Here is a 143,341-nt window from a genome sequence, read left to right on the forward strand (position 1 = left end):
TATTATTTAGTATTAATAATATATTTTAAAAAAATATCTTGTAAATATAGACAAGTGTGGTCTTGTTTTGAAGATTTTATCATAGGAAAGATAATGGTACAATTGAAATTTAATTTGCATGCTCGGTTTTATAGTTACATTTTTTTAGTTTTGTATTTGCATGCATGTGGGTGATGTCAATATTTTATCTATATCTTCATGCATGGGCATATTATCTTTCCTACTTAGCTGGCAATTTATCTATGTTTTTAAAATATTACTTGACTAGCGCGAATGCTTTTAATTTGGATGCACATTTAATAGTTACAAGTTTATTAGCTTTAGAACTGCATGTGTATGGATGAAGTCATCTTCGTTGTATTTTTTTATATGCATGCGCAGAACCTCTCTTCTATTTATTTAGCTGACAACATTCATGCGCCAAATTTTTGTTCGCGATATTCAGATTTTGTTCACATTCTACTATTATTTATTCGTTGGATTTAATATTTTGTTCGCAAAGAGATATGCATTTGTTCGCAAAAGTCCATACATTCAAGTTTTATAAAAAAAATACAAAGCAAAATAAAATTCTCCAAATATAGTCAAGTGTGGTCTTGTTTTGAAGATCTTGATGCAAGAAATACAATGCTGCAATCAGAATTTAATTTGGATATTTGTTGTGGGATTTACGGATTTTTTTTGTCTCAAACTTGTTTGCATGTGGGTGATGTGATTGTTTTGTCATTTCTGCATGCATGCATATATACTTTCTCTCCTTGCAATAATAAATAGTGGGCCGTATCTAACAAACCCATTTGCTAATTGAATTGCGCGCCTTCAAGTGATAAAACGGGATTGTATCGCTTGAAGCGATGTATAGTTGCTCCCTGCAAGGAGTCCACATGAGTAAGACGAGCATCAGAAGGCAATCGGTCCAGAGCTTACATGCCAATCGGCCTAACCTAATTCAGTACTCTAAAGTGTCCACATTTGATGAATCTTCATTCCAGAAGACAAGGGGATGAAGCATTTGATGATTTGGCAAGTATCGTGATCAAGTCAAAGGAAGTTCAATATTGGAAGGTCAAAGTCCCGCAAGAGCAACAAATCGTATCTCCCACATCTGAACAACGGTAGGAGCCAATTTTGGTGTCTAAACGGACCAGATCGGAAAAATCTACAACTTTCATATGGAAGTTTCGGGCGCTTGAGGTCAAGAAGGTGATCAAATCCTTTAGGCGGATCGGCGTGGCCCTTTCCTTGCTCCAATTGATGTGTATTTCATCCCACGACACCCTTAGGTTATAAATACCACTTCCTATTGACCAAGCATCATCAGAACTAGATGAAACAGCGGAAGACACAATAGAAAGCTAGGGTCGGGGCAAGTCTTTAGACTTTAGAGTTGTCTACAAGATGGCTTGGACTAGGCCCTAGCCGCCATGGCCTCTCCCTGTGTGGTTGTGCCGTTGCAGAGTTCAGGAACTAAGCTTTCATCATCGTAGGTACAATATCAGGTGGTGGTGTGAAAGGATCGAGGCCCAAGAAGGGGGGTTGAATTGACACTTTTTCAAATTTCTAGCAAGTCCTTGACCTAAACTAGTATTGCCCAATCTACAAATTTAAAACCTATCAGCTAGAGCATACTAGCAAAGTATTCTTAGGTAGGTAAACACACTAACATGATCATCTTATCTAGATAAAAGCATACTAGCAAGATCAAATCCTAAATAAAGGTTCACACTACCATGCAAGTTGTCCTAGTCAATCTACAAGCAATCAAGAGCAAGAGCAAGAACAAAAGAATTTAATTGCTTCAAGTAATGTAAGGAACACGAGACAACCGGATTTTTTTCCGTGGTATCGAGGAGTTGACGCTCCCCCCTAATCCACGTTGGAGCACCCACACAAGGGTATTGCTCCCTTGCTCCACCAAGAAGCAAGTGCTCACTAAGAATGCTTCTTTTCTATCTCCGGAATGGCGAGCTTCACACCGTGTACAAGCTTCTCTTCTTGGGGCTCCTACAAACTCCAAGAGCTCACCAAGAACCTCCCGATCACCAAGACCGTCTAGGTGTCGTCAAACACCAAGAGTAACAAGCTCCTAAGCCTTCACTTGACCTACACTCAGTTGGCCCTAAGCTCAAGCACACTTGCTACACTTGCAAAGATTGAATTCTTCAAGTTTGGAACACAATCAAGCTCTAGATCTTCATCTCATGGCTCAAAGAACTCTCTCCTCTTCTCAAGGGTGGCCTCAAGTATTCAATGCGTCAAAGGCAACATAAATGAGCCAGGGGGTGGCCTTATATATAGTGGAGAGGGCCACATAGCCGTTGGAAGCCCACTGCAGAAAAAACAAGACCATCGGAAGAACCGACGGGGTTGAATTTGATAGCGTCAGTTCAACCGGTCTCTCTGTGTCCAAAAAGTAGCCATTGGAACCCTGACACAGTGTGCAGGCTTGCGTCATTGCACCGGTGCATACTCCGATGGGGCATCGGTTCAACCGGTGCTGAAGAAGTTCTCTGGTCCATTCAAACAAGCTCTCTGGGCAATAGTATGCCAATTGCACCGATGGTTATTTCTGATGCGTCGGTTCAACCGTTGCAGAAGACGAGTTGAGCTCCACCCAAACATGCTCTCTGGGCAATAGTATGCCAAATACACCGGTGCTTAAAAATGAAACGTTGGTTCAACCAGTGACTAAGGTATCTTGACTTGATTCCAATTTTCATCCAAAAGAGATAGGCCGACAGGGGCATCAGTGCTTCCGCTAAGTGTCGGATGCACCGATGCTTAAGCATCGGTTAAACCGGTGCTGCTGATTTTCTTGTTTTGCAGCTGAATTGACTTGGATTTGGTTTCTTCTTCAATCATTTCTTCTTCCAAGTGTTGTATTGACTTATTTGGACTGTCTTGAGCTGTATTTGAGCGAGTGTGCAAGATTTCTAAGGCCAACTTAATTTTGGTCAAGCTACTAACTCAAGAACCCCTCTTAATAGTACGGTCAAGAACTAAAAACTATAAACCCTAGCTAAATCAAGTGTCCTTCATCTCCTTGTGACACTTGAGACTAGAAAGGTCCTTAATCTTTGAAATTGAGTCCTTGTCACACATTATTGTTCGAATTGAGGGGTCTCCTTTCATATTTCAGATGAGACTAAACCAATCATTGATTTTCTCTTCAAAACACACGTTAGTCGCATACGGTTGTCATTAATCACCGAAACTTACCATTAGCATCTATTGGCCTAGATGCGCTTCAGTGGTGATGTTATGCGTACATTGTTCGAGTAACGTTTATCATGTTATCTGATATGTTAGCAACTCAATGCCTTCTTTAACTAGTATAATGCCTGTGCTAACGCTATGGAGACATTTCAGTCAAAATAATCTGTAAACTCTCGCTCATATACTTAGGGGTTTGTATATTTAGGGAAGCATAGAATCAGACATATGAAAAACTTAGGGCATATTTACTTAGAGTATGAGAGTATGTTTGGATGGAAGCCGATGCTCGCCTGACCAAATATTGGTTGTTGACTGGACACAATACGTTTGTTTGTATTGAAGCTGACGTCTGACAAGTTGATAGAATCACACCCAGGTTAGTTCTCTCATCACACCCACATTAGTTCATCTCAAAGCCCGTACAATTAATCCGATTCATTCTTAAGTAATACATCAAAGTTATTTACTACAAAGTAACAGGGAAGCTCCCTTTATGGTTTACAGTGGTACAACTGATGAGAACACAAAGTCTGTATCACTGAGCTCAAATAAAAATCTAACATAATAGCATCAAAGAATCTCGTCCAAATTGGCAAAATAGTAAGTTGTGGAAAATATTAATAATATAGTGAACATGTTGAAACTATTCAAAATTTGAATCAAGGAACCGAGGAGCAAATTAATTGGCCTAAACCAAAAATGAAAAAAAAAATGAACACCATTGCATTTCTGACCATGCAACATATGCATTTTTTTCCTTTCTCCATGGCCTTGATGCCTCGATCTACTTTTTATCTTAAATATTACATCTCTTGTTCCTCCAACAAAAAGAAATGTAGACTGTAAATTGAAATAAAATTTATTCATATGGATACATCTATATTTTTTTTCCATTTAAGCATTCAAGCATCATGTTCATGATAGTACCAAAATATAAGTAAAGCCCAAGTGTACCAAATTGCCCTTCAGATTGTAGGGCACAATTTCAGTAGTATTGTTGTTTGTCTTCAACTCATGTATGCATAAGCCTCAGGTCTAATCAGCTACCACATTGTTTCTTGTAAACCGGTCTGCTGGTCTGACCAAGCGGTCTGACCGGTCTGGGCGTTGTAGCCGGTCTGGCACGACCGACCGGTCTGACCGGTAGGTCTGACTGGTCCAAGCAGAGTCCGAGTATAACTAGGGATTTTTATAGATTTAGATCTGTAAACAGAATTTCTTGCGGGATTAGTCCAGCCCACCCTATAAATATAAAGGGTCATGGCCGATTGAGGTATCCAATCGATCAAAACACAAATAAATCTATTATTTTATTACCATTACTTTTATCTCCAAACCCTAGCTCTTCCAACCATGTTATCTGTTGTTCTTCCTTTGTCTTTGCGATGTCTGAAGTCATTCTAGGTGGCCTGCTGATCTTAGAGCAACCCTACATGCGCCTGCCCTGACGGGGTCCCTCCCGGGCGAGCGTTCGTCGGACTTCGCCGATTCACCCCGGTGACCGGTCTGACCGGTCCCTCTGACCGGTCTGACCACCTCATGCAGGAGGTGCCGCATCGAGCTCCTCCTCGCACAGCGCGACCGTGTGTGTTCGTGTGTTGGCCCAGATCGCGCGCCAACATATTTTGTCGACTCCGCTGGGGACGAAGAAGAAGTCATCATCGGCGAATATGGCCAAGGATAACTCCAAGATCGACCCCAGGAACATTGATAATCCTGAATATGGTGAGATTCCAGAGGACCAGCGCCAAGCTTTGGAGATGTAAGGATCACCGGGGTGTCCGACCCTAGAGGGGGAGGGGGTGAATAGGGTCGCTAATCGCTTTTTAAGCTAGGGCTCAATCTACTTGCATAAGATAAACCTAACACGTCCTATGCATGCTAATTATGACTAAGGTTTATCTTTGGTACTCTCTACTTTCCCCAAAGACTTGCAACCTATAGCCAATCCTAATCAAACTAACTAGGAAAGTATAGGCACGCAAGAAGAGTAAATGCGGAAATGTAATACGGTAAGTAAAGAGGTAAGTGCAAGAGGGATGCAAACTCCCGAGTAGACACGGTCATGTAACGTGGTTCGGCACAAACGCCTACGTCCACGGGACACCGAGGCTCTTCCGATCACCGTCTTGCACTACGCCACCAATGGCGATGCCGGCAAGCAAAGGCAAGTGTCCACAAGACACCGAGTCTCGTGCACCGCCACCGTCTCTCTCGGTCACCCGGCCGAAATCCACTACGGAGCTTCTCCACCAAGGAGGGGGCCTCCTCTTCCCCCGCACAAAGTGTCGTTGCCACTCCACACCAAGACGGAGGGTCACACGACAGATCACAAGGATTGCTTGCCGTAGCAAGACTTCTCTTAAGGGAGCTCTCGCAAGAACTAATCCCTATTACAAGCACTAAGCACTCTCATAAGTGTGCTTAAGCCTATATGATGTACAATGAAGCTCTATGGTGGTTGGAGATGTTCTTGGGTGTGTGTGGGATGTCCAGCAACTCCAGCAATCTTCAAATGGCCGGGGTGAGGCGTATATATAGGCCACCAAGTCTTGTAGCCGTTGCTCCAACGGTTAGCTGAAAATCTGCGTATCACCGGAAGAACCGATGCCTCTTGGCGGGGTAGCGTCGGTTCATCCGGTCACTCATAACCCGAAGTAGCCGTTGGACTCCTGACGGCTGACGCAGAGACCACCGGTTGAACCGATGCAATGCACCGATGCCTCACCGGTTCAACCGGTGATGAAGGATCTTTTTCTGACAGCTGACGTCATTACACCGATGGTATGCACCGATGCCCCGTCGGTTGAACCGGTGCTGAAGAAACTTCTTCTGCGCTTTTGACATCATCTCTGGAACATAGGACGGCAATGCACCGATGCCCTTTCTTGGACCGTCGGTTCAACCGGTGCCTATAGGCTGACTTGGCTTCGATTTCCTCCTGCACCAAACATCGTAGCGTAGGTTCTTCCGACAAGCGTCGGATGCACCGGTGCCCCTGGCGTCGGTTCTTCTGGTGCTCCTAACCGAAGAGCTTTCAGGGCGCTGCCCTGAGACCCGCGAGGGGCGGCTCCCCCTCGACCCCCGTCCGCTAACCGGGTAGTGGAACCCCCGTAGGGGCGGCCCTTCGGGTCTTGCTACGCCTATCTTCTCTCTCTTTGTCATCACTTGAACCTAAAAGCCTGAGAATGATAATCTTAACAATCATATTAGTCCAAGTGTTGTGTTGTCATTCGATCACCAAAATCACTCGAAATGGCATCAATGGTGCCATGTTCGTTACAATCTCCCCCTTTTTGGTGATTGATGACAACACAATCAAAGCAAGCATAAATTTCCAAAAATTGACAAATTTAACCACTTGATACCAATTGAAATCAATTGAGAACCGCTTACGCTTGCTTGGATGTTTTACCACCATCCAATGATGACTTGGCCTCCCCCTAAAACCATGATTTCCCCCTTTGTTCCTCCCCTGATCTTGCTACTTCTCCCCCTTTGGGATATACTTCTTTTCCTTGAGAAAATATCTTGCTTTGATCCACATTTCTCCCCCTTTGGAATCAAATCACCTAAAAGGTCTTGTTCCTAAAAACAAGGTCTTGCAAAACAATATAGCTCAAGAGAAGATTAGTAGCCTAGGGAGTTAGTTCCATGATTCATGATCCAATTTTATGATATCAATGAAGACACCAATTGAAAACTTCACTATGGTGGATCACAAAATCACAAAACTAGCATGACATGAGCTAAGCTCTCCATAAGTATGTGCACAAAATGATAATGTGAAAATCAAGTGCACAACTAGATGTAATGACTAGAGAGCTTAGATCATATCATGCACGGAGGTAGCTCTAAAAAAATAAAAAGGATATGACAATGATACAAAATGAAAGAAATTAGAACCTTGCATACCTCCGGGGGTATAATTTGTTTACCTTGCATGTACCAATTGAAAGTGACTTGCAACCATTTGAAAGTCTTTAAGAGGAGAGCACTTGGTACACCAAGGTTAAGCAACTGTATGAGCACATAGCCTATGAACTTATATATGAGCATTTAAGTCCAATAAGCATGGCTCAATATGCATGAAAGCACAATTTATCTAATCACTCTTATAGAGTTGTTTGTTCACATTGATCGTGAGAAACATTCTCTTAGAGTGTTAACTCCACGTGAGACTACAAAAGATAAGCCTATCTTCTCTCTCTTTGTCATCACTTGAACCTAAAAGCCTGAAAATGATAATCTTAATAATCATATTAGTCCAAGTGTTGTGTTGTCATTCGATCACCAAAATCACTCGAAATGGCATCAATGGTGCCATGTTCATTACAGGAGATCAAGCTCAAGGAAATAGAAGCTGAAGCCAAGAAGAAGCTGATCTCATGCTATGGGAAGACTCGGCAAGGTGTCATTCAAAAAGAGAAATTCATCCCGCCGACTCTCTCATCTTCTACTCCTACCACGGATGCATCTGTTAAGGTAACAGCCCCTGTAAGTGCAACATCTTCCAATGTTACCATGGAGCAAGTTGAAAATTTGTTCGCTGAGCGAGAAGTGCGATTAGTTGATATGCTTACTGATAAGTTGTTAACATTAGTCGGTAAACAACTAGTAATTGATGACATATCGCCTGTTTCTACTGTTGAAACTACTAAAGTCCCAGTCCCTCAACCATCGGTAACATTACTTGCGAGTCAACCGCCGTATGGAATGCCAATGCATTATTTTAGTGGTCAGACAGTAACACCAACAAATGTGTTGGTGGCTCAGCAAACATACTCAGATCCGCTTACAAGCATCCATAGTTCGGCTAACTTTCGGCGGACGCATGAGTTGGAAAATTCTACACTACCATATTCCACTCATGCTTATAACATGCCACTGGTGCCCCCCAGAGATACCATGCCACATATCGGTCCTATCACGGACGAGATGTTTGACCGATACGTGCAGCGGGGGCAACACAGGCAGCAACTAGTCAGACCGACCCCATCAACCGGTCAGACCGGTTCACCTCAACCGGTCAGACCGGTTCTGCCACTCATGCAACATCAAACCAGCATATTGCATCTACTTCTGCATAGCCAAATTCTTCGATTAACCTTGAGAAGTTTCTTGCTGAATGTAAGAATGATTTGGCTAACATGATCAAGGAAAATCTTGGAGTAGATGTTAGAGGCAAAACTCAATCCTACCAAAAGCCTTATCCTATGTCTTTTGATACGGTTACCTATCCCGCTGGTTTTAGGTTGCCTAAATTTGTGAAGTTTAATGGGGATGAAAGTAAAAGTACTTTGAGCATATTAGCCAATATCTTGCTCAATTAGAAGAAGCTGGTTCTATAAATGAATTAAAAGCTCATTTATTTTCTTTATCTTTAACTGGAACCGCTTTCTCTTGGTTTAGTTTTTTGGCTCCTAACTCCATTACTTCATGGGAACAATTAGAGCAAAAGTTTCACGATCACTTCTTTTCTGGAAGTTATGAGCTTAAGTTGTCCCATTTGACATCGGTTAAGCAAATGCGCGATGAGTCTATTCATGATTACATTAGAAGATTCTGCGATACAAAAAACTGATGTTTTAATATAAATCTCGCTGAAAAAGATTTAGCGGATTTAGCTTTTAATGGCTTGCGCTCTCACATTAAACAGAAACTAGAGGGCAATGACTTTTTTGCTGTTAATAAAGTGCATCAAAGAGCTTTGGCTGCAGAAAGCCGAAGCAAAGAATTACAAGAAAGTCATAGGCATCATCGTGCTAATACTCATGCTCTTGAGTATCATTCAGATTCTTCGGATGATGAGTCTAAAGAAGTCTATGCCACTGAGTTTGTGTGGTCACCAAACGACAAGCCTAGTACTTGTTCTTCTTTAAAGCCGATTAACAAAAATCGGAAGGAAGTGATCAAGTTTACTTTTGATGTGTCCAAGTGTGAGAGAATCATTGATGAATTAGAAAAGATGGGGAAAATGAAGTTCTCTCACACAATTCGGTCAGTGGAAGAGTTAAAGCGGCGTGCCTATTGCAAATTCCACAATACTTTTTCTCATGCTACTAATAATTGCAATGTGCTTCGTAGAAAGATACAATCGGCCATAGATGAAGGATGATTGATTCCTCCTACAATGCAAATTGATCAGAATCCTTTTCCAATGCATGCGAACATGCTCGAATTGAAGAATCCTAAGATTTTAATTCGGCCAAGTCAAGCCAAATCAACAAAAGGAAAAAATGTGGTCATTGGAGAAGAGAGGCTTGAGAAGAAGATGCTGCAAAACAAAACTTCCCGAGCTGCAATGAAGACTTCAATACTCGGGGGGCATGGCAAAGAAAAGAAGACCGGCAGCAAACTAACCAGCCAGACTGGTTCGTCGAGCGGTCTGATCAGTCCCCAGGGCGGTCTGACCGGTGTCCAGACCGGTCTGACCGGTGCGTCCAGTAAGTCTGGAAACTCCTCCACGGCTCAAATTAGAACAAGGCCGAGCTTTAAGAAGCTCTTGGGCAAGTATGAGAAGGAGGCAGTTGCCCAGAAGCAGAAGGGACAGCCGGATGAAGCCAAAGGTACAAAATTAACGTCAACATCTAGTGAGCAATCGGATCCTCACCCACATCAAGGTAATTGTGTTGTTATGCCACAATCAGGGTCGGTTACTCCATATTTTTGGCCATATCCTTGTTATTACACACTTTTGGATTATAGTAGGATGTATATGCAAACATATTATATTCAATATCCTTCTATATATCAAAGTTGTATCTCCCAAAGACCGATCAGCAATGATCTGGTCGAAAAGAATCTTAATTGCAGCAAGAAGGGTGAGAAGGATTTGAAGGAAAATTCAAAGTACTTGCAGCCGAGGTGGTGTCCCTTAGGCTTATCTCACACTCAAAAAAGAAGGCTGCAATGTTTGCGCAAGCAGGAGTCGATGGAACAACAAGTGGAGGTCGAGCCAACAAAGCCAATAAACATGAAGAAAGTTTGGAGGGCAAAGCAAATTGTTTCATCATCAACTTGAAGAAGAGCAAGATATGGCCGATAATTTTATCGCCATTAGCACAAAAAATGGCCGATTTATTAGTAATCATCACCCTTAGACAATTTTGGTCTAGAAGAGTGTTCTTTGGCACGCAAACTTTGCCAAAGAACAGGGGGTATATGTTGACGACCAAAATTGGCAGCAACCGGTCTGACTGGTCTGACCAAGCGGTCTGACCGGTCTGGGCGTTGTAGCCAGTCTGGCACGACCGACCGGTCCAAGCAGAGTCCGAGTACAACTAGGGATTTTTATAGATTTAGATCTGTAAACAGGATTTCTTGCGGGATAAGTCCACCCCACCCTATAAATATAAAGGGTCACGGCCGATTGAGGTATCCAATCGATCAAAACACAAACAAATCTATTATTTCATTACCTTTACTTTTATCTCCAAACCCTAGCTCTTCCAACCCCGTTATCTATTGTTCTTCCTTCGTCTCTGCGACGTCTAAAGGAGTTCTAGGTGACCTGCCGATCCTAGAGCAACCCTACGTGCGCCTGCCCTAACGGGTCCCTCCCGGGCGAGCGTTCGTCAGACTTTGCCGATTCACCCCGTCGACCGGTCTGACCGCCTCACGCAGGAGGTGCCGCATCGAGCTCCTCCTCGCGCCGCGCGACCGTGCGTGTTTCTTGTGTTGGACCAGATCGCGCACCAACAGTTTTCCAACTCCATTACAGAGAATAAAATCCTTTGGTACCTACTTCGCCACTGGCAGCCACCAGTGGACCAATGTAGTGATCTATTGTATTTCCTAAGAGATTATTTGCCCATTTGAAATGGAAGGAACATTTGCCACATCCAAGACATATGATATGCGCATGTGTTTGCAAAACAGGAGTCGATTCCCCCTTTGCTTATAAAGAAAAAGTGATATAACCTATTAACCTTTTGGGCAGAAATGCAGTGGAATGAGAACAAAAAACATTTGACAAAAGTATGCCCACCATGCTAGCCAATATGCGACTGGTAAATGCTTTTGCCAACAAAGGAATGCAGTGTTTCTGCCAATAAATCAAATGCCTATGCTAGCTATATAACCATTAAAAAAGGTCAGGTCTATTAAATGTATGCCGCCGCTAATCGACAACCAAGGCTCCCAAATGTAGTCATTATTCCCACAAATAAACTATTATCTTTATCGTGATCCAATCACCAAGGAGATATATGTCAAAATTGTCTCTGTATTGGCCTTCAAAACATAGCAAACCATACAAGAAAATACCAGCATGTTAGTTCTGGAGATTCCTTCAATCTCAAGCTGATGTTACGGTGAACCCATGGCTCTCAATGGTTAGTTGTTCTGAATATTCCTTCAGTCTTGTGGGCGAAAATGCAGTAGAAGAGAACAAAAAATGTTATACACAAAGATAACTCATGTTTGAGTTGTAACCTAGTTTCAAAATATAACCTATATGCTAGCCAATAGAACAGCCTTTCCATCTTCTGGTCAATACAATGGTTGAGCTCACTTGCTTATATTTTAATGATATTTTGCACTAGTAGCAACTTATGTGATGACTTGCTTTTTTTGTGTAGCAACTTATGTATATATCGGCTTATTGTGGTGACAAGTTATGTGCATTGCACACTTTTTTTTGTGTCAACTTATGTGTATGAGTGTATAATAGATTTTGTTTGTAGTAATTTATATATTATATGTGTAGTAGCTCATGTGTATAATAGATTCAGTTTTGTGAAAATTTTTATTTTACATGTGTGATAACTTTTATTTTATGAAAATTTGTATATAAACTTACATGTATAACTTACTTGTTTTTCTACTACTTATGCATGTAACATCTTGTGCTTGTGACAACTTATGTTTATACCCAATTATGTTTTGTGGTAAGTTTTTTTCTACGATAACTTATAAATATATTTTTATGGTAACATTTATCTTATAGGTGTGTCAACTTATGTTTTATATGTATGATAACTCATGTGTATAATAAATTTTATTTTATGACAACTTTTTGTTATACATATGTGACAATTTTTATTTTGCGAACAATTTTTTGTATAAACTTATGAGTATGACAACTTACTACTTTTTTACTACTTATGTGCATCACTTCTTGTTTTTTTATTTTTTGAAAACTTACGTATATGATAGTTGATAACAGATCATACTTTTGTGGCCATTTTATTTTTATGACAACAAATAAAATAATTTTATGGTAACTTTTATATTATATGTGTAGCAACTTATGTGTATGAAACATTCTATTTTTGTGGCAACTTATATGTATAACAAATAGCAACTTACTACCAGCACAAAACATCTTCAAAATATATACTAGTTGGATCTAGTTTTGTTCGCCTCGTTGAGTAGAACGTAACGGTACAATCGGTATTCAAAACGGAGACTGCACGAAGGAGATAAAATATTTTTTTATGAAGAAGGTTCATGCTAAAAAGATTGCGCAGGCTAGCTGTACGTGGGGCGAGAAGCAATGTGGAAAGGAGGTGGGGGTCGCACGCTCTGCGTCCGTGCGACTGGTGTTGACGCTTGCTACGGACCATTTTAAAGCATCAATTTGATCAGAAAATCTAGAGAGTTTGCATTTCTTACACGCATACTCATTCAAAATAATTCCAAAACCAAACATGCCTTGAAAAAATATGCAATGCTGAAAATTGAGCAGAAATGAAGCTACAATCAACTCCACCATCCAAGGCAAAATACATCGACAAATTAGAACGCAGAATTCAGGCTCGCATGGATCAAAGGGCCCACCAGCAAGTGCAACCAACTTAGGACAAGGCCGGCGCACCCACAACCATCACCAGGGCTCACGTACCAGTCCCTCAGCCGAAGCTAAGGTCGGTTGGCGCCTAACTAGGACCGACCACCCTGGTTGGCCAAACCATGGTCGGCACAACCGACCTTCTCCTTTGTCGTCACGCTTTCCTATTGGTCCTCAAGGTTGGTTCAAGGTGCAAGACGTCGAGTTCCTGACCGTGCTAACCCTGGCTCCCACTTATAAATACGAGGGGAAGGGGCTCAAATGGAGACACACCACAAGTGATCATTCACTCATTTCTCTCTTGCTTAGTCCATATGCTAGTGGAGTTTAGGCTGAAGTAGCTAGTCTTTGGGTCCCCGAGGTTGCTCAGAAGTTTTGGTATGTGTCTAGCTCTTACTTTTCTTTGCAATTCTCATATACTTGTAGTAGACATATCTTATAGTTATTTATATTTGCATGACTTATAATCTGCGGTGTCAGACATGTATTTCATGATTAGTTTGTATTCGTACTTTATACCTTGCATGATTAGACATATAATTCTAGAACCATGGTACCCGCTTCAGTATTTGAAAGTTTGCTCTAGTATGATGTCTGTCCATCCGAAGGGTGGGGGCTCCGCGGGATACTAGAGTATCTCTTACTAATGTAGACATGGTGTCTGGGTTAATTAAGTGTTACTAGATGTCGCTCTTTCCCATGGTTAGTAGAGGATGCCAACAGGTGGTGACAGCCCTGTTTGTGCCGCCGGATTCCTCCACGTTTGTTCAAGGGGGTAGGAGGTCTATAAAATACCGTAATGATCTAGACAGTCTTATATGTCAGTCATAAGCGGTCTTCTGGTAGTACCTGGTAACCTAGAACTAACGATAATGGTGTGTATCGTGTAAATTTATAATATAAACTGAATAATTAACTAGAAGTACATAAAACCCAGACAGCTATCTTCTTCCTTTCTCCCTGCCTTAGCCTTTTCATGAGTATGATCTGATAGACTTATGTGTCACACTACCTCTTATCCATCAATTATCTTACCCCTATTTATACAATTGAATATCCAATCAAGATTAATTAATCAACTTACCTATTTATTAACCGCCGCCTTCTGTGCGGAAATATAAATCAACAACCCTGGAGGTATTCCGTGCGCTTGCGGATTCTTTCGTAACATAAGAAATACCCCCCATTGGCTTTTGTGGGTGCTGCTGCCTAGGAACACCCACCTAGCGGTTATGCTGGTAAAGGCCAACACTGGTCGCGCTATATCCTGGTCCAAATAAAAGATGCATATCAATAGCTCACTAGAACTGAACGAGAGAGATACCAAACTGGTAGATAAATATAAAGAGTGGAATCTAAGATTCCTTATTTCTATATTCGGATTGAGATGTTTAGTTTATATGCTTAAGAATATAGAATATGCGGCTTGTTATTTAGCGATTATTGAAGACTTTTTTATATGCTTTGGAGTTGTTTAGTTTTATACGTATTGCAGGATATTTCGGGTTAGTGAAACCAACGTGACAGCCGGTGTACTCTATGGATGTAAGCAGCCTCCTTTCCCTGTATATCTACGATCGTAACTATGCAACCTAAAATCATGTCGTCTCCCCAGGCAGTTCCATGCGAAGGGAACACTTCTCTGCAGCAACAACGTTCTCTCAACTGCCAAGCGTAGGCTTCAAACGAGAACTACTGAAGAGGTTTCTCTTATTGGATCCTTAGCACAAAGATTTAAGACACACAACTAGGTCAGCAGATACAGAGAGATTAAAGGAAAACTACTTTATTAAAGCAAACAAATTTACATGTGATTTTCCCTTTCGGGAACCCCTACTTCTAAAGAAAGAATGGAAACATTACCTTACAAAGGATATATTACAACAGTCTTGGCAGCTAATGTACAAGGATACTTAGGGGGTTTTATTGGCTACGGGTTTCTCAGATTTCTTCGCTGTGGAGCACTCTGGCTTCTCTGTCGATTTTATCATTCTGAAGTATGGCGCAAATAACTTCTTCTGTATGGCGCACACTGAGCTTAACTAAGGATAATGATCTTCAAATGTGTTTTCTTTGGAACAAGTTTCCATGTGGAGTCTTTTGGATAAGATAGCATGCCGAGCGTGTGCATGCAAAGCTATGGAACGCTTCTGCGATGCTTGCTATATTACAAACCGATGCTTTTTTTTTTATTTCAACTGGTTTTCTTTGGAACAAGTTTCCATGCGGAGTCTTTTGGATAAGATAGCATGCCGAGGCGTGTGCATGCAAAGCTATGTAACGCTTCTGCAATGCTTGCTATATTACAAACCAATGTTTTTTATTTTAACTGTTTACCAGCGCTTATATTTTGGATTCCTGCAGAATTTTTTTGTATTTCCTAATATGTCTTCCACGCCCAAAAAATTGATAGTGCTACTCCCTCCATCCCAAAAAACAAATCATCCTAGAAATTTTAGGATGAATTAACAAGAAGGTAAAATGACCATATTTGCCTCTAATTATTACACATATTTGGCACTAATTGATTCTTGCATGCACATGTACTTTCTAGATAGGATAAGATGACTTGTTTTTTGGGATAAAATTTGAATCCTAGAATGATATTTTTTTTTTGGGGACGGAGGGAGTATTATCAAATTAAGGAATGAGAATGTTATTGATACTTGCACGCTCCAATTCTAAGGTATCGCTTTATAAGCGCTGGTAAACAATTAAAATAAGAAAACACCAGTTTGTAATATAGTAAGCATCCTAGAAGCGTTACACAGCTTTGCATGCACACGCTCAGCACGCTATCTTATCAAGAAGACTCCATGTGGGAACTTGTTCTGAAGAAAATGCATGTGAAGATTATTATCCTCAGTTAAGCACAATTTGCGCCATGCAGAAGTTTATGCCATATAGAAGAAGTTTGCGCCATACCTTAGAATGATAAGCTCGTAAATAAGATAAGAGCAACGAAGACATGAGTACTCTCTGCAACACTATATAAGGAGATGGTACTGCACAGCACAACGAGAGAGAGCGCGGGGACATTGGAAACACATTAGATTCAGTAGGAAGAAACTAAAAGTCATATTTTTTGCAAAACAACGTTAACAGCGTGCCGTACAATGAGCACGTCCTAATATCCCTATTTAGGTCCATTGCACATGTCGCACAGTGACTCTTCTACGACAGCAATCTTACAGAACATTTCGGTGAAACGTTCTCTTCAATATATTCGCGAACAATTCTGTATGCTGCATCTATAAAGTCCACCTCTCTCTCAATAACTAACAATGGATCTCCCTTCATCAGTCTATCCAACGGGTCTATAGTTAAGACCTGCAAGGCAGGGGTATTTTCCACAACGTGTACAAGAAATTCAATTTGGCCATTGGATGCTTGAAATCCTGTAATACACACGTCCTTGAGATAGTTGTATGTACGCTTCAATCTCCTGATTGATGTTCCTTTCATTAGGTAAAAACCAAAAACACTACTAAACTGCAGTTAGCAGAAAGGTAATGATCAGCAAATTTGTAACCGATGGTTTATATTCAATCAAATAACACATTGCAATTTGCAAGCTGACTAGGCAAGCCGTTAACTATATATTTAACTCAAAATAGTATTGCACATATTATTAGGCAGAGAGCCAAAAAAATGAAATGTCAAACGTGCCTTCAGATTTCTTTTTGAGCTCATAATGGTAATGTCTTCTAGGTAAGTAGTATTCAATCAATATAAAGGACAAGAGATGACTACTTAGCAACAAAGAGGAAACAAGAGTACATACATGGATCTCCAACTTTTCAATAAACAAAGCAGTTCCCAGTAAAGAGACCAGAGATAGATTGTCAACGTCCATATTGTACCACAACAGCAACTGCAAATGCTTCAAATGACAAAATCTGGATGGATTTTCAATCAAACAAGGAACCTGAAACATGACCAAACATCAAGACAATTCAAGACATTTAACAAAAACTGAAAATACCCTCAAAGATCAAACCTCTGGTGGATGGACATAAATCTTCAAGGTGAGATTCTGCACATTTGTGAGTGCATTAGCTAGTTCAGGAATAGCATTCCCAATAGTTGATTCAGTAAAATATATATTTGCATTTTTCAGCTTGGAGACCTCAGTCAGGTTAATAGGCACTGCTGATCCTTCATAAACAAATGTTCTGAGCTTCACAGCACGAAATTCCATCTTTGTTAGTTCACAGAATGAGACATTCATGTATAGCAGCCTGGGAAGTGGGCTCTGAACCTTTAGTTCACCCTTCGTATTGCAAAAAGCAATACTGAACCACTCAAGAGAACTGCAATTAGACAACATGTACTCATGCTCTTTTGCTCTGACCTTGACATTACGCAGATCAAGCTTTCTAAGTTTTGGGAAACCACAGGACTGTGTAGGTAACATGATAGATACAAAGTGAAGCTGAAGATGAGATATACATCTGCTGTCAAAAAGTTTGAAAGGGAAGATATACTGAGGATCATCGAAAACTTCAAGACCCCTTGGTGTTAGATCAAAAGAAAGAGACTTCGTATGCGACGATGCAGCAAATCTAACCCAATTATTGAGATGATCCATCAGCAAGCTGTCGAAGTTAAATTTGATAACAAGTTCTTCAACTACTTTGCCATGGCACTGATGTAGGACTACATTGACAGTGTCAATGAACTGCCGAGCATACTGCTCCCTTTGTTCACCATTTATTTTCTTCCCAAACATAACAGTGCCATCAAATCTCAGTTTGGGGAAAATTGTCCACAAATTTCTCCATTTACTTGATAGAACACTAGTCCTTACTACCTCCTTCGGAGGCAATTTTGACGAAATAATACATCCTGCAGTTTGGGATACCAAATAGGCACACATGCTCAGCGATTTCATTTTGGGTCTAAAAGGTAACCAGTAAAATGAAAACTCAACATACCTCTGGAAGGTTTATAAACTGATCAAGTGATATCCCCTTTTTGTAGATAGGTTTGGAGTAAATGTATCCTGATATGGCTCGCCAAAGCAAAATGATCCACAATTGAAATTGATCATATGCTATATCCTTAACATAAATTGGTTTATGGATGTATTTGGATGCAGATATGAAGATTTTAATAGCCCGCAGCAGAAACTGAGAATCTGCTATTGTCTTTTCATAGATCGGATTGTCCCTGATGTGATCTAATGCATTTCGGCATAATAGAATGGTCCACATTCTAATTTGGTTATTCCGTATCCCCTTCTCATAATATAGTTTACCATGAATGTATTCTGTTATAGCTCTGCAAATCAGAATGCTCCATAGTTCAAATTGATAATTCCGTATTCTGCTTTGATACATATGTTCTGGATGTTTATATTGTGGTGCAGCACTGAGATTCAAAACATTGCCCTAGCGATGCTGCACTTAAGAAGGAAAAGATACCTATTTAATGTAATACCATGATTCTTCTCCGAAGAAAATGAAGTAGCATTCAAGAGAAATGAAGTATGCCATATACATGTAGTTAAGGAGATCAGGTAAGAACACAATCATTTTTATTTCCATGTTTGGTCTTTTTCTGTGCAGCTCCTATTGTTATTGCTAACGAAGTGAAGTATATCAGCCCCTAATGTAGCATCCTCACCATGGCACATCAAGTCTAAAACTGTTGAAATAGATTTAGTGTCTTCGCAGCCGGCCTCGTCGCGCAGCACCGGCCTCATCGCGCCGCGCTTCAGTGTCTTCGCAGCGCCGTCGTCGCCGGCCAGCAGCCGGGCTTGATGGCGGCGGGGTGTCGTCGCCGGCCGGACTTTCATCATCAGCTTGACGTCTCCACCACCAACGTGCTTGTACAGCACTTCGGCGACATGGATGGGTGACGACCCGGCGAACACCAGTAGACGTGTGTACATGCAATCTGTAAAAGAATCGAGAGAGGACAGGGATTCAACCTGCTGCGTTTCCGAAGGCGAACAGGGGCGCCATGGCCTTGTCCTCGCGCGTAGAAGGTCACGACCTCGTCGGGATTCGGATGCGGGACAACATCCGACTTTGGCGGCGCTCGCCAGTGCGCCACTTCCCTCGGCGGAATCGAACCAGCCTTGGCCAGCTCCTCCAGCCAGGCCTCCTCAACCACCGATGGCCTCCACAGCGACATCCTCGCTTCTTTTGCTCTCACACACTGGGCGGCAGAAAATGGAGGAGCGGGGATGGGGGCGACGGAAGAAAGAGAGGCAAAGGAGGGGAAATGGCAGTGGCGGCGGCTGGGGGAAGGAGACCGAGTGGGGGGCGGTTAACTCGGGTAACCGGCATCGTGGGCCCCCTCCCCGACTCGGGGATCGAGGCGACGCACCGCCGCGTGTGAATTGGGCCGCGGCCCACGAACAGCAGGACAGGCCAAGGGCAAACGGCCCAACAAGGCCCCCTCATGCCGACCGACGGCCTCCACTTTCGATAGACAGTGCGAAGGTCGGTCGGGCATTCCATTCCGAGTGACAACCGAACGAGAGACGCAAACGTGCGACGAAACGAGACGTTCAAAAGACGAGTCGGGCAGAAAAAAGACCAAATTCGGCGAAAAAGTCGCAAGTTTAAACAAAATACGCCGCACGAAGGCAGGCCCAGAAGTTTTCATCCGGATCGCACCAACGATCCGGGCAAATCATTACATCACAATATTAAAATAAAAACAAAATAAGGGGCGGGAGGCCCACGGCGGATGCCACTTCTTTCCTCTGCCCCGCCGCTCAAAGGCCGTCCAGGCCCGGGTCCGTGCCGTTCCGAGGAGGATGTCGTCGACGTCCACCTCCGTCGCGGCGACGGCGCCGAACCCAGAGAAGTTGAGCATGAGCGTCCGGCGAGTGGCCGCACTCGCGTCTTTCGGGAATCCCGGCTCGAACTCTCCCAGGTGTGTCCCGAAACGGAGCTGGATCGAAGCCAGCGCGGTCGCGGCGCCGCGGCGGGCACCCAGGGAAACCGCCGCCCGGATGCGGTCCGGCAGGGCCCGGAGACGGTTGGTGAGGAGCGGCTCCTCTGCCCTCACGATGTGGAAGACGCTGAGCGCAGCCATCGACGACAGGGCCTCACGCTGGTCCTCCACTTCGTTGAGGCGCCGGCGCAGCTCCTCCGCCTCATGACACACGGCGCCCAGCTCCTCCTCCAGACCTGCACACGGGAGCAATGAGAGCGTATCACTTGATAAAACAAAAGCGCGATCAAAGCTAGAGCACGAACTCACTGACGACGCGGAACCGTCACGGGTCAGAGGCCGTGCAAGGGAGGACGTGCGGAACCGTCACGGACGACCAGGCGGGGAGGCGACTGACGAGCTCCGACTGACCACGGAAACCATCCCGACTGACCGGAAAGAGGCAACAGCGCGACGACCCGTCGCCCAAGAAATCCAACCAGGTACGACTCCTCCATTCTCGACCGGCGGAATGTAACCCGCCGACCGACCAAGACGAAGGACCTCTACTTGATCAAGACTACTCGGTAGAAATATGTAAATGAGGGCTCCACCTTGAGATATAAAAGGGGGAGAGCCTCCGGCGTAGGAACGAAAGCTTGTAAGCTTCCCTCCATTTTGAGCACCTGGGCTCGAGCAATACAACTAGAGAACCACCCCTCACTGTACATAGAGTATTTTCGGCCCGATCCAGTCTAAATCCTCGAGTCATTGTGTGCTAGACAATTCCGATCCAATGCACGAGAAACATGCAGTCGAGTAGTTTATTTGTCGCCCATTTCCGGAACCGATAAAATGAAAGTAGGTATCTAAGGGCGTCTGCAACGGCGGACGATTTGGCCAGCAAGTTGATTTGTTTAATCGATGAACAGTTGACGCACAGTGCCCACTAGCGATTTCTTCGTCGCTAGCTCGAACGCTGGCCGATGCTGCTCGCTCTCACACGCGCGTGTCCCAAGCGCCTGCTGCTCTTCTCTCTCTCCTCCAAATCGCTCGCTCAAATCGACAGACTGCTGCGGACGCCCTAAGGTGCGTGACGAGAATTCGAATACGCATTACCAGAAATGGGCACGATTAATGATGGACCTGGTCAGGGACGGAAGCAGCGTACGCCGAGTTCCGTTCCTTCCGTATGCTACGGAATTACGGACGGGTGGTGGTCCGAGTCCGACACCCGGCAAGACAAAGAAACAAGGCCAGGCCCAGGACCACCACCCCCTCTCGCTCTCCATCACCATGTGTCGTCCTGGCCTGTGGCCTCCCTCGTGTACACACCTCGATCGATAGAAGATTATTTATTCATTGATCATATTGTTCGTGCACGCTGTCACTATGCGCTAGTGTACAATAACCGGTGGGGCGATGATGCATGCCCCACACACCACCGGGATGCATGCTCTCGAGTAATCGAGGAGTCCGTTGGGGGTCAGTCACATTTGCGGTACGGTATAACTAACCTAAGATTCGATTCCTCTTCCTCCAACAGTTCATACCGACCCTGCTAGCTCGATCTATTTTTTTAAAACAAAACACGGTACAGACTATTTGAAGAAGAATTAGTTCGTGAATGCAGAAATTCAAACCGAAGAATGTGAAAAATCTGCGGTTTTATATATTCCATGGGGCACGTGCTTAGGATTAGCCAAAATTGCCTTAAAAAGGGGTTAGCAGAAATTGTTCCTTTGATCATGGGTGTAATGTAACCACTGCACCTCGGGGCGCCAGTGTCAGCATTATCCATGCCATCAACATGTGGCACTACTGGTTTTAGTAGTGATAATGTATTGGAGTGCTAATGGTTAAAATGGAACGCGAACACTTTATATATTGTCTCTATTAAGTTTCAAGAATTTAGGATATTGTTTGCTAATTAAAATAAATAATGAAATATGGCTAAACGGATTATATTTTTTGCAGTTGGAGGTTTGGAGGGTCGCGCCACGCATGCTGGCGTGACTGGCCAAGGAGGCTGTTCAAGTGCGCAAAAATACAATCCGTTTATATTTTGTCATTTGTTTTAATTAGCAAACTGTCTCCTAAATTCTTGAAACTTGACAGGTACAATATATAAAGTATTTGTGTTCCATTTTAAGCATTAGCACTCCAATATATTATGTAGTAAATGAGAAATCCAATTTCTAATTATGCTAAGTGTAACCTTGCACATATGCTAAATTTAACCATTTAGCATAATTAGAAATTAGATTTTTCATTTTTCACATAATGTATTGGAGTGCAAATAGTTAAAATGGAATACAAACACTTTATATATTGTACGTGCCAAGTTTCAAGAATTTAGGAGACCATTTACTGATTAAAACAAATAGTGAAATATGGCTAAATGGATTTTATATTTGCGCACTTGAGAAGCTAGCAGCCTCTCGGGGTCACGCCATGCATCTTGGCATGACTCAATGATGACAAGATCGGCTCATTTTGCCTCGTCAGCACCACATGGGAATCGATCTCGGGTCGTGCCACCGTGGCAATTGAGTCACGCCACATGCAATGGCGCGACTCAGTTACAAGTCACGCCAAGTTCCGTGGCGCGACCAAAAAGACTACTTCTTGGAATTTTAGTTTGGGAGGGGTTATTTATAAAATATTAGTTTTAAAAAGGGTTAAAATATAAAAAATCCATGGAGGATGGAAGGAGGAGATAGTGTTGGAAATTAGAGCAAGTATAAATGTATAGTAAAGCTAATCCCAGTGCAAGTTTCATGGGAGTTCCCAGTTAAAGTATTGGAGGACCAACAAAAAAAATTTGTGTTGCATTTATTATATGATAAGTAAAGTTATTTTCCTTGGTCATTGTGTCAAGGAGAAATATAGCTATTAAAAGTGAATGGAGGGAGTAGTGTCCATGATATTAACTATATTGCCACATAGGATTTTTGGCTTCTGTGGCACTATAATAAATGAGAGAAAGAGTGAAGAGAAAAAGAACTGGTCTCATCCAAGACCTAGTGTCAATACGTAAACCAATGCAGTAGACACTACAAATTGTGCATTGAAAGTGAGGTGGTGTCTTCATAATAAATGGATAACAAATATGATAGGTGGAGAAAATAGAGTGAGTTTAATAGAAATCTGTTCCAAGACATCATGGATTGTAGAGTATAGTTTCTAAAGGTGGTGTCTTGATGATGTGGCAACATGGACACTACGCATAGACACTATGGGCAATTGCCCTCAATGGGGTGCCATATAGGCAAAAATGATGACATGACAAGAAATTTATGAAGAGAGAGAGAAGAAATAGGTTTCATCTAGATAAAACTTGGGTTACACTATTTTCAAGACTATGAAACTTTATGAAACTAGCATTGGGGGCTAGAGAGTTTCATCTCATCTAATTTCACCCAATCACGTTCATAGTAATTGAATGCAATGACTCGCTTATGAAATCGTGAACTGAAACTATGTATTGGGAGGACCCATTTCATCCATAGTTTCAAAAGTCTTTTGATGATATGTCACTCTTGGTACTCATGTATTGAAACTCTGCACTCGGATTAGCCTAAACGGCAAGGAGCCGGCTAAATCTGACATGGAAGATAGAGAAAGTAGGGTAGAGAAGGAGGTGGACCACTTATCAGGCGCCGGCAAAAAGTGGGCGGATCGCCTTCCATCACAGAATCCTGCACTTTCATTGGTTCACATAGTGTAGAGAGCATTAAACATGGCGGGACCCACCACCATCAACTCACCAGCTAGACTTTCTTACCGCCCGCCGCAGGCAGAACCATTAAACTTGCTCTTAGGAGGTCGACTTTACACGTAAGAGCATCTCCAATAGTTTGTAATATTTATTCTCAGAATTTATTGTTTGCCAACTCCTCAAATTGGCACGGGGAGGTAAAAAATACCATCTCCAATAGTTCTCTATTGCTATTCCCGAAAAAAAAAGTTATGGTCTCACAAGATTAATTCCACGCGAAACTTTCATGCCTGGATTGCCGGCGATTTAGGCCACAAGAGGGCTAGGAATTTGAGGGAAAAGAAAGAGGATAACGAGGGGGTTCCGTTTTACCTCATACTTGCGCCAGTCATACACCGTGACAGCCGGAATCAGCACTGTCCAAAACATCATCATGTATTGCAAAAAGAAAAACAAAAAAATAGGGCAACCCATTGAGGGGGCAGGCGGCAGGCGCAGGCACGGCGCGAAGGAGGAGGTTCAGCGCGGGGAAGAAGCGCGCGCGACGAAAAAAGCAGCGAGGGAGGGGCGATCGGGACCCGATTGCTTTGATTGCAAAACTTCTACGGTGCTTTCTGCAAGATCCAATGACCTATCTACGAGAACTCGAGTTAACATGTAAAATGAAGAGTAAAAATTTGGAGTCTATTGGTTTCCCCATCCTATAGGAAGTCTTATATTTTCTTACAGAGTTTGTAAAACTCTAAAATTAGGTAGGATTATACCTAGTCTGTTGTAGATGCTCAAGCTATCCGCACTCATCATACTCTATTTTCATCCTCTAAAATAAATATTTTGTCCTGGTCATCGAGATTCTCTCCTCTATACTCAGTTTTTCCACACCCATCATCATTTATAGCTCATCATCTATACCAACTACTAGCCATGGGACCCACAAGTTAGATTTTTTATCCACACCCGCGACCACCCTCTCTCTCACACACACACCCTCTCCTCTCTCTCTCCCCATCCCTCGCAAGCCTCCCCATCAACCCCAGGTAGCCCGCGCCTCACACCCACTCCCTCACCGGCGCCCTTCCTCTCTCCCCCATCCCTCGTCGGCGCCCCTCCTCCCTCACCGCCAGCTCCGACGGTGGATCAAATCAGGCATGCAGGCGGGGTAGGGTCATTGGCAGCCTGCACCTCCCTAGAACTCTCTTCACCCTCCCCCTCCTCCTCGCCGGCGCGACATGCAGGGAGGGCCGGACGGCGCGCCAATGACCGCAGCGAAGGGCTCTGGAGCAGGCGACGGGGGCAGCGGAAAGGACCAGCAATCTCTCTCTCTCTCATCTCTCTCTCTCTCTCTCTCTCTCTCCGTCCATGGCGGCGGTGGCCGGATCCACGCACCAGCTGCTCCCCTGCCGGCCGGCTCAGCGCCAGTGGTTGGGGATGGCGCACGCATAGGTCATGGGCGTGCGGGCCCCTCACCATGTCTGTCGTAGCGGATCCTCAGCCTCCGCTGAATCTAGCGGATCGGCGAGCCTGCGCTATTTTAGCATAGCGCTTAGCGTACTCCGGTGCGGGAGTTTTTCCGCTACCCCCGTCCTCGAGGATAGGGTAGCGGAAGCCTTCCAGCACCCAGTGTGGATAGCCTTAAGCTAAGAGGGTAAAGAAACTCCAACAGCCTACCTAAATCCATTCCAATCTATAATAATAGAAAAATACTGACAAAAAACGATCCAACAGAATCTCATTCTTCCTCTCTTCTCTATCTAGCTCGGTATCCCCTCCTCTCCGCTAGGCATTTTTTGCAAAGTAACTGCCACTCACCATCTCCCTCCTGCGCCCCCTCCTCGCCCCTCTATTGGCTCAGCTCATCCACACCGCGCCTCCCCTGTGCTGCGCCTCCCCGGCCCAACGAGATCGAGGATGACGACAACTGGGCAGGCGCCAGTAACCCGCGGAGAATGGCGAGCTGCTCTGGTGTGGAGGGGACGGATGCGACGCCACGAGTGGGCTAGGATGAATATGAAGTGTGATTTGGCTAGTCTTTTGGAGTTTATCAAAAATGGGGGAATCTTGGCTAAATGGAAAGCTAAATGGGAATAGGGAGAGTGAGATTTGGCTAGGCTCTTGGAGATGCTAAGTACATGGTTACACGTCAGTGGTCTCATAGCTCGTGTCATGTAAGTCAATATAGGATTTTTGATTAGATGGTGGAGAGAGAGGGAGGAGCGATAATAAGGTGGTTATTTCATGAGACAATCGCTGGCGAGTTGTTATTGCCATGCAACTCATAATATTTCTTTTTTTTATTTGCATAAATTATGTATTTACTATGAGATAGCTTATAAACAACATATTGTATGTATTGCCTGTTACACCATCTCAAGATGACATGATAATACATGAGACCGTCAATTAGACAAGACCAATATACTTGCCCTAAAAGTTGGGGCCACAAGCAATATAAAATCGATTGAAGGATGGTGGCGGGTGGACGACAATGGTTGATGGGGGCTCTCACGCGGACAGTAGCTAGGGCCTCACCGCTGCCGCCGCCGGGACTCAGCCCCTTGCATGCCACCGCCGGCGGGACCTGGCCCCCTAGGCCTGGGAAAATTTAACCGAGAATCGAACCGAGATAACTGAGAACTAGAACCGAAAGAACCGAAACTGAGAAAATCGGTTCCTGTTTCTCAGGATTTGAAATAACCTGGTTCTTTCTATTCTTGGGCTCGATTAACCAAAAGAACTGAACAGTCCAACATGAGAAGAGTAGTCGGCCCAACAAGTAGAGAAAGCCCATTAGGCAGACCTTAAGCCCATCAATCCTAGACCCTAGTCGACGCCTTCCACAGCCAGCCGCCGCTCGCCCACTTTGCCTCCGCATACCGTACCCACACCCAGGCCACTCCCTCTCCCGAGCTCTACTGGTCTGCCTTCCACCCTGCCCACAGCCTGCCCGGAGCCCGGCGTCGCCGACCCCAGCCCCGCCACCTCTACGCCCCTCGACCGCCTCCGCCCCCCTGCTCCCTGCCCAACTGCCCGCGCCAACCACCGCTGGCCCCCGTTTCCCACCGGCATCGACCGCCGTCGGCCCTCAGCACCGGCCAACACCCATGGTGGCGGCAAATCGACGACGCACAGCCTTGGCTGCCACGAATCAACGACGCATGGCTGCTGGAATGCGCCGGTGCAATGGATCGATGGCAAGCTGAGCCACAGGTGGGTGCTGCTGGGGTGGATCGACGGCAGCGCGTGGGGCGGCGGCCCCGATCAGCGCGCGATAGCGGCCCTAGGCGAGACCGGCGCGATGGAGAATACCCTAAATTGTGGATTAAACGTGCTACTGGCTACCTAGAGATGTATTGCCTGGTTGCTCTTACTGGATTAAGCTTGCTTCCATGCATTTTAATGGCGCCGCAGCTCGATGGCTTCAATCTGTTGAAAGTCAGATTTCTTCCTGCTCGTGGAGCGCATTTTCTACCATGATCATGGAGCATTTTGGCCGAGACCATCACGAGCTCTTGATTAGGAGGTTGTTCCACATTAGGCAAACTGATGGGGTAGTTGATTACATTGATAGGTTTGCTGGGTTAGTAGATCAACTTACTGCTTATGGTAGTGCTACTTATCCAAAATACTTTACCCAGAGGTTCATAGATGGCTTAAATCCTACAATTAGATCAGCTGTCATGTTGCAACGTCCTTCTACCTGGGATACTGCTTGTGATCTTGCCTGATTGCTAGAGGAGGTTGGGGATCCTGTTGTTGGCGTTTCTTATGCCTAGTAGAATATGTATTCCGCAAGCGCACAGAATCACCGTTGTAGCACTTCACCTTGGAGTATTCTATGGTATCGTAGATTTCCTCAGGGAAGCACTATGGTAAAGATTATCGAAGAATCAACAACTTTACTAATTATATCAATCGACTAACTTAGTGGAGGTAAGCCTGATAAGATAAAATAAGATAATGGCCAACGATAACCGTCTGACACAGGAGACTCTAATCCTTAGAGAGATAAGCAGTTGTGAGGACAACAAGCGAGGAAGACTCCTAGAACACTTCTAAACTATCGAGCTAGCCTCTCTAGACTAAACCTTGCTTCTAACTAGTTATCGAGAACCTAGAGCTTACTTCGGTGGCCTCAGAGAAGGATTCGGACTGGGATGAGAAGGGAGTCCGACGTCAGTTGGCTACTACTGCTATGAAAACACCCGAACGTGGTGGACTACAAAGGACGGACAGGGCTGTCACCACCTGCCGCCTACCACAGCAGTAACGTGGGGTGGAACATACTTTCATGCTAACACTGAGCTCAGACACCACATCCATACTCGGTGTTAGGATATCTCTTGTCGCGAACAAGAGAAATCGCCTTCAACCTAGAGAACTGACTTGAGCCCTCTAGTCTGAGCGAGAAAACCCGTAAGGTAAGATCCCAATAAACAAGAAAGATACAAAGCCTAAGCTAGAGGAATTTCTTCCGCACACCATCAAGATAACTTGGAAAGATAAATAAATGTAGAAAGTAAAGCTGGCTCAAAAAGATAAAGAAGATAACTTAAATTGATAAATGTCAAAGGGAAAGATACAAGAGCTTATACTCGACTTCCGAAGACGACTCCGGAATCTCGTGACAAGCTCGACTCTACTCTAACTCCCAAACTGCCTAACCTACTCTAGAAAGTAAAAGTGAGAAGAGAGAACTCCTCCTATGTGTTTCACAAGTGAGGAATGGGGCCCTATTTATAGTAGCTTGATGGCGGTTCTTGGCCGGTGCTGCAGTTGTACGCAACAAGATTACTTGGCTTGAACTCCACGTGAAAGATGAGGTCGAGAGGCCACAAAGTGGAGTTGGCCAGCCTCTCCCAGGCTGGTCGGCCTGGGATTTTCTCCATTCGGCACCACCCTTCTCGTGGACGCTCCTGATCTTCTCTAGATGGCGGTGGATGGTTACGTCGGTTTGAAGCTGGCCTCTCCCAAGCCGGCCGGCCTGGGTTTGGCATATCTCATCCTCCCGTTTCACCGACTTCTTGATCAAAGGGTGCATAAAGTCCAGAGAGGTGGTTCCGGGTCAAAAGATCAGGGTAAGTGTTGCAGGTGGGTCCTTTAATCCATGCGCTAGGTCTTTCGGTCCATTTGATCAAAGCAACATGCAATCCATGATTTAGAGGCAATGTGAGTGTGTCACTTCACTCCTTGATTGAAGACGTGGCGCGCTTAGTTGAGGTGCCAGACCGGCCGGCTTAGGTGAGGCCGATCGGCTTGGGTTTTTCCTAGTTTTGGCTCATTTTTGGTATATTATCTCCTACAAGCACAACTCATCCAAAACTTGTGGAACTTGTTAGAAATAAGTAAAATATATATGGAACATGATGTAAAGCTCATTTTATTCCCGAGAAGTTGACGGTCAAAATGGGAAATAATGGCCGTCAACTCACCCCAAGCTTAAACTTTTGCTCGTCCTCGAGCAAAGCTAAAGCTGAGGGTTTGTGGATCAGGAGTTGCATCGATGCTCATACCCTGCAGAAACCTTATGCACAACATATTACTCTAACCCATATGTACTTTGAATAAGTTGGCTCATACCTTGGTTTCTGGTAGATGGTGCTTGTTCGCATTTCATCCCATGTCTTGGGCGGTTGAGAGGCTGAACAACCATTACCAAAACATTTCCTGCTTCCTGTTCAGGTTTCTATCTCAGAATAATTTGCAAGTTTTCAAAAATGGTTTAAGATTCCCCAATGGTGCTCTCAAATCGCTCAAGGTGTATGATCCTCACCATGGTCGGATTTGACCATCTTCTTCATACTCTAAGGCTGATATGTGGATTTTCGGGTAGGAAGAGTGTAGCGTACCTTGGTTACCTGTGTCGCTGAGCTGACGAGTGGTTCGCAAAAGGTTGGTACTCGATCAAATCCCGATCTTATGGAAGGTAAAATGTTCAGGGGAGAGGGAGGAGATGGACTCACATTTTGGAAATTTCTGGTCTTTTTATTTGTGCTCCACATATTGCAAACTCTTTTGTATGGAGGTATGGGTCTTGTCTTTTTTTTTCTTTGCTTCTGCTCCAGTTTTTTTAAGGAAGATGATCCATACTCCATAATGATGGAGTTTTTGGAAGGGAGCAACGCTTGCATAGACCATTTGAGATGGATAGGCTCACTGTTGAGATTTTGGGTTTTGTTGTGAGGGGAATTGCCTGGCGAAGGTGGATATCAATACCTAGGGTAGGTAATTGCATGCAGACACTGTGAGGCTAGCAAAACAATGGGTACCCAAAGGAGAAAGATTGGTAGATGACAAGTACCCTCCTCGAACGGACTCACCATTCGGCAGAGCTCAAAGTAACTTAAGATAGCTTATATTGGTTCATAAGATAAAACATTATGGCTCCGGGTAGGACATGTAAACCAAAGGGGAAATCTTTACCATATTTTATTTTAAAAAAAATTCTGAGAGGTTCACTACTAGAGCATGCAGTTTTATTCTTGTTTGGGCTAACTCAAATCTCACAATAACTTAGACTTGGAAATCAAGCTCATGCTCCCACATAAACCAGATTTTCAACGATAACAGATTCCACGAGCCAACATTTCAAGTACTAGGAGAGTAAAATTTGTATACGAGGCACTTGCAAAGCATGGAAGAGCAACTATTCATCATTTCCATGATAAGAGCTTACACGGATTTTCACACATGAGTTGGGAGTTTTATTCAAAGCACGAAATATTTTTTTTAATATTTTAATTAATTTATTTTATTTTTATATCATTATTTTTTTTGAATTTTTGAATCACTCAAACTAACTAATGTTTTTTTTGTAGGATACAAGATGAAAGGACGGGTCGGATGACTTACTTGGACACATTGGCACCTCCCCCAAGCTTGAATGAAGCTCAGCAGTTCTACCATCTTGGCCGATTTTTTTTGTATGCAATGTAAAATTGAAAGAGTGCATTTGCGGGAATTTAAACATGCCATGATGTGAAAGAGAAAACTATGCAAGAAGATAAACTATCCTATATGCAAATGCAGGAATGGATAACTACCACGTACCTCATGACAAGGGCTTGAGTTTCTCGTCCTTTGCGAGACTATCCATACCTTAGGTTCGGTCGTCACCACCTGATGGAGACATTGGTGGCGACGCTTTCTTTCGCCACACCTTCCGTGTAGGCAGAGTTACTTCGATCTATTTCATCCAAAATTCCTAAAATTTCTTACATTGGATGCTTCGCTTCGTGTTCCATTGGTTATACACCTTGATCTCTTCCTGAATTCGAAGATTCTCCACGAATTCGAAGAGGGTGGAGATGGATGGGGTATATGGCTTCTCCAGCTCTTTCTCGAATTCCTTTGGGCTAAAAATTTTGATTTGTGAGCATTATTCATCCTTCGGTCTGAAGGTGAATCTCTCCTTCTGCCAATTGATGTTGAGCTGAATTTCTCCAGCCCCCACATCAATGTGTGCATTCGCTGTACTCAAGAATGGCCTTCCCAATATGAGAGGCGTCTTGGTGTCGACTTCCATGTCGAGAACAACAAAATCAATGGGGACAAAGAAATTACGTATTTTCACAGAAATATTCTCGACGATTCCCGCAGGGTAACAAACCAATTGGTCCGCTAGCTAGGCACATAGTAGTAGGAGCAAGCGCATGATGGTTAGTTTATCATAATCTACCTTGGGCATAACGCTGATGATTGCTCCCAAATCACAAAGAGCGTGCAAGTGTTGAGCTCCGATTGAACATGTGATGGTGGGGCATCCTGGGTCCTCCTTCTTCTCTAGGAGAGGGTCGAGTATAGTTGTGCTACACTCTTCAGTGAGCTGCACGACCTCGATGGTTAGCAAAAGCCCTCTTATTGCCAAGGATATCCTTGAGATACTTGGTGTACATGGGATCTTGCGTAGTATCAAGAAGCAACATGTTGACATAAAGCTTCTTAATTACCTCGACGAACTTGCCGAATTGCTCGTCGGCCACCGGCCTCCTTCTCCGCTCTAGAAATGGTAAGGTGGTTGTATCGTGGTCCTCTCGGGAAGCTCTTTCGGTGTCTTCCCGGGTAGCAATGGTGTTGGATTCTTCGGCCTCCTCCAGCACTTCATTTTCAGCATCAGTATTCCTGGCAGTTATGGTCTTCCGCCGAGTTCCTGCATCCTGCGGAAAAGGTGGTTTCTGCGCGGATTGTCTTGCATGCGTAGTCACCGCATTCACATTTTCCTTCGGGTTCACTTCCGGTTGCCTGGGTAGCTTCCCCATGTCATGGTTAAGGCAGGATGAGGCTAGCTGAGCCACTTGAGTTTCAATCATTTTATTTTATTGAAGCTCAACTGATTTTTAATAACAGAGTAAAGCCTCTCTAGTTGTGCAGCCAAAGACTCAAGAATTTTATCATTAGCTAGAAATTTCTTGCTAATGTTATCATTAATTTGTTTTTGGCCGTACACTAGGTCTTTAAGTGAAGGTTGAATACTTTTATTAAAATTATTACCTTGCTGATGGCCGAAGGGGAGGTCGGGCTTGGAATTCTAACCTTGCTGAGGACGGTTGCCTGAGTTATTTGGAGTGTCATTCCCAATGAAGTTGAATGAAGTTCACATCCTCTTGAGTGAATGGGCAAGTGTTGCCCGAGTGCCCAGTATTGCCACATGTCTCACATGTGATACGAGACTCTATGTTCTGGTTGACCTCCTGGTGCAGAGATTCTAGCTTTTTCATGAAAAGATCCATCTTGACTACCAGCATATCGACACTGTCAATTTCATGTATCCCTTTTGCACAAGCCGACTGCCTAACTCCCTTCCAACTCTGGTCGATGAGCGCTTTGGCTCCTACGACATCGAGAGAGAGGAATGCTCTTCCCGATGCTGCGTCCATGTGATCTTGCGATCGCTGGTTCAGGCCATGGAAGAAGTTCTGAATGATAAGCCATTCTTCTATGTCGTGGTGTGGGCATGCTGCAATGTATTCCTGGATACGTTCCCAGGCTTCCGAGATTGTCTCATCTTGGAGTTGTTCAAAACTAGAAATCCTATTCTGAAGGGTGTTGGTTTTGCCCACCGGAAAGTACTTGACCAGAAAAACATTGGAGCACGCATCCCAAGTGTCAAATGTGTCCTTGTTGGTGTAGAACCACGTCTTTGCTTTCCCGAGGAAAGAGAATGGGAACAGTCAAAGAAGAACATTATCCATCGTAGTGCCTTTTTGGGTTGATAATGATGCTCACTTGTAGAAAATTCTGCAGATGAGCGTTGGCATCCTCTGATGCCTTACCGTAGAAGGGACTTGCTCGGACCATGTTGACAAGTTCAGTCTTCAGCTCAAAGCCTTCATTGCCTTGGTAATTGTTCAATTCAGTAGGGATATGGCTGCTGGACGGGGCTGAGAATTGACGGAGTGTCTTCTGAGCCATGGGTGATGAAGCTGGTATTGTCAAACCTTGATCCTCGAAAGTTCCTTCCAAGGTCGGACAACTCTGCGTCTCACAATTTGCCCAATTTCCAGATTTGAGATGAAGTGATATGGTAGATCGAAACTGGTCCTACACTGCTCTGCAGAAATCACAAAGATATCCAGAGCAATAGTAATTCCGTTAAAATTAGTGGTGACAAATTAGTAAGATTTATTAAACTATTCAACGACATCTTTAGCCAATTGCTCCCCCGGCAACGGCGCCAGAAATGCTTGTTGGCATTTTTTATGCCTAGTAGAATATGTATTCCGCAAGCGCATAGAATCACCGGTGTAGCACTTCACCTTAGAGTATTCCAGGGTATCATAGATTTTCTCAGGGATGCACTATGGTAAAGAGTACCAAAGAATCGAATGACAACTTTACTAATTACTAGATTCGTGCCCGTGCGTTGCTACGGGCATCAAAATATTTTATAGCGTAACACAGAGATCAACAAGACAATAATGCTACAAACCTATAGTGTGTGCTCTTCTAAATATCACAGTATTAGTAAGACGTTAGGCAATGATTAAAATTAAAAGCGAGGTGTAAGCTCCGTTTAAATTGGCAAATTTAGATAAAAATGCATGGATGGAAGTATAAAGTTTGATTGCATTTTTTTTATCAAGCAAGCATGTCTAGCACATATATAACTGAGTAAATTCAAGAGGGAATAACCTCAAAAGAAAGAACTGGGAAGGATGTAATGCATGCAGAACAGAACTAAGCAGATGATAGGCTCCTGCAAAATCAAGCAATGTGACACCACCGGGGACTCAATCTTGGATCAAACGATCCTCGTTCAAAATAATTGAACCCAAGATAAACAAGTTCATGCTTGAATTAATATTTCCAAGATTTTTCTCTTCAAATACTTTTTGAAATGGATTTCTCTTCAAATATTTGTAGTGCTTAATTCTAAAGAAAACAAGAGATCAAATAAATATGATAATAAAGTAAATATGACTTCAGTCATGAAAGATCCGAAAGGCGCAGGGATTGCTGCGGACGAAGCGCTCGGCTGCCGAGACGCACCTTAGCACGTCGATGAGCATGTCAAGCACGAGTACTACCATCATTTAGTCACGCAGCTTCTATCGTGTCATTTGCACTGCAAACTCGAGGACCATCAAGAGATGCTACTGCAACAATTGCATCCTAGTACAACATTACAACAAGCGAGTGGCAAGAGTGCATCGCAAGTACGCATGTTGTGCCTTTTCAGCATCAATTTACTGTCAGTGACGAGAACACTGAGAGTCGCCCCACAAGAAACTCCATGAACTTGATATATCACGGCCACACAGGGTTAAAGTTTCACAGGATTCACTAAGAACATCAGTATGTTGTATGCAGCATGAGGTGACAATAGAATTATTCCAATACTTAGGCATTGGCCTATGCTCCATAGCTCCATCCAGGATTGCACTGCAAATTACTGGGCACTGAGCTAGGACTTCAATCTCGAATGCAAGCACTGAGTCCGGTTGAATTCCTCAGTCTGGAAACCCGCTAGCTCCATAAGCATAGTCCGGGGTGTACTAAAGCAAGAATACTCAAATATTAGGTACGTGCCGGGATAGAGCTAACAGAAATTATTTTGAACTAAAGAATACCAACTGTGAAGCACATTATCAGTTTATCAGGCAAAGAAATTGCATTACAAAGGCTAACAGTCCACAATCATATCATATATTTTTGTTCTTGGACAAGTTACTTCCAATGAGAGATAGAAGTGCCATAAATAGCACATTTCAAAGTTGCAGTAGCGATGAAATGTATGATGAATCAATAAAACAAACAATATTAATATTAATTTAACATATCAAACGAGACTACCCGGATACGGGCAACTTCACCCACTTGCATGGTCATAGCTCCCTCATCCCATCCTATAAAAAAGAGAGTAATTAGTGCAACCCATTTGATCTCCAATCGAGCAAACCCATTTGACATGAATGATAAATACAAGTCTATTTTTCATCCCTTATTCTTTTACATTGAAAATGAAACTTTGAGAAGCAGAAGAGCCTAGAAGCCCAACTATCAAACAAAAGGAAGCCTACATTAGCAAACCAAGCCAATTTTTGGCCAAATCAAATTTCACACTACTCACAGCACTGGTGTGTACTGCAGAATAATAGGACTGAAATAAGACAATAATAATTATATACTCTATAAAACCCAAGAATCAGTCCCTTGAGTATACAGTTATAAGCCAAGGACTCTGAAACAATGCGTTTTTTACCTCAAATTAATAGGCAATCTGAGCAAAACTCAGGGAATACAAGTAGTTCTTAGCCAACTGCATCAATTTACAGGCCCACTGGTAAGTGGTAAACGATTTACAACTTGCGCAAAGAAAATATTAGGGAAATAGAAAATCAATCCCTAGTTTTGAAATGGAAGCACTCAGCCTCGACACCATCTCAAGCCTCTCCGCCTTACGGTAGTCATTATCGGTAAGATGTCCAGCGGGAAATGGTGTAATCTCTAGAACCAGGTGAGGAGTGGGGAGCTCATCGAACTAAGCTTTCACGTTGTAGCAGCACAAACTCTCACCATGAGCACTTTCCCACCTTAGTTTTCAACCCTGGTCGGTAATTTAAACATTCAGAGGATCAACTGAGGAATAACTAAACTTGGCACAAAAGAATAATGTTTAACACCTCCCGTTTGACAGGTGAGTCTACATTCCACAAAGGATGTAGAGAAGGGCAGGTGAGAACACGTGATCTGTCCTGAGAGAAGAATTTACCTTGTGAGTCGAAGCACCCACAAAATGATCTTGGGACAGAACAGAAGCGATCTCTTTCAGGATCCGCCTTCGTTCATCTGGTAGTCGAACTCGATAGGTTCTCTTCAGTGTGCCTTTAGTCGTTAGCCTCCACTCGCTAATTAGGATTCATAGAGTTACCCTCCATTAATTCATCTACTCATAGATATAGTGAAATAAGCTTTCTTCTAATAGTGGTAGTTCAGGGATTGTGCATATACTCCAACTCTAGGTACTGCTACTCAAGCTGTGTGGTAATGCTAAAACCACAGAGAAGGTTCATGAGTCATGACGAGCTAGATTTTCTAGTGATACATACCCATGGGAGTACAAGTAGCTTTTTCTGCTAAAGTAATGGAAACAATTGTTAGAAACTGATTATAAAAGTGATATAATTCCAATGCCTTTCAGGAATGCAGTTTGTCCCCAGATAAGTTTGCTTTGACCAAAGGCCTCCTAAACTTTATTATTCTAAAAACACAATTCTAAAGAAACATGCAGACATTGTAGATTCCAAAGAACAAAGGAAGTCTTGCTTTTTAGGCTTATTGTGAGGGACCACCTTATAATCAGCTCACGTGGCAAACCAGGAAGGCCATGTTGACGATCCAACATTGATACCAACATTACCATCCGCCTAGCTTAACCAGATTGTCCTGACCACCATTTAGTACCATAATTATCCTGAAAGGAGAATAAGTCACAGAAATGAGCAGTGAAGTCAGAAATTATAGTTTGCACATGTCTAATCTATGTTAAATTTAAATTGATGCATTACCTAATATGTGCAGTGCACATTGATAGCTTTCAGTAGTATATGATTTAAAAAAATGTAATGGATATAAACCTAGGGTTGTGATGCAGCTTCTGAAATTCTTAGCTGACGTAGTGAATCTGCAACCGGAGTTTAATCTCCCAGAAACAATTAACACAGGCCTTGCTTCCCCTGCTCGTCTCTCTCTAGCCCTGAAACAATTAACACAGGTCTTAATCCTCTGCCAACCGGAGTTTGTCAGAACAATGCTCTTTGAGATCGACGACATTCTGGTGGTGCAGCTTCTTCAGGATTTTAATCTCCCGGATGGCCGTGATATAGAACTGGCCCCAAATTCAAAATGCAAGCAGGGGAATACTTACGCCCTCACGCTTGTTGTCCATGTGGATATTCTTGACTGCCACGATTTCCTTCATCTCCGTCTCCTTCGCCATGATCAATTGCCTGGCACCAATCACAACAAAAAATGAATCAGTGGGGGCGCCTAGCTGGGCCGATGCGCATGCAGCGTGCTCGCGGGATTGGGGAAATCGGGGGAGTTTCAAGAGATGCGTACCCTAGGTGCCCTCCCCGATCTGCTCGAGCTTCTCAAAGCAGTCGACACTGTGGTACCGAGCGCGGCGGGAACACCGACATCCACCGCGACGGGCACGGATCCATCCGGCGGGGACGGTTCGGCCGGCGAGGACGACGCGCGGCAGGCGGGTTTGCATGGCCCTGCAGTGGGGCACGGCTGCGTTGAGGCGGCGGACGGGCAGTGGGGCACGGCGTTGTCGACCCCCGTCGCAGAGAGGAGGTCCTCTCGGATGGATGCGTCGGATGAGTGGTGCGCACCGCGCTGCTGACACAGAGCCCGCAGATCCAGAAGCCCCCCCGGGACAGAGACGACGGCGGCGGCGGCAGGGACGGCGCGTCGGGGAAGGGAGGGCGTCGGGGCGGAATCGTTGGAGTGGAGGGGTGGGGGCGGTGAGAGGCGGGCGACGGGAGGGGTGGGACCGTGGGAGTCTCAGATCTCGCACGGGAGACAATCTGTGGCTAGACGGGAGAGGGGCGACGTACGACGGGATGGGGGCGACGTACGAAGGGGGTACCACGAAGGGAAAAAAAATGACCCTTACCTTCTTTTTAATAGTAGTGATGTCTACGGACTAATTTAACGGGGGTAAGTCTGATAAGATAAATAAGATAATGACCAACGATGATCGTCTGACACAGGAGACTCTAATTTTTAGAGAGGTAAACAACTGGGAGGACAACAAGCGAGGAAGACTCTTAAAACACATCTAAACTATCGAGCTAGCCTCTCTAAACTAAACCTTGCTTCTACTAGTTATTAAGAATCTAGAGCTTACTTTGGTGGCCTCAGAGAAGAACTCCGACTGGGATGAGAAGGGAGTCCGACGTCAGTCGGTTACTACTACTATGAAAACACCCGAACGTGGTGGACTACAAAGAACGGACAGGGCTGTCACCACCTGCCGCCTACCACAGTGGTACCGTAGGGTGAAACACACATTCTAACTAACACTGTGCTCAGACACCACATCCGTACTCGGTGTTAGGACTTCTATTATCGTGAACAAGAGAAATCTCCCTCAATCTAGAGAACTGACTCGAGCCCTCTAGTCCGGGCGAGAAAACCCGTAAGGTAAGATCCCGATAAACAAGAAAAATACAAAGCCTAAGTTAGAGAAATTACTTCCGTACACAAGCAAGATAACTTGGAAAGATAAATAAATGCAGAAATTAAAGCTAATTCGAAAAAATAAAGACGATAACTTAAATCGATAAATGTCAAAGAGAAAGATACAAGAGCTTATATCCGACTTTCGATGATGACTCCGGAATCCCGAGACAAGCTCGACTCGACTCTAACTCTCAGATTACCTAACCTACTCTAGAAAATAAAAATGAGAAGAGATAACTCCTTCTGTGTGTTTAACAAGTTAGGGATGGGGCCCTATTTATAGTAGTTTGATGGTGGATCTTGGCCGGTGCGGCAGTTGTATACAACAAGGTTACTTGGCTTGAACTCCACGCGAAAGATGAGGTCGAGAGTCTGTAAAGTGGGGCCGGCCGGCCTGGGATTTTCTCCGTTCGGCACCGCCCTTCTCATGGACACTCCTGATCTTCTCTAGATGGTGGTCGATGGTTGCGTCGGTTTGAAGCTGACAGCTGGTAGGCCAGCCGGCCTCTCCTATGCGGGCCGGCTTGAGTTTAGCATATCTAGGCCTCCCGTTTCACCGACTTCTTGATCAAAGGGTGCATAAAGTCTGACCTTGATCAGGGTAAGTGCTACAGGTGGGTCCTTTAATCCATGTGCTAAGCCTTTCAGTCCATTTGATCAAACCAACTTGCAATCCACAGTTTAGAGGCAATGTGAGTGTGTCACTTATATCCTGGATCGAAGACGTGGCACACTTAGTTGAGGTGCCAGGCCGGCCGGCCTAGGTGAGGCCGGTCGGCCTGGGTTTTTCCCAGTTTTGGCTCATTTTTGGTACATTATCTCCTACAAGCACAACATATCCAAAATTTGTGGAACTTGTTAGAAATAAGTAAAATATGTATGGAACATGGTGTAAAGCTTATTTTATTCCGATAAGTTGACGGTCAAAATGAAAAATTATGGCCGTCAACACCTGTGCATACCAAGGATTTCAAGAAGGGGGATTCATTCTTTCCGACGAAGACATCTTTCAAGAATCCATTGCCTTTACCGGCTTCGCCACTGAAGCTGGACAAACCTACTTCTTCTCACTTGGCTGAGGATAGCCGGGGCACTGATGCTGCACGAGCTCGGTTTGCTGAAGACCGGTGGTCTGCACTTTGTGGCTATCGGCGTGCTTAGGGTTTATGCCAAAGGTGTGCAGAAAAATGGTCTCGCGACCACAAGTGTGCTGCTACAGTGCAGTTGAATGCTGTTCAGGAATTGCTGGAAGTATTTCAGTTGGAGGATGGACAAATTATTTGCCATTCTCTCTGTTGCAGCAGTATCTCTGGGGTATCTGCTTCCAAATTAATGTGTATGATTGTTGATGCTCGCTAACGACTCATTTCAAACATCATCTTGAGCATAAAATCACGAGAATAAAGTCTCATATCTGCCTTTGTTATCCAGAAAGAGCCAATTCCACGTTTTTTCTTAGAAATATTGCTATATTGGAATTCGGGCAGAAATGCAGGTGAAACAGGCTTCAAGCATCAAGATACAAACCCGACCATCAGAGCAAGCTATCAGCTCCATAATTGTTAAGTTGTTGATTAGTGAAATATGGTTTGATAGATGAATTCTTGCTTTTTCTGTTTATGTGTTTGGGAAATTTTTATCAAAAAGAAAATCTCCATAGCTTTACAGCTCCACGTGCTTGTCCTACCAAAGCCATATGTTGATCTTCTTGACACAAAACTTTATACATAGGGAAAATTCGATTCATGCCACCACAACTCCGTGAAATTGGGTGTCATGTTGAAAATCATGCCACTCAATGGCATGATTTTCAACATGAGATCCAATTTCAAGAAATTGGAGTGGCATGGATCCAACTGACCCTTATACATATGTGTCTTGTCGATTGTATTGAGCTTCATCAAACTTTGTGACCCTAGTGAGATGCCTTTTATATTTGCTTGATCAAGATCACGTGCACTCCACCAGCTAAACTTCTATAATAGAAGTTAGCTATGCCATTCCATCCATCTATAAAATAAACTCCATATTTAATTATCTCTCTCTAGTATCCTTCAAATGAGGCATGGGCTATCTAAAAAAAGAAAGATGGCCCCCAAAAAAAATAGGGACACATGAAGGTCCCAGCGTTGAAAAAAAAATTGGACACATGAAGATCCAAGAAAAAAAAAATATATACAATAATATAGCCATGTCCTTATGTTATCCAAATAAAAGGGAGAGAGAGATCTATAAAAGGAGTATTCCATTTCCACCATCCACCTTCCACACATGTGCACAATCTTGATCAACTTGTGTGATTTGTCATCTCCATGGATCCGTTGTTTGATTTTGTAATATATGTGACACAAGTGCATACTTCCATTTCTCCTACTATGAGCTCCACATAAGTCATCTTTAGAAGTAGGATGAAAAGAGGCAATGCCTTGGTGAGGATATATATACACATTGAGCGACATGAGAGATCCTTTGGAGAAGTAAAGCTATGGTTGGTCTTTGCAAAAATATTTTCAAAATCCCAGTCATATGGCAGGAAAATGGAGGAAACTGAAGTCAGCACCGTCCCACTATTCAACTTCCCAAACAATTCATGGTAGACACATCAAAATTCACAAGTAAGGGTGAAGCTTAGAATAATCTGTATGCAAGTGTCATATCATGTGAAGTCGGGTCCGCCTTAGTTCTAGCCTTTACTCAAGGACGAGCAAAGAACTAAGTGTGAGGGATCTTGTTGACACTCGCTAACGACTCATTTCAAGCGTCATCTTGAGCCTAAAATAATGACGAGAATAAAGTCTCATACCTGCCTTTGTTATCCAGAAAGAGCCAATTCCATGTTTTCTCTTAGAAATATTGCTATATTGGAATTCGGGCAAAAATGCAGGTAAAATAGGCTTCAAGCATCAAGATACAAACCCGACCATCAGAGCAAGCTATCAGCTCCTGCATGAGCATATGAAAGACGAGCGTCAACACTAGTGTTAGGAGTTATTGCTAACGAATTCCACAAAGTGTTGGTGCATATTTGTGTGCAGGTTGCTTATGCTTGGAAATAAGAAGAGAATGCAGCCCATGAGCAAGGTGACACGCCATCGATCCAAAGTAAAATCTTCTCGATGAATCAAGCGCGTTCAAAAGGATCTACGGGCCCACCAGAGCATCCAAACCGACTTAAGACAAGCCCTTACCCACATACATGACATGGGGGCCCCACCTAGCAGCCTTCTGACCAAGAACCGAGCCGATCGGGCGCAGCCCATGGCCGGCCGACCATGACGGTCAGCCGACCATGTGGTGGCGGCCCACGGGCCCCACAGCCTCTCAGATGACACGTGGCAGCATGTGGTTGGTCCTCCATGGCGGTTTGGGTCGATTCCCAGGAATATGGCTGGTGGTTCCCCCCTATATATATATGAGGGGAGGGGGCTCAAATGGAGACACACCACACCATTAACAATTCACTCTTCTCTTGAGTTCTCACTTGAGTGAGAGTTGTCTTAGGGAGTTTAGGGGTAGAGGTACTCAGAAGGGGTGCCAGTAACGGCGCTCTTCTCCAAACTGTACCTCTATGAGAGTGAGGGAGATAGTCGGGGGAAGTGCCATGTTTGTCGGCACTCTTCTCCGCTTGTACCTCGACGGATGCTTATTCGGTTGTAAGTGTTCGAGACTTTCTTATTTAAAATTAGAGTTTCGTTGCAAATTATTTCTTTTGCCTTGTATTAATTGAGTGTATGCTTAGAGTAGCATTTGATCCTAACTTAAGACTCCGGATAGAGAAGGATAATCTTGATCATGGTTAGGATTAGTACGGAATAGCGTAGACGTGGTGTCTAGGCTAGACTTTACCACTCAGTTGTCTTATAGTTCCACGATTTGTAGAGGTAGCCGGCAGGTGGTGACAGCCCTAGTAACCCTCCACGTTCGGATATCGGATAGAGCATTATTACTGGAGCTACTGGCTTGTATAAGCCAATCGAAATCGGTAGCTCGAAGTATAAGCCGAAGTATCTCTTCCTCTAAACATAGATTCTAAATTTTAGGAAGTCCTCTCTGTCCTATCCCTCCTACACCAGTGTGTGTGTCCTTGGATGATCCTGAACCCGGTAGATAGTGTACTCACGTTCCTCAGTGGATACGATACCCTGGAATACTTCTGGGTGAAAGCTACAGTGGTATCCGTGCGGTTGCGGATTTTAATACCAACAATGATGGTCTTAATTCAGGGTGTTCGGGTTAAAATTCTTATTGACTCTGGCAGCTCCAACACTTTTGTCAGGGCAGTTGTTGCTTCTTAGTTGTCCGGCCTGCAGCCTATGCTCTCACCTTTGAAGGTGCAGGTAGCAGATGGTAATACTCTTCACTGTAACTCTCATTTAGCTGATGCTATATGGGTTATACAAGGGCATGAGTTTAAGGCTAATTTGAAGGTCTTGCCATTGTCTCCCTATGACATGATTTTGGGGCTCGATTGGCTTGAGCAATTCAGTCCTATGAAGGTTCATTGGCAGCAAAAGTGGATGACTATCCCCTATCAGATCTCTTATGTTACTCTATTTGGATTGCTTCCTGATTTCCCTACTAGTACAGTAGTCTAGGTTTGTACTTGTTGGCGCCGATTTAGGACCAACACACGAACGCACTCGAACGTGCGGCGAGCAGCGGCGCACCTTGCAGTGCCGCGGCACCAACCGGTCAGACCGGTATGGTGGACTGGTCAGACCGGTCTCGTCGGGGCAGCCCGGCAAGGATCCAACGAACGCCCGTCCGGGAGGAACCCTGTCGGGGCAGGAGCACCTTGGGTTGCCCTAGGCTCGGCAGGCCAGCTAGGGCGTCCTCAAACGCCATGGAGATGAAGGAAGAATAGCATGTCGAGATTGGAAAAGCTAGGGTAAATGTAAAAGATAAAGACAATAAAAGATAAATGTATTTGATAAGTTCGATTGGGTTGGATTCCTCAATTGGCCGTGGCCCTTTATATTTATAGGGTGGGGTGGACTTGTCCCGCAAGAAATCCTATTACAAAATCTAAATCTATAAAAATCACAAGTTGTACTAGAACTCTTCCTTGACCGATCAGACTGGTCAGACCCACCGGTCAGACCGGTTGGTCGTGCCAGACCGGCTGCAGACGCCTCGACAAGTCAGACCACCTGAACAAACCGGTCAAACCGGCCTCTGCCAATTTTGATCGTCAGCAGTACTGTCAATATTCATGTGGATCCAATTGTTACAGCCCAATTTCCTTCAGAAATTTAGTTGCTGATAAATGAATTCTCTGAATTGTTTGTTGTTCCACATGAACTTCCTCTTGTGAGAGAATGTGATCACTCTATTTCTTTAGTGTTTGGTGCTTCTCCTATTGCAGTCAGACCCTACAGATTTGCTCCACACCTTAAGGATGAAATTGAGAAGCAAGTCAAAGAAATGTTGGAAGCTGGTCTGATTCAAAAAAGTTCCAGTCCATTTCCTCTTCTGTGCTGCTTGTGAAGAAAAAGGACAATACATAGAGATTTTGTGTGAATTACAGGCATTTGAATGCCATCACTATTAAAGGAAAATATCATGTCCCTGTGATTGATGAGTTTTTGGATGAGTTAGGCCATGCTAGTTGGTTTTCCAACTTGGATTTGAGATCAGGTTTTCATCAGATAAGGTTGAAACCTGGTGAGGAATTTAAAACTGCCTTTCATACTCATTTTGGACACTTTGAGTTCAGAGTGATGTCATTTGGCTTGACTGGGGCACCAGGAACATTTCAAGAAGATATGAACACCCTTTTGGCACCATACCTTAGGAAATTTGTGCTAGTTTTTTTTTATGACCTGATTTATAGTAGAACCTTTGAGGAGCATTTACATCATATCAGATTGGTATTTCAACTGTTACAACAGACCAAGCGGAAGATCAAACTCGCCAAATTTTCCTTTGCTCAAAGAGAAATTCTTATTTGGGTCACATTATCAGTGAGAAAGGTGTGGGTACAGATTTGCGAAGATTGCTGTTGTCGCTCAATGGCCAACACCTTCCAATGCCAAAGAGTTGAGGAGTTTTCTTGGCCTAGCTGGCTATTATAGGAAATTTGTGAGGAACTATGGGATAATTTGCAAGCCCCTGACTGAGCTGCTAAAGAAGCATTCCTTGTTTGTTTGGACACAGATACATGAGGACTCATTTTCTGCCTTGAAAAAATGTTTTGTGTCAGTTACCTGTACTCGCCATACCAGATTTTTCCAAAACATTTTGTGTCAAAACTGATGCAAGTGGGTCCGGAATTGGAGCAGTACTCCTGTAGTCTGGTCATCCTTTGGCATTAAATAGCAGGGCTCTTGGTCCCAAATCTCAAGGGTTGTCTACCTATGAGAAAGAGTACATGGCAATATTGATGGCAATCCAGCAATGGAGACCTTGTCTCCAATATAGTGAGTTCATTATTTACCCTGATCAGCATAGTTTGACTCAGCTCAATGAACAGCGGCTACATACTCAATGGCAACAAAATTTTTTTACTAAATTGCAGGGCCTACAGTATAAAGTGGTATATAAAAAAGGAGTGGAAAATGGTGTTGTTGATGCACTATCAAGGAAGTCTCATCATCTTTCTTAGTGTGCTGCAATTTCTCAGTGTACTCCACAGTGGATATCTGAAGTTCAGCAGGGCTATCAATATGATGAGGCCGCCCAAAATTTGATAGCCAAGTTGGCAATTGATCTACTGGCAGCTCCTAGTTTACCTTGCATAATGGGATCTTGAGGTATAAAAATCATATATGGATTGGCTCTAACACTAAATTTCAGTAGAAATTAATCCAGGCCTGTCATTCTAGTGTGGTTGGTGGCCATTCCGGAATTCCAGTGACATATGCGTATGAAACAGTTGTTTGCCTGGAAGGGAATGAAATCCTCAGTTCAGAAGTATGTTCAAACATGCCTCATTTGTTAGAAAGCCAAGCTGAACCGCAGCAGGTTACTTGGGCTGCTCCAACCACTCCCTTTTCCCACAGAAGCTTGGCAGGTAATCTCCATGGACTTTGTGGAAGGCTTGCCCACATCTGGTGCAGTGAATTGTGTACTAGTGGTCGTGGATTCCTTCACTAAGTATGCCCATTTCATCCCACTTCACCATCCCTTCACAACATTGGTCGTTGCTAAAGCATTCATGAATAATATATACAAACTTCATGGCATGCCCGAGGCAATTATTTTTGATCGAGACAGGATATTTCTCAGTCACTTTTGGCGTGAGTTGTTTGGGTTGGCTGATGTGCAACTACGCATGAGTTCAAGTTACCATCCCCAGTCCGAATGACAAACTGAGCGTCTGAACCAGACTATGGAGACTGTCTTACGTTGCTTTGTCAATGCTTGCCCATCAAAGTGGTCTCTTTGGCCTTCTGCAAAATTTTGGTACAATACCAGCGTCCATTCTTCTATTGGCCGTTCTCCTTTTGAAGCATTATATGGCTACACTCCAAAATACTTTGGCGTATCTACTATGGATTCCGTTCGAGTGCCTGAGTTATAAGTTTGGCTTCAAGACCGCTAGGTGATGAAGAACCTGATCCAGCAGCATCTCATTCGAGCAACGTATGAAGACACAAGCCGATAAAAAGCGATCTGAACGCCAATTTTCTATTAGAGATATGGTATTTCTCAAGCTTCAACCATATGTTCAGTCATCCCTTGCTCCTAGTGCCAACATGAAGCTGGCTTTAAATTCTTTGGACCTTACAAAGTCATTGAGAAAATCGGGTCTGTTGCATATAAGTTGGAGTTGCCATCCTATTCTCTCATCCACTCGATCTTCCATGTTTCACAACTCAAGAAAGCTAATACTGCAGAGGTACCATCAGTGATTGCTCCTCTACCTACTGATACTGATCTACCCCATGTACTTGAGCTTGTCTTGCAGACTCGTTCTGTTACTCATGATTCCAAGCCAATTCAGCAAGTGCTAGTCAAGTGGTCTGGTTGGCCATCATCTCTGGCAACTTGGGATGGTTTTATCAGTTTGAAGCAACAGTTTTTGCGGGCTCCCGCTTGGGGGTCAAGCGGCATCGCAAGGGAGGAGGAACGTCAGTACCCCGATATCTGAAGATAACCAAGTACCTGGAAACCGACCCAGTGGGCCTCGTTCAAGCCGTCGGCTCAGGAAGCAGAATCCGTGCGTCTCCGGCCAGGAATGGGTCCATGTGCTTGCACACACTGAAAGGGGCTAGACCTATGTAATGAGCGTACAAATAGACTCGTGAGGGAGAGGAGAGGGTATCGAGAAAACAGCTGTAAACATCTACTTCTTCTTCAAGCTGCCCTCTGTTCTTCCTCTAATTCGCTCCGATTCACTGCTCTGCTCTCTATCTCAATCCCCTCTACCCTTCTGTGTCGTTAACATCAGCTTACCTCGCCAGGTTGCACACGGTAGGATTGCAGGCGAGGCAGGGGAACTCGATTGAGCAGCGCTGAGCCCATGAGTGAATCGGAGGAGCCCAGTTTAGCCATTGCTGAGCTCGATTACGCGCAAAGGAGCTCAATTTAGTAGTTGTCTGTTACAGAATTGACGGCAAATATATGATGCAAAACAGTAGATCAATCACAGAGGATACAAGGTTTAATATGGAAAACCCTCCCAATGCGGAAGGAAAAAACCACAGGCGCCAGCCAGCAAATCTTCACTATATCGAGTGCGGTTACAGAACGCCGGAGATTTACATTGCTCTCTCTCTCTCATCCCAAATGGCGGCTTACAAGAAGAATATATAAGGGGTAAACCCTGACCTTTATTCGTGTATGAATGAATTTGGATCATAATTCAACATTGTCGAGCTCAACTCTATGCGGCAGAACTCGATTTGGTGGTCCTGGAGTTCTGTCAAATTGTGAGCTTGCTTTCGTGTGTGAGATTGCAAGCAGGATATATTCCGCTTCCACCTAATCTCATGGAACGCTCGTGGAAAAAATACTGCATACTCTGATAAAAATCTTGATGATTCTCAGCATGTAGCACTGCTAGGAAAAAATACTTAGAGTTGTTCCTATGGCTGCCTAGATCAATGTCATACCTCGGGAATTTCTCCAACACTATCATATACAAATCTTTTCTTGTGAGCTACAAACAGTCTAAAGCATTTTAACTATATCAGGCAGGACCAGCAGGAAAATGGCTCAGCCCATGGTCACGAAAATGATGTCCCAACACGATATCCAATGAAGAAGATGGTATATTTATGGGGTTAGATGATGCCCCAGGTCAGTGGACCCTTCACAGAATCAGCTGCTTACATTGAAATGACCTGGAGCTAAGAACCTTGTTTTTTCCTGTTAAAATTTGTCAGTGGAAGCTAGGGTCTCTCTGTGTTGTGATATTGGCGCCTAACGCGGAAGCGATTGCTTGGATCTACCTAGGCGAGATGCTCACAAGACAACACACAGCACACCGGAGACTCAATGTTTGGTAACGAGGTTCAGCCAAAGCCTACATCCCTGGGGCATTCTTACGGGCGCTCCTCCCCGAAACCGTGACACAAGCCGCCCGGGTGCCAGCCAAAATGCCAGCACCCCCGCGAGCCTTTCGCTATGTGTTGCTTCTCACTCTCGTGACTGAGTTGGGTTACAAGTGCAGCCCCCTTCTCCTTTTATAGAGGGGCTGGGTTACAAGAGTCAACACCTAGCTCACCTAACCCTATACTGCTAATTACAACACAAGTACATTGTAACCCCATTAGTACAAATAAATATTCGACACATTTCTAACAATCTCCACCTTGGCGGATATTTCACCACCTTGAAGTCTTGCCATGCGCAAACAACTATGTACTCCACACTTCAGCTGTCGATTTTGCCGCTTCACGAAGAGCAGCCTGACGAGTTTGACTTGTCCTCAAACTCGCCGCCTCAGGAAACCTTGCTACCTTTGCAACTCCATCCTAGTGACTTCACCTACAACAGTGCACCCTTGCAACTTGTATAGGTGCAAATGTCATCATCTCAAACGACTAGAGAAGATTACTGTCATTGTCCAAGTCACCCATTGATGCTGCAACACTAGCATTTGCCTCCTTTCCTGGACACTCTTTTACATGTCCCCATTCCCCGCACTTGAAACACTGCATCTTCTTCTCCCTCTTGCTCTTGGCCTCCACATTCCCCCTGCTAGGCTCACCACTGACCAGCAAACCTTCAGCTTGAGGTGCTTCCACTGCATTGTTCTCTTCCTCCTCCGTTCCCAAGCAAGCAATGTTGCAGTGATATTCTTTGTCTTGATTGATTCTTTGCCATTTGTCAGTGTAGTAACCACATGTTCATAGGATGATGGTAAAGAGCACAAAAGAATTATTGCCTTATCCTCATCTCCAATGGTTACCTCCAGTCGTGCTAGATCAGCAACCATCTGATTGAAGATGTTCATGTGCTCCACCAAATCCGACCCCTCTTGCATCTTCAGCCCGTACAACTTCTGCTTCAGATACAACTTGATCGTCACTGTCCTGGACATGTATTGGCCTCCCAGTTTGTCCCAGATTTCCTTTGGAGAGGTTAGATCCATGACATGGCACATGACCTGGGCGGAAAAACACAGCCAGATTGTTGCGGCTGCCTTCAACTGCATCTCCTCCCGGTCATCATCCTCCATCTTCTCCGGCTTCTTCTCCTTCAGACCCTTAAAGATTTCCTGCTGAGCCAACATGTCCTTGACTCTAGTCTACCACAAACCGAAGTTGCCGCTCCCATCAAACTTCTCCACCTCCAATCTGGAACCAGTCGGCGCCATCCTGCCGACCCGCGGTTTGATCGACCTCTTGTCACTCATCTCTCCACCCGAACTACCTGCCTTATCAACTGGACTGATAGGCAAGCCGTCCTTCTCTTTGTCCAGCCCGACAAGTTCGTCCTCCGCACTGGTCGCCAGACTTCTTGTCGACGGTCACTTGCGCACCGAGCACCTGGATAACCACCGAGCTAATCTTGCTAGCTCTCACTGGCACCACCCGAGCAGAACCACCTAGCTCACTCTCTCTACAACGAACTCCTTGAGTTTATCTGGCTTGTTTGCTTCTTGGTTCTTGCTCTTTCTTATGTGCCAGGAATCAGCAGCACTCTGCTCGTATTTATTTTTCTTGCGAGAAGCACCTCTGTCCTCTTGGCTCTTCACATGCGGCTCCTTTGTTGCCAAGGCTAGTCCCAAAAAGTCATTGAGCATTTATGCCAACTCCCAACAACACAGCCAACCTGCGCAAGTATTGACTCCCCTGGCGTCCAACCTGCTGCTTCTGATCGGCCAAGCCTGCAGCCTTGTGTGAACGGAGGACCATCCTGACCACAGAAGTCTTCACAAGTTACAAATTGTTGTCCCCTCTTCTCGCACGCATCATGCACTAGGGCCCGCTCCAACCCATGCTCCTTCGTGGCTTCTTGTCCTCCACACAAAACACCAGCATGCATTCAAACCATTGACCATTTGGACAAGGCCAACATAGCATTGATGGCTCTGACACCATGCCTCCCTTGCACACCACGCTTTCTTAAGTCTTGTGTTCACACGTTCCCTGCAATCCACATATGGGCCGTGTTTGGTTTCACCCTACTTTGACCACTAATTTAGAGTAGTAAACGAAGTCTAATTACAAAACCACCTCCACAACCCCCTGTGTAAATCGCGAGGCGAATCTAATGAGGCCTTTGACCGCGCAATTAGAGGATGGTTACTGTAGTATTACTGTAGCAAATCATCAATTAATTACCGTCATTAGATTCGCCTCGAAAAATTACACTTATCCCTAAAAAGATTTTGCAAATAGACTTCATTTAGTACTCCATGCATACGAGATTCTTTTTTCGGAAAACGTGCGCGGATTTTACCAAACACGGCCATGGACACGCATAGCTTTCTGGCTTCCTGCTGGCTACTTGCAAGCATTTACTACCCTATGCAAACTCAACGCACATCGAAGAGACCAACTTGCCTTCTCCTTCCGGCGTGAGCTTGCAATGGCCCTATGGTTGCAGCTCGCCAATACCAACCTCACGCCGAACCACCAGCGATGCCATGGACTGAGGAACGAGAGTACTCCATCCTACCTGTGATAAGTGAATTGTCAACTGTGCGGTGTGATCGTGCGCTTGGTCATTGGATTGCAGGTACACGGGCGTCGAGTGTCGACGGAGAGTTGCCGTGAAGGACCTCGGACCGGGCGACAGCTGTGGCGTCCACTCCTGTATCGAGGGCGCAAGCGGCGACGGAAGGCGGGTTTCTTGGTTTGCGCCACAAAACCAAGGAGGTGGACGGCGGTTGAAGACGCCAAGTCGTGGAGGCACGGGTGTCGGTCTTGGGACTGACGGAGGCGACGGGCGTCGACGGCGTCTAGGGCCTCGCTGCGGGCGAGGAGGTGACGGGCGTCGGGCGGCGTCTAGGGCCGTCAGGAGGCCGAGGCGGGAACGGCGTCTAGAGCCACGGCATGGAGGCGGGAATCTTTCTGCGCGTGAAGTTTTGGCGGTTTTCTCAAAACCGGCCACCTACCCGGATTTCGCGGACCCTCCAAAACCGCGGACCGGAACTTCGTCGACGTGGCGGCATCGCAGCAAAGACTTCGAGTCGAAGAAAGAAGCTCCGCCGTTGATCGAGGCTGTACAGCGGGCTGCTGCAGACCCGACCGGTCTGACCGGTCTGGCCGCAGCAGCTGGGTATAAATACCCCCACCAGCCCATGGCTGGAGGAGTCTCTTGAGTCTTTTGGTTTTCTCTTCGTTTTTCCTTCTCCCTGCCCCTGCTCTAGGTTAGGGCCAAGGACTCCAACGCAAAGAGAGTTTAGATTATACCTATTCTCTTCAATCTAGTGGGTGGATGATGGGCGGATGGCTCTAGCTGTTGTATAGGTGAATTCCTCTGAGAATTAATGGATGAAATTTGTTTGCGATTCACTTGTGTGTGCTGAGCATCTCGTCCTCCCCTTCTCTCTTGCGTTTTGGGTTCAATTCTCCTCTTTTGGTGTGTTTCATGTTTGGAGGAGACCAACCCTTGATTTTGTGGTTTGATGAACTCTTTGGAACGATTCCTATGCATATAGCCTAGTGCCAAACCCCCTGGAATCATGGGTTCTCATGAATTAGCGATTTTGTGTTTTTGAGAAAACCCCAATCCTCTTTGATCTTTCCTCGATTTCTCTCGATCCGTGAATCTTTTGGGTGAGATCTTTTGGGGATATGTTCACGGGGTAGTAACGAAGCTTTCCTCCAAGTTTGGTTGGATTTGGACTTCATTTGCTCAAGATTCGTGGTTTGAAGGTTTGTCTGCGGGTTTTCTGGATGACACCGGTCAGACCGGTGGGCGAGATCGGTTAGACCGGTCAGTCTGGGTTTGAACAGCCCGACCGATCAGAGCGGTCCAGTGCACCAGTCCGACCTGTCTGTGTGTGCTGCGCTACGGTTAGAAAAGTTTCTCTCGCCTTTGCTTCCGCGCTGCGACCTGGGTCTTCTGCTTCGAGATAGGTTGTCCATAGCTATTTTCGCTGACCTAGGTTCGAGGGTTTGCGGTAATTTTGGGACATAGGCCGACGTTTCAAATTTCGAAGAAATTTTGATCGGCTCCCATTCACCCCCCTCTGGTCGCCGGTTTCGGTCCCTCAATTGGTATCAGAGCTTGGTTGAGGTTTTCAGTACCTTAACCGGTTCGAAAACCACTTGGCGACCATGGCGAGTCTTGGGAAGATCCCGGTGTTTTCCGGCGAGGACTATGCCTACTGGAAGGTTTGCATGAGAGCCTTCTTGCAGAGCATGGGAGCCGAGGTCTGGGATATTACCAAGAACCAGGCTTACGTGGTGCTTGCCGCTCGGGTCACTCCTCTTCAAGTGACCGAGCACGAGGCTAACGCCAAGGCTGTCAATGCCTTATTCGCTGGCGTTTCTCGTGCGGAGTTCTCACGTGTCCAGGGTTTTCAGGAAGCCCACAAGTTTTGGACGTGCCTTGAGAACTACCACGAGGGCACACCACAGGTGAAGGCCAGACTGTTCGAGACTCACCGGCGTGAATACGAGAACTTCAGATAGGAGCCGGGTGAGAGCATTGACTTTATGTTCAGTCGTTTTCAGTCGATTGTGAACAGAGTCAATGCGAACAGATCTGCTGATGCCCTTGAGTACACAGAGCACGAGAATGCCCTCAAGTTGCTCTACGCACTTGACCGCTCTGTGTGGGATCTCAAGGTGGACACCATCATTGAGTCTGCTGGCTATGAGACTCTGACGGTGAACGAGCTTTTCAGCAAGCTCAAGGCCACGGAGGTGGATAACCAGACACGAGCCAAGCTCAATTGTGCCCCTGCTTCCAAGAGCATCGCTCTTGTGACTGGCCCAGGTGGATCGAGCTCTAACGCTAACTCTGCTCTTGGCTTTTCTCTTGCCTCTTTGCCTTCTGTTACAGATGAGCAGCTGGAGACGCTGGGCGACGACGACTTGTGCCTCCTCATCAGCAAGTTCCAGCGCGTCTACCACAATAGGCAGAGGAAGAAGAACCCCAGGTGCTACAACTGCGGCGATTTGAACCACTTCATTGCCGATTGCCCCAAGAAGTCCGGCGGTGGCCAGAACAACCACTTCGACTACTACCGCCACCGCGACCGCGACGAGGGAGGCTCCAACAAGGAGCGTCGGCGCCACAAGCACCATAGTTGTGACCGGGGAGGACGCTTCAACAAGGAGTCGCTCAAGAAGCGCTTCCAGTACAAGGTCAAGAAGCGGGAGAAGGCCTTCCTGGCGCAGCTCAGCGACCTCGACAAGAGCTCTGACACCGACCGCTCTTCTTCACCGACCTCCGACGACGACGACAAGAAGAAGAAGAAGAAGCTGGACAAGGAAGCCACCGGCTTCATCGGCCTTTGCTTGGCGGCCGGTCGGCGCAAGAGCTTCTGCACCATGGCGGGTGAAGCCGATGGTGCTCGTGCGTCTTCGGGTAGACATGCTACACCGACGCATGCCGACTCTTCTCCTAGATCCGAGAGTGATTCAGAGGTAAACTCCACGATCGACCTGCTAGATACAGAGGTTAGGGAGTTGTACGCCACTCTCGACAACCAGAAAAGGCTGCTTAAGGAAGCAGTTAGAGAGCGTAGAATGCTTAGGGCTGAGCTGGCACATGCTAGGGAGAAATCTAGTGAGGATAAGTGCACTGGCTGCATATCTCACATGAATGATCTTGTTGCTCTCCGTGCCAAGCATGATGAGAACGTCGCGAACTTAGATGTTGCTAAGACTTCGCTTGCTGACATGTCTCATGAGCTCGCTAAGGCCAAGCATGAACTAGAACTGGTTAAGGACGCTCCTATTGTTAGCGATGTGCTTGAATGTGATGAGTGTCCTATTTTTAAGTCCGATCTAGCTTCGTTGCAGTCCAAGTTTGCTACTGTTGTGTGCGAGCTAGAGGAGATGAAGTCTAGGCCAGTTTTGCTTGGTGCTTGCAAGCTTTGTCCCACGCTTAGGTCGGAGCTAGATGAGAAGAACGCCTTGGTTAAGTCTTTAGGGAAGACTAAGGTCGTGGAGTCTAGCCCACCTATTGACTGCTCTATTTGCCCTGGTTTGATCTCTGATTTGGATAATCTTGCGGTAGAGAAAGCCAACCTGGAGAATGAGAATACCTATCTTAGGGCGATTCTTAGTTGGGTTTCTGCTAGTGAGCCGCAGTTGGGCTTGATGATCAAGCAGTTCAAGCGTGGTGATGGTTTTGGGGTCGGTTATACATACACGAAGTTAGACTTTGACAGGTTGTATGGTAAGATTGGCAAGGCTGCTGGAAACACTGCTAGCACGAGCACGCAGCCTTCGCTTGTTGACCCCGCGGATGGTGTGCTTAAAGAACCACCGAGAGCACCTCCGCAGAAGCAGGTTTGGGTTCCGAAGCCCAATGAGCTGAGGAATTCCCTCGACACGCTCCCTGCTGTCGCAGCCCAGGTTCCCAGAAGAAGGGGGCTGCTCCTCCCCGTCCGCAGGCTAGGCCTCCACCTCCCAAGCGTGAGGTGAGGTACCACTGCGAGTACTGTGACAGGGAAGGTCACCTGGAGGAGTTTTGCTTCAGGAGGAAGCGGGCTGTGAGGCGAGAGCAGGAGAGACGGAATGCGGACATGTACTCTGCTCGGGTGCATTGTCCTTCTCGGTGTGGTGATAGGCTAGATGCTAGGGCGCGCCGTGTAGGTGGAGGTCAGGGAGACGGTGGTGGTTACCGTGCTCTAGCGGGTGGTCGCTTTGCCAGTCGTGCTCCTGGTCGTTTTCAGTACGGCTATGGACCACGGGACCGAGGCTTTAGAGGAGGTTTCAATGCTCCACACTTTCCTCGCGGTGGTGTTCGTCAGTCACGCGGTAGACGGGACGAGGGATACGCTTTGTCTGGTTTTGCTAACCCTTCTGTAGAGCAAATGGCTCGACACTGGTTTGCTTCTTCCTTTGCTAACCCCAGTGTTGAGACATTTGCTCACCCTTTGTCTCACTACTGATGTGCAGGTCGGAGGCTTGGAGAACAGGTGGATCATGGACTCCGGTTGTTCGCGCCACATGACCGGAAATGACAAATGGTTCTCCAACCTCACCCCGATGCGCTCAAAGGAGTACATTGTGTTCGGGGATAATGGAAGAGGAAAGGTACGTGGACTTGGCACTGTTCGAGTTTCTGATCGCTTTACCCTGAGAGAGGTTGCTTTGGTTTCGAACCTTGGGTTTAATTTGCTTTCTGTTTCGCAACTTCTTGATGAGGGGTTTGAGGTTCACTTCAAGGAGGGTTGTTCGCGTGTTCTTGATTCCAGAGGAGATTTGGTTTGCCGGATTACACCTCGCGATCGGGTTTTCTTGGTTGACTTCTCTGGAACTCCTCTTGGCCCTTCTCGTTGCTTGATGGCTGGTCCTTCTTCTGATTTGTGGAAGTGGTATAGGAGACTTGGACATTTGAGCTTCAATTTGTTGTCAGGACTTAGCTCACTTGGCCTGATCCGAGGATTTCCCAAATTGAAGTTTGAAAAGGACCTTGTTTGCCATCTGTGTCGCCACGGGAAGATGATTGCCGCTTCTCATCCGCCTGTTAATCAGGTGATGACCGCTCACTCTGAAGAATTGCTACACATGGACACAGTAGGTTCTTCTCGGGTGATGTCTGTTGGTGGGAAGTGGTACGTTCTTGTGATTGTGGACGACTTTTCTCGCTATTCTTGGGTCTTTTTCATGAGAACCAAGGATGAGGCTTTTGAGTTTGTTCGAGACTTGATCTTGAGGTTGAAAAACGAGCTACCCAGGCCATGAGAGTGATTCACAGTGATAATGGCACAGAATTCAAAAACGCTCGTTTTGACGCCTTTTGCAGTGATCAAGGGCTTGAACACCAGTATTCTTCTCCCTACACTCCACAGCAGAATGGAGTTGTAGAGCGGAAGAATCGGACACTGGTTGAGATGGCGAGGACGATGCTCGATGAGCATAGGACTCCTCGCAAATACTGGGCTAAGGCGGTTAACACCGCTTGTTACGTGTCCAACCGCATTTTCTTGCGTGCTTTCATGCATAGGACTTCTTATGAGTTGCTGTTTGGACGCCAGCCCCGTGTTGACCATCTCAGAGTTTTCGGATGCCGGTGCTTTGTGCTGAAAGATGGAAATCTTGATAAGTTTGAGTCTCGCTCGTCTGACGGTATTTTTCTCGGTTATGCTTCTCACTCTAGAGCGTACCGTGTGCTGATTGTTGATACTAACATCGTCAGAGAGACTTGTGAAGTCACTTTCGACGAGACTGCACCGTGCAATTCTACTGTCTTTGAAGTTGCAGGAGATAATGAGCTCGGCACCTCCATCTTTGAAGATGAGGAGGAAGAAGCTGCGGAGGGTGAGGCTGAGGCTACCACGCGTGCTGTGGACCCAGTTGCCTCCGCCACAAGCTCGGACGATGATGACGGCCCCGTTCCGACTACGTCTACTTCACGGGGGCCGATCGAGGAGGTGACTCAGGCTTCACCAGCTGCACCTGAGAAGACACCAGATTTGGTTGAGGAGGAGGCGACTTCGACAAGGGAAGCACCGCGACACATTCAGCGTCATCATCCACCTCAACAGATGCTAGGTGATCTCAACGAGCGAGTCACCAGGTCCAAGGTAACGAGTATCGCTGGCTTTGCTCATTCAGCGTTTGTTGCCTCTTTTGAGCCCAAGGATATTGGACACGCTCTTTCTGATTCTAATTGGGTCAATGCCATGCATGAGGAACTTGAAAATTTTGAAAGAAACCAAGTTTGGGTTTTAGTCGAGCCTCTACCTGCTTGTAATCCCATCGGAACGAAGTGGGTTTTCAAAAACAAGCAGGGTGAGGATGGATTGGTTGTTCGAAACAAGGCTCGTCTTGTTGCCCAGGGGTTTTGCCAAAAAGAGGGTATTGATTTTGAGGAGACTTTTGCCCCTGTTCGTTTGGAAGCTATTCGAATCTTTCTTGCATTTGCTGCTTTCAAGGGTTTTAAAGTTTTCCAAATTGATGTTAAATCTACCTTCTTTAATGGTTTTATCGAAGAAAATGTTTATGTGAAGCAACCCCCTGGTTTCGAAAATCCCAAGTTTCCAAACCGTGTTTACAAACTTCAGAAAGCACTTTATGGTTTAAAACAGGCGCCTAGAGCTTGGTATGATAGATTGAAAACCTTTTTGCTGGCTCAGGGCTTTAAAATGGGATGTGTGGATAAAACTTTGTTCCTCATGCGGTCTGGCAAAGACTTTCTATTAGTTTAGATATACGTGGATGATATTATCTTTGGTGGCTCTTCTCACGCTCTTGTTTCCAAGTTTTCTGAGCAGATGTCCAGAGAGTTCGAGATGAGCATGATGGGTGAGCTGCAGTTCTTCCTTGGGCTGCAGATCAAGCAAATTCCTCAGGGCACGTTTGTCCATCAAGCCAAGTACACTCGAGACTTGCTGCGGAAGTTCGACATGAGTGACTTGTCTCCTCAGCCGACTCCGATCTGCACTTCGACGGCGCTTGATGAGGACTTGGACGGCGAGGCGGTGGACCAGAAGGAGTACAGGAGCATGATCGGCTCGCTCCTGTACCTGACGGCGACGCGACCGGACATCCAGTTCGGCGTCTGCCACTGTGCGCGCTACCAGGCTTCTCCGCGCACCTCCCACAGGCAGGTGGTAAAACGCATCTTCAGGTATCTGAAATTCACCCCTGAATTTGGTCTTTGGTATTCTGCGGATTCTTCTCTGGTTTTGGTGGGCTTTTCTGATGCCGATTTCGGTGGGTGTCGGTTGGATCGCAAGTCGACATCCGGCACTTGTCAATTTCTCGGTACATCTTTGGTGTCTTGGTCCTTTCGCAAACAGGCTAGCGTAGCGCTTTCTTCCACAGAAGCTGAGTATGTTGCCGCTGCTAGCTGCTGCTCCCAGATCCTATGGATGAAACAAACCTTGCAGGATTATGGATTGTGTTTTGGTAGGGTTCCCATCTTTGTAGACAACATGTCAGCCATTAGCATTACAAAGAACCCAGTCCTACACTCCAGAACCAAACACATAGATATCAGATTCCATTTTCTGCGAGATAACCATGAGAGAGGACACATAGACTTGATCCATGTCCCTTCAGAGAGGCAAACCGCAGATATTCTCACCAAACCGCTAGAGCAGGACACTTTTGCTCGCTTGCGAGGGGAGTTTGGGGTTTGTTACCCCTTTTGATCGCTGACTTTTCTTTGGTTAGCTTTGTAGGTCTTGTTTTCTCTTCTTTTGTTTTCTAGGTTTGGTAGTTGCATTGTTCATATGCATTGTACATGTTTGCATTTTGCATTGCCTCACTTGCACTAGCATTCTTGTATACATTGCTATGATCTTCTAGTGCCTACTAGTGTGAGTTGATAAATCTGATCATGTATAGCTTGCTCCACTATGTATATGACATCATCTGAGTTTAGCTATTTTGATTTGAAAATCTGAAAACATGATCACCCTGTCTTGGCTAATAGCATGTTAGGGCTTGTTGATATGCTTTGCTATCTTATTCATGCTAGTGTAGCTTTTTGTTCAGCAATTCATACTTGAAATGATCTAAATTTGATAAAATTGCTTGAACTGCTCTTGAAATGGATTGAAAAGATCCAGGTGGGATTGCTTGTCGCACTGATCGAGCTTTCGGGACGGCTCACTTTGCACTTGTGAGAACCCGGGCAAGGCTGTGCATGAGTGAAATGAGTGCCTTAAGCTTCTGATTCTCTTTTAGCATAGGCTTGGCCTCGTTGCTAAGTGAAGCATGACAAGCTTTCAACCCCTGGCATTAAGAATTGCTTGATATAAATTTGATCGAAAAATGAATGTTTGCAACATGTTTTAGCTATTCTGGCTCACCTGTACGAGTATGATTAGCACTGCTTTCCTTTCCCTATTTGTTAGTGCTAGATCATGGGTGATGCTTTTATTTCTCCTAAACTGAACTTGCCTAGCTCTAGACTGATTTGATATACCCTGTTGAGCTAGATGCAGGTCTTGTTTATGGATGCACACGTGCTTGTGACTAGATGTTGCTCATATCATTGTATCCCTGAATGCTTTCACTTACACCTCTTGCATTGCATTCATTGCATCGCTTCTGTTCAGGGGGTGTTTCAGCTTCAGGGGGAGCTTTCAGTGTTTTTAGACTTGATGTGTGTATGTGCCAACAAGGGGGAGAATTTAGGGAGAAGTGATCGAACAATGGGGAGACTTGTTTGATTTTTGAAAAACTTGTTGGGCACAGGGCTTTGAGAGTGCATCATTTTGGGAGAGTTGCACTTGTGAGGGGGAAAAGCTTTGCTTGGTGAGTTTCTGCTTTGTTTTTGGCTTCTGGTTTTCCTCGCTTTCCTTCCACTTCCAGCATGACTGCGTCGAGCGTTACCTCTGTCTTTGAGAAGTCATGTTTTTGGTTTTTGATCGATTGCGTCGAGCCGTTACCCTTGTCTTAGGGGATCGATCTGTGCTTGAGTAAGTGACTAGTCTAGCCTTTCTGAGCTTTTCATCACTTGCTTGGGTTCTTCACTTTTTGCTTCTATTTTATCACTTCTCTGATTTTAGGTGGTGTGTTGACAATGCACTCATCAAGGGGCAGATTGAGGAATGAGAGTACTCTATCCTGCCTGTGATGAGTGAATTGTCAACTGTGCGGTGTGATCGTACGCTTGGTCTTTGGATTGCAGGTACACGGGCGTCGAGTGTCGACGGAGAGTTGCCGTGGAGGAGCTCGGACCGGGCGGCAGTTGTGGCGTCACTCCTGGATCGAGGGCACAAACGGCAACGGAAGGCGGGTTTCTTGGTTTGCGCAACAAAACCAAGGAGGTGGACGGCGGTTGAAGACGCTAAGTTGTGGAGGCACGGGCGTCGGTCTTGGGACTAACCGAGGCGACGGGCGTCGACGGCGTCTAGGGCCTCGCTGCGGGCGAGGAGGTGACGGGCGTCGGGCGGCGTCTAGGGCCGTCAGGAGGCCGAGGCGGGAACGGCGTCTAGGGCCACAGCGTGGAGGCGGGAATCTTTCCGCGCGTGAAGTTTTGGCGGTTTTCTCAAAACTGGCCACCTACCCGGGTTTCGCGGACCCTCCAAAACCGCGGACCGGAACTTCGTCGACGTGGCGGCATCGCAGCAAAGACTTCGAGTCGAAGAAAGAAGCTCCGCCGTTGATTGAGGCTGTACAGCGGGCTGCTGCAGACCCGACCGGTCTGACCGGTCTGGCCGCAGCAGCTGGGTATAAATACCCCCACCAGCTCGTGGCTGGAGGAGTCTCTTGAGTCTTTTGGTTTTCTCTTCATTTTTCCTTCTCCCTGCCCCTGCTCTAGGTTAGGGCCAAGGACTCCAACGCAAAGAGAGTTTAGATTATACCTATTCTCTTCAATCTAGTGGGTGGATGATGGGCGGATGGCTCTAGCTGTTGTATAGGTGAATTCCTTTGAGAATTAATGGATGAAATTTGTTATCGATTCACTTGTGTGTGCTGAGCATCTCGTCCTCCCCTTCTCTCTTGCGTTTTGGGTTCAATTCTCCTCTTTTGGTGTGTTTCTTGTTTGGAGGAGACGAACCCTTGATTTCGTGGTTTGATGAACTCTTTGGAACGATTCCTATGCATATAGCCTAGTGCCAAACCCCCTGGAATCATGGGTTCTCACGAATTGGCGATTTTGTGTTTTTGAGAAAACCCCAATCCTCTTTGATCTTTCCTCGATTTCTCTCGATCCGTGAATCTTTTGGGTGAGATCTTTTGGGGATATGTTCACGGAGTAGTAACGAAGCTTTCCTCCAAGTTTGGTTAGATTTGGACTTCATTTGCTCGAGATTCATGGTTTGAAGGTTTGTTTGCGGGTTTTCTGGACGACACCGGTCAGACCGGTGGGCGAGACCAGTCAGATCGATCAGTCTGGGTTTGAACAGCCCGACCGGTCAGACCGGTCCAGTGCACCGGTCCGACCGGTCTGTGTGTGCTGCACTGCGGTTAGAAAAGTTTCTCTCGCCTTTGCTTCCGCGCTGCGACCTGGGTCTTCTGCTTCGAGATAGCTTGTCCATAGCTATTCTCGCTGACCTAGGTTTGAGTGTTTGCGGTGATTTTGGGACATAGGCCGACGTTTCAAATTTTGAAGAAATTTTGATCGGCTCCCATTCACCCCCCCCCCTCTGGTCGCCAGTTTCGGTCCCTCATGGACCACCGCTTGCTCGCTCCAGCTTCAATACCACTCCCTCGTTGACAACATCCACGGCCAGCTCCAGCCCTCTGGGCGTGTGTTCGCCCACACGCCTACCTTGCTACACCAGCCGCTCCACGATGCCGTCTTCACCGACGACATCAACCGCGCCATGTCGCAAGCCCCACCATGCTAGCTCCAACTGAGCTTGCCGGACGGATGTTGCGACAGCCGCGAACTCGCACACCTCGTGCACAAGCTGTGCCGCACCTTGGGTACGCATCACCGACACACCATCTGCTCGTTGTGTCAGGGTGCCGCCCCCGGTGCTACACCCGGTCGCACCACCACCATGGTGCTCCCGCCTCCGATCAACCCGGCCACCAGCCACGTCTAGCCCTTGCCAGTTTGGACCGCGAGCCGAAGCCGACGCCCCAACTCGGCATCATCTTCACCGGCCGCTGTGTTGGCCCGACCACCACGTCTGTTGCCAACTGGGCAGCCCATCGGACAGTCTAGGCCACCTGCCTAGAGTGTCCGACACCACTGGTCGATTCGCCGACCACCGTCATGCTCCACCTTGCACCACACCGAGCAATTTCCCGGCGCCCATGAAGCATGAACCTATTGTCTCCACCTCTCTCCTCACCAACTAAGATCCTCCAAACAACCATATAGCTTTGATACAAATTGTTGTGATATTGGCGCCTAACGCGGAAGCAATTGCTTGGATCCACCTAGACGAGATGCTCACGAGACAACACACAGCACACCGAAGACTCACCACCTATTCGGTTCGCTGAAAAGGATGCAGCTGGGGCTGGGCTAGCGCTGGACTCGCTGGAAATCCAGAGACTGCGGTTGGGCCCAGCAGCTCCAGTCCAGCAGCTCTAGCCCAGCCGAACAAGGCATCAATGTTTGGTAACGAGGTTCAGCCAAAGCTGATGGGGATGTGGGTTCCCGATCTTTCGTCAGGTTCTGGATAGCTATCGTTGTGTTCGGAGAGCGACACACCGATCTGGCTTCAAATCAACAAGATCTGACCCTGCAATCTTAGCACCACAACTCCTCTAGTTATCAATCGTGTCACAACCCGGTTGACCTCGCCACGAAGTCTAATCCCTACAAGCGCAATGAAGAACACAAGCAAGAATTCAAAAGAACACAGCTCAATTGAAGTGACTCTGCAGATGAATGATTAATCTCACAAGTTGGGGTCTCACAAACCGATCTAGCGCCGAACTGTTCTTGACAGAATAACTTAAGCAAAACCCAAACCCTAACAAGGGTGTGGAGGCTGCTAATAAACTCCCTGGGGTCGTGCAAGACCCCCTGGATGCACCCCTAATGGGCTCCAACACGATACAAGGCACAATGACCGAAAGACGGCGTCGCAGCGCTGGGACAGAAACTGGATGTCAACTTCCTCGGATGATTCCCGTCTACTCCTGATGAATTTGGGCCTGAAACTGATGCCATTGGAAGCGTCTTGAAATTATCTTTCCATCCATATAAAGAACATCCAAATCCGACTCTGTATGCAACCTGGATGTCCGTTTTAGTGCGGGCTATTCCTAGAGTACGAAACTGAAACGAAGTCGGTTTGGGCCTCCATCTTGTTCCGGACGTCCTCGCTGGGTCCTCCACGCCTCCAAGGCCTTCTCCATGCCCTTGCTGGTCCTCCTAAGGTGGTGGCCAAGGAGAAGGATGTCCTTGGCCATCTTTGAAGTCCTCTCCACATGTTTGAGACATCCTCTAACATGGGCCTGGCTCCCATGTGTGGATTGTACCTACAAGCAAATAATGACATGTACATGTGGAACCAAGTGAATTGTATATGAAATCATTATGCAAATGTAACAACAAGCTCACCTTATAATCAATGTCTGTATCCAAATGTGTCATGTCCTCATCATCCTTCCCTTCTTGACAGCAAACCGTCCTCGGTTTGAGCTTTGTTGGAGGACATGTTGTCGGTAGTATCCAATATTTCTCCCCTTCTTGAAATTTGTCATGTTTCTTCAAAACTATAACACCCAAGGGTTAATCACCTATAATTAGGGTTAATCATATGTTTAACATGATGATTAGTACTAATGTTAATCATGTAAAGGCATTCAATAAAGTTTGTTAGTACTTTAACACATGAAATGACGAGTTCTTCAAATTACAGTTTTTAAACATTTAAATCTATATTTCAAATTGTAACAAACAGGTTTAAAAATAAATTTCAAACCTTTGCTTAAATGGACTTTTTCCTAGAAACAATGTTATAAGTTTTCGAATGATGAACAACTTTCGTGTTCAAAATTTTTCGAGTTGGCACACAAAAGTGGGAGAAAAAGTTGAATTCCGAAGTGTATAGGACATTTTCAAATGTACTCAAGTTTCAAATTTTATCTTTCAAACTATTGTTCAATTGGAAATGTGCCTAAAACGAAAGTTGTAGATCTTGAAATTTTAAGCAAGTTTGGTATTCAAAAGTTTTTCATTTGAGGCCATGAAGAAGGAGAAAAGCTGAGTTTACAAATTGGAATTTTGGAACTTCGAGTTAATTATGAAACTACCATCACCACCATCTCTCCTCTCTCCTCCCTCTCTGTTTCTCGCCGTGACGGCGTCCGTGCGCCGGCGCGGCCTCCTGGTCGGCCACGCACCGTGCCCCCTGCCAAACCCATCCCCGGCGCCCCTGGTTTCGTCGAAACCAGCCAACCTGGCTTCTCCTACATGCGACGCGTGCCCCGCCGTCCTCCGCTCACGTCGTTCGCCGTCTCGACGTCGGTGCCGAGCCACGCGTCGTCGCCCTGTGCCACCCATGCCGGCCATCCTCGACCTTATCCTCCCCAAGCTCAACCCGTGCACCTTATCCTCCTCGAGTTCTCGGCGCCTCATTCCCCTTCGTTCTCCTCGAGCTCGGGTGGAGCCGAGTCGAGTAGTGCCGCCGCCGTCATCATGCCGGCCTTCCCTCGCCGCCCTGCTACTATTCCTCGCGCCCCAGGCCGCCTTGTTTCGCCCCACACCTGCTCCGCTTCTTCTAGAGCCGGGCCGAGCCCCTGCTTGCGCGCCCAGAGGCGCCGCCGCACGCCATGGATAGCTCGCTGTGGAGCCCCTACCCCAGGCCGCCCTCCTTCCAAACCGGCCACCCTGCCACCTTCCCCTCGCTGCCAGAAAGCTCACAAGCCCGAGCCCGCCTCGAATCCGCCATCGGAGCGCTGCCACCACCATGTGCCATCATCGTCGGCCACCTGCTCCCGTGGAGCCGCCGCCTCCGGCCGTCCCAGCCCGAACCGAGACCACCCTCAGGTAGCCTTCGCCTCCCTCGTGCTCCCCCACCCTTTCGTCGCCGCTGGGAAGCACCCCATCACTGGAATTGAGCTCCCGAGCGCCTCCTCTGTTTCAGTTCATGTGGGGGACCCCAGACAGCACTAGAAACAAGTGCAGGGGTCTTTTTGCGAAGTCATAGACTCAGATGAATAGTGTCGCGCTGGATTTTAAATTTTAGCTGCAATCTTTGAAAATCTGTATAAAATAGTAGAAAATGCTAAAAATGCAAACTAAAATTTGTTGGATTCCTTGTTCTAAGATATACAACTTTCCTTACAGGTTGATCTTCAATTTCTAATTAGTTTTTGCTCTAGTTTAAATGTTATTTTAAGTGGTTGCAAGCTTTGAAAATGCATAGTAAATAGTAGAAAAATGGTAAAAATGTAAAACCAGTTGGGTTAGCTTTGTTTTGGTATGTAGAACTTAGGAAAAATATTTAACCTGCTGTTTGTTTAATGTTTTTATGATGTATAGATTTAATCATTAGTAACGCTTGTTTTAGCTGGTTAATTTAATATATGTAGTTCTGGATGTCCAAAAATCATGAAATTTATGCAGTAGCTTACTCTTTGCATGTTTAGTTCACCTTAAAAATTTCATGTCCAGAAGCTATGTGCATGTTTGTAAATCTATTTTTGTTCAGTATGTCTTGTTGAGGCAAAAATGAATGCTTTCTGTTGTCAATAAATGTTGGTAAATTGTTTTTACACTCCTTATTAGTATTTTATCATGCGAATGAATATGTGCTATCAGATCCTTGCTGCATGTCAAGTTGTTGCATTTGTTTGGATCCTAGATATAGTTTTCATTTTGTGTGCTGCTAAGAGGTGCTTTCCTACATGCTAATTTCAGTAGCTAATTCTTGTTCCTGTGTAAATCATGTTAACCCTTATAGGACTAGAATATGGTTTGTACTTATTCACCTTGCTTATGTTTGCTTGTTAAGTTAAATAAAATCTATAGTTAATCCTTCTTGATTTATAACTTGACTTTTCTAAATGAGTTTACTAATGGTTTTTTGAAGGAAACACTTCAGGCTAAAACAAATTGAATGGACTCTCGTGTTGTAGCACCAACCCAGTTTGCCTTTTGAGTGTGTATGCGGTGCTTACTCGATAAATGATTGCCCAGTCATGTCTTTCTTTTTAATCGCATTGCATTGCATTGCATCATCAGCCCCCATGCAATTGTGACCTTATGCTTGTTTCTATGCCTTTTAAATGCACCATGTGGTGTTTTTCTTAAGTTCATGCCCTTGCATCGTTGCATCTCACCTAGGTACGCTAGATGTGCGACGGCAAGGTTGGAGCCGAGCCAGAAGATGGTGTAACGGTGGACGCGGACGCATCTAGAAGTTGGACGGATGGACCCGATGTGCATGACCAAAGGAAGATGCTCGCCAAGCGAGTATCATCTAACTAACGCTGACATAGTGTTACTCCTAGGCAAGCCCCGGAGCATAACCCCTAATTTGAGTATTCAATGGTTATTTATGTATTTGTGCATTAAGTTTTCTAGGAGTTGATTGAAACCATAGATGCATGATTCCTAGGTTTCCTCAGTTACTCTATTAGTGTGCAGGTCGTTAGTACTGCCATGCTTAATCAGGATTCGGTAGAAGTCGAGTGATTCCTGTCACTCGCGAGATATAGGTCCTTGTTACTTATGGCAAAGTGGCTTGAGAAGGAATTAATGAGGAAGGATAAATGGAGGCCAGGCGGAGATGAATTTGATTATGGATATGGAATGAATGGAAAGTGAGCCTCCGCCTGTATCGATTGAGGACCATACCGTTGTTGGCATTGTTGACCAAGAATTGAACAGTGCTAACCACATGCCGGAAGTAGAAGGTAGTCGAAACCGGTAAGCTAATTACCTGATTTGCAATGATACTTTGAACTGCGACCTACTACTCTGGGAGTGGTATGATAGCGGGTGATGGAATGTATGTCGCCTTCGGGTTCTCTGGGAGTTCGCCGTGAGGGGCTCATTCACCCGGGTTTTGGCAGGCGTGGTTCAGACGTCGGGGTAATGATGGGAACAGTTGACATATGTGGTCCGGTGTGGCTGCACGTGTCGTGTGAGTTAGGTCCACCTTGCAAGGTTAAATCAGATCGATTCGCCGTGACTCGCGGATATGAGAGCCTTGGCCACTGTGTCACATCGTAGTAAAAGATTGAAATGAGAATGGAAAGTTAACATATGCGATATGATTGTTGTACTCTTGAAAGATTAATGTGATCAATAATGCTTGCTTTAGATGTTCAGGCAAATCTAGTTGGTACTTGTGAAATTAAATTTGAGCTAAAATATTGAAAATAAGGATCCACTATTAGTAGCTTTTCAGCAAAATAAACTTCAGAGCCAAAGGCCTTTGTATATCTAGATAGTGGGCTAAGTATACCCATAGTCGGGTAAGTCTTGCTGAATATTAGTATACTCAGGGTTTGTTGTCACCCTGTTTTCAGGTAACTGCTGCTGGTTGGAGCTGACCAGGATTCACATCGGTGGGCTCGATGTGACGTCCTCACGTCATCGTAGTTATCGTTGTTTTACTAAACTAAACTTCTATTTAATTTCTGCTGCAATTTGAACTCTGATATTTTACGTAAACTTGTTTGTAAAACTTCGTATTGTAAATTAAATTTGAGAACTTTTGTCTGCTTGTAATCATCTGTGCTCATCTTCGTGCGAGACTTCTAGTGTTTTTTGATCCTTAACTTGACAGACGACCGGATTACACCGTTTTAAGTGCGTGGTAGCTTGATTAACCATTAAGATGATAGTTAGCGCACTTAAGCTGGTTTAATTTGGGCGGTTCTATTAAAAAACAAAATTAGGGTTTCTCCACATGACATTATTATAGATATTGCATCCCTCATGTTGATCATATGGTCGCATAGCAAAAGGAGAATTCAGATTTGAACAAATATAAACTCGGTGTAACATGTAGTCTCCTTTACAAGTATATTTGCCAATAAAATGATATGTACATCTAGACAACCAAGACAATTCAGCACATTTAAATTTCTCTTCTAAACTACTAAGAGTACAAAGAGTATCAAACTCAAAATAACCCAAAGTATTTAAAGAAGATAACAATTTCAGTTCATCTTTTTCAGAGGCAATGGGAAGTAATTTCTTATTTTCAGCACAAGTATTTTGATCCAAAACAAATGAATCAGTTTTCTTCACAAGTTGTGGCATGAGAATAATCATAGCACTTTCTTTGTCACAAAAATCAATAAAACATTCATCATCTGACAAACAAATATCAATAGATGGTTCTAGTACTTTATTAGTATCATTGGTGGACAAATTCAGCACATCAAGAAAGCTCTTAACTGAGAAAATTGCATGTTCTTTCTCAATCAACTTGTCCTCTTTTTTGATTCATGGTGCAAAATATTAGTTCCAACAAAAGACAAAGCAATATCTTCATTTTGTACAAAATCAGATTTAGATGAAAGTGTTGAAACATTCGAAACAGCCCATTCTCTCCTAAACGGTTCGCTCTTTCTTCTCTCATCCCTTTCAAGATCAGCTTCTAATATTTCAGTAGCATTCATAGGTATAAGAGTAATTTTTCTACCATGATATTTGAAAGAATATTTATTTGCAATTGTATTGTGCACAACATTATTTTCAGATAGCCAAGGCTTGCCTAGCAACAATTGACATACTTGCAGAGGTACTATATCAAAATCTAAACTACCCTTATAAAAACCAATGGAGAATTCAATATGTGCAATTTCAGTTACCTTTATCCTATCATAAGAATTTACCCATTGGATGTAGTATGGATGAGGGTGTGGTCTTGTCGTCAAGCCAAGTTTCTCGACCAATTCTAAGCTTGCCAGGTTGTTGTAACTCTCGTTGTCGATGATGACACGACAACGCCGCTCCTTCACAGCAAAGTATGTTTGGAACAAATTGTTGAACTGGTTTTGCTCTACTTTCTCCATTTGAGAACTGAGTACTTGATGTGCTACATTACTCATGTTGTCTTGCAAAAAGTTAGTAATACGATAAAGGACAACCAAGGATGACCCCTATGAACTACTATGAAAGTGGATAGTGGTGCCTCTCAACACAGCAAAAGGAAGTGTCTTACTAAGCTCTTACAAGGTTCTTACTGCCGCAAAGCACAGGATGTCAACTGGTGACTGGTTCTTACCTTGAGAGAGTGGTACAACGATTGCAAGGATATTTCTATACTGATCTGAAGTATATATGTGGATCTTGGGAGGCACACAAAAGAAAAAATATATGTATGTGGCACACAAGTCAGTAACAGATAGCAATATTAAATAAATGTCCAAAGCACTTGTCCTAGTTGCTGGCCTATACGTGTTCCTAGCACCAATTTGTGATAAATAAGAGAGGGAAACAAGTATAAAAGGTAGCAATGAACAAGGACAAGGCAAAAGGCACCACAAACAAATAGAGCTATTAGCTGTTACTTATGTGCTCCTCTTTTCTTGTCTTTTCATTCACTATTTTTCTTTTTTTTCCTCAACCTTTTTTTTCTCTTATACTTTTGATATATATTTTTTCCAGCAAGGAGCACACAAGAACAAACCACAAAAAAATGTGAGCTCAATTGGATAAAGATGTGGTCTATACAAAATCAGAATTGTGCTCTCAAATGCATGCCAAACTTGTCGGCCCCGGAACTCAGTTTTCGTGATCAAATTTCGCAATTCTAATTTTTGCAAACCTAGCTAAGCTAGGATGAAACAGATCTAAAATTTACTGTAGTTCTCCATAGATATAAAGTTTGCACCTTTTCGAGTTCGAACGCAAAAGTTATGCCTGTTTTATTGAAGGCATTCGAATCAGGATGTTATATGGACAAAAGATGTGGATCTAATGGATGGTGATAGCAAGGTTGATGGAAAACAAAGGGGGATCACACAAATTAGACTAAAACATGATCTAAACTAGCAATAAGACCTTGACCTAGGATAAAAATTCAACACTACGAACTCTAAAACTGAAATATGCAAAGGCTATGGCGCGGATGGTTGTAGGGCAGAAAATAAATATGGCGGTGGACTATGGGACGAAAGACAGAAAATACTCGAAGTAAAGGATAGATGTAAACCTGAAGGTAAATCTGTCTCTGAATACCACTTGATGGGGACGTGGGTTCCCGATCTTCCATCAGGTTCTGGATAACTATCGTTGTGTTCGGAGAGCGACACACCGATCCGGCTTCATATCAACAAGATCCGACACTGCAATCTTAGCACCACAACTCCTCTGGTTATCAACCGTGTCACAACCCGGTTGACCTCGCCATGAAGGCTAATCCCTGCAAGCGCAATGAAGAACACAAGCAAGAACTCAAAAGAACGCAGCTCAATTAAAGTGACTCTGTAGATGAATGATTAATCTCACAAGTTGGGGTCTCACAAACTGATCTAGCGCCGAACTGTTCTTGACAGAATAACTTAAGCAAAACCCAAACCCTAACAAGGGTGTGGCGGCTGCTAATAAACTCCCTAGGGTCGTGCAAGACCCCCTGGACGCACCCCTAATGGGCTCCAACACGATACAAGGCCCAATGATCGAAAGACGGCGTCGCAGCGCCGGGATAGAAACTAGATGTCAACTTCCTCGGACAATTCCTGTCGACTCCGGATGAATTTAGGCCTAACACTGATGCCATTAGAAGCATCTTGAAATTATCTTTCCATCCATATAAAGAACGTCCAAATCTGACTCCGTATGCAACCTGGACGTCCGTTTTAGTGCGGGCTATTCCTGGAGTCCGAAACTGAAACGAAGTCGAATCGGTTTGGGCCTCCATCTTGTTCCGGACGTCCTTGCTGGGTCCTCCACGCCTCCAAGGCCTTCTCCATGCCCTTGCTGGTCCTTCTAAGGTGGTGGCCAAGGAGAAGGATGCCCTTGGCCATCTTTGAAGTACTCTCCACATGTTTGAGACATCCTCCAACATGGGCCTGGCTCCCATGTGTGGACTGTACCTACAAACAAATAATGACATGTACATGTGGAACCAAGTGAATTGTATATGAAATCATTATGCAAATGTAAGAACAAGCTTACCTTATAATCAATGTATGTATTCAAAGGTGTCATGTCCTCATCAAAAGCCTACGTCTCCAGGGAATGCTTACAGGCGCTCCTCCCCGAAACTGCGACACCGGCCGCCCGGGGCGCCGGGCAAAATGCCAGCACCCCCGCGAGCCTGTCACTCTGTGTCGCTTCTCACTCTCGTGACTGAGTTGGGTTACAAGTGCAGCCCCCTTCTCCTTTTATAGAGGAGCTGGGTTACAAGAGTCAACACCTAGCTCACCTAACGCTATACTGCTAATTACAACACAAGTCCATTGTAACCCCATTAGTACAAATAAATATTCGACACATTTCTAACACTCTGGATAACAATGTCGATCGAGATGATTTACAAAGAAAAAATGTGAGGCCACCAGCAAATCTGCTGGTGTTCGAAGGAGATTGTTTGGATAGCGAAGCGAGTGAGCTAGACTCGTATTTGGTAAACTTCATTTATATCCCCTTTATTGCAACTGCAAAACTGGCCATTATTTACTTCATACTGAAACAGTCGTAATTATTTGTGCATTACAGTTGGTAACATGTCATTTTTACGGAGATTTCCTTCTGCTGGATCCATGTGATGCGCCAGCTGTTTTTGAATTTCTGCAAGGAAAATGTTCTGTCAAAGAAAATAATGTGGCTCATCAAGACAGCTCAGCGCCTTCTAAAAACCAACCCAGTATGTTCACTTCCCCAAATGGAAGATCAGGAGGCACAGGTTGTAAATCGGCCCCCTGGAAAAGTCCAAGAAGATCTAGATCCAACTCAGGAGAGTCCTGGCCAATCTCAAATGCAAATAAAACTGAAGATAATACCAATGCAGGCGGCTACGGATGGTCTGATCCTGTTGACCATGGCTTTCCAGGTGATTACATACCACCTGACCCAAATGATTTAGAGGATCCTATTGATCCTGTTGGGGATGATTCTGATGATGAGGATCCATGTAAGCCTTTGAATCCCCACGAACCTGGAGCCTGAAGATTAGACCTTACAGGAGAGGTACTGGAAGCTATTGTTTCTGGACATATCCTATTCAATTAGTGCCTTATAAAACTATTTTGCTGACTTTTGTATTGAGCAATTTTTCCTGATCTGTTTTGGAACAGTTAAAGGCTCTGCACGGCAGGTTATCGGCACTGCAAAATAGAAAACTCTCACATCTTTATTTCCTAGGACAAAGATGGATGGTGTCATTATACTTGAACATGCAATGTCTTTTGAAGCACAACAATCGCAGCAGGAGGAAATTCATCCTTCCCAATCACCCCCTTCATATGAAAAAGGTACTCAGTATTGTTTCTCATGTGTACAAATCAATCACACATGTCCGATCATTGTGACTTATTTATCTTTTTGTTAACTACCCAACGTGCAGCTTATGTGGTCATTTGAATATGGAGAGCAAGGAAATCCTGATGTGTTTGGAGATTCAAACTATGACACTGTACCCGATATTGGTGTTGGTTTTGATGATCCCGATGTTTCAGATATTTCAATATGCGGCGACATTGGTGTTGCTATTGAGAGTCCAACATGTCCTTCTGAGGTTTATTTATTTATTTTACTTTAGTTTGCTGGTTGCTTTGGTCAGATCAGCATTTTGGTAATGTTACATGTTTATTTTACATCTATTCAGAGAAAGGAAGAACCTCCTAATGGGACTCAAGTTTCTAATGGGACTCAAGTTTCTCGGGAGAACATGGATACACATGAAAGCCTAGACGATTTGTGTTGGTCTCATCTGGTAAGTCTTGAGAGTACTACTAATGGTTCTGTGTTCCACACATCTATGCCTACCCATATATGTGTTTGCGCATCTTGGTGCCATTCAAGTCAATGTTTAAGGAGTCCAAATGAGCTAGGGTAAAGCTTATTTTGTATAGCTTGTTACTGCATTGGATAGCAGTTCTTTACATGGTTATCCTCTCAGCTATCGTTGCGTTACATAATTTTGGACTTTACAGCCAAGTTTCTGTAACAAAGCATCTGAAAGAATTGGTTATGGTTAGTAAATTCCCATTCACAAATATATTGCTATATTGGTGCTAACTTCGTTCAACAAAATATTATATTGCTGGTATACACCGGTCATAAGCACAATGTGGCTTTCTAGAGGTCGACTCAAAGACCAACCATTTTCTTGGATTTTGGTGCACACATTCTTTGCAAGCAGGACGGATCTGTTCCATAAAAACTATGAGCAATAGTTATGTTTGGACATATACATTTGTATTCAAATAATCTATAAAACCAAGTTCTTCATTTCTTGTTACATTGGTATTCAATAGTCAAGATTGGCATAATAGGGAAATTGCTTGACGAATGTCTGCCGTGCCTAGCAAGAGCCCATTTGGTTGACGAAATGCTAGCCTTTTGGTTGATGATGCTGCCTCGGAGTCTGCCGTGCCTATGGCGGGTGCTGGAGATCATCATGAAAAAAAAATTATCATCGGTAGCAATACACGTGCATTCTTTATCATAAAACGCTGTTTTTCTCGCTCTGCCCCTATGAGAAAGAGAGTGCCCCGCCCACGATCAGGCAGATGCTGTGGGCTGGCAGCGAGGAAGCTCGCCGGACGGATCGCTGTAATTAAACTTTATTTAATACGTTTAAATAGCAAGATTTTTTTATATGACAGTTTAGTCTGTGGATCCAAACACCACCTAAGACTGCCAGGTGGGTCCCACAAAGTAGGTGCTGAAATACGAGGACTGCTACTAGAGTTGAGGGTAATTATAGCATAGGAGCTCCTACTAAATACGAAGTAGAGACTAAAAGTAGGGACTATTGCTGGAGATGTTCTAGTGTGTGTAGGTAGCACGCCGCGACATGGCACAATAGTGTATTAGACCAGTCTCAGTGGGAGTTTCATGGGTACAGTTACCTAAACTGAGAACTAGGTAACTGTGCCAGATGAGTTTCATGGTGATGAAACTCTCCTCACATCCCATGAAACTTCATCATTTTCTCTTCTTGTCATGTCAGCAAAAGTGATAGTATTTAATGTCATGAAACTCCCATTGAAATTGGACTTAGCAATAACATGACCCGGTTCTAATGTATCTCGGTTCTGGTGTGACCCGGTTCTTTTTGGCCGTGACTGTTGCTGCCGTGTGGGCCCAACCGTCAGCCTCTCACCATCCAGCGTTCCCGCCACTCGGGGGAACTTGGCGCTCGATTTGGGTGGGGCGTTCGTTTTTTTTTTTTTGAGCATGGGTGGGGCGTTCGTTGAGGCGTCGCCCATGGCCGCCTAGGCGTCCTCGCCTTGCTCACCCCCCACAGTCTATGGCGGACGACTCGCCCATCCACCGATTCATTCATTATTAGGGAGTCCACACTTCGCTAGTACTGCCACACGGTTCCATTCGATTCCACAGACAGGGCCACAGAGGGTGAGAGGTAGCACGAGCGAAACCCTAGCCGCCACGACTGCTTCCGGGGCTACCCGCCGCGACATCCCCAGCCGCCGAAGCTCCTTCTCGATCCCGGTTCGTATCCTCTCTCTCCCCCCTGACCGTTCTCGTCTCCATCTCCCTGATTCTGCGTGCGAGCGATTTCGATCGATTGAGTCCATGGGTGGAACCGTGGAAGCGGATATGAGAGATCTTGGCTGCTATTAGTAATGGACCTGCCAGCGTCCTTTTCTCATAATCCTTCCCTTTTTAGCATATGAATTCATCTTTCTGTGCACTAGATTGGATCTGTCTTTTTGTATCCTTTTGAGCAAGTTTTCATTTCTTTGTGCGCAAGATTAAATCTCCCTGCTTGGATGCTTTTAATAAAGTTGAGTCGTCTCTATGTGTGCGCAAGATTATATCTTTACATGGATTCCTTTTAGCATACAAAGTTTTCTTTTATCTGCGCACAAGATTAAACCTGCATGCAAGTGTAGGAGAAATTGTCAGTCCCCAATCGAGGCCCTCGATCTGTGCAAAGATGAACTCTTCATATCCGTGTCTTGTAGCAAGTAACTTGTGGCTCCGTGTTTTTGGACAAGATTCACTTTTTATATGGATGGGGTCATGGGGATGGATGATTCTCATCAATAGATTAATTTCTGTGTGCAAAAGGTTTACTCTTTCGTGGTTAATGGATGGATGCTTCTTTAGCAAGCAAATTCATGTTTCAGATTAAGAACCACAATTGAACAGAGTCCTCTGTGCACAAGATTCAACTCTACATATCCATGCTTTTAGCAGATCAAAATTATATTCTGTGTACAACATCACACACAATGGATGCTTTACAGGATAGCAACTAATTAATCTTTGCTATTTCCCTTAATGGTATGATGGCATTAATTTTCTCTCTGCACAAGATTTGCTCTATATATGGAGCACTGACCAAACGAATTTAATTTCTTCATCCAGGTAGCTAAAAGGGAAGATGTCAGGCAGATTCCGTGCTACACCTGCCAAGAGGAAGAAGCTGCAGATGATACAGACTACATTGGATATGTTCAGGAAGACACCTGAGGAGGTTGTTAGGGAAAGGCATGCCCCTGGTTTTGTTGAGTCTGATGTTGAGCTGTCAGAGAAGAAAAAGAAACTGCATGCAAAGCTTACCAAGCTTTGGTCCAACTTCTTGCAGGAGAATGGCCTGCCGCTCAGTATCATCAACAATAGGAGCTTTGAGCTTATGGTCGAGGCCGTTGCACAGTATGGGCCTGGGTATGTATGTCCCAGTAAAGAGGAGTTGATGGGTCCTCTATTTGAGAAGCTGATGGATTGGGTGGCTGAACTGAGGAAGAAGCATGAGAGGGCCTGGGAGCAGCACGGTTGTACGCTTATGGTGGATTCCTTCACCAATAATTTGAGGAATCTTCACTTGCTCAGTTTCATGGTTGGTAGTGTGGAGGGAATTTTCTTCTTGGGTTCAGCTGATGCCTAAAAAAAAAAACTCGGCCGGGTGGGGAAAGACCGCCCCACCGGTATTAAGCTAAGAAGAAGCCTCGGCTTCCCCGACCGAGAAAATCCCCGAACCCTAGCCCCGCCCTGACACTGGGAACCGTAACCCCTGGGAATTGCCTGGGCCATGCACGGTCCTCAGGCCGACCTGGGCCGGCTCTTAACCAGTGCTTTAGCACACGGGACCGGCGAGAGGATTTTTTTTAACCACAGCCTGAAATTCGCTCCCATGGGGATTCGAACTCAGGACCTGTGGAGTGCCGCTCGAGTGTCTTAACCGCTAGGCTAAGCAACCTTTGGCGTTCAGCTGATGCCTCATATTTATCAGATTATGAAGATTTGGCAGATCTGATAGAGGACAAGATTGAGGTCATAGGTAGGGACAGAGTTGTTCAGGTTGTCAGTGATAACAGTCACAAACTTAAGGCTGCGTGCAGGCTTCTAATGGAGAGGAATCCTACTCTGTTTTGGACCCCCTGTGCTTTCCAGTGCCTGGACCTTATGCTGAAGGACATTGGGAGGTTGGAAGAATTTAACAAACATATTCAGCAGGCCAAGCATGTCACCACATTTGTCTATAGGCATCAAAGATTTCTTTGTGCAATGTGCAACAAGATAGGTCGGAAGGAACTTGTGGTGCCCGCAACCACTCGATACTCCACATTGTTCCTAACTTTGAAGAGGATGTACAAGCATAAAGATGTAATGAAGTGTCTATTCACTAATGAAGACTGGAGTAGGTCCAAATTGTCAAGTACAGAAACAGGGGCCAACGTGCGTGAAATTGTGTTGTCACCCACATTCTGGAATGGAGTAGAAGATTGCATAAAAGCATCAGAACCACTTCTTGCTGTTTTGAGGATGGTCTACAGTGGTGAAAAGCCAGCAATGCCAGAGGTTTTTGCATGCCTCGATCTTGCTAAGAAGAAAATCAGTGATTCTTTTTCATGCAATCCTGTAATACTGAAGAAAGTAATTGACATTATTGAGTTGCATTGGGCAGAACAAATGGAGCAAAAGCTATATGAAGCTGCATTGTTTCTGAACCCAAACAAATATTTTGACATCAAAGAAAATGATTATTGATGATGATGATTTAATCTCAAAGGTAAGTGACCTAGCTGATCAATATGAGAGCGCAGAAAGTTACTTTGGAAAGAAATTACCAATGCTACAACGGAAGAAAAAGAGTCCAAGTAAGTAAACATATGTCCGAATTCTGCTTCTAGCTTCCCTTCCCTTTTATGATTTCACAAAATTTGTTCAACTTATATCTGTTTTCAAGACTTCAAGATTTCCTGTTACTATAAGCTTTTACAATATTGGGATTTTGTCTAACATTTAGGTGATTGGTGGACTGCCTATGGTGGGTCTGCTGGAGAGCTCCAAAATTTGCATGGCGTATCACTGGTCTTTACTGTTCAGCATCTGGCTATGATCACAACTGGACTACGTTCGAGTCTGTAAGTGCCCAAGCAGCATCAACAAAACACAAGCGTGTGATGTTTTAGCTATCCCAGTGAGAACAGCAGTATTGACAACCTTTGTTTCTGTCTTTATTTTAGATCCATACCACATATATGAACCAGTCAGAGCGGAAGAGATTGGAGGATCATGCTTATATTCGATTCAACCGGATGATGGAAAATAGGTCTGAAAGGCAGCGTTCAGAAGGAAGTAACTTTGACCCTTTGATCCTAGAAAACTGTGAGTTGGAGTATGATTGGGTTGGCATGTATGCTGAACATTTTAACAGGGATGATCTTGCATGGCAACTTCTTGTCGACGTCACCAATGGATCATATATACTTGGAGACCACTATACTCTTAGGAAATCCTTCCATGAGATGATGAATTCTGAACAGGGAAGTCCCACGTCAAGGTTGACTGACGAGACAGAGTCAGACACTGAACGAGAAAATGATTCCCTATTGGTTGATGATGAAGACATCGACAACGACTATGGGCAGCAGGATCTGCTGATTCCTAGTGATGATGAGAGTGGTGAACAAAGTGGTGATGTGGTCCGGATGGTTGATCCTTTTGACATGGATGAGTTTTTGAAAGACCTTTGAGCCAGATGATTATGGTTGGTACTGACAGGGTGTGATGTTTGTAGGGTATTTAATTATCTTTGAGAGCTCAGTTGTCACGGTAGTATGATTCTTTTGGAGGATGTGGTGAACAGTTTTCTGTGGCCCCTGGTAACCTTGGTTGATTGCAATGTTATTTTGGTACTACTAAGTTAATTTCCTTTGCTGCTCTGCTGAGCAAGAAGATATATATGGTGCATGTGCCTAATTGTTGCCTTTTCTGGTACTTAGCATTTATTTGAAAAAATCGTCAAACTGACCCGTGCATGTTTATAGCATAGTTCAGGTAATCATTTCTTTATTTGTGCATTTCTTTCTGTATTGCTTGCTATCAGCACTCAAATTACAACTATTTCAATAAATTACAAGATAATATAATTAAAATAAATCGTGTAGATTTGTTTGGATAGGACCTGTTTGGACGGTATTCCGTACGTCACTTAATGGAATGGGCTCCACCATCACCCAGCCCTGGTAACAAATCAGTGAACAATTACCATTTATAATCCATGCCTTCCATTTCTTACCATAGGGACATTCAATTGTTATGCTTGATTTGGCCAACCTTCCTGCGATGGTAGTTTTACCTAGTCTTTGCACGCCTGAGCTCCTCTTGCTCTTTCTGTAAAACTTGTGTATCTTCTCTTTTTTTTTTTCTCTTTTCATCGTCTGGTCCATATTTTCTATTCCGGTACCACCTAAAAATTTTTACGGCACACCAAAATTATGAATTGTCTGTAAAATATCTTCAGACAATTTTTTGCAGCATACCAAATTGAAAATACAGGGAGAATGTACCACCATCAAAGCTACTATTTCTCCCTCAACCGAAGGATATGAACAGTATGATGTCTGGACGTCTGGTTCACTTACTACCTCCGCCATGAGTGGTACTAGTGTGTTTGTCAAATCGCCAAAGCGGATGATGAGTTCCCATTAGAAATGCATTAACATAGAAATAAAGAGAGATTAAGAGTACACTGACATCATGTAGAGTTGCTGGGAAAAATTGTAATTTGAGTGTCATGTTTGTAATACAATAAAGCATGATAATGTATAAGAAAACACAAAAAAGAATTAGGAGTCAACATCGCCCTTACAATTTCAATAGGAGCCTATACAATAGAAGAACTAATCATTCCTAAGTTTATTCAAATCAAGAGTCAATACAACAGAAGAACCAATCAAGAGTGCACCATCAGAAAGGAAAGAACAAGCCAAGTGTCAAAATAACTTTTCGTGTTAGTCTTAGTAAGAAACACCTCCTCTTGGCAGCACAAGGATGTGTTTGACCCGTAAAACAAAAGTTGAAGGACTAGATTGACTGATCTAAAAGTTGACGGATGAACTTCGCCTGCAGGAAAAAAGTTGAAGGACCAAAATATCTATTTTGTCTTTTCCAAGTAATGGATTTGAGGCATTCTCAACACTTTTGTAGCCCCTTAGCCCTTACAAATAGATCCTCTGTGAGGGGAGAGATGAGCCTAATCTTGGTGAGAAAGATTTCCAATCCTTTAATACTTTATTTATAGTGTAGGTTGTTTTGGTATGATGTGACTAAGATTTTTTATTTCAAAATTTCAGTAATCACCTGATTGTTGGCGAACCTGCTAGACCAACTCTCAATTTATGTCGATCTAGGTAACTTGAAATCTACCTTTCTTACATTTGGATCCGTGGATTAAACTTTAGGTCTAAAGTTTAGTCCATTAAGTGATCAAACATGTGGATTAAAATATAGACTAAAGTTTAGTTCTATCCTAACTAAAGTTTAGTCCATTAGTTCTTATAAACCCCACCTAATTTGGACTAAACCAACCTATGAACTGTGAAAAGATCAAACTGATATTTCTATATTAGAAATATGTGCTCTACCTAAAGTTTAGTCCATTCCATGGATCCAAACAGGTTAAAAGTTTAGTCCACTAGGTGATCCAAACATGACTAAAATGTAGGCTAAAGTTTACATTAGGCCAATCTAGGTTGTTTTCATGCAAGCAAAACTTATGCAATTTTATAAAACAGGCCATTGGGTTGTGTTTATAAAAACTAGGACAGAAACATGCATCAAAGGATGGGATTGAAATTGCCGTCTTCGTAGCCTTCGGGGAGGTCCTGTCCTTCGGGCTCGGGGTCGCGGAACAGGTCCTCGTTCACCTGCTCACAGTACTGCTCGTTGACAGGCTCACCTTCGTTTACTCCGTGGTCTACAGCGCACACAAACAAGCACACAATCAAACAAAGATCCATCGTTGAGCTCGAATCGGGAACACATAAGATATGGGATACAGAGTAATATTTTTGGGCGGTTCCCTAATGGCATGGTTGAAACTAAGTTATGAGAGGCGTGGTAGAGTTTCGGGTCAATCAGAGCTTGTTTAGTGCATGAAATGATAAGATATATAAAGGGTTAGGGGTTAAATCAGGGTCCAAGGGCCTATTTGTAATTAAATTTAAGAAGGCAGGGGCTTGGTTTGTATTTTAGAAATTATTTGGGTCATTCTAAAAAGGGTCAGGGGTTTATTTATAACTATGTTTATATGGGAGGAGGGTTTATTTTGAAATAGGATAAAGGGCATGGTTTTCTTTGCAAAGTGGCAAAAGGTGGTAGGTTTCTTTACTAAATTGGCTGGAGGGAAGGGGGTTTTGGGCTAAATGGCCCTTTCTTCCTCCTCTCTCCACGGGAAAACAGGGGAGGCGGCCTGGGGGCGTCGGCGGCGCTCGGCCGGCGACCCTGGTCCTCGGGGACGGCCGGAGTGATGGGGAAAAGAGGGAGGGCGACGTGGGAGGTCGATCCCCTCCCTCGATTTGAGGAAATGGTGGCCCGTAGGGGCGGTTCTACGGCGGCGGGTGGCAGCAGGCGGTGGCGAGCGTGGGGGCGGCGCCACGGAGCTCATCGGCGGGCCAGTCCCGGGGGAAAAGGAGGAGGGAAACTCGGGGATCCCAAAGCCTACCTTGGCTCTGGCCGTGGTGCTGCGGGGAGGGAAGCTCCGCGGTGGCGGTCGTTCGGGAGCGGCGGCAATGGCGAGTGGTGGTGCTAGGAAGTCAGGGGGGCGGCGGTGGAGCTCAGGGGTGCTCTGCGGCCCCTTTTATAGGCAGCCAAGGTGGTGGAGGTGGGAGAGGGGCGAGGGCGAAGGGCGGCGACCGAGTTAATGGCGGCGGGGCCGGCTCGGCGCTGTGCGGGCGTCAATGGCGGGCGAGGTGCGTACGGCGAGGTGATGCGATGCCTCGGGTAGGCGGCGACCGTCGCAGGCGGCGCTGTGCCGAGGTCGCCGGCGCTGTGCGCCCAGGGCGATGGCCCGTGCGTGCGGGTCAGTGATGTGGCCGGTGACGTGACGCGTCGTCGGCTCAGCGGGCAGAGGCGAGCGGCGGGGCGGTGCACGAGGGGCGCTGGGCAGCGGGTCTAGGCGGCGTGGTGCTGCACGCGCGAGCGCGGCCAGGCGGCCGTGGCGTGGCGTGGGCGCGCGCACGGCTCGGGGCGCCGCGGCGTGGCGTGCGTGCGCATGCGTGGGCGTGTGAGGCGGGTCGTGGTGTGCGGGCTGGGCAGGTGGGGCGCACGGCCAGGAGGCGCGCGCGGGCGGCGTGCGCGCGGCCGAGCGGAGCAAGAGGGGAGGAAGCCGGGTCGGCGGCGCTCGGGAGCAGAGAGAGAGGAGGGGAGGGCCGAGCGCGCAGGAAAGGAGAGAGAGAGGAGAGGGAGGAGAGAGGAAAGGAAAAGAAAAGAGGAAAAAGGGAAAAGGAAAAATAGGAAAAAGAAAAAGGGGAGGAGAGAGAGAAAGAAGAGAGAGGGAGAGAGATTCGCGCCGGATCCGCGGCGCGCGGTCGGCCACGCGCAGCGCCGATCACGCGTGCGCGGTCGGGCGCGTGCGTGGGTCAAGGGCGAACAGGGTGATGGAATAGGGTGTCGGGGTTGTGTCCAACAGGGATCGGGAGATCGGGCGGAAAAAGGGAGAGTTCCCGACACAAAAAGGGGGTTATGGAAAACTTTAAGCTCAAAGATGATCACTTGGTTTTGAAACTAATTATCGCACGATTTAATTTAGCTGATTTTTGGGATGTTACAACGCCTGGGTTGCCTCGTTGTGGGCCTGGCCTTTGCCGTTCGGGGCCTCCATCGCCGGAGCTTGGGGCCGCCCACGCCCGCTGCGCGCTGGGCTGGTGGCCGCGCCGCGTCGGCTGCTTCGCGGCCACGCCGTGCCACCGGGTCCCACCGCCGGCCGCAACGGCCGCAGCTGCGCCACGCCGCGCAGGGAGGGGTTGACGGGAGCTGGGTTGGTAGTGGTGCTCGGCACCACCATGGATGCCGGTGAGCTACTGGAGAGAGAGGGGGTAGGCACTAGAGAGCAGAGGAGGGAGAGCTGTGTGTTGGCGCCTACCAGCGTCACCACCGGGAAACAGCGATGACGTCCGCAAACGCCAATTGGGGTGGCAGGTATTTCATGAACCATGAATAAATCCGCAAGCACACGGAATACCGCTGTAGTATTTTACTCGGGAGTATACCGGGGTGTCATTTATATTTCCGCAGGGAAGGCGGTGAATGAAGAGATGTAGACTAGTTGATGAACTTTATCTCAATTGGATATTCAAGTGCATAAATAGGAGTAAGATATATAACATGGTAGGAGGTAGTGTGACACACACACAACTATTCTCTTGATAAATAAAAGGAAAATAAGATGCTATAGGCCGGGAGCAAGGTAGAAGTTAGAGCTCGAGTCAACTGTGCTAGGTTAGCTATATCTATGCTATTTTATGGTTAGATCGTCAGAGATGAAACTACACAACAGGGAGACCGTAATCGAAGTAACGAGAGGAGCTCGTACACCCCGGCGGCTTTATGCACCTCCTACCCCCATACCGAACGTGGAGGATTACTAGGGCTCGAACAGGGCTGTCACCACCTGCCGGCTACCTCTACAAATCGTGGGTATAGTTGACATCCAGCAACACCTAGCTAATCTAGACATCATGTCTACACTAGTAAGCGATACTCTAGCATCCCGCACGGAGCCCCCACCCTCTGAATGGACAGACATCACACTAGAGCAAACATACGAATACTGGAGCAGTTGATAGAGTTCTAAGGCCGATATGTTAACCATCGCAAGCACAGGATGATCATGCAATGTAAACATCGAATGATAACGCAACCAAATCAAGAAGCATATATCCGATAACTCAGAACATAATTCGAGTAGATATCGGTAACCATAGTCTAATTCTATTACGAACGACCGAATATTACAAGAGAGATCTAGAGATGAACCCATACCAGAACTCTCGTGCAACTCCGGCGACTCGAAGACTACTAAACTTCTCCTAAACTCCACTAAACCTATAGACTACACAAGATGAACTAGAGAAGAGAGGTGAGTGTGGTGTGTGTTCATTCTCTACCCCCTCCCCTTATATTTATAGGAGGGAGCCACGGGCTGAGACCCCTGGAACCGACCTAAGCAGCCACTAAGGAGGCGCCACGTGTCGAGGTTGAGGCGGTGGGGCCCACGGGCCTAGTCGGTCGACCAGGGTGGTCGGCCGACGGCCCAGGGGCGCCAACTGCCCCCAGCTTCGTCCAACAGGCTATCCTGAGCCTCCTTGTCTGCTCTACGCTGGTCTCGGCCTGTCTTGACTTGTCTGAGCTGGGTTCTTGAACTACACTTAGTCCATTTGAGCCTGAATCGGTGCTCTGATAATTTTTGTGATTTTATATCGGGCTAAAGTGTGCTTGCAACCTGCATATTAGCTCAAAAACACATTTTCTAGAAGGTGAAGTGTGGTTCAGGGACTTATTTGGATAAAGATGCGTGTAAGAAATACAAACTCTCATGATTTTCTAATCAAGTTGACGCCTGAAAATAATCGTAAGTAAACGTCAATACTGTGCTACTGGGGGAGATGCTCGGTGTGGCGAGGCGGAACCGTCGGCGGAGGCGCGAGGGGCAACCGGCAAACAACCATGGATTGGGGAGAGGAGGAAAGAGGAACGAGATGACAAATGGGGCCCATGTGTCAAACTAACAGAATATGACGCAGTGTCAAATAGACAAAGAAAACTCAGGTTAGAGATATATAGGCAAGATTTTATGTTTTGGTGTCAAATAGCCAAACTCTATTTTTTTATTGTCGAATGGGCAATTTTCTCCGGTTTCGAACCCGGGGGTCGGCGCCCCGGGGGGGGGGGGGGAGATTTTTGCTGTTTTGACCGCGAAACCGTTGGGCTTCTCTAAAATGATCACGATACGTTGGGCTTCTCTAAAATGACCACGAATCCATTGTCCCATACGCTAGAATGACCAAATTTAAGTTTTTCATTTTTTAATGTTTTGTTAATTTTTCTCCACATGAACTGACCAAACTACCCTCCACTCAAATAAACGTTATCTCTCTGCTGCCGACAAAAAAAACTCCCGCACCCCCGACGCCGCCGCCTTCCTCCGGATGGCGGCGTCTCCGGCGCCGGCGCCGCCAGGTCCCACGACGGCCGCCGCCCCTCCCGCAACGACAAGCGCCGCCGCCCCTCCCGCAACGACCGATTCCGCCGCCCCGCTCGCGACTACGGGCGCCGCCGCCCCGCTCGCCGCGATGGCCGGCGCTCCCGCGATGGCCAGAACCGGGCGGCGCGAGGAGGAGGCCGCCGCGGAGGAGGAGCGGGAGCGGTGGGATCCGGCCGGCGATGGAGCGGAGGCCGATCCGAGCGCAGGCCCGCCCCCTGCTGCTTGGGGTACCGCTGCCCCCCTGCTGCTTGGGCAAGCACCGCCCCCCTGCTGCTTGGGCTGCTGCCGCCCTTCCTGGTTGGGCCGACGCCGCCCCTCCTGCTCGAGCAGCCCCTCCCGGCAGCAGGCGCTCCTGCTTCCGAGCAGCCTCCCATCTGTGAAAGGTAAAATTCTAGCATTGTTGTGTTTGGGCAGAGGAAGGGATCAGATGTCGAACCAATTACCTTATGCGACCATTATATTATTGTGCAGGCTTGCATTGTCAAGTGGATCAGATGTCGAACCAATTATTGAGAATGCCTTTGAGGTAATTGATTGGGATGCTTTAGAAATTATCGAATCCCTTGATGTGGAAGGGAGGTTGCAAGTTGCTAGTGATGAGCAATTGTACAATGCTTTGGGTTTCCAAGCTCAGGATGAAATGACAGGGAGGGGTAGGATGGCTGCGCCTACAATTCCACATATAGATATTGATGATGGTGCAGCCATTCCTGTGGATGATAACATACCAGATGACAGGGTGATTAACTATGACTCAGATAATCCTGAGTTCAAACTAGGTGCATTGTTTCCCTCAATGGAAAAGTTTAGGCTTGCAGTAAGGCAATATGCCATGAATCAGAAATTTGAGTTGCATGTAGCAAAAACCACTCCCGTCAGATATGATGGATATTGTATGGGCTCCGATGATTGTACTTGGCATGTGCATGGACGACCTGAAACAAAGGGTGGACAAACTATCATTGTAATGTTTTTTTCTTTAGCTTCTCCTTTGTTATATTACTTTGTCAAATATGATGGTCCTTTGTTATATTACTTTGTCAAATATGATGGTCCTTGTAGTTACTGATGGTGATTGTTTTAATGTAGGTGGCGGGATGGCATGAGGGTCATAGTTGTACATCTAGCATGAGGAGGAAGACAACTACTCCTAGTGCGAAGTGGGTTGCTTCAAAGGCAATTATTATCCTTAAGCAAACTCCTGATATGGGACCACGGGACATGCAAATCAAGCTGCAGGATGATCATAACTGTGTCATTGGATATGACACAGTTTGGCGTGGTTTGCAAAAGGCTTTTAAGGACTTATATGGCAGCTGGGAAGAGAGTTTTGGGCTACTCTATAATTGGAAAGCTGAGGTAATGAAAAGGATGCCAGGCAGTGTCATTGAAGTTGATGTGGAGGTAAAAGATGGTCTACCTTACTTTCGTAGATTCTTTTGTGCACTTGCTCCTTGCATTGAGGGTTTCCTGGAAGGATGTAGGCCTTATCTTGCCATAGACTCTACTGCCCTATCAGGGAGATGGAGTGGACACTTAGCTTCAGCATGTAGTGTGGATGGCCATAATTGGATGTATCCTGTTGCATATGAGTTCATTGATTCTGAAAATGAAGATAATTGGACGTGGTTCATGATACATTTGCACAAGGCTATAGGAGATCTTCCACTACTTGCTATCGCTAGTGATGCTTGCAAATGTTTAGCAAATGCTATCAAGTATGTTTTCCCAATGGCTAAACATAGAGAGTGCTTCAAACATCTTATGGACAATTACAAGAAAAGGCCTTTTCCAAACAAAGAACATATGTATCCGGCCGCCCGGTCATATAGGAAAGAAAGTGCATGACCATCACATTTCTATAGTGAAAGCTCATGCTGATGCAAAGGTCTTTCTGGAGACATATCACACCCTCAAATGGATGAGAAGTGCATTCAATCCGGCCATCAAGTGTGATTATGTCACCAGCAACATAGCTGAGGTTTTTAACAAGTGGATTAAAGGTATCAAAGATTTGCCTGTACATGAGCTTGCTGACCAGTTGAGGGAGATGATAATGGTCCTATGGCATAAGAGGAGAAAGATTGCACAAAGGATACAAGGTAAGATACTACCAGCTGTCCTACATATCTTGAGGGCACAAACTAGGGGTCTTGCTCACTTGAATGTTGTACAAGGTGATCATTATGCTGCACAAGTAGTTGACATGACAAGTACTAATGTGAGACATGTTGTGAAAGCTTACTTACATGAGTGTTCATGTGAGGAATGGCAACACACTGGTAAACCATGTCAACATGCTTTAGCTCTTATAACACAACAATCCACTAGAGATGTGCAGATGGAGAACTTTGTGAATGAATACTACTCAGTGGAAAGGTTCAAGAATGCATACAAGAGATTAATAGAACCACTTCCTGACAGATCACAATGGGTGAAAGTTGACCTAGAACTTGAAATTGGTGCACCACTTGGTAGAAGAAGTGTTGGCCGGCAGAGGAAGAATAGAATCAAAGGTGCTCTTGAAGGTGGTAGTGGTGGTAAGAAGAAGACCGAGAAATTGGTATGTAATTATGAAGGAATGAAGACCGAGAAAGAAAAGAAACGGATTAAAGGCCCCACAACTTGCAGAAATTGTGGCCTGTTGGGACATAGAGCTAGTAGCTACAAATGTGAGCTAAATGGAACCAAGAAAAGGCAAGTGATTTTTATTTTGTATATTGGACCTAATAATTATTTACTTGGAGCTAAAACTTGTTGACTTGATGGCTGCAGGAAGAGACAACCGAGGAAGAACACTACTAAAAATTGGTTCCCTCCTCAACCTTCATCAACTAGGTAACAACCTAACATTGTTTTCTTCAAAAAAATGTTGTCATAAAAAATTGTTGTAACCGTATCATGTATATGTAGTACACTTGGTGTGGAGATGGGAGAAGAAAGTTCATCTCAGCTCCCAAACAGGAGGCCTGCTCGAAAATTGGCTCCAAAGAAGAACAAAAATGCATCAGTTCCATCAAGTGTTGAGTGTTGAATGTTAAATGTTGTTTGAAATGTTTTATGTTGAACCAAATGTTGGATGTTGAATGTATGAACTTGCTGTTGAATGTTGAACTACTTGTTGAATGTTGAATATGAGAATTATTGTTTCAATATGAGAATTAACTGTTCAAATGAATCTACTTGTTGTTGAGTGTTTTTTTTCTTTTTTCCTTGCTGCAACTCCCTGTTGAATTTTTTCGGGTGATTTTTTTCCGGTCCCAGGAGCGCCGGATAGGTTCCTGGCATTTTTTGCCGGTCGTGGGAGCCTACCAGAGCGCCGCGGCATTTTCCCCCGGTCCCTGGCGCGTACCAGGAGCGCCGGTCTGTTCCTGGGCTGCTCCTGGGCGCCTGGAGGTATAACAGGGATAGTTTGGTCTTTTCTCGTGGCTAAATACTTCCAAAAAACAGTAAATAATTTAAAACAGCAGCTGTGGTCATTTTAACAGACAAGACAACGGATTCGTGGTCATTTTAGAGAAGCCCAACATATCGTGGTCATTTTAGAGAAGGCCAACGGTTTCGCGGTCAAAACAGCAAAAATCTCGGGGGGGGGGGGGGGGGGGGGGGGGGCGCATCGACTCGGACGCTGCCGCGTGGGCCCCGCGCGCGGTCTCGAAGCGTGACCTAGTCCCCTGCCCCGCCTCCACCGCAACAAAGAGGGCCTCCCTCTCCCGAGGTTGCCTCGCACCTCTCTCTCGCGAGCCGCCGCCGCCTTCTTCGCCGGCGTCGACGATGGCCGACTACGGCCACGGCGGGGGTCAGATGCGGGGCAACCCGGACTCTCGCCCCAGGGGCCAGGGGCAGCGCCCCAACGTCCAGCAGCTCAAGCTCGTAAGTCACCGATCCCCTCCTCTCCCCCCGCGCTAAACCCTAACCCTAGCTGCCTGATCCGAGCTTTGGATTTGCTTCGCTCGCAGATGGGGCAGATCCACCCGACGGGGCTCACGCCCAACCTGCTCAAGCTCTTCGAGCCGCGGCCGCCGCTCGAGTACAAGCCCCCGCTCGAGAAGCGCAAATTGCCGGCATACACAGGTGAATCCGTCGAATCTGGGGATTATCTTCTTTCATTATTTTCTCTACTATATAGATATAGATGTTTTGAAGGGTTTGTCTTAGTAGATGTTCCGAAGGTATTTGCTCACTGACCGACTGATGGATCTGCTGGCTGTTAATATGGCTGCAGGGATGGCGCAGTTTGTGTCGCAATTTGCCGAGCCTGGGGATCCTGAATATGCTCCCCCCGTGCCCACGTGTGAGACAAGGGTGTGCTCTCTTTTTCTCTATTGCCTGTTCATGCTGCCATGAATTTTTTTTCCTGTGCTCTGAGTGACCTGAACGCAGCTTTGTATGTTATTGATGTGCTTGGGATTGGTTTTTACAGTTTTTTTTTCTCTCACTGGGTTCCTGAGGTAGCCAGTCTGTTACGGTGTGTGGTGTTTTGTTTACAAAGAATTGTATCTAGTTAAAACAATACCTTCCAAAACCTTCTTGTAAATTCAAATCACTCTGGGAGAACATGATATTTAAGGGCATTCCTACATGTAAACGTTGATATTTATTTCTACTACAAAAACGTCCACAATTTGAGTTTGTTCCAGTTTGGTAACTATGTCTTAATGTTTTGAGAAATGTTGTCATGTTGTTGATTGTGTGAAGAACATGCTTCGGGAGCTCAAATTCTGCCCTTGTTAATATTCATTGGATTATATCTTAGTGCATTCTGGAGGCGTAATGTATCATTATTCTATCTCCTATCTCAGTATTATATGCTCTGTATACAGGCTGAAAAGAAGGCTAGGATTCGCAATAATAAGCTCGAACAAGGTGCAGCTAAGGTTGCTGAAGAGCTTCAGAAGTGTATGTTTTTTTTTTCTTAAGACATCCTGCTCATTGTTTCTTTCAAAATGATGGATGTGGTAACATTGTTGTTTTGATTTGCTTTTATGTAGATGACCCGCAGAGTGATCCCAATGCCACTGGTGACCCATACAAAACACTCTTTGTTGCAAGACTTGTAAGTTATTTTGCTACTAATTGACACATTCTTTACTCATGAAAATTGTTAGATGGGAAGTTATCTTTGTTGCACAATGCTAATTTGCTTTGTGCCAAATTCTTGCAGAACTACGAGATGTCTGAACACAAGATTAAACGGGAGTTTGAAGCTTATGGTCCTATTAAGAGGGTAAGTACATGTGGCAAATTCCTATGCAGGTGAAGTTATTGCACTTTGGTAAGGTTTTTCAGTCATTTTAAAATGCAAACCATCGTTGGTCAAAACTGCGGGGAACAGTTTATGGCTCACTTTATGTTCCTCTGAAAAGTGTTTGCGATATCTGGGGTCATTATGTGTCTCTGTTGCGCCATTTCAGACCTAGAATTTCCTGAAAGCTGCACTTATTTGTTTTCTTTGTGGGTTCTGAAAATTTTCATGCAGATGTTCTTTTTAATGAAAATTGGGAAGCACCTTTTCTGTATTTTCTGTCATTGTTTGGTAAACATGGTGTTAGTATTTTACTTGAACTCTAGTTTTCGGAGTTATTGACTTTTTGCTCTGTTTCACACATCGGAGAACACACTGTTTGCTCTTAAATACTTCACTGTTAACCTTTTATGGGTACTTTATTTTTTCTAAGATTATAATAATATGAAATTAATTATAGCATAAAATATTTTCAATAATTTTAATCAGTTAAACACACTGATGTTTTAGATTGTTTAGGGTATAAAAACATCAGACAAGAAAAGAATTTGGTGTGGGAGGGGTGTCTGTGTTTACTCTTGTCAGTTGTGTTATGCTAAACTAAGGAAATATCAATCATCTCTGTGAGATAGAAGCTCCACACATTCTGCTCTCTTTGTAAGCCATCTTTATACCTTTTGGGGGTTAGATGGGATAGGCATACATGTATACTTCGTGGTAAATTAGTTAGTCTTTTGCTCTGAATCTTTGGTAAGCCATTTTAATGTCTGCATAGCTGTACAACCAATTATAAGGCATTATTGGGAACACGAATGTGCACAAACAGATAACTTTGGCTGCACTTGTGTGTGGCCTAGGCGCTCTATTTCCTAGTATAATTCATTTTTGTTGTTGAGAAATCTCTTGGGGAGCTGTCCAAACCATTTCTCCAAGCGAAGGTAGTAAAAGGTTGAGTTGATTCTCATTCCACAAACTTGCATTTCCCATAATGATTAACTGGGGTAAATAATCTTGGAAAATGCTGACTGTGGCACAAGCAACCATAGATCACTTTGTATGTTTTAAAAAAGCAGCTTGTCAGCAAGCAACAATTTCTACATTCTGGGCTTAATTAGGTAGGTTCACTGGTGAGTATAGCATTTGTAGTTACTTTCATTGATCTGTTAAAGCTTGTGGCACTGCCAAATTCTGCTTCTGTGGAGGAAATGACTACACAATATGATAGATGCTAAGTGCTTCTCTCAACTCCTAGAGTTGAGGATTCGTCAATTTTGTGCACAAGGGGTATACATCACTCACTTGGTATTATCACCTTAATTTCTGTAATTTTTTTTGTTCGTTTGGAATACGAAGGCTGAACAAATTTCACCGGTGGAGGGCGACTTGGTATAGTATTTAGTGCTATCGTACACCCTTTTTCTTTAGTATAAGTTCCCTGGTAAGGGGATATCCAATGTATTTCCCAACATATGCCAATCGGCCAGACAGCGCTTTTTACTCCAAGTGTGTTGATCTGTGCTGGATTTCACTCCTCGTGTGGAAGCTCTACATATGCAAGGTTAGCACGGCTGTTTTAGGCTTTATGCCTGTCTGTCGTGCAGTGTAGAATATGCTAAAAATAGACAAACAACGAACACGACGACAACTAACATACCTTGTCAAGTTCAGTGGAGCTTTCTTACTGAACTTTCCTCGATTTATTTGGTCTTTGCAGGTTCGGCTTGTAACTGAGAAGGATACAAGTAAACCTAGAGGATATGCTTTCATAGAGTACATGCACACACGTGACATGAAAAGTAAGGTTCTTTATTGTTTGTAGCATGTTTTCCACTTGGTAGTGTTTAAGTCCTCATAACTTACATTTTCTCTGCCATCTTGGGTTTTCACCAGATGCATACAAGCAAGCAGATGGGAGAAAAGTGGACAATAAAAGGGTATTAGTTGATGTTGAGCGTGGTAGAACTGTTCCAAATTGGCGTCCCAGGAGATTGGGTGGTGGACTGGGATCAAGCAGGATGGGTGGTGCAGATACTGATAAAAAAGATTCTGCTAGGTACATTCATTATCTCATTTTGATCACCTATATAAAAAGTTATTTGATCTTTTAGAAAGAGGCACTAGACAACTTGTCAATAATGCTTATTCTGGCACTTTGTTAGCTACAACGTTTTTCTGCTCCTTTTATATTTTGTGATTTTCTATAGTGACGCCCTTCATACCATCTGATGCACTGACATCTCAATGTTGATGTTGAAAATTTTGAGGGCCTTTGGTTATTATTTGTCATCTTTTTATTTTGCTAGTATGGTATCTGGTTGTCGTGTTAACACGTGTGTTTTGGTTATCAGGGAGCAACAACATGGTGGGCGTCCCAGGTCGGAAGAGCCTAGGAGAGATGATAGGCGTGCTGAAAGGTAAGCCATGTCAAATAGGAGGGATTATTGAATTGGTGTCTTTGATGCTTAGTTGCTTCTTTGTGCAAATAATTTTCGCTGCAGGGATCGGGAGAAGTCTCGTGAAAGGGTACGGGAAAGAGAACGTGATGAGAGACCCCGTGAGCGTTCACATGACCGGACTCGTGATCGTGATTCACGAGAAGAGAAGCACCACCATAGAGACCGTGAGAGGACTCGGGACAGGGAGAGAGGGAAAGACCGGGAAAGAGAGCATGGCCGTGACCGTGACCGTGACCGTGACCGTGACCATGATCGTCGTGACAGGGACAGGGACAGGGATCGTGGTAGGGACTATGATAGAGAAAGGGACCGTGGCCGCTCTCATGATCGCCATCGTGAGAGGGGCAGGGACCGTGGTGAAAGAGATTATGAGCGCCCCAGTCACGAGCGGGAACGTGGCCACATGCACGAGAGGGATGCAGACTATGGCAATGGTGGGCCAAAACATGACAAAAATCTGTCCAGTTACGGGCAGGATTATGGCTATGGACATTATGAGCAACACAAAGGCCATGAGGCATTTGGTTATGGTCAAGATGGACGTGGGCATGAAACTGAGCACTCAAAGAGGCATGACCATGAGTACTATCGTGTTGACTCGTACAGTAAAATGGAAACAAACTATCAGGTGCAGCCTAACAATGCAGAACCTGAAGGGCCTGAGGAAGGTGAGGCATACGAGGAAGGTGACTACCAGTATCACCGAGCTGGCGAGCACATGAACGAGGCTTGATTGCAGCGGTAAGATTGGCAAACGTGCAGCTTTATATTCTGAGATTATTTTTTTCAAAACGCTAATGATTTCTCAGTTGGTTCTTTGTATAATTTAGTTTCGGCGGCGTAGTAATTGTTGGGAATGTTTCTCCATGTTGGCCAAACCTCAGAAAGAAGCAAAAGCATGCCTTTACGCATGAAGTATGACGTGCTGTCAGTCAGTTTATTCCGGAATAATAAAGATGTTTGTGTAATCAGATTGTGGGGAGCATTATGATTGCCTTCGCTTTGTACTTTTGTGTTTTTAAGTTTTGTATGGAATGTTTTAAATTTTATTAGTACATTTTGTTTTTCAATACTTCAAAACTGTTTCATCTTGTTGCGATATATGGAACTTGGTATACGTTTACATTGTTGATCCCTTGCTCGACGTTAGCAGTTTAGAGAATTCGCTCGCAAATGCATTGGGAAAGATTATTGTGTCTCACGCTTCTACTTGCATGAGTTTCAAAAGTTGATTTGAAGTGCCACATACCTTGTCATAGGTGCTCAACTTTGAAATAAAGATTATATATTAAGATGTGGTAAAGAAGCTTCCTCGGTGTCCATCTTTCAAACAAAGATTTAGTGTGCATGTATATAGAAGACTTATAAAATACTAAATATTTCAAATTGACGTCTTGAAGACTCACGTTTGTGAAGCCGTCGATAGCATTGTATTGCAAAATTTAGACGAAAAAAAAGTTTGTTTGAACTTTGTAAGGGACTTGTTCTGTAGGTAAATGATTTAAAGGGATTGGCCAGGGCAACCAAATCAAGTTTTCCTTTTTCTTTTATTGAGTTGACAATCGCTGAAAGAATAGTACCGATTAAATTCTAGAATAAATTCAGAAGAATGCAAGCATTCGTGTCAAGTTGAGAACTCCAACTCAAACAGTCATTCCACCATAAGAAATCATGCTAGATGAGGTAAACTCAGTTTGAAAAACAACATTATAACATGACAGACAACATTACAACAAAGACTGAAGATTGATATGATACCAACTCCTGAGAATGTATATGCAATGATGCCGAGATCATTGCAAACCAGATGTACATGGCTTCCAATTATTTTACTCATTTCTAGTGGCAAAATTGATGCTTTTGTAGTAGGGGCACTATTCCTTGTTACCGGACGTGCCAGACGGGACACCGAGGCACCTCTTGCAACAATAGTTGCAGAGAACAAGGCATAACTTTTTGGGCGATGAAGCAGAGTAACGGTAGTCATTTATCTGGACATTCTGTTCACGCACAGATGAGAGAGGAGTAAGATGCAAAATATGAAGTAACTTTTCGATATTAGGCATTCAAATACGCTATAAATGTAACCCTCATTCTGGTTTACATTCCATTACGTGCCAAACCAAATGTTTGAGAAACAAATTTAAGTCCAAGCGGACCTATTCGACGCCTATCTACTTATAGATGTTACATGTGTAATGTGAATACCATCACTGATTGAGTTGGTTAGAGAGGTTTTTGTCAAGAATGGCCTTATTTCTTGAAAGTAAATGTGAAGTATTTTCTTGATAACAAACGAAACTTTCCCAAATAGCCAGTAGACAGTTCCTCTCACAAAACAGAGAGCGCCAGTAGACAGCATAGTAGAGTCTGATCAAGTAATTAATGAAAGGGAAGATTTGAAGATGGAAGGGAAGATCTGAAGATTTTCACATTGATGGTGGGTATGATACAATGGAACAATGCGACAGATTTGACTATCTATTAGTTTTAGATGAGACATGCAAAATAAGATATCTCATCTTATACTATGATGATACAGTGATGTCGGTTTCATTCTTATAGCATAAGGAATTCCATTTCATATCTGAACTATTTCTATTTATTGCACATGCTTTGTGTAAAAGTGCGTGCACCCCCAGACTCCCACAAATAATGGAGCCTCCCTCCATTTTTGAGGAGAAATGAGGAGGAAGAAGGGGAGGAAGAAGAAAGGAATCCTTAATCCATTTCTAGATCCGCCACTGACTGGAAGTTTGAAAGCTTAGGAAATTTTTCCTCAAAATCACCATATAGAGCTTTCTTCGTTGGGTCCATTCAATTCGAACCATGGAAACAGTTGTGGAAAAACTGGGCTCCCAACAAGTGCAAGATTTTTGTTTGGCTGGCTGTTCGTAGTTGCTGTTGGACAACGGATCGCCTTAAAAAAGAGGGCTTCCACACCTAGCTCACTGCCCCCTTTGTGATCAAGAGGACGAAATAGCACAACACATCCTCACCTCTTGTGTGTTCGCCCGGCAATTTTGGTTCGGCTTACTCCAATCTTTGGATTTGTCTTCTTTGGTGTCCACTTGATGAGTCAAATCCTTTGCTGAGTGGTGGAAAAAAAATCCTGGACTAAGGTGCCAAAACAGCGTAAGAAAGGATCCAATTCCCTTGTTATCCTTGGAGCCTGGATCCTATGAAAATATAGAAACTCTTGTATTTTCGACGGATCGGCCCCAAATATTCAAGTTGCACTACAAGCCTTAAAAAACAAATCTCATTCCTGGATAACTTGTGGTGCTACGGGCCTAGCTGCACTGGGCTAAGGCAGAGCAACTTAGTCATGTTAGTTGTGCTTTATCATTGGTCAGGTCCAGCACCTTAGTTTGTTTGTAATAGTCCTAGAAGTGTCATTTCTCCTTCTTCCCTCTCTGATCCAAGTGGGGGAGTTGGTTCCGTAATTGGATCTTTTTTTCTCCTTAATACAAAGATGCACAACTCTCCTGCATATTCAAGGAAAAAATTACTGGTTGGATTTTCAATACAATTCAGTACTTTTTATTAAAGGAGGGGTAGAGCACAATAATGGATCAAATTTAAATTCATACACATTGCAATTATACACATGATAAAATTGTTGTTTAGACAATCTAGAAGATTTTGACAGTAATACGTTGATTTCAGGTCTTTTTCTTCTTTCTTGAGGAAATAGGAGGGGACAAGCCCCTCCTAGTTAACTGATATTAAAAGAAAGAAAAATGTACATTAAGAAAGGAAAAAAGGGAAGAAGGGGTAAATAATTAATATAATAATTCTTAGAGAATTAGTTAATATAATGGTGGAATGCCGCAATGAGACCATTGTTGAAGTGGTTCTGGCCATCGGTTCAACTTGATGGGAAAAATGCTTGCAGATGCTCCAGGAATCACTAGTCTTGAACAAAACAGCAGCATAGAAACAAATGTGTTATAGTTTCTTGTTCTTTGATTAGAGCAAAGAATTCATGTCATATTACAATGGTGAGCGTACGCATCAAATTGCCGAGAGTGGTAAAGTATTTTAAACAACGGTATATGATCTTGTTGGTGATTGTTGGTTGGCAATTTCTGGTCGCTCATTCATTACCACTCTCAGTAAAGGCAGATAAACTATGTCCCTCTCGGCTAGCTAAGAAAATTAGTAGAGTTCTGCAATCCCATCGGCCGCCTCAATGAAACCCTAAGCAAAAGTTGTGTTTCTAGCAACTATATTTTGCCTATGCACAAGAACACCATATGTATGGACCGGCATGAAGATTTCCACAATCGATGATATGATGATTGTTGATTTTTTTAATGGACATTCAACTATGATGGCGCCAAAATATATGTCAACATGTATTACTGGCCCATATGCTACTAAATATATGTCAATATATATATATGTCTTGCTGTATGATGTTGCTCAAGTTCTAAACCTTCTGTCTGAGTTCTAGGAATTGGTTATCTGCTTCATTTGATAAAAGCAACTGGAAATTTGTCATGCCTGCTGTAGGGTGAGTATAATTCTTTCTTATTCTTTATGCATATATATAGTGCAATTGTGGAACAATGCGTTACCATAGATGTTGCATTGCCAGAACAACAAAACTATTCTTTCTTGTTGTAAAATTTGTCCAAGTTTTGGATGAGCAAAACATCATTTTGAATTTTGGGATTGAGTGCTCCTGTAGAAGCAGTTTGTTTCTTTATTAACAATCCTTGAACATGCCTGTGAAATTTACTCTTTATAAATTAACATATTTAAGTTTGTCGAGCGTGCTTCTCTCATCATTGTACACCGGTCATTTCTGATTGCAAGCATGCATGCACTTTTGATACTCTAGAGCTTCATATCAAAATTACGAAATTCATCTTTCTCAAATATAACTAACAAATAGAGATCCGATCAATGTTTATACCATGCAACCAATTCTCTGTTAGGGAAGCTTTCGTATATCAGATAGTACATGATATTTTCAATTGTTGTAATATTTCAAGGGCACTTGGGGCCGCCTTCCTTGTTCTTCATGTTGTCGTAGCATGGGCACTCTTCCTTGTTGCCGTACGTGCCAGATGGAACACATAGGCACTTCTGGCAGCAATAGTTGCAGAAGAAAAGGCAAGGCTTCCTGTGTGATGTTGCTGAGCAACGGTAGTCACATTTGTCTGGGCATTCTGTACATGCATAAGAGAAGAACAAGATGAGATGTTAGAGGAATGATTTTTTGACATTCAGAGATGGCTTAATAGACGCTGTACTGATGCCTTTCTTTTAAGAAATCAATTTTGTAGTCCGTTCTCAAACTTTTCAGTGGAAATCTAAGGCGGGCTGGATACTTGGATGCCCAGAAGGTTGTGTCGAGAGCACAAAAAATTCCTTACGTTCTATTGGGATAGAGCCTTCAGCACCAGCCTGTTTATCAAATGCATACGTCAGATCAATGAAATAATACGACAATAATCTACTGGACGCAAAAATCTAGTGTTATGCTACGGACTTACAGGTTTGTAAAACCCTCCATTTGTGTTTCCAGCAGAAACCACAACCTGAAAAAATGAACACAATTATACAGGAAACAACAAAAACCATAATCGAATCATAGTCAGGAACAAAATGAATCATTTGATTGAGAAGGTAAAGGGCTTTGCAAATGCCAATCAAGGAAAGTAAAAAAATGTTTAAAACCGGTGGTCTTTTAAACAATTGAAGACACAAGAGAACTGAAACAGTAAACAGAGGAATCAATACCGCAAATGCCAGTGCGAGCAATAACAAAACAGCGGAGAGGGAGCTTGTTGCTTGAGCCATTCTTTCCTCGTTAAAGCTCCTGTGATGACAATTGTTTCGCAAAAACCTTTCTCACGAACAAGCTATTTATAGTATATTTCAGTGCTCAATAATTTGCATGGTAATCGTGATGCCCTATTGCCCTTAACAATTATTAATGCCCAATGTACTCCACGCCGAGACTTGGGAACAGTTGCAGTAGTGTACAGTGTTGAAATTTGGCATGCCGAAAATTTTGAACTGTTTTGCTTGTGCCAGCTTTTTAAGAATACCTGCCTTCGGGATTTACAAGTATTGAACAAATTTATTGGCGTCAAACAAGTTGAGGAAAGGTTTTATGGGCTGCTAATTTGTGGCCTAGCTAAACCAGTGTTTAGCTTGATGCTAAATTATTACCCATCAATAGTTGCTAGAAAAATGGGCCACCAAATTAGAAGATGCTAAATATTATTGGTGGCATGGAACAAACTTGGCGCCAAACTAGTTTAAGCAAGGTTTTATGGGCTGCTAATTTGGCAGATAGGGAAGAAATTTTTTGGTGGTGCAGGAAGTTTTGAAGTTTGGGTGCTACATAGGGAAGAGCAAGTTTTTTTTATGCTACATAGGGAATTTTCTCTACTAGATATTATTGGTAGCATGGAACAAATTTGGCGTCAAACAAGTTTAGGCAAGGTTTTATGGGATGCTAATCTGTGGCCAAGCCAGTGTTTAGCTTGTTGCTAAATTATTACCCATCAATACTTGCTAGTAAAACGGGCCACCAAATTAGAAGCTTCTAAATATTATTGGCATTAGGAATTAGCATGGAGCATAATGGACAGAAAAATAATGGACCACCAAATCAGCAACGCCTATAGCATTTTAAGGATATTGGCATTAGGAATTTGCTAATTTTTTAGAGCAAATGAAATGTCCTGAAATCTATTTCACAGCTACCTGCCAGGAAATGCTTAGGCAAGTATTAGCATTCCACAAATTTAATTTCTCTTCAATTAGTATATAGATTTCTACATAGATTTTGATGAAAAACTACAGGGGAAATCACCACAGGAAAAACTACCATGTGGCAAGTTGTACTAAATACATGGTTAATGCAGCAGAGTTTTGGGCCTTCCCAAGAATCAATATATCATGCATCTTGATCCATGACAAAAAAAAAAAAATTCACTGAGTTGTAGTCCAATTGGCATTTTTCACTTCCTCGCCAACACCGCCCTGCACCTTGATCTAGCATGGCCTTGTTTTGATGCACCATGTAAAGTTTTTGAAAGGAAATTTTTTCACATTTAAAGTATTAAATATAGACTAATTACAGAACACGTCTGTAAACTACGAGATGAATTTATTAAGACTAATTAATCCGCCATTAGCACATATTTACTGTTGCAATCAATGTAGCAATTTAGTGTCTAATCATGGCCTAATTAGGCTCATTAGATTCGTCTTGTAATTTACAACCAAACTTTGTAATTAATTTTTTATTTCATCTAGATTTAATACTCGATGCATGTGCCGCACACATTCGATGTGATAGTTTTGGAATTTTGAATTTTACACTAAACCAGGACCAAACAGATAGCATAAGAGAAATTTATAGATAACTAGCAGGAATTGACACGAGTCAAAGCTCGTGAACTCCGAATCACAAAGCAGGATCCCCTCAGTAAGCTAGAGCTAGATACATGACGTCCACATGATATCCAGGTCCTGAACATGAAAGGAGGTTAGGAGGATGTCACACCCGGTTTTTAAAAGAAAACCGAATGCATAACTATATGTATGCCAAAATCAAGTTCCATACATATAGTGACGTCATAATGGAATAATGAGCAACAATATCACGTAAAAGAAACTTACAACTATTAAAAGACTATCAGAGATACACAGTTTTATCCTGGAAACGACAGCTCCACACTTCACAGGCAATCGACCGGGGGTTGCGTACACCTAGAACTCAGCAACATCTTCAGGAATACTTCATAGCAACTCCTCCTCCGAGCAGTGTTGTTATAGCAAGGGTGAGCACATGTCGTACTCAGCAAGTATATTGGAAATAAATGACATGCAAGGCTTAAACAAGGATAAATGGTTGGCTGAATAAAGGACGGTAAGTATTTTAATTAACAGCTGAACATTAACAAAATATTTACTAAGTCATGTATGAAACCATCCCACATTTATGAAAAAGAAGTTGATAACTGAGTTAATCAAGCTTGGAACATTAAATATCTTAATTAAAGTTTAGATTCCAATTAATTAGACTTATGAGGGTCCGAGCCGCGCGGCTGATATATCAGTTTTCACTCTGCAGAGGTTGCACACTTTCACCACAAGTCGTGTCTCCCTTTGTGCCCGTCTTTGCAAGGCCCTTAAACACTTCCTTTGGTGAGTGGCAGGGATTCACTACGAAGCCTTTACAAAGACTCTCTAACCAGTAGCAGTAGTAGCCCGCTAAGATTTCAGCAGCTAGGCGAGTGCACCCTCCCCCAAAGCGAGCGTACCCCTTAGACGTACCAACCCCATTGGCATGCCGAGTACCCCTCTTGAACCTAGGCCCCCCTCTTGCGCCTTTCGGTAAGCTACTAATAAGTTAGAGACATCTAATTAATCAGCCAAGACTAGAGCCATATAGTCCTTGTGGCTGCGTTGTTTTCCGGGTGGTCGCTCCATGGTTGATTTTAATCAAGTTCACCAAAATATCATATTGTTCCAAAAGTTATAAAGTATAGAAGCAAGTCTCAAATATTATTGTTATAAACTACCCATAACCATTGTTCAGCAACTAAGTAAACTACCTAAAATAGGTACCCATCCATTTAATGCATGCAAGCGTAAAGTAAATATTATTAAGACAAAACATGATCAAGGAATATACTTGCCTTAAATCCTTCAACTCTTATTCTTGCAACTCTTCATCTTCACATCTCTTGAATTGTGTTCCTTCTAATCGCAACAAGCATCGGGACAAACATACAAGAAACAAGCAAATAAGCACAAATTAAGAAAATAGCACTAAATAGAAGAAAGGCATTAAAAGAGCACACAAAGGGTAGGGCTCAAAGCTACGATTGCGAGAACACAAGAAATACTAAAAAAGAGCTATGGTTGAAAAGATACAGCTATGGCAAGATTTATATTATAACAGAAAAAACTATAAGCTAGATTTATTTTAATTAAGAAAACACATGTAAGGGATATTTAAAAGAACTATCCAGATTGTGACTAAATCATATTGATTTATATTTGTAAAAGCGAGATAAACTTAGTCAAGTTTTATTTATCAAATTTCAATATAAAGTAAACCAGTTATTAACTATTTAACTAACAAAACAAAAGACATATGAGAACATCTAAGCGTAGAACTTTATGATCCGTGGTTTGAACTAAACAAATTATTAAGAAACATGTTAGAGTTGAGGTTTAATCAAATTAACAGTAATTATGAAAATCGGTGTAGAACTCTAATTAGCTTTTAATTAGAAAAGCTAGTTCCAATAGTTATTAATCAAATTAATTCTAACTTCAATTATGAAACAGGAACTACGGTACAACTACGGTACTAACTTATCACTCAAGCTAAAACAAAATTAACTCAAGAAAAACGATCTAAAACAGAGCTAAAACGTGCAGCCTATAAGCTATATGGGTTTTAGAGACTTAAATGTGATAAAAGATAGATTTCAGGGAGTAGATCGCTAAAGCTTGGTTGCTTAATTTGGCCATGGCGTATAGGGGTCTTGGTGGTTTTCCTTGCCGGAGTTCGGGCGACCTATGGGCTTCGGCGAGCGGGGGAAAAGGAGAGGAGATCGTGGGCGTTCCGTTTTACCTGTTACTTGTGGCGGGGATGGATCGTGGTGGCCGGATTCTGGGCGGGAAGAAGAGGCTGTGGTTCTGATCTGACGAGGAGCACGGTGGTGGCAGTCTGCTCGTGGCTGATCCTCCTGGTGGGCGACGGCGAACTGCACGGCTTCTGTTCGTTGGCCTCGCGAGCAATCATAGGCGGCGGTGGTGCTGGGGTTTGGGGCGATGCAGGACTGCACAGCAAGGGGCGACGGGGCAGGCAAGGGCTGGCGGTGCTCCTGTCCCTAACGAGCAGAAGGGAGCGCGGGTGCAGAGGCACGTGGAAGCGAGGGGGCGGCGCTGTACCCTGACCACCACGCGAGGCCATAGCGCTGCACACCGTGAGGCGAGCAGGGGGAACGTGCGGCCTCGGTTGCTCGCCGTCGCCGGTTGGAGGCGCTGCGTGTCGCAGGGAAGAAGTATCTCTGCAGCAGGGCAGCACGTAGGGCTTCGAGGCTGGGTGTGAGGCAAACAGGGGGCGTGGGCATGCAAGGCTGGGCTCTTGGCCCCTTTTTGCACGCGTGGCAGGGAGGGTGCGGTGCACCTCGTGTAGGCCTGGGCCGGTAGAGCAAACAGCAGGCGGCTTGCCGGGCTGGGACTCGGACTCGGGCTTGAGTCCAGGTTGGTCACGGGAGAAATAGATGTGGGGCTGGTCAGCAGGTCCCACGATTCATTAGCAAAAGAAAGAGAGCAAGGTAGGTGCATGAAGATGCTCCCCCACGTTCTAGTCTTCATGACGATGGAGCTTCTCAATGACGAATCGAGAGCGGCGACAAGTGGCGAGGCTGCGGCACGTCGCGATGATACTCGGAAAAGTCTTGGATTTGGTAGGGGGTGGAGAAGTCGGTGAATCGGACAACCAACAGCCGGCGGAGCTCGGCCTCGGCAGGCTATGGTGGCTGAGGGGGATCGAGATGGAACTAGTATTTCAGAGCAACAGTGCTGCTTGTCGAAACTGACAGTGATAAAAACGAAATATCGCCAAAAAACACCGAAATCAAGATAAGACTCTGTTTCGAGCGTGATTTGATCAAGGTTAAAGATTAGAGAATTGAAAACTCGATGGGCAAACCAAGTTGAATACAGTCCGGAAATAAAAGATAAAAGAATTTCGATCGCTCAGAATATATTTTCAGGCTTTCAATAAATCTAAAAAAAGTCTAAATAAATCTTTTATTCCACAAAAAATATATCCTAAAATTCCAAGAAAAAAAATCCTGAAGATAGTTTGGGATACGGGAGTCCAAATAAAATACTCGAATCTCATGAAAAAGATTTTAGAATTTTCCATTAAATGAATTCAGCTCTAGGAAAAAGTAAGAATAAATGCCAGAAAATTTTGACAATTCTCAAAATATTCAGAAGATGGATAATTATATTCCAAATTTTATTCCCATCCCAAAATTGAAATTTTCAGTCTGACAAAGGTTGGGCTCGATTTGACGGTGCAGAAAAATCTATACTATAAAATCTATACTATAAAAGTTGAAACAATTGAAATCTTTTCTCATCAAGATTAGGCCCACCTTACTCCTCATGGATGTCTCATTTGTCAGGCCGAAAGTTTTGACGAAAGGGGGTGGAGTCCTATTTTTTTGATAGAAGAAAAATGTTTCCACCAAATAGTTTGTTTTTTTCACCAAAAGTTTTAACATACTCATATCTTCTTTCCGCAAGTACCTTCCAAAACATACGCACACAACTAATGATTGGACCTTAATTGTGTGATGTCGCCTAGAGGGCGGGGTGAATAGGCGTTTAAAAAACTAATCCTGCAAATTAAAACACTCAACACAATTGTCAGTCACCGACGGTCAGACCGGTCAGACCGATCTTACACTTAGTGCAGAGAACTAAAACACCAACCGGTCAGACCGGTTGAGCAGACCGGTCAGACCGGTCCAACGCAGAACCTGCACATAGAGTTAGTTCTCCCCTTTACCAGCTCTAGCACAAATGCAACTTGGTGTGGTGCTTCTGTAGGTGCTTACAAATATATTTCTTAACCCTGCACACACAGAAATAACAAAACTAAGTAGATCGAAGCGGAAACACAAATAAAATTAGAGCACAAGTGCGAGGCAAACCAAATAAAGATGATGCAAAGGAGACACAATGATTTGTTTCACCGAAGTTCAGATTCACCACGTTCACGACGTGTGAATCCTACTCTCCGTTGAGGAAATTTATGGCGACCGCTAGGCCAAGCTATCTCCTCCTTTTCACTATATGATCATGTGCCCTCGTGGCACACAATCGCTGCTGCAACAAATTTGCCACTGCTCACCACAAGCTTGGGAGCTAGCCGGCGACGCCTAGCAATCTAGGAGGGTTCACCTCCAAGAGTAACAAATGCTCCAACAAGTTGGCCGACGCAACCACAAGTGGTCAAACTAGGGCTTATGCTCTCACTACTCAAATGATCTCTTAGCAAAGGTTTCACTCAACCCAACTCAAGGATCTAATCTTGATTCACTCAAATCTCACAAAGAGAGGTTGGGAAGGACTTCTCAAGTGCTCTCACGGCTCATGGATGGCTCTGAAATGTAATGGCATCAGCACCCACGAATGGGTGAGGGTGTGGGGTATAAATACACCTCTCTCAAAAACTAGTTGTTGCTTTGTCAGTGTTAGACCGGTCAGACCGGTCCCTCAGACCGGTCGGTTTGCATTTACTAGCCGTTGGACCCCGACCGGTCAGACCAGTCATCTGGACCGGTCAGACCGGTCACAGTAGGTTTTCTGCTTCCCAAGTGTTTCTCTCTGATTTTTCTCACATGGGATAGCTATGAGCACTTTTGGAAATGTCAAACCACTGATGTTGCATCTCCCTTGATAGTATGGCATCCTATACTCAAGTTCACATAAAATGACATAAACAACACTTGAGCTTTTATGTCTTGATCAAGCCGAACTTCTTCAATCAATACCTTGAGGTTGACAACATCCTTAATTTCAGTGAGCATGCCTGCTTGAGCTAGTGACTTTGAATCTTCCTTCATGTAAGAGTGAAATCCATCTTTGATTCACAAGTCACTTTCATTTTCAAAATAATAACACTCTTCAACATAGAGCTCTCCATGACTCTAGGATCTTCGGTATTTGACCCATATCGATTTCCTTACTCCCCCAAGCCGACGCTTGCATAGCCTTGAGGTTACTTCTTCAATCAATACCTTGAGGTTGACAACATCCTTAATTTCAGTGAGCATGCCTGCTTGAGCTAGTGACTTTGAATCTTCCTTCATGTAAGAGTGAAATCCATCTTTGATTCACAAGTCACTTTTATTTTCAAAATAATAACACTCTTCAACATAGAGCTCTCCATGACTCTAGGATCTTCGGTATTTGACCCATATCGATTTCCTTACTCCCCCAAGCCGACGCTTGCATAGCCTGTTGAAACACGCCTCTCGGTCCTCTCTACCTTCATCCTAGCCGTTCATTTTGAACTTCACATTGATTCGTGTCATGCATGAAATCTTCTTTATCAATATGAATTCACCATTTAATTTCATATGCAAGCTTTTCAATTTTGAGACAATATATGCACATCAACTCATGTCTCATTCATTTTTCTCTTGCTTACTTCCCTTGACAACAATATTCTTCTCATATGACAAGTCTTTCCAATTTGAGACTATGCAACAACATATCATGTCTCATTCTCATAACTTTCACTTGTCATATGAATCCCATCACAAGTTGAACAAGCCTTTTATAGATATTGGAGCACTCATATCAACCATGACTACCTTGCTCATATTTTTCTTTTATAACTTTGCTTGCCACTTTGAGTCCCACATAAATTAACAAGCTTCAACACAATATTAGAGCTTTCATATCATACATGAATACCTTGCTCTTTCATTTTTCTTTCTCATTCTAGCTTGTCACATATAATGATTGCCAATGGGACATACACAATTTCTTGCAATATATGAGCTATCTCAATTTTCAAATTAAATACCTACTCATAATTTCATGTAAACAAGTTAGTCTTTTAATCGTGTTGTTAATCAATACACCAAAACCCACTAAAGGCCTAGATGCTCTTTCAACTAAAGCATGCATGGCGCTAATGAAGGGACTTTGATTTGTTTTGTTTCCTTTCCTTATTATATGCCCACGCTCATTGTATACCCACGCGAACAGAAGGAACAGGTTTGACGCACTGTTTTTTTTGGATGGAAAAGGAGAGGGGCCCGTTCCTCTGGCGTTTGACGCATACGTTTGGAAGGAAAAAGTGTTCCTGCCTGCCGCCGCCTCCGAGCCTGCCTACCGGCGCCGCCTCCGATCCGTCCCGTTCCTCCGCCGCTTTCGTCGCGGCCGCGGCCTGCACGGCGCGCTCTATCCGCCTCACATTGTCGCGCACTGCCCCAGTCCTGCCCGCCTGCTCCGCGCGTGTGGTTGGGCTGCTCGGGGCGGCAGAAAACAAAGCAGGACGCTGCCGCCGCCGCCGCCGTCCTCTTTCCTCCTCTGGTGATCTAGGTGGCCACGCCGCTGATCGCCGGACAGTAACTAGCATGGCTTCACATCAAGGTTAGTTATGCTCCATTATTGCCTTCTGCCCATGGTCCATGCGCGCGGCACCGGCACAGTGCAGCACGCCGGAGTTGAAGACACTTGGCTGCACATCGATTTTTGTTCTGCTTCATTGCCTTGTGTCTTGTCTGCTTTACCTACATAGGCAAGGTCGGGGGTGCATGCACTGCGGCTGCCTCAGCTACAGTTGCACCACTTGTATGGTCTATTTACACATGCACTTTCTGCAGTTAACGTGTCATTGGATACACGAACCGACAGGTGCGAGCAGTGGTGACGATTCAGGCACGGCGGACCTGCTGGAACTACCAGCACGCAGCAGGCAGCAGGCAGCAGGCAGCAGGCAGCAGGCAGCAGGCAGCAGGCAGCAGGCGTCAAGTTCAACCAGACCATTCAAGAGCTCCTGAAGCACCTGAGGGGAAGGCGAAGCAGGGCTCCCGGAAGCAGCACGTGCTCATCGACGATTTCATCCCCACCAATGAGGGAAAGAAACAGAGGTCTTCCTGGTATGTTGTCCGACTACAATTATTTACCTGATGATGTCTCTTCATAGGAAAATTCTTCAGCAAGCAAACAGAGGTAACAGTCAGGTGCTCTGAAATTATGCAGATAGAAATATAGAGGGGCAAATAGCCAATAATCTTATATGTTTTCTTTCTTATATGCATGTTAGTGGCATGCTTGCATTGCATGAGCAAGCAAATTCAATATGCAAATAATGAGCAAACAAATGGAAAAAGTGCGGCTGCTTACTTGCATTGATGCTAATCTATGTCCAAAATAAATTTATTATTTGATCCTCTAAACTATATATGAGACGTGCAGATCATTCTGAAATGCACAAATCTTATTGGTTTTAAAAAGTATACCTGAACTTAATTCCTTTGACTATTTTCTATTGCTATCTTTTAAGGGACCAATTATATATGATTATTGCTATCAGCATGTTTGGGCAACCTCAAGTGCTCTCCAAACAGTTATCAGTCAAACATCCTCCACTAGAATTGCACACGGATTAATTATAATTTTGAATCAGATGGACATCATTATAGTACCAATAATCTTTATTCTTAGAATTTAGTATGATATCATTTCAGCTTCACATAATTCAGTATTATAATAATCAGGTTCAGTAACAAGGTAAGGATTCTAATTGGTAACTGATTCTTTTTTTTGTCATGTAGATCAACCACCACATAGGTGATTCTTTTTTTCTTATCGTGAACATTTTGATCAGTAGAATTAATGGATGCCCATCAACCATTTGAAGGTATCACAAATACCTTGAATAGCCATAAGCAACAATCGAAGGATCATCCTGATAACCAAGATGTGGAAAATGGTAATTTTGTTCGTGTGATCTTGTTATAACCGTTTCAATTTAGTTTTGCACACAATTCATAAACCACAATATTTTGTTGAGTGTGAATCAATTTTGGATCCAACTTTGCTTTTGTTATATCAATTTTCAATCTTATATTATTTTCAAATATAATATAATTATTTTTTAATTATATGAGAATTTAAATATATTGTTCTTTAAACACGTGCCTGTGGCACGTGCATCTCCACTAGTAGAGGAAAAGAATTATGAATTTAAGAAAAGGAAATGCCCTTTTGGGCCTAATCAGAGTGCAGCCCAGATGGGTGGAGGCAAACGAAACAAAAGGGGAAAATTAGAGCAGAAACTAGGCTGCAGGAAAGGAATTCGGCCGTAGTCGGTTTATGGTTTAAGAAAGGACATGTCAAATGGATCCGTAGCCGAGTGGTTACAAGAGTTTCAGTAGCACCTCTGGTCCTAGATTCGACTCGCCGTGGAAACGAATATTTTATGATTTAACAATATTGTGTATTCAGTGATAAGCGACGTTTCCGTTGACAGTGAGGCATCTGACTTCGTCAATCTCGAGGATTTGTCAGCTCAGACTTTGAAGATGCTCATAGAGATAGAGTTTGTGTATGTGTGTTTATAGGGATATGAGTGTACGTTCATTGTTAACGTTTGAGTTGTACTGTATAATCTAAAAAAAATTAAAGGTCTTGATATTTATTTGAAGGACTTAGGATTAATTTCAAAATTGAATGATGTTCATATATGTGATGGCTCTAGTGTTTAGGACACAAAGATGCAACGCGTATGAGTAGGTTTTATGCATAGTTTAAATTGGAAAGGATTTTTTTTAGGGAACATATCATGTGCAAACCAATCTCTCCGTGCAAACTATGGAAACTTCAATCTAGGCCATCAGATCAACATCCAAGGGAAGGGCCGCAGAGAGGTGGGAGGGGTGATTTGCAAAAGTGTGATTACCCAATCCAAGAGCGGGTCCAAATTGTAAAATTACTCAATCCCCAATACTCCTTGGATGTTGATCCAATGACTCAGATTGAAGTTTTCATAGTTTGCACGGATGGATTGGTTTGCACCTGATATGTTCCCTTTTATGTATTTCTAGGTACTAAATTAAAGCAAATAGATTATATTTTCTAAAAACTCATAGTGGCCCAAAATTTTAGCGAAATTTTCATGTGTTGTCTTGAAAAACTCCTCACAAGATGGACAGCCGCATATGTAAAAGCTGCTCTACCTTTGAGTGAATTTTGTTGTGATGTTGGTTCAAAACTTTTTTTGTGGACGTGCCTTATCACGTATTTCATTAAGAAGGAGGTGTTGCTTGAAAACTTGATCATGATTGGTGGAACCTGTTTCAGCATGCCAGTTTCTGCCGTTGAATTTTAAATGATGCAACATTGTGTTTCCTACCCAGTATTTAACATCACGTGTTGCAACAAGTAATGGGAGCTTGAATCTGCAATAAATGTTGCTTTCAGCATTTAGCGTGTCAGAACATGTATCTGGACTACTGAATTTTCTGATCCAACAGGTTATTTCCAATCATCTTGATTGCAGCTTTTTCTCAGCTGCAATCCAGTTTGAGGGCCCTTCATCAGATATCACTTTATTTTATTTTATTTTATCATCAACTAGCCATGATCTTATCTTTTCTTTGCCTTGTCAAAAAGAATCACCGTGCATGTTAAATGACTGAAATAAGACTGAAGATTTCAGAATCAGAACAAGCAATTCTGGCCAAAACCTGGTTCTGCATGACAAGTGGATCAGAAGATCTCTTTGTCAATGATCATTAGTTATTTGATTGCCTGCTTAGTTATACTCCATCCGTTCCAAATATATAGGTCATTTGACTTTTTTATCCCAAGTTTGACACTCATCTTATTTAAAAATTTGTGCAAAATATCACTTCTTTTGTTGTGGTTTGTATTAATACAAGTTCTTCAAAAATGACTTAAATTTGACTATGTTTGCACAAATTTTTTGAATAAGATGAGTGGTCAAACTTGGTGTAAAAAAAAATCAAACGACCTATAATTTGAAATGGAGGGAATAACAACTAATGCTGACTCTGGTATTTAGCTTTCTTATCATAATATCTTACAGGATTTCCAACTTCAGACTTTCAGATACCAAGCAATGTAAGCTCCCGGTATTCGGTGCAAACATTCATAGGATTTAACTGCAGAACACGGTCCAAAGCCATAAATATCAAATGCCAGGATTAAGGGCATATTGGACTGGTAGATAAGCTATGATCCTGGCCACTATGCACAACCTGTCAACTGGAACTCCAAACCGACATTTCAAGATCCAAATCATACTCCCAGAGAAATGATGGGTTTGTAGACACAAATATAATCGTGGTCCCCTAAAAATACTACTAATTATCACATCAGGCAAAGTGTACTAGTATAATGTATATAGCTAGTGACAGGTGCACTTTCAATCTTTTTAGGGAACAGATCGATCTTGACAGACGGTCAAATAACCATGCACATTGGATCATGAGCCAGCGCCAGTGATCTCTGAGGAGATCGAAATTTAAAATTTTTTGCATGTTTTTCTATATCAGACTTTAATTTTTACAAGTTAGCAAGATATATAAACAATCTCAACTTTTATCAACGACATAAAGAGGTCACATATTCCACCATGATGGGTCGTCCTTGCAAGTGAATTTGCTTTGTCATGTTGATGGCCATCAGCTGATTCTGCATTATCGAATTAAGCTTGCTGTCGACCAAGTGAGCAATAATCCAACAATCTATTGTTGCATGCTACAACACATTCGACATGATATAGGTAAAATATGATTGTCTCGAGGACCATAGTATAACTACGGCAGGTTAACCTTGGAACTTTTGAGATGCCAAGCTAGTTAGCTAAAAAGATGGGGGGAAAAAGGTAATGTAGCTTATAGGAGGAACAAACCTTGAGGCAAAGGGTTAACTTTGTAAAAGAAATTATGATAATGTTGTTTGACCAAAGCCAGCAAGGTAATAAAGCAAATGCTTCCTTTTTGCTTTTGGTAATCTATTGTACTCGTTCCATGTACATCCACAAGTGCAATAATCGAGTATACATTGTGTTACAATGTGTTTTCTAGTACTTGAGGTTTAAACATGACTGTAAATATGTAACAACTTCTTGTAAAATGTCCTAAAAAGGCTCTGTTCAAATCATAGACTTGAGCAGTTCCCTTTCATCACGGTCACATAAAAGTAACAGAAAGATCTGCATTGGAACGAAAGCATCAACCTGCACATGCCAGGGTGGATAGATGCTGAGTTCAAAGGTGTTTTAGCAATTTATAATTAATCGAAAAGGTTAGCATAGCAGCAACCGTAAACTATGCATGCTCGTAAAAAGTTACGGGCATCTTGTGGCTATTTTCACTAGAGAGGATCGGATTGGAAAAAGGAGAATGTGTGAAGTGTGAACCTATCAGGCATGCATGTCAAGAAGCCATCATTAACCTTCCATGTCATTTCGAAATGTTGCGTCCCTGGATGCAGATATCGGAAACATTGTTTTCCTATATGATCTAAAAGTTGATCAGTTGCACTTTCTTTTTGTTATCAATTGTCATCTCTGGGGGGATTTCTGCTAGAAAGAACTAAAAAAATGCTCTTTTTAAGAAAAGGCTCAGGCTTCATTGAAATAACGGGCTTGTTCGGTAGGGCTCTTGCTCCTCCTAAAATGGATTCGGCTTCAGCTTCAATGGTGAAGCAGCTTTTTCGATGGAGCTGAAGCAATCTCTAAGCGTTTGGTAAAATGGCACCCCAGTGGTAAATTAGGTTCTATGGACAATTAGTACTAGGGGATGGAAGAGAAGCCGGTGAAGCTACTTTTCACTGTGTTCGGCTGGTGGGCTGGGGGGCTGGTGCCGTGCTGCTGGCTGCTGCTGGTGCCGTGCTGCTGGCTGCTGCCGCTGCTGCTGGGAGCAGCCCCCACCCCACCAGCCGAACACAGGCTTTTTCGGCTCCTTCATTCTAGTGTAAGGTGTTACAAGGCTTCGTAGGGGCTTCTTGTGTGAAGCCATTTTCTTTTCACCCATTTGGTAGGACTTTATTTGTGTATAGGTCTTTTCCTTCCTTGTTATAAGATGCCATACTTAATTATTAATCTCTTTATTAACAAGTTATAATTCTAGGGATGCATATCTAATAATGGACCATTTTTGGGGGTTTTGGTTCACATCCCAGAACGGCAGCAGCCTTACAAAAGATCTGTCTCCAGCTGAATATTATTGTATAAGGCTCTATGTTTCAACCGTAATGACGCATTTGCACTGTAAAGCAGTCGATTTTGGATGCCTCCACCATGAGATCGATTGCAGCATATAAAAAAAATACCAGCACAATTTTCATCAATCAGCCCTGGCATCAAATCGTCACAAAAGTTTGCAACCCCACATTGGAAATTGGATTTGCAAATGCTAATGCTTGTGGCGATAATTATGATTACACGTGCGGCGCGCAAAATTAAAGCCTTAAAATGACCTTGAGCACTCAAGGAGACACAAATCCTCTAGCTGTATTTATTTTATGGTACAATTAGGGACATGCCAAGTGTACAATATTACACATGCACGTCCAGGTGGATCATTGTAGATTTGTAGCATCCTCATCCTAGATTTATAAACACCACCATCATACCCACCATGAAAGCACATATGCCGTAGCTGCATCACTACCGGCACTGATCAATGATATAAGCACTACATAGGACCGTGGCATCGAATGATGTTGACATGCCTTAATATTGGTTTAGTAGACTAAAATTAGTCAAAAAATAATTTCTAAACTGTTTTTTCCAATAAGGAAATTGTTCTTAACCATAAGATTTCCCAGTCTTTAATAGAAATGATACAATAAAGAGTAAATTTTATTAGGAATATTATTAATAAGTAGGAGAGCTTGATTGTAAATCAGCACTATGATCGTCGTTGGACTCACATAAAAACTAAGGTCCTAAATTAACTTAATAAAAATATTACTAACGACACTCCATTTAGGATTGAGGATATTAATATGCATGATTCGTGAAAAGGCTTTACTAGTAATGTTCATGTGTAGTAAATGGGCCTAGTATATATGGTCTCATATGCAGTATTAAGGAAGAATGCACTACCGCACTTACCACTAGTTTTCACACTTTGTAAACCAAATCAGGGGAGTGTCCACTTCTCCACCAATTATGAAATGAACTTGACGAGATTACGAATGCAAAGAAAAAAAATGCATGCTTGATCGAAAGGCCCTAACTATGAAAAATGGGAGGCGATTAACTTATATGAGAGGATCAGCAGCACAGAGGGGGGGGGGGGGGGCATTATCATCGCCAACATTAGCTCATCCCCTTTTGTTTCGGTGGTGTGGACCACTGAATTTGCTGCTTTTTCACTTTGTCAAGTGCATGGAGCACACAAGCCCCTCCTTTTTCCTTCCTCATGCACACACATGATTACTCCCTGTGGTTGTTGATCCCAATGCAAACAAAGCAGTTTTGGCGTCACAGAAGTATTTGCATATAAGCCTTTAGGGGAGAACCTTTTTTCTTGTACATCACAATACAAAAGCACTCGCATGTTATTCGGATCGAAATAGCATCTATTCTTCTTTACAAAGCCAGAAGTTATAATCATTTTGTATTATTGGAAGTTTCCTAGGTAACATACATTGTAACTGGAGTAACTGGAGAACTAGATCTTTACCGGCGCAATGTAAATTGGAGTCATTACGGGATTGTTGTTTACGCAGTACATCAAAGCTGGGACAACACTGGTACATACCGGTAGTCTCTCGAGCAAGACGACGGGTATTTACCGGTTCTAAGTCTAAATTGTTTCTGGCCGGTCTGACCGATATGACTCGTAACTGGTTGGTTTGTTGCCAGCAGGTTCCCATATGAATAATTGAATATGAATGCTTTCCAGCATCCCAGAAGGGCAAACTCGTCCTGAACTTCTTGAAAATCCTTTGACATAATTTTGGGCCATGGATTTTGTTGAGACATAGCCATTATTGTATCATGACCCTGCACCTGGTTTGTCATGCTGCCTGGCGGTGTTATTGGACTAATGTTACAGCTATTGTATCCATGAGTCCATGTGCTGTACAGAACAGAGAGACACCAACACTATATAAGCAAGGATGAAGAAACAGAAAAGGCCACTGAGAAGGAATGTTTCCTTGACCAAGTGAATGGAGTTCCAACGCCAACTCACTAACACAAGCTAAAGAGAGCACAGGCTAAAGCATCCATCTGTGATTGGTGATTCTACTGATCCCCAAACCAACCAATTGCTTTCACCATCTCTCTCTCTCTCTCTCTCTCTCTCTCTCTCTCTCTCTCTCTCTCTCTCTCTCTCTCTCTCTCTCTCTCTCTCTCTCTCTCTCTCCTTTGTACCATGTACCTTTGATGCTGCTAAGCACAGAGCAAACTCGATCTGTCGTCTCTGATCTCCCCACCATTGTCGCCTAGCTGCCATGCCAACAATGGACATGCTCCACGTCTTGCTCCTCCTATCCTCAATCTACGTGTCCTCGTCGTCGGTGTTTACACCGGTGGCGGTGGCGGCCACGGATGCGGAGGCGCTCCTCCGGTTCAAGGCCTCCATCCAGAAAGACCCTGAAGGAGCCCTCTCATCTTGGCAGCAGAGCGGGAGCGGCGGCCCATGCAGCTGGCGCGGCGTGGGCTGTGATGACGAGGGCGACGACGGGAGGGTGACGCGGCTCAACCTCGCCGGCAGCGGCCTTGTGGCCGAGCGCGCGTCGCTCGCCGCGCTGTCCGCGATGGACACGCTCCAGCACCTCAACCTGTCCGGCAACGGCGCGCTCCGCGCCGACGCCGCCGACCTGCTCCGCCTTCCCCACGCGCTGCGGACGCTGGACTTCTCCTACGGCGGCCTCGGCGGCGTCCTCCCGGGGGACCTGCTCGCGGGCTACCCGAACCTCACCGACGTCCGCCTGGCGCGGAACAACCTCACCGGCGTGTTCCCGGAGTCGCTTCTCGCCGGCGCGCCGAGCATCCAGTCGTTCGACGTGTCGGGCAACAACCTGTCCGGCGACATCTCCAGGATGTCCTTCGCCGAGACGCTGACGCTGCTCGACCTGTCCGAGAACCGCTTCGGCGGCGCGATCCCGGCGGCGCTGTCTCGCTGCGCCGGTCTCAGGACGCTCAACCTGTCGTACAACGGCCTCACTGGGTCGATACCGGAACCGGTCGCCGGCATCGCCGGGTTCGAGGTGTTCGACGTCTCGTCGAACCACCTCACCGGCAAGATCCCGGACAGCATCGGCAACGCGTGCGCGTCGCTGGAGATTCTGAAGGTGTCCAGCAACAACATCTCGGGATCGATCCCGGAGTCGCTGTCGTCGTGCCGTGGGCTGCGGCTGCTCGACGCCGCAAACAACAAGCTCACCGGCGCCATACCGGCCGCTGTGCTCGGCAACCTGACCTCGCTCGAGAGCCTTCTGCTCAGCAACAACTTCATCTCGGGCTCTCTCCCCGGCACGATCACTTCCTGCACCAACCTCAGGGTCGCCGACCTCAGCAGCAACAAGATCTCCGGCGCGCTGCCGTCGGAGCTCTGCTCGCCAGGCGCGGCGCTTGAGGAGCTCCGGATGCCGGACAACATGGTCACCGGCACGATCCCGCCGGGGCTGGCCAGCTGCTCGCGCTTGAGGGTGATCGACTTCAGCATCAACTACCTGCGGGGCTCGATCCCGCCGGAGCTCGGCCAGCTCCGCGGCCTCGAGAAGCTGGTGATGTGGTTCAACGGCCTGGAAGGCCGGATCCCGGCGGAGCTGGGGCAATGCCGGGCCCTCCGGACTCTGATCCTCAACAACAACTTCATCGGCGGCGACATCCCCGTCGAGCTGTTCAACTGCACCGGCTTCGAGTGGGTGTCGCTGACGAGCAACAGGATCACCGGCACCATCCGGCCGGAGTTCGGGCGGCTGACTCGGCTCGCCGTGCTGCAGCTCGCGAACAACAGCCTGGAGGGCGTGATCCCCAAGGAGCTCGGCAACTGCAGCAGCCTCATGTGGCTAGATCTGAACAGCAACCGGCTCACCGGCGAGATCCCGCGGCGGCTAGGCCGGCAGCTCGGGTCGACGCCGCTGAGCGGGATCCTGTCCGGCAACACGCTGGCGTTCGTGCGCAACGTGGGGAACTCGTGCAAGGGCGTGGGCGGGCTGCTGGAGTTCGCCGGCATCCGGCCGGAGCGGCTGCTGCAGATACCGACCCTCAAGAGCTGCGACTTCACGCGGCTCTACTCCGGCGCGGCGGTCAGCGGCTGGACAAGGTACCAGACGCTCGAGTATCTGGACCTGTCGTACAACGCGCTCTCCGGCGGCATCCCCGAGGAGTTCGGCGACATGGTGGTGCTCCAGGTGCTGGACCTAGCGCGGAACAACCTCACCGGCGAGATCCCGGCGTCGCTCGGGCGGCTGAGCAACCTCGGCGTGTTCGACGTGTCGCGCAACGCGCTGTCCGGCGGCATCCCGGATTCCTTCTCCAACCTCTCCTTCCTGGTGCAGATTGACGTCTCGGACAACAACCTCAGCGGCGAGATCCCGCAGCGCGGGCAGCTGAGCACGCTGCCGGCGAGCCAGTACGCGGGCAACCCGGGCCTGTGCGGCATGCCGCTGCTGCCGTGCGGGCCGCCGCCGAGGGCGACGTCCTCCGTGCTGGCGGGGCCCGACGACGGCAGCCGTTCCGGCAGCAGGCGGCGTGCCCTGTGGAGTGCGATCCTTGGCGCCCTGGTCGCCGGCGTGGCGGCGTGCGGCCTGGCGGCGGCGTGCGTGGTGGTGGCGCGCGCGCGGCGCAAGGAGGCGCGCGAGGCGCGGATGCTGAGCAGCCTGCAGGACGGGACGCGGACGGCGACCATCTGGAAGCTGGGCAAGGCGGAGAAGGAGGCCCTGAGCATCAACGTGGCCACGTTCCAGCGGCAGCTCCGGCGGCTGACCTTCACGCAGCTGATCGAGGCGACCAACGGGTTCTCCGCCGGCAGCCTGGTGGGCTCCGGCGGGTTCGGCGAGGTGTTCAAGGCGACGCTCCGCGACGGGTCGTGCGTGGCCATCAAGAAGCTCATCCACCTGAGCTACCAGGGCGACCGCGAGTTCACGGCGGAGATGGAGACGCTGGGCAAGATCAAGCACCGCAACCTGGTGCCGCTGCTGGGCTACTGCAAGATCGGCGAGGAGCGGCTGCTGGTGTACGAGTACATGAGCCACGGCAGCCTCGAGGACGCGCTCCACGGCCGCGCCCTCCGCCTGGCGTGGCCGCGCCGGAAGCGGGTGGCGCGCGGCGCCGCCAGGGGCCTCTGCTTCCTCCACCACAACTGCATCCCGCACATCATCCACCGGGACATGAAGTCCAGCAACGTGCTCCTCGACGCCGACATGGAGGCCCGCGTCGCCGACTTCGGCATGGCGCGCCTCATCAGCGCGCTGGACACACACCTCAGCGTGAGCACGCTGGCGGGGACGCCGGGCTACGTGCCGCCCGAGTACTACCAGAGCTTCCGGTGCACCGCCAAGGGCGACGTCTACTCGCTCGGCGTCGTTCTCCTGGAGCTCCTCACGGGGAGGAGGCCCACGGACAAGGAGGACTTCGGGGACACCAACCTCGTCGGCTGGGTCAAGATGAAGGTCAGGGAGGGCGCCGGCAAGGAGGTCGTCGACCCGGAGCTCGTGCTCGCCGCCGCGGACGGCGAGGAGAGGGAGATGGCGAGGTTCCTGGAGCTGGCGCTGCAGTGCGTGGACGACTTCCCGTCCAAGCGCCCCAACATGCTGCAGGTGGTTGCCATGCTCAGGGAGCTCGACGACGCGCAGCCGCCGACTACTGAACCAGCAGCACCGCCCGCTGCTTGCGACACACCAGAGGACGGATGATGGTTACGACGCATGTAGCTGTACGTTCCTGCTTCTTGCCACTGCCACACCAGAGGACGGAGTTGACGAGTGGTACCCATGTGGATGTAGAATGCTCTCTTCTCTGTACATTGCTTTGCTTCTCTGTACTGTATTGATGATGGACTGATTTTTGAGGTGGAGATGACACGTTCTGCACTGCATATCGATGCCATTTTAATTAAATTAAACTGTTGCAGCAAATCTGATGCAGCGATAGGAACAAATCGGAGCACAAGAATGAACAACCAAGGAATTCACCAACTTCAAGGGAACAAACTAGCAAATTCAACAAGGGAGCAGAAGAACAAAGAGGGAAAACAGCAAAACAAGAAGAAAAGAGCTATAATTGTTTACTGTGTAAAGATTATAGAATATCTGGGGCTTCACGAACTTTCGAACACCCATTTTATGGCTCACGTTTCAATTGATTAAAAGGCGGTATACGTGGTTCTAGCAAATGATACGAGAACATGCACGATGATCAGACCGGCCACAAATATCATGACGACAGCACACGTGAAATTGAAGATCGATATCTACCCACGTTGCACACTATATGAATAGCCCAATACTGTTTCTACGGTCGTCCGGACGGAAGTAAATATACGGTGGATGCAGCGATGCGCTTCGGCAAGCACCTGGTTTTATTTCTCTTACCAGCTTCCGCGCGTCCCCAAGTCACACACCCACGCGTCCCCAGCCCACGCACCTTGGCGGCCAGTTTTTTTTGAAATATTTTTCAGCCACATAACCTTTTTTTAATCCCTTCTTTTGTTTAATACATATATTGTCAGATAAAGTTTTTCTAGCTGGATATTTGTGTCCATATAAGTTTACTAGATATTATTTTTTTTCTGCTCCTTTTTCATTTTGTTTTTTCTCTCTTAAAAAGTTTTCTTTTAAAAAATTTCAATAAGTTCACGCAGAAATATTTTTTTGCATGTCATTTCTTTCGATGCCAATAACTTTTTTAAGACCTCTATGAAGTTAAATAAAATTTTACGCTATGAAATTTTATCCATGTACAATTTTTTTATTCAGCGAAGCAGGAATCTAAAAGTTTTGTATATGTACTAATTTTTTCTTACTAAAATTTTGTTCATGTACAATTTTCTTTTCTTTTACGCGCACACTTTGAAACTAAACTTTATTTTCACACACCCCACCAAAAATTTACAACCATTGTTCCCACCACAGAAAAATATTTGATGACTCAAAGAAAAACATTAATGACGGAGAGTCAGTGGGGTGGCGGGGGGCTGCTGCTGGTGGAGCGGTGGAATTTGTTTGTGCTCGCGCATTCTGCTAGTGACTGTTTGGAATTAAGGGGCGACCGTTAACTAGAATTGCCCTATGAATAGTGCCCACGCAAAATATGTATGTTTTCATTCTTCTCACTAACTGATCTAAAAAAAATACGTGCAGGTTCTGATAAAATCACCACATGTATGTGTGTGTGTATATATATATTACCATCAGAGGAAAGGATTCAGAGTTTCAGACCAGCACTGGTTTGTGCTGATACATTTTGGCCTGGGGCTTTTGATCAGTTGAAACAAAATTTAACCAAGGCCAAGAACCCTAGGTATGGATTATTTGTTAATTCTGTTCTTATATCGATCTGTTCTCTCTAACAGTTCTGCCAGAATCAACAATATGTGCACCTGAAATTCAGAAATAAGTTCTGCCATTCTGCAATACCCTAAAGAAACCTAGCGAAATTTCATAACAAATATTATGTGTTTTTTTCTTGCTGAAACCAGATTAGTGATAGTAATATTTGTTATGGGCAGTAGAGTTGGTCAGAACGCATTTTAGGCACAAGCCTAGTTGAGCCAGAATGAAGATCCACTCAATGTCAGCTCGCTTTCGCTTGCTGTCTGACATTGAAGCTTCAGAGCAGTAGTTGAATTGGTATTGAGAGTGCGATTTTTATTTGTTGCCTGTAGCAACGCGGGGATATGATCCGAAGCAATCTTAGCCAGGGGCAGAACTAAGGTATTTGGGTAATATCTTGTCCAATTAATAGAGGTGAAAAACCAATCTAATTGTTCCAAAAGAGGGTCTTGTTGTATGTTGCTCCAGGTAAAGGATCTTCCTTTGAGAGGGAGTTCGACCAAACCCAGCTGCCCAATCACATCAATGAAAAGGAGAGTATCTTGTATAATTCCCCTGAGATTTGTTCCTGTCTTCTAATGATCTATAGAAATTAAACTCTCCCAAAAAAAATCAGTTATCATGATCCTAAATTTCTTATTCTTTCATCCAATTGACAAATTCAGCTCGAAGGGACTCGCCATAGACAGTGCTTAGTTTCCAAGAATCCAGATTGTGAGCAGAAGTGAACTGAATGGTGAGAGCATATTGTTTTCGTTCTAGGACTACACCCGTGAACGAGAACTATTCCATAGAACTATTCCATAGAACTAAATTACCCCCAGAGGCTCCAATAGAAGGGATGAAATCAAAATTATCGAATCTGCGGGGAGCAAACTTCCTGATGAAAGGGGTGTCGAAAGAATCTCTCTTTGCTTCTTGGATGCAAATAATCCAACAAGAGTTTTCTTCTATTTTATTTTTAATGGCATCCCACTTATCAAAGTATATGAACTCACAGAACAAATAGTTATACACATTGAACAAATTATACAAAACTTATAGAACAAAACAATTACTCATATCGAACAAAGTACATGAACTCACGGAACAAAATATATATACCTGGAAACAGACTATACAAACTTGCAAAATTGGTACACAATGAATTGGAGGCAGAATTTTCTCGTGCGATTAAAGAATAGTTAATTTTAGATCCTGGGAACAAATAGTTGTTTTTACAAAAAAATTAAACATACCAAACAAATAATAATATACAACAAATAAAATATTAAACATCATGAACATATAAGTTAACATGGCTGAACAATTCAATCTACAAAGTGAACAAATAAGAGCAAATTAGTGACATGTAGACAAATAATTTTACATGAAGAGCACATAGATCTACATCGACAAAAATATTCTTATAAGCATACATATATATATATTATATATGTTAGTATATAAAGTTTAATTATAAAAGAACTACACGACAAGTACATTCTTTACATAAATTCTAAAACATAGTTAAAAAGTTGATTAAACAAAAAATGCTAAAGTTTAAGGAAAAGAAAATAAAAATTTAGTCTAAAATTTAAGGAAAAAGAAAATAAAAAATGAATCAAAACGGAAAGAAAAAATAAAAAGGAAAAACCTCCAGTTAGTCCATGAAAGCGTGTGCGTGGTTGGCCGGTTCGTGGCTGGATTGATGCTTCTGTTTGTTTGCTTGTTTCTCACACAGATCAAGGGCCTGCACTTTCATGACCCGCTCAAACGCATGGCCACAGGAAGGCTCGTGTAACAGTGTAAGTAGGCCATTATGTGCAATGGGCTGAAATTTTAGAATATTGATCTCAATTCGTGCGGTTTTTTTTATTTTTATATTTTTTATTTTCATTTTTTACAAAAATATATTTTCGATTTGGAAATTTACAGGAATATACCCTGGCCGCCCCTCTGCCGGGCGGCCGGGACCTGGGCGCCCGGCAGGGGCATTTCTGAAAAAAATTTCGCGGAGAAAATTACGAGCAGGTCCCTGGGGCCGGTCGCCTGGCAGCGGGGCGACCGGCTCTCCCACCCTTATATAAGGGTTGGCTGGTCCCCCACCCCTCATTTGCATCACTAAAATTCCAGAAACCAAGAAAAAAGAGGGAGGGAGGGAGAGAGGCGAAGCCCTGCCGGATTTTCGAGCCGGCGACTGCAGGTAACCAAAATTCTTCTACGCTTTACAAATAGATTATGTTGTAATTATTTTTGTTGAAATAGTAGATTAGCAATCAATTTAATATCATGATTGTGTGTCCAGATATGTCGAGCAAGCTTCGTTTTCAAGTTCATTATGGTGACTACTATATTTCTCATGATGCGTATGGAGTAGATCTATCAGCTTTTGAACGAAGAGAGTGTGGAATAGATAAACCCTTAGAGAGGAGTTTTGGTTCAATGTGAATCCAAAGACTCATTTCCTAACCGTTCAGACTGTGAGGAATTGGGGAACTGAAGGGGATTTCTGGGAGTTGATGCTTATAGCAAACACCAAAGAATGACGGACTTACATGCAAGCAGCTCTTGACCGCGGGTGGCCTCTTGCAATGCTAATTCAGATTCACCAGAAGGGAGCCCATTTCGGTGAAGGGTCAACAAGTACATCATCTCATATGAACCAAGCAGTGGAACAAGAAAATGAAGATCAGAACATGCATGTCACAGAACTTGAGCCGCAAGGTATAGCTGATCAGGTAGGAGAAAAAGAAAATTAGAACGTGCATGTCATTCAACCTGAGCTGCAAGGTTTAGCTGATGAGGGGGAGCGGATACCTGAAATAGTGGAAGCTGTACAGAATGAAGACCAAGAGGCTCGAATGATGGAAGAATGTGGGGACTCATCAGACGATGAGGACTACCCGTTGCTAGGTGAATGGCGAGACAAGGGTTTTGGAAATCCAGTGATACAGGATATTAGGAGTAATGAGTACGAATACAGAGAGAATGAGGTTGTGCAGCGGGCAAAGTATCCTAGCATTGAAGCTGTGAAAGATGCTGTGAAACTTTGGGCTATATCGTTGATGAAGGAATTCAGAGTTGTGAAGTCTAGCAGCAAAGATTATGAGGTGAAGTGTGTCAATGGCGATTGTACATAGCGAGTACATGCCTACAAGGGCAAGTACAAGCCACACTAGGAGTGTTCAATTGTTACACCATATATATGTAGATTAACTGCTGTTGCACAAACTCACCATAACATCACATCCACTTTCGTGGCCAAGAAGATGTATTGGGTGATTCTGGACAAAATTGATTATGAGCCAAAATTGATAATTAGGGACATCGACGACCGTTTTCAATACAAAATCAGCTATGCAAAGGCTTGGCGGGCAAAACAAAAGGTGTTTGAGATGAGATTCGGCACATATGAGGCATCATATGATAACCTGCCTCACATGCTGTCAGCAATTATGCAGAGAAATCCTGTAAGCGTGACTGATACCTACATTGTACTGACTTTATATGGGGGACCTGGGTTTTTGCTTTGTACTTTCTTCTGTCGTGGTGCATGTGTGAGGGCATTTATGTATTGTCTTCCTGTTCTATGTATTGACGGCACATTCTTGACAGGAAGATATAAGGGGACAATACTGACAGCGATTGGAGTTGATTGCAACAAGCAGGTGGTTCCCATTGCCTTTGCTTTTGTTAAGAATGAGAACACAGAGAGCTGGTACCGGTTCTTTGATCGTGTGAAGATTCACGTTGTTGCTGGAAGGCCTGATGTTTGCCTCATCAGTGACAGACATGCAGGTCTTCTAGCAGCAATAAGGCAACTACATGAAAGAAGTCGAGGACAACCTCCTCTATGGCCAGATGTTGTGAGTAGGTGGTGCATAAGGCATATGAGTGCAAACTTTTATGAGCGCTTCAAGAATAAGGAACTTATGAATTTGTTCAAGAGGTTGTGCACTCAGAATCAGCAGCGGAAGTTTGATGCATTATGGCAGGTGCTAGATAACATGTGCGCCGAGCTGCTAAAGGAATAGGCCTCAACCTCCAGCCGGAGACGTTCTGGCGGCGGACCTTTCACACAGTGGATTAAGGATGCACCTAATGAGAAGTGGTCAATTCTATACGACACTGGTGGTCGTCGATATGGGATCGAGACAACCAACAACGCAGAGTGTTACAATATGGTAATGTGTCATGTTCGTGGATTTACTCTTGTTGGCATAGTTGAGTTCATCATGTACGGATGCACAAGGTACTTCAGAGAGCGGTACCAGGCAGCTGCTGTCTTACTTAATGATCCAGGAGTGATTTTTTGTAATAGGGTCACTAACTACATGAAAAAAAGATTGAAAAGGCTCAATATCACAGAGTGGTCTCCATGGGCACAAAGGATCAAATGTTTGAGGTTTCATGCAAGGACAGGACAGGGCAGGGTGTCCGCAAACAAAGGGTCGTTCAGGATTGCTTGATAACGCCGGAAGACAACGTTTTTTGCAGATGCAAGAGGCCAGAGCTTTTTCACTTACCATGCTCCCATGTCATTGCGGCATGTTCAGAATCTGGGTTGGATCCTGGGGTTTTTGTTTCAGAATATTACAGAAAAGAAACAGTTATGCACACTTGGGGTCATGAGATATATGGCATATGCAGTCTGGGATCATTCACTACACCAAATATCTCTCCAATATACATTCCCAATCCAGATGCTAGGAGAGGGCTAGGTCGATGGCAGACACTTCGTATCCGTAACGGAATGGATGAGTCTGAGGCAGGAAAGAAGAAAAAAACGATGCAACCTGTGTGGAGCAGATGGTCACACTTACAAGAAGTGCCCTAAAATGCAAGAAGATAATACTGGTGCTGAGGTTGGACCTTCTGGAAATCCCACCGATGGATTGCCTCCGTATTTTGGAGCCCGTCGCGTCTAGATTTCGTTATGTGTGCATTTGTATTTGAACCAGATGTATGGATATGTATTCCGACCTGTATGTGATAATTACATTTCGTTATATATGGATATGTATTTGTACCAGATTGTAGCATATAATATTACGAAGGTATTTGTGTAGTAAGATTTCTTGGTTTGTTGTGTTTGTATTTGAACCACATGCTGAATCGTTGTGTTTGTTGTGTTTTTTTAAATTACCTAAGGCATGTTAGTTTAGTTCAGAATCTGTTTACCGTAGTTGCAACGGGTTCTGCCATGCCACTGCATGTCTGATGTGTGTTTCATTAACGTTGTATTATGATGTAATTCATATGGTTTACATTGTGTAATGCAGTTTTTAGTTCTTAATTCTTGCCGTTATATTTGATGTGTGGTTCACAGTATTCTAGTCTTCTGAAAAGGTCCGAAAATATTAAAGGCAAGTTCGAAGATTCACTAGATTGCTTGTGCGTGCGTGGCACCTCGGCGCCATGATCTGTGGCGCCAAGACGTGTTATCTCGGCGCCACATATTACGGCGCCGACCCCCAGGGTCTATTTCTGCAAAAAGTTACAAAAAGAGCACATATGTGAAATTCTTTCGCGAAAAGAGCTAAATTTCAAAAATTACGACTGGTCACCCCGCAGTCGGGCGGCCAGGGCCGGCCGCCCCGCTGCCGGGCGACCGGCCCCCAGGGACCTGCGCATAATTTTCTCCGCGAATTTTTTTTTTCAGAAATGCCCCTACCGCCCCGCTGCCGGGCGGCCAGGTTCCGGCCGCCCGGCAGCGGGGCGGCCGGATATATTGCTGTAAATTTCCAAATCGAAAATATATTTTCGTAAAAAACGAAAATAAAAAATATAAAAATAAAAAACCGCCTCAATTCGTGAGCTCCGAGAAATCCCATGGGCTCTGGGCGCTTCAAGGTCAGAAGCCCAATTCCGTCAGCCACGCCCAAGAAGGGCCGTGCACTCGCGCTCAACCTAAAAGAAACTAGATATCTTCCTTTATATTACAAAAAGAATGCTGAACCTGAACTAGTGTAAATTGACAGCCATAAGTCATTTACGCAATGCGATCAGCAACGTTGTCAACAAGTCATCACATATGCATTGTTCCCTAGTCTAGCACAATGCTATGATGATGTCGCACTTTTAACAGGAGTAACCAATTTTGCGTGGACTTAATTATTGTACTTCTTACTGATTTTCAGTATTGTTTGGTTGTCTAGCAGATTTCTTAACTTGGGATTGTGGTATTTCTACTTTTACCAGCTTTCGTACTGCTGCAGGGACGACTGTCTGTCGTCTTTACCTTGTCCTGTGTTCTCATCGTCATGTATATACATGCGAGAACGTGATTAGGATCAGGGTTTATGCGTCTGCTGGCTGCGCCGGCCGCCGCCTGGTCACGGCTCGCGACAGCACCGCCGACCCACCGCGTGCGCCATGGCCATGGGCCCATGGCCCCTGCCACGGCTTCCTCCCTCTGTGCTTAAGGCTATCCGCACTCATGGTTCTCTAATTTTATTCTCTAAAAAAAAATTTGTCCTAGCCATCCAAATTCTCTACTCTATACCAGTTTCTCCTGCACTCATCATCCTCTATATCTCATACTCTATTCTATATCAATTACAATGTCGCGGGTCTGCCCGTCAGATTTGCTTTTATTCATTCCACACATCTCTCTCTTCGGATCCCCACCCCCCTCTCTCCCTCCCTCCCTACGCTTGCCCTAAGCCCTCTGTCGCCGCTGCATCCTCCGGCCTCCACCCCTGCCTTTTCTGTCGTCGCCTCCTCCACCTCCGTCACTGCCTCACCACGCCACCTCGGAGCCTCCGTGCTCCCTCCATCGCCTCCTCGCTGCACCTCCTCACGGTCTCCATGCTCACCGTCCCCGCCAGCGATGGGGTCCTGCGCGGCGGCGGGACGGCATGGGCAGCCGCGGAGGAACAAGGGCCCCTTACGGCAGGCATTGAGGAGAGGTAGAGGAGCACCCCCCCACCCCCATGGCAGGCCTCGTGAGGGTGGCGGCAGATGGGCGCGATGGCGGCGGCGGACCCGTGCCTCAATTTGGAGATTTCGGGCGGCAGCGCCATGCCCAGCCAAGGAGCTTCCGGGCCTCGATTTGGAGCTTCCGCGCCTCCTCTTCTGCTCCAACTCCCATTCTTTTCTACTTCACCGGCGCAAGCAGAAGGCGCGAGGTGCAGAGGAGGCGGAGGTGGATGGGCGCGAGGGGCGGGGTGGTCTGCACGGGCCCCACGCCACGTCAGCTGGCAGTGGGCTCCGGTACCTCCTCTCGCAGTAGCGGAACGGGAGGTTCCCGGTGCAACTCTTTTTACTCTATCTTGGTATTGGAGGCAGGGTTAACCTTACCGACCGGTCCGGCCAAACCGGCGTGGTCCGGTACCGGTATACCGGTCCGGTTTAGCCGAAAACCGATCGGTATCGGTGAAATTCAAATTTGAATTCAAATTTCGCAGTTCAACCGGTTCGTACCGGTATACCGGTCGGTTTGACCGGTTTACCGGCCGGTTTGACTGGTAACCGGTCAAATTCAATTTTTTTTCTTTTTTTGTTTAAATTCAAATGCCCGCAAAGTATACTAAATGAATGTTTGTATAACATGTTTTAGTCTAAATGAACCCTCCAATCCTTTTTTTACTACTTTTACATTGTATTTGTATACTTTTGTATGCACGTTTTTTTGTTTAACTTCAAATCCCCGCAAACTATACTAAATGAATGAATTTGAGAAAATTTGACACCATTAGATTCGTCGCACCTTGAAGTATTTTTAGAATTTTTTTGAGAATTTTTCATTTTTTTGAATTTAAATTTGAATTTTGAATTTGGGCCGATTTGGTACCGGTCCAAACCGGAACTGGGCCGGACCAGTTTGACCGGTAACCGATCAAACCAGACCGGTTCCCACCGGTTTGGTGAACCCTGACTGGAGGATGGGATACAGGCCCCACTACAGGTAGCCTACTTAATCCATGATTTGCAACAGTGATGCTACAGTAACCATCCGTTAATTAGATTAATCATGGATTAATTAGCATCATTAGATTCGTCTCGTGATTTACAACCCATCTGTGCAAAAAGTTTTGTAAATAGACTTCATTTAGTGCTTCAAATTGAGAAGATTCGAAACGCAAAATTTTTTTGCATTTACAGCCTACCGAACTAAACACGGCCTAAATGAATGGCTCATCTGACCGACAACAATTCCTAGGAGAGAAGGGAGGTCCTTCCAGTTGCAGTATAGCTTTTTGACAAAATAAAGATTGTTTTACCCAGCTGGCCTAGATTTCCACTTAGGGCACGTACAATAGTGCAGACAGCTGCTGTCTGTAAATACATAGAACACCAGACACAGACAGCTAAATAGACAATTTATACAGGAGTTCGTCTATTAGTCCATCTACAAGCTATTTAATTCATACATAAACACATAAATCATAGTGATCAAGTATAAAAGTGATCTTTGTATACCACTTTGTTGCATTGTGTATAGCTAGTTTTTCTTGTCGTGCTGCACCTGTGAATATCCATTTTTTTTTTGGATTTCTCCTTTGGATTGTAGAGAGAATAGATGTGGCAGAGGAAGCTCGCTAGAACTAGCTAAATAGTTCCGTCAACAAAACTGGCTACCTAGCACGAATGAAAGCCTTTTTGCCGGTCGCCATTTGCTTCTCCCTGCATATAAGTGTAATTCAAGCTCCTAGTCTTTCTTGAACGCATGCTCCCTGTATCCTGGATAACCATGAGCAGCTACATGATCTTGGCAAAGATCTCGTCGAGGGCGGAGACGATGTTGCCGTAGTACAGCTCCTGCACCTGCAGCTCATCCTTGTCTCTGGTCGCGTAGTCTCGAGCTGCACGCAACAGCAGAACAAGCTAAGATGAACAAACACACGCCGGAGTAGAGCCTGCAAAGCTAAGCGCAGAGGGGCTTTCAGTTTCAGTCCGAAGGGGGAGGAGGACGACGACGGGCATATGCTGGCCGGGAGCAGAGCAGAGCCGAGACTCACACGCAATTCTCTGGAGCCGTCGACTAGTGCGAGCTGCTGCGACAACGATCGCGCTGCCGTCTCCGTCATCTAGGAGCACGAGCCGCAGCCGTTGTCTGACGAGACGACGACATCACCCGTCCTCTCGTTAAACCGGATCCATATTCGTGAAAAACCAGTTATAGACGGCACAATTAAGGCCGTTGTACATGCCCTTATTGCACCAACTCTCCACAAGTATCATGACGACAGCGCACACGTGAAATTGAAGATCGATAGCTACGTTGCACACTGTATCAATAGTTCTCAGTATATAATTTCATTTTCGTGCAGGTTCTGATAAAATCACCACTTGTTGCAAATATGTATATTACCACTAGTGGAAAGGATTCAGAGTTTCAGACCAGCACTGGTTTGTGCTGATGCATTTTGGCCAAGAACCCCAGTTATGGATTATTTATTAGTTCTGTCCTTATATCGATCTGTTCTCTCTACCAGTTTTGTCACAAGCAACAATGTGTGCACTTGAAATTCAGAAATAAATTCTGGCATTCTGCAATACCCTGAAGAAACCTAGCGAAATTTCATCACAAATATTATGTGTGTTTTCTTTTCTTTCTGAAATCAGATTTTTTTTGAACGAACGGCCACAGACTACGCCATTTCTATTAATATAGAAGAAGGTTACAAGTAAAAGATCCCGGCGGACCATTTACAGGAGAAAAAACAAAGCATGTACGAGAAAACAAGAAAGCAAAAAAGTACACAAAATCGAATAAGAACCTACGCACCCTCCAGCAGCGCAGAGAGATGCTTAGCTCCCGCAAAACCCCAAGTTCTGGCCTCTTTCTTGATCTTGAACAGCAAAATATGTACAGGCCACTCCGCACGCTTGAAGGTTCTCGCGTTGCGCTCAAGCCATAACTCCCAATTCACAAGAAGAAGGAGCGAGCGAAATCCGCAACCCGGAACCCCCTCCAAGGTTCCCATGCTAAGCCACCAGTCTCTCACAGTGGCTGTAACCCACCTTGAGGGGTCGGCTTGGGGGATGGAGGCCCAAACAGCAACTAGGCCCCAAAGACGCTTGGAGTAGCGACAAGCAACAAGGATATGATGCGATGATTCCGGTCGGCTTCTGCACAGAGGGCATACCTCATTTCACGGCAGATTTCGCGCAGCAAGCCTGTCCGCAGCCACACTCTATTTCTAATAATCAGCCAAGCGAAGAACTTGCATTTTGTCGGAGCCCAAGGCTTCCAAATAAGTCAGCGGAGGTCGGGACGTCTCTGTTCATTGCCGAAGCGGGGGTGGTCGTTGTTGTATGTCTTCTTGCCGGTACGGGACTCACGAATGTCCCGGCGCCCCTCTCGCACCGCCAGGTTGGTCTGTCCCGAGGACCCAGCATGTGGCGACCGGTCCCCGCGCCGCTCGCGGGCCGGCGGCGGGACGTTGAAGGGTGGAAACGCCGGCTTGGACGCCTCCGCCCCATCAATGGTGCCCATGTGCCAGGAGAGACGTCGCCGCTCCGGCTCTGGCACGGCCACCTGGACACCGGTGCCCAACAGCCCGAACGGGTCGACGGATGTCCCTGTGTAGTCGTAGATCCACTCAAGGTGGATGAGGACGCAGAACTTGAAGCCCCGTTGCCAACGCTCCGGCGGCGTCATGGAGATCGACACACTAGTACGAGAGGTGAACACAAGCCACAGGCGCTTGGGGATCTTACTTGGATTTGCCGTCCAGGCCCAAAGATCGATTGTCCTCGTGTCGTCGGGGTGGAGAAGATTTGTGTCGATGCACTCGAGTGAGCTATTGATTCCCACGATCCTCTCGATCAGCTCTGGATTCCACGCGTGAACAGGAACCCCCTCTAGACACAAGCGAACACGGAAGAACAGAGCAGCCCCCAGCGCTGCATGCAGACTGTGCCATGGCCGGACGTTGATAATGATGCCGTGGTGCTTGAGGCGGGCCATCGAGGCTGCCTCCTCTGCATGCTCCTTCTTGTTGAATTTGATCAGAAACGGCTCCGGCTGGTGCCTGGAGACCGTGACGTCCCCACGACGCAAGCAAAGCTCGTCCAGCACAACAGCCTCGATCTCCTTGGGCCCCGTGGTCGGCGGCGCGCTAATGGCCGTCACCACAAGCGCCATGCCCCCCCACTCCTGGACCTCTTGCTCGAGGTCGAGGGAGGTGGGCACGAGGTACGTGGCCTCGTCCGGCCTGGTGGAGGGGTCGCCGATCCTCGCCATCTTGCTGGTGTGCGTACGCCTTGGCGGTGGAGGTAGCGTGGTGTGGCCATTGCGCGGTGGCGATAGCGCGTGGCGGCCGGTCGTTGGTGACACCCGGCGCCGAGTCGGCGACGAGCCGCGACGCCGCGCCGGCACAGCTTGTCGGACACGAGGGCGCGAGCGAGACGGAAGTGGGTGAGGGCGAGCGTCCTGTCGGCCCCTGGGGCGAGGGGGTGGGCGGCGCTCCCTGCAATGGGCCTCCCTGTGCCCGGACCCGCGGCAGGAGAAGCACCTGATTGGGTCACGGCATGCACTCGCTCTATGGGATGTTGAGAGGCAAACGAAGCAGCGGCCGGCAGTCTTCCACTTGAATGAGTCCAAGGCGAGTGAAGTGGATGGAGCACGGTGGCCGGCAGCATGTCGACGCGGCGCCGGATGGGGGCTTGCGTTCTCCTTCCTCCTCCACCAGTACCTCGGGCGTACCTTGCCCCAGCCAGGGTCCGGCGAGTGATTGACGCGTCGCGCTGCAGCAGGAGCTACCCAGGCTGGACCTCCACTCCGCGGCTCCCGCCGAGCAGCATGGCGAGAGGGGGAGTAACTCCGCCCCTCAGTAAAAGGAGGCCGGCCTGGTTGGTGGTTCCGCTGCTCCCCCTTGAAGTCGACGAAGCGACGGCTCCTCACCGCATCCGCGTAGGATAAGGATGAATCAGGCATGAAATCCACCGGATCTTGGAGGGGCGGCCAGATCTGGGAGGTGGTGGTGGGGTGTGGGTGGAATGGCCAGAGAAAGGGGATGGGGTGCTGTGACGAGGCGGTGAAGCTGGTGGTGCATTGCGGCGGAGTAGCCGGGTCGGCGCAAGCTGGGGCTGCGGCGCCGGCTGGTGATGGTGTGGCGGCGGCGGCGGGGGAGGGGGCGGCGGCGGCGGAGGGCGGGGCATGGTTTGTGACATCTTCTGTTGTCCTTTGCGGATGATTGTGTTACTGCTATGCTTGAAATCAGATTAGTGATAGTAGTATTTGCTATGGGCATGCAGTTGAGTTGGCCAGACCGCATTTCAGGCACAAGCCTAGTTGAGCCAGAATGAAGATCCACGCAATGTCACGGCTTACGCTTGCTCTCTGACATTGAAGCTTCAGTGCAGTAGTTGAATCGGTCAACTACTGTCACGGCTTACGCTTGCTCTCTGACAAGTATAGAGCCGTCCAAACAGAATCCCTTGAGGATACGGGATTGAAAACACAACGCTGCTGCCAAAAGATCAGACTGGAAAACCAATGCAACCACATAATTTAAATGTATAAATAAATACCACACGTAGTGCGTTCAAAGCAAGACGAGCCACCCAAATTCGTATCAGCGCGCACGGAACGGAGCTCCATCACCAATTCACCACCATACCCGCCATGGCGGCCGGTGATTCCAGCAGACGAGGGACGGCAACCGCGGCCGTCACGGTGCCAGCGGTGGCGCTGAGCTCCGGGAAGCCGATGCCGCGGGTGGGCTTCGGCACGGCGACGGCGACGCTCGGCCAGGCCGAGGGCCACGCCGTCGTGACGGAGGCCGTCCTCCGCGCCATCGACGCCGGATACCGCCACTTCGACACCGCCGCGGTGTACAACACGGAGGCCGCGCTCGGGGACGCCATCGCCGAGGCCATCCGCGCGGGGACCATCGCCTCCCGCGACGAGGTCTACGTCACCTCCAAGCTCTGGATCGCCGACGCGCACCCCGGCCGCGTCCTTCCGGCGCTCCAGAAGACACTAGAGTGAGTACACACATGGCCAGGCAAGCTTGCTAGCAGTGACTGACCGTGCACTAATTTCTTCCTGTCAGGAATCTGCGGATGGAGTACGTGGACCTGTACCTGATTCACCACCCGGTGAGCCTGCGCCCGCCGGAGGGTGATGAAGCAGCCTCGGCGGCGTTGGTGGTGAAGAAGAACCTGGTGGCGATGGACATGAAGGGGGTGTGGGAGGAGATGGAGGAGTGCCACCGGCGAGGGCTGGCCAGGGCCATCGGCGTCAGCAACTTCGCCTGCAAGAAGCTCGAGCACCTGCTCTCCTTCGCGAGGATCCCTCCGGCAGCTAACCAGGTGGAGGTCCACCCGTACTGCCGCCAGAACAAGCTGAGGGAGTTGTGCAGGGAGAAGGGGATCCAGCTCTGCGCCTTCTCCCCCCTGGGCGCCAACGGCACGCCATGGGCCAACACTTCCGTCATGGACAGCCCTGTCCTCAAGCAGATCGCCCAGGACAGGGGCAAAACCGTCGCCCAGGTAATTTCGTTTTTCGCTGTAAAGTCTACTGGATTTACACATTGATGAACAAATCGATTTCATTACTTTTGCAGTATCAGGAAGTTAAAAGCTCCCTGCTTGGCTATATATTGTTTACTAACTTTGTCAGCAATCGATCGAGATGCAGGTGTGCATTAGGTGGGTGTACGAGCAGGGAGACTGCGTGATCACCAAGAGCTTCAACGAGAGTAGGATGCGAGAGAACCTCGACATCTTCGGCTGGGAGCTCACCGACGCCGACCACCGGAAGATCAGTGAACTCCCGGAATCCAGGGGAAACTACAATTTCTTGGTGCATGAATCCGGGCCGTACAAAACAGTGGAGGAGTTGTGGGACGGCGAGATCACTGCCGGCCACTGCATCCCAACGGCGCTTGTTTCGTCTGATTGATTAACTAGTACAGATGCACCCGCCACAGGCACGTGTTTAAAAAACAAAATTATTCAAAAATAATTGGATTATATCAAATGAATTACTAAAATTATCATAAATAAATTTGGTTGCGAAAGAGCATGTGGTCTAGTGGTTACAAAAGCCTCGGTAGTACTTGAGGTTCTGGTTTCGACTCCCCATGAAAATAAATATTAATATTTTGTGATTTAATGGCATTATACATTCAGTGGCGCAAATCCAGTTCTGCAAGCGAGCGCCAGCGAGCCTGCTAGCGGTCGATTTTTCCGACCGCGTGGCCCGTGCTCCCGGAGCGTGGGTTCCACCAACAGAGTGTATTTTCCATTTCCTTTCTTCACGGGTTCACGTGAACAAGCACATCAATCCAGTATCAACTTTCTCGGAGTCTCGGTGGGAGTGGGCCAGTAGCTTCGGTGCGGCAACAACAAGTTTCTTTTTCTTGTAACCTTTTTTACCATAATCTTTTATCCAAATAATTTATGCTTAACTTATGAACCTAATTTTTTGTTTTAACATTTTTCTTCATAATATTTTATCCAAATATTTTATGCTTAACTTATGTACCTAAAATTTGTTATGGACTTATCGTACAACTTATACACATTTTTTTCGTCACACATTTTATGCACAAATGTTTGCTCTTTTATGCACAACTTGTAAAATAAATTTGGAACAAAAATTATGGTTTTTATAGATATATCACAAAAAAATCATATATAACTTTTTGTTGTATATCTTTTTTAAATAATTTTTGTTCTTATAGTTTTTATATTGAATGATAAAAAAATGAGTGTCCACATATGGGATAGTAGTGCGTTGCAGGCCTGCAGCCTTATAAGCCCGGGGTCTAGACACGCTGCTGCGCCAAGGGCGGGTGTGCGGAGGGCCGGAGGGGTGGGGTTCCCGGTTTAATTAGATTAGTTGTCTAATCTTAAAGGAAAACGACAAAAGAGGAAACGTAGGGCAGTGAAACAGTGGGAAGGTTGTCTGATCGATTGCCAGGAGGCGTCTTGGCGCGCGCGCGGATTAGAAATTCCCATTCAGTGGTAGGGGACGTTAAGTTCCCATCGACAGCAAGCCACATGTGATTTTTTCAATCTCGAGGATTTGCCGGCTCAGTCTTCGAAGATGCTCATAGGGGTAGAGTTTGCGTACGTATGTTCATAGGGGTGTGAGTGTGCGTGCGTTGTAAGTGTCGGAGTTGTACTGTGTGATCTCAAAAAAATAAATAAATTTGGTTGAAATATTCCTTACATTATAAACATGGCGCTCCTTCTTAGGGAATTCATTTTCATAACTTGTTTATATAAGTTTTGAATGTAAATATTCAGTTTCTTGAGCGTCTTGTTCTGGGATCTTGTGGTGCCTTCGGCTTCACCCTTCGGCTCCACCCTCTGTTCTCTGACCCCTAGGAGCTTCGTTTTAGATGCTCAAAGACAACACAAGCAATTACTTTCTTCAGTGTTTAGAAGTTATTTAGAAAAGCACCACTACAGAAAGTAATGCATAAGCATCAAAAGAAACCATTGTCCCGTATGAAAAGTTGATATCAAACTCTTACAGACAATAAAAGGCTGCAGTTTAGGTAATAAATATACTGAAAGTACAAATTAGAAAAATTTATATCGACAACAATGATACCTGTGACAGCGCGTGTCAATAAGCGCGGTCTGATTTTTCTTCATGCTTGTTGCTGATCACCAAGAACCTAGTAAATGCAAGTGAACAAAACTATCAGTAGAGAAATCAGCTAAACCAAGGACAATAATCTTCTTGGTTGATCTGGTTATATTCATGTTTCTCAGATATATCATCCTTTAATTAGCAAAGCTGGTCTTAACCACCATTATCTCAAATGCTTCGCTGTCAGCTTTTTCTCAAGCTTGTGGCCAAGAAAGTTTCAAAACACTCTGTTAAGCAAGTTTTAAGACTTGGTCTATTTATATCCTCTTAGAAGCAATGAACAAAAACTAATCAGTTATATTGACACAGTACATCCATTGAGCAAACAATGTACAAATATTCAAGTGGTGAAATTTGTAGAAGGGAATGCTTGAAATGGACACGATTATGAACTGGATATAAAAAACCATAAACCTGGACTTACCCCTGTCAGTCCAATCATAATAATCTCTAGATGAGGGAAACAAACAGCTAGGATGCATGATTTAGGATGAATCCATTCCAGCGATTTGCTCAACTACATTTGAGTTCAACAAACAGCTAGGATACATTTGAATAATCTCTAGATGTCGCAGGTGAAGGATCGGATCGGGGATGCAGACTGTAGCAGAAGAGGTATATCACAAGATGAAATGATACTCAAATTACAGCTCTGAAAGTTCAGTAAAATTGACAAACCGTCAACCTGCACAAAGTTCTCACAAGTCACAACCCATAATTGGTGTTAAAACCATCCAACTGGGATATCTATTCTATTCCTGACACCTAGAATTCACAGTAATCTACATATAGCATTCAGGCAAGTAGGCAACATTTGGATCACCGAGGGCAATAAAATAATAAGTGATTAAGAAAAAATGAAAAGGCACATTCAAACATACAACAATAGCAGAAACCAACAGATGCTGCCGTACAAATGGTCAAAGAAGCATCTCATTTTAGTTGGTGATCGTACATTCATACCTTTCATCTCCTCGGACCTGCTAGTGTCTTCCATTTCCTCCAGCTATATATATATCTTTATCAATACTAGCATGCATGAGAGGGGCACAACAAACTCACAAAGAAGAGTCAAAATGTTATATCAGCATCGCAGCCGTGAACACCAACCTAGAATCCTTGATCATGGATAAAACCACCGTTACAAAACTGTACATTACATTCTTGCGTGGCCCCACGAGCCGCTCTCCTTGGGCGACTCGGGCGGCGACTGCCCCGGCGCCGCCTGCCGCCTCCCCGCCCATCCTCTTCCCTGCCGCCGCCAGAGCCCGAGACCGGAAGTCCGGCGGGTGGCAAGGAAGGCGGCGCCCGGGACTTCAGCGGCTGGGATTTCGGCGGCCGGTGCTAGGACTCGGAGCAGGTATCGGAGGAGCGGACGGCATCGAGGAGCTTGGCGAGGTTGGCCGGCGGGCCTCCTTCGACGTCTTGGGGGCCGGATCCACCGTCCCCATCACCGGATCTGCCACCCAATTGGGTGGATCTGCGGGCATGGGGGCGGCCGAGCACGGACGGCGTTGGCGGGCGGCAGCCTGGAGTTTGGGGACCCGACGTCCCAGCGGAGGGCGAGCTACATTTCGGCTGGTCTGGGGGCAGCGCCACGGCCTTCCTCTGCTGCGCATGAGGCAGGTAAAGAGGATGGCGGCGGCGAGCTAGACCCCGCCGGCGGCGTGGTGAGGCCTTTGGAGCTGGCCGCCAAGGCAGTTCACTCAGGCAGCGGCGGCGGCCGACCGTGGATACTGGCTGGCGAGGAGCGACGTGGCTGGGCGTGGCCGTGCAGTGGTGCAGGGCGGCAGCTACGCTGCGTGGTGGCTACTCGTGCGGCCGTGGTGGCACGGTGGCGCCGCTGGCCCCAGGAAGTCTTCCGTGGCTGGCGGAGCTGTGGGTGTGCAGCTAGGAACGGGATTCTCTGGGCGATTGTCTCGCCGGCGACCTGCTGGTGGTGATGACGGCGGTGCCCGAGGGCGTCGTCCTCCCTATTGGGGGCGTCATCATGGAGCCCATTCCTTCTGCGCGGGTTTCTCTGGGTGAAAATCCTGTCCACTTATTGGACGAGCAACGGCGGCGCCATTGGCGTCGTCCCCTGCATGGAGGCGTCGTCTTTAGAGACCTCTCTCGGCAAGCCGGCGTGGAGCATACGTGAAGAGGCATGAGAAGCACCCATGATCCAAACATCAAGTTTCTAAGCAAACAGAGATGTGATGGATTAGTGTTATGTGAAGATATTGCCAGGTTGAAGCAGGAATGAAGAAGAAGATTGAAGCTTAGCCTTAGTTTTTTTCTTTGTTCTTTAGTTTCTCTTGTTTGTGTGAAATTCCTCTTTTGAGGTTTAGAGTCTAAGAACTCTTGTAACTTGAGGGCTGTATCCCTCTTTTGACTTTGGACATTCTCTTGAGAGTGTTCAAGGCCCGGATATTCCTTTATCTAAAAAAATGAGTGATACCAAGGATGAACAAAAAACGATGCAGCTTTTCGAGGCCCTCATATGAAACAAAAGGCTCATGATCCTGCAAGCCACACACCATCTTGTTAGTCAATAAAGTGTGGCTCTCCTAATCAGCCTTTCACCTGACGAAACACCTAGCAGGTACGTAGCTGCATACGTGCATCGAGTGGCTGCCAAACAAGGTCTTCTCCAGAGCCATCTGGTTGGCACTCGCGTCCTGCATAAGTTCCTTGTAGTCGCTGTCCGAGCACATGTAGAAGCGGCTGGTGAAGAGCGACGAGGGCACGCAGATCTCGTATATGAAGCGCAACGTCAGGCTCAGGAACAGTGAGATGCCGCCGAGCAGCATCAGCTCTGCGGGCAGACATGGTTTTCTCTGGGTGAGGCATACGGCCGAACAGCTTGTGGGCGACGGCCACTGCCGCAACAGGAAGTTTTCAAAATGCTATTGTGAGAATTAATTTGGTTGTAGAATAGAGGGATGACTAAGCAAGATATCGCAGCACCTGCAGAGACTTTCGGAACCATCGCGAAGCGTGAGAGGGAGCGCTCGATGAGGGAAGCAGGCATCGGTGACGTGGCCACCGACCAGGTGGGCGTTTCCACCAGCGACCGCCCCTCCTTCGCCGCCATCCCTGCCTCGCCCGCCTGCTGCTCCTCTTCCTCCTACTCCACCGGCATGCTGCACCTCGCTTCGCCGGCCGCACGGGTGCGGTCCGCCCTTCGCCCCTCCGGAAAGAGTAGCTGTCGCTCGTGGTGATGGCAATGGGCAGAAACCCGTTGGATATCACTAACCCAAATCCACACCTACTGCAGTAAGGCAGGACTCGCGTAATCATCGGTACCTACGCCATAAGGGGCGGAGCAGCCGGGCCCCACGAGTCAGACTCTTATCTCACCGGGCCAACGGCCCCGGACCCGCTCCCCGCTGTGGGACAAGTCCGGTGACACCACGTGTCCCTAAGGAGGGGAAGCTCCGAGCCAACAGCCGAGGCCGCGGACCCCCTACAGGGGTTCGGGACCTCCCGCGTCCATCCGGACCTCCCATGCGCGCAGAACCAACATACCGTCGGGGGGGGGGGCGGTACGGAGCCGCCACGTGTCCCGCAGTCGTGGGCACAGGCGCGGGTCTTCTGCTGGAAGACTCGCCCACCCACCGCATTCAATGCGGGTGGTTGAGGCGTGCTCTGCCGCCGCGGCACGCGGGGCAGCCTTTGTCAGGCCTCACTGTAGACAGCATATTACCGAGGTACACAGTGCAGCCGCATGCGCCGCATCTGCACATAGCCCGTCTGCCACATTAAATGGATACGACGGCATGGCACTTTTCCATCATGCCGCCTATGCCGCAAGCTACACGGCCCGTTCAGCTACGCTGCAGGCGACGCCGCAAGCTACGCCTGGCGCCGTTTCGACAAGATAGCGCATGGGTATGCTGGACGGAGGATTCCAGAAGCATGCAAGGAAATCCAGGAATGAGATCTCCTTCGCCTGTCCGCCATAATGTATGAACAGTATATTATTTTTTACTACGTTGATTGGACCCACCTGTCGGGGACCCAACGGCCATGTACACGCCTCCCTTGAAATATAAAAGGGAGGCGCCCGCTGCACACACCAAGACTTTTCAAGCTCACTCAGACACAAGCTCTTCCACTCTCTCCCTCGAGACGAGGAGGACACAAGCAATACAACACACAGTGGACGTAGGGTATTATGCTCCGGCGGCCCGAACCACTCTAAACCTGCTGTGTTCACCGTGTTCTTCCAGGGAGATCGAACTAGTCCTAACTAACCCCCGAGTACTCACCCTCTGCGATTAGGCGGGTGCATTACGCCACCCGGCTGTGAGTTTGCACACCACGATATTTGGCGCGCCAGGTAGGGGGATTTAGCTGGTTTTAGTTCATCTCTTGCTCGTCTCCATGGTTCGGGTGGCTGAACACTCCCACCACGACGACGATGTGGAGATGACGGAGGGTGTGGCGTCATCCGCGCCACATGCCTCTCGCCTTCCTGCTCCAGGGGCAACTGTGCCCGCGGAGCAGCCACTGTCGGCGGCGGCGCGCGCAGCACGTCGGCAAGGGTCAGGGCGCCCGTCATGGGCCCCCTCACGAGCTGCGAGCGGCAGAGCGCTGGCGGCAACTAGGGAGTTGCTTCGTAACCCTCCGGCTGCTGCAGCCTCGCCAGACGCCCTGAGGCAGTGGCGGGACGACATTGACCGTCTCCTCCATCTGGCTCAGGCCTCTCCTAGTTCTGCATGGACTGGGTGACGACCTCCGCCTGGTAATGCGGTGGTACCCTACCACCGGCGCCAGGGCGGTGCGTCGGCGTTCGTGCACTCCCCCACCGTGAGGGGTGCATGAATAGAAAACCTGCGGGCAGAACTCAACCGCAGGCGTGCGGATGAGGACGCCCGCATCTCCTTGGAGAGGGCGTGAGTGCGCCGCCTCAACATTAAGGGCCGGAACCTCAACGCCGACTTGGACGCAGCGGTACCCAAGCCCCCGGTGAACGCCCGGATATAGGCGGGCACCCCGGTGGCTGGGGTGGGCTGCGCTGTGCTGGCGGATCACCTCCGCGCGGTGGCATGGCCGTCCAAGTTCCGCCCGCACTTGCCGGAGAAGTACGACCGTACCACTAACCCGTCGGAATTCCTGCAGGTGTACGTTACCGCAATCACAGCAGCTGGAGGTAACGAAGCCGTCATGGCGAGCTACTTTCATGTAGCCTTGACCGGGCTAGCCCGGACTTGGCTCATGAACCTTACTCTTAGGACGATTCAGTCCTAGGAGGAGCTCTGTGCGAGGTTCACTGCGAACTTCGCTAGTGCATACCAACAGCATGGTGTGGAGGCTCACCTCCACGCCAAGAGGCAGAAACCCGGAGAGACGCTCCGGGCATTTATCTCGCGCTTCACCAAGGTACGGGGTACCATTCCTCGTATCTCTGACGCATCTATTATCACTGCTTTCCGCCAGGGGGTACGTGATGAGAAGATGCTTGAGAAGCTGGCGACACTCGAGGTGGAAAGTGTTACCACGCTTTTCTCCCTGGCTGACAAGTGTGCCAGGGCCGCTGAGGGCCGCGTATGGCACTCAGCCCCCCAAGACGGAGGCGCCAAAGCTGGTGGCTCCGGAGCTACCGCCTAGGGCGGTGGCAAGAAGAAGAACAAGAACCGGAGTCGCGGGGAGCCGCATCCTGGCGCTCTAGCCGCTGCAGCGGCGGCACCAGCTGCTGCGGCAGCGGCTGGGGGCCAGAATGCGCATGGCAAACGCTCGCGCCCGCAAGGTGGCAGTGGAGGTTCATGCCCAGTGCATCCCACCGCTCGCCACAGCGCTGCTGACTGCCACGAGATCCAGAAGCTCGTGAAGCGGGTCAGTGGGCGGCGTGAGCAGTCCTCCAAGGATGGCTCACCCCCTCCTCGCCAGCGGTCTGGCAAGGAGAAAGCCTCCGACAGCGAGACCGCTGTCGGGGAAAAGGAGCTAGGGTACCAATCCTCCGCTCGGGAGCTAAAGGGCGTTTACCGCCACGACAACTCCGACTCCGATAACGAGGAGCACCGCAAGAAGCTTGTCTCCCAGTGGGACATGAAGACCCTTCACCGAGAGGTCCTTTCGGTGAAGCCAGGGGTCCCAAAGGCGGCGCCGCACCATAGGTGGATGAACACCACCATCTCTTTCGGGCCATCTGACTACCCGGAGAACATGGCCGGGGCCGGTGTACTACCTCTAGTCACCGCCCCTGTCATAGCCAACATCAGGCTCTATCACGTGCTGATAGACGGTGGGGCCGACCTCAACGTCATCAGCTATGCAGCGTTCAAGCAGCTGCAGATCCTGGAGTCCAAGCTGACTCCCTCTCGCCCATTCTCCGGAGTGGGCCCACATCTGGTGTTCCCTCTGGAGAGCATCACCTTGCCGGTCACCTTCGGGACCGAGGAGAACTTCCACACAGAGAGCGTCCAGTTCGATGTTGCGGAGGTGAACCTCCCGTTCAATGCCATCATTGGCCGGCCGGCACTCTACCGCTTCATGGCCATTGCCCATTACGGGTATTTGGTCCTGAAGATGCCTTCCCCTGCCGGTGTCCTCACCGTGCGGGGTGACCGCACCGCTGCCGTCGCTGCAGTTGAGAGATTGCATGCTCTGGCGGCAGAGGCTGCACGTTCCGAGGAGGACCCATCCACCTCGCAACCCAGGGCGCCTGCAAAGGAACCTAAGGTTCAACTGTCTGATCCGGACAATGTTCCCATAAAGACGGTACAGATCGGAGCGGACTCCTCCAGGACCACCCGCATCGCGGGAAACCTGGAGGAGAAATAGAAAGACACGCTCATCACTTTCCTTAGGGCAAATGTGGACGTGTTCGCCTGGAAACTGTCACAGATGCCTGGGATCCCCAGGGAAGTGATCGAGCACAATCTAAGGATCTACCCCGACGCCATGCCGGTACGCCAGAAGCCTCGGAAGCAGTCTGTGGAGCGGCAGAACTTCATCCGTGAAGAAATCCGTAAGCTGCTGCACGCTGGCTTCATCGAGGAGGTCCACCACCCCGAGTGGTTGGCCAACCCGGTCGTCGTCCCAAAGGCCAACGGGAAGCTTCGGATGTGCATCGACTACACCAGCCTCAACAAGGCATGTCCTAGAGACCCCTATCCTCTTCCACGTATCAATCAGATCGTGGACTCCACCTCCGGGTGCGACCTTTTATCTTTCCTAGATGCATACTCTGGTTTCCACCAGATTCAGATGTCTAGAGAGGATAGGAAGCATACTGCTTTTGTAACAGTGGATGGACTTTATTGCTATATTGTCATGCCATATGGTCTGCGGAATGCCTTACCCACGTTTGTACGAGCTATGAACAAAACCTTCTGTAATCTAATTAGAGATATTGTTGAGGTGTATGTTGATGACATTGTGGTCAAGACTAAGGTTGGGTCAACACTAGTGGAGGACTTGTCCCTCGTCTTCGACCGACTACGCGCCACGCGCACGAAGCTGAATCCCGAGAAATGCATCTTCGGCGTCTCGGCAGGGAAGCTGCTGGGTTTTCTGGTCTCACATCAAGGCATCGAGGCAAACCCAGCCAAGATCAAGGCGATCGAGACGATGAGGCCTCCTGGCCGCATCAAGGACGTCCAGAAGCTTACTGGATCTCTAGCCGCTCTTAGCCGCTTCATATCGAGGCTGGCTGAGAGGGCCCTCTCCTTCTTCAAGTTATTGAGGAGGTCCGGTCCCTTCTCTTGGACCGAAGAGGCTGAACAAGCCTTCCAGGAACTAAAACAGCACCTCACCTCACTGCCAGTAATGGTGGCTCCAGAGCCAGGTGAGATGTTGTTTTTGTATCTTGCTGCGTCTGCAGAGGCGGCCAGCATGGTGCTGGTCGCCGAGAGGACGGAGCAAGCTTGCCATGGGGACACCAGGGTCTCCCCGGCTAAGGATGGTGAGCCGAACCCCAGACATGGGGGTCCAGCGGCCACTTCTCTGTCTGAAGGTCCGGACCCCGGATAAGGGGGTCCGGAGGAGCCTCGTCCCAGTGGGAACCCAGAACCGCTGGGGGCCCAAGGACCTGACGTAGTGGATAAGGGCGAGCCGGACATGGTCGCCAGGGTCCGGACCATCCAGAAGCCAGTCTACTATGTCAGCGAAGTTCTCCACGAGGCAAAGGCCAGGTATCTTGAGACGCATAAGCTTATCTATGCCATACTTATTGCGTCCAGCAAACTGCGCCATTACTTTCAGGCACACAGAGTTGTTGTAGTGACCTATTACCCGCTAAGAGCAATCCTGCACAACTCCAACGCCACGGGCAACATCGCCAAGTGGGCAGCAGAGCTGGCTGAGTTCCAGCTAGAATGGACTCCTTCCCCAAGCGATTCTGGGGGTCCGGACTTCAACACCGGACCCCCGGAGCCGGAAGTCAGGACACCAGTCTTCACCGAGCCCCACTGGACACTCTTCTTCGATGGGTCCGTCCGCAAGCAGTGGGCTGGAGCTGGTGTGGTCCTCATCGACCCAAACGGAGATTAGCTGAAGTACATGGTGCACCTTGAGTTCAAGGCCACCAACAACATGGCGGAGTACGAAGCTCTGATCTTTGGCCTGACACAAGCCCTGTCTCTGGGGGTCCGGCAGCTTCTGGTGAAGGGAGATTCTCAGCTAATCATCAAGCAGGTCCGAGGGGATTGCAGCTGCAACAATCCCCAGCTCGCGGCATACCTCATCCACGTGAGGAAGCTCGAGAAGGACTTCGACGCCTTGGAACTGTAACATGTTCCCCACGAACTCAACTCAGCAGTAGATGATCTCTCCATGAGATCATCTACCTGGGCATATGTGCCCGAGGGCGTCTTCGAAAGATGGTTGCGGAGACCTATCGCCCAGCCTGCCGAACTGGGTGAAGGGGATCAAGCTGGCACGTCGAAGCTAGCGGTCCCGGCGGCATTCCACCTGTGGTGCCCGCCCTGGGTTGTGAGTTCTGTCCAGGATCCTAAAGACCTCATAGAGCCACTCCCACCTGCTCAGGGAGCTCCCGATGCATGGATCTCTGAGATCCAGGACTTCCTGAAAGACAATATCCTTCCTGATGACGATGTGTCCGCTGAGCGCATAGTACGATTGGCTAAACGCTACGCGGTGGTAGAAGGGGATCTCTACCACCGTAGCGCCAATGGTATCCTCATGCGGTGTATTTCCCAGGGAGAGGGCCGCGATTTGCTC

General features: G+C 45.9%; 6 protein-coding genes, 1 long non-coding RNA gene, 1 other non-coding gene and 1 pseudogene across 22 annotated transcripts; 6 read left to right on the forward strand and 3 right to left on the reverse strand.

Moving 5' to 3' along the window:
* Positions 1-16,050: 16,050 nt before the first annotated feature.
* LOC120651441 (putative FBD-associated F-box protein At5g56690) lies at positions 16,051-19,272 on the reverse strand. Of its 5 annotated transcripts, none has more exons than XM_039928920.1 (5): positions 19,010-19,272; positions 17,947-18,910; positions 17,010-17,857; positions 16,794-16,937; positions 16,064-16,501 (listed from the first exon to the last, which is right to left on the reverse strand). In XM_039928920.1, the coding sequence occupies exons 3-5, from the start codon at positions 17,739-17,741 to the stop codon at positions 16,184-16,186; spliced, it is 1,194 nt and encodes a 397-aa protein (XP_039784854.1). In that variant the 5' UTR covers positions 17,742-17,857; positions 17,947-18,910; positions 19,010-19,272; the 3' UTR covers positions 16,064-16,183. The 5 variants fall into 5 exon arrangements, with proteins under 5 accessions (XP_039784855.1, XP_039784854.1, XP_039784853.1 ...); XM_039928919.1 differs by having other exon boundaries at positions 17,947-18,411; positions 18,638-19,272; XM_039928918.1 differs by having other exon boundaries at positions 17,947-19,272.
* A 13,283-nt stretch (positions 19,273-32,555) lies between these two features.
* Positions 32,556-32,662, forward strand: LOC120653119. The gene has a single exon (XR_005666802.1). It is a non-coding gene; the product is annotated as a small nucleolar RNA R71 (small nucleolar RNA).
* A 1,605-nt stretch (positions 32,663-34,267) lies between these two features.
* Positions 34,268-37,626, reverse strand: LOC120651443. 11 transcript variants are annotated; one of them, XR_005666190.1, is made up of 8 exons: positions 37,179-37,625; positions 36,985-37,066; positions 36,695-36,813; positions 35,830-36,531; positions 35,320-35,664; positions 35,138-35,201; positions 34,911-34,963; positions 34,268-34,612 (listed from the first exon to the last, which is right to left on the reverse strand). It is a non-coding gene; the product is annotated as an uncharacterized LOC120651443 (long non-coding RNA). The 11 variants fall into 11 exon arrangements; XR_005666185.1 differs by having other exon boundaries at positions 35,138-35,664; XR_005666191.1 differs by lacking the exon at positions 35,138-35,201 and having other exon boundaries at positions 37,179-37,623.
* An 8,229-nt stretch (positions 37,627-45,855) lies between these two features.
* LOC120647999 lies at positions 45,856-72,024 on the forward strand (annotated as a pseudogene).
* Positions 72,025-73,566: 1,542 nt separating this feature from the next.
* On the forward strand, positions 73,567-77,567 carry LOC120651445. Its single transcript, XM_039928922.1, has 5 exons — positions 73,567-73,847; positions 74,730-75,232; positions 75,568-76,462; positions 76,612-76,729; positions 76,832-77,567. Exons 2-3 carry the CDS (start codon positions 74,746-74,748, stop codon positions 76,350-76,352), a joined length of 1,272 nt encoding a protein of 423 aa, XP_039784856.1. The 5' UTR covers positions 73,567-73,847; positions 74,730-74,745; the 3' UTR covers positions 76,353-76,462; positions 76,612-76,729; positions 76,832-77,567.
* A 9,992-nt stretch (positions 77,568-87,559) lies between these two features.
* LOC120651446 (U1 small nuclear ribonucleoprotein 70 kDa-like) lies at positions 87,560-92,677 on the forward strand. The gene is made up of 11 exons (XM_039928923.1): positions 87,560-87,726; positions 87,813-87,927; positions 88,079-88,158; positions 88,677-88,752; positions 88,845-88,909; positions 89,018-89,080; positions 90,813-90,894; positions 90,989-91,151; positions 91,447-91,512; positions 91,597-92,295; positions 92,385-92,677. Exons 1-10 carry the CDS (start codon positions 87,628-87,630, stop codon positions 92,285-92,287), a joined length of 1,500 nt encoding a protein of 499 aa, XP_039784857.1. The 5' UTR covers positions 87,560-87,627; the 3' UTR covers positions 92,288-92,295; positions 92,385-92,677.
* Positions 92,678-96,552: 3,875 nt separating this feature from the next.
* Positions 96,553-104,435, reverse strand: LOC120648000 (gibberellin-regulated protein 12-like). The gene is made up of 5 exons (XM_039924788.1): positions 104,364-104,435; positions 104,118-104,183; positions 97,062-97,106; positions 96,942-96,972; positions 96,553-96,734 (listed from the first exon to the last, which is right to left on the reverse strand). The coding sequence occupies exons 1-5, from the start codon at positions 104,433-104,435 to the stop codon at positions 96,553-96,555; spliced, it is 396 nt and encodes a 131-aa protein (XP_039780722.1).
* Positions 104,436-113,283: 8,848 nt separating this feature from the next.
* LOC120651447 (brassinosteroid LRR receptor kinase BRL2-like) lies at positions 113,284-117,173 on the forward strand. Its single transcript, XM_039928924.1, has one exon. The coding sequence runs from the start codon at positions 113,581-113,583 to the stop codon at positions 116,989-116,991; it is 3,411 nt and encodes a 1,136-aa protein (XP_039784858.1). The 5' UTR covers positions 113,284-113,580; the 3' UTR covers positions 116,992-117,173.
* A 13,928-nt stretch (positions 117,174-131,101) lies between these two features.
* LOC120651448 (deoxymugineic acid synthase 1-A-like) lies at positions 131,102-132,708 on the forward strand. The gene is made up of 3 exons (XM_039928925.1): positions 131,102-131,550; positions 131,619-132,057; positions 132,206-132,708. Exons 1-3 carry the CDS (start codon positions 131,189-131,191, stop codon positions 132,467-132,469), a joined length of 1,065 nt encoding a protein of 354 aa, XP_039784859.1. The 5' UTR covers positions 131,102-131,188; the 3' UTR covers positions 132,470-132,708.
* Positions 132,709-143,341: the final 10,633 nt, after the last annotated feature.

Source organism: Panicum virgatum, chromosome 9K (assembly GCF_016808335.1).
Source record: "Panicum virgatum strain AP13 chromosome 9K, P.virgatum_v5, whole genome shotgun sequence".
NCBI classification, from domain to species: Eukaryota; Viridiplantae; Streptophyta; class Magnoliopsida; order Poales; family Poaceae; genus Panicum; species Panicum virgatum.

Coding starts and splice junctions, on each gene's coding strand:
- LOC120651441 (XM_039928917.1), bottom strand. CDS start 17,903: ATGAAATCGCTGAGCATGTGTGCCTATTTGGTATCCCAAACTGCAGGA. Junction 16,938..17,009: donor TTTATGTCCATCCACCAGAG/GTTTGATCTTTG, acceptor GTCATGTTTCAG/GTTCCTTGTTTGATTGAAAA. Junction 16,502..16,793: donor TTGAAAAGTTGGAGATCCAT/GTATGTACTCTT, acceptor TGCTAACTGCAG/TTTAGTAGTGTTTTTGGTTT.
- LOC120651445 (XM_039928922.1), top strand. CDS start 74,746: ATGTCAGGCAGATTCCGTGCTACACCTGCCAAGAGGAAGAAGCTGCAG. Junction 75,233..75,567: donor GGAGGGAATTTTCTTCTTGG/GTTCAGCTGATG, acceptor GCAACCTTTGGC/GTTCAGCTGATGCCTCATAT.
- LOC120651446 (XM_039928923.1), top strand. CDS start 87,628: ATGGCCGACTACGGCCACGGCGGGGGTCAGATGCGGGGCAACCCGGAC. Junction 89,081..90,812: donor CTTATGGTCCTATTAAGAGG/GTAAGTACATGT, acceptor TGGTCTTTGCAG/GTTCGGCTTGTAACTGAGAA. Junction 90,895..90,988: donor GCACACACGTGACATGAAAA/GTAAGGTTCTTT, acceptor GGTTTTCACCAG/ATGCATACAAGCAAGCAGAT.
- LOC120648000 (XM_039924788.1), bottom strand. CDS start 104,435: ATGAAGGAAGATTCAAAGTCACTAGCTCAAGCAGGCATGCTCACTGAA. Junction 104,184..104,363: donor AGGATGTTGTCAACCTCAAG/GTATTGATTGAA, acceptor TCTTACATGAAG/GAAGATTCAAAGTCACTAGC. Junction 97,107..104,117: donor AGGATGTTGTCAACCTCAAG/GTATTGATTGAA, acceptor TCATTTTTTCAG/GTTGTGGTTTCTGCTGGAAA.
- LOC120651447 (XM_039928924.1), top strand. CDS start 113,581: ATGCCAACAATGGACATGCTCCACGTCTTGCTCCTCCTATCCTCAATC.
- LOC120651448 (XM_039928925.1), top strand. CDS start 131,189: ATGGCGGCCGGTGATTCCAGCAGACGAGGGACGGCAACCGCGGCCGTC. Junction 131,551..131,618: donor GCGCTCCAGAAGACACTAGA/GTGAGTACACAC, acceptor TCTTCCTGTCAG/GAATCTGCGGATGGAGTACG. Junction 132,058..132,205: donor GGGGCAAAACCGTCGCCCAG/GTAATTTCGTTT, acceptor ATCGAGATGCAG/GTGTGCATTAGGTGGGTGTA.